Source organism: Pararge aegeria, chromosome 21 (assembly GCF_905163445.1).
Source record: "Pararge aegeria chromosome 21, ilParAegt1.1, whole genome shotgun sequence".
NCBI classification, from domain to species: Eukaryota; Metazoa; Arthropoda; class Insecta; order Lepidoptera; family Nymphalidae; genus Pararge; species Pararge aegeria.
In genome coordinates this window covers 16,427,026-16,571,204 of record NC_053200.1, presented here as the reverse complement: position 1 = coordinate 16,571,204, position 144,179 = coordinate 16,427,026, and the positions used below count along the sequence as shown (strand labels likewise).

At 40.7% G+C, this 144,179-nt stretch overlaps 9 protein-coding genes and 2 non-coding genes across 11 annotated transcripts; 6 read left to right on the top strand and 5 right to left on the bottom strand.

The window, feature by feature from the left end:
• The first annotated feature begins 43,050 nt into the window (after positions 1 to 43,050).
• Positions 43,051 to 44,855, top strand: LOC120633483. The gene is made up of 2 exons (XM_039903693.1): positions 43,051 to 43,097; positions 44,407 to 44,855. Exon 2 carries the CDS (start codon positions 44,460 to 44,462, stop codon positions 44,853 to 44,855), a length of 396 nt encoding a protein of 131 aa, XP_039759627.1. The 5' UTR covers positions 43,051 to 43,097; positions 44,407 to 44,459.
• Positions 44,856 to 46,034: 1,179 nt separating this feature from the next.
• Positions 46,035 to 59,350, bottom strand: LOC120633311 (basigin). Its single transcript, XM_039903500.1, has 4 exons — positions 59,088 to 59,350; positions 52,163 to 52,319; positions 46,921 to 47,520; positions 46,035 to 46,854 (listed from the first exon to the last, which is right to left on the bottom strand). The coding sequence occupies exons 1-4, from the start codon at positions 59,158 to 59,160 to the stop codon at positions 46,842 to 46,844; spliced, it is 843 nt and encodes a 280-aa protein (XP_039759434.1). The 5' UTR covers positions 59,161 to 59,350; the 3' UTR covers positions 46,035 to 46,841.
• Positions 59,351 to 59,745: 395 nt separating this feature from the next.
• Positions 59,746 to 63,577, top strand: LOC120633278 (guanine nucleotide-binding protein subunit beta-5). Its single transcript, XM_039903456.1, has 3 exons — positions 59,746 to 60,030; positions 61,323 to 61,459; positions 62,101 to 63,577. Exons 1-3 carry the CDS (start codon positions 59,910 to 59,912, stop codon positions 62,902 to 62,904), a joined length of 1,062 nt encoding a protein of 353 aa, XP_039759390.1. The 5' UTR covers positions 59,746 to 59,909; the 3' UTR covers positions 62,905 to 63,577.
• Positions 63,578 to 66,412: 2,835 nt separating this feature from the next.
• Positions 66,413 to 68,810, top strand: LOC120633059 (pachytene checkpoint protein 2 homolog). The gene has a single exon (XM_039903144.1). It carries the CDS (start codon positions 66,825 to 66,827, stop codon positions 68,127 to 68,129), a length of 1,305 nt encoding a protein of 434 aa, XP_039759078.1. The 5' UTR covers positions 66,413 to 66,824; the 3' UTR covers positions 68,130 to 68,810.
• Positions 68,811 to 71,346: 2,536 nt separating this feature from the next.
• LOC120633481 (transmembrane protein 209-like) lies at positions 71,347 to 78,468 on the bottom strand. Its single transcript, XM_039903692.1, has 6 exons — positions 78,240 to 78,468; positions 77,889 to 78,017; positions 77,266 to 77,441; positions 76,493 to 76,697; positions 72,556 to 72,662; positions 71,347 to 72,152 (listed from the first exon to the last, which is right to left on the bottom strand). Coding segments are annotated over exons 1-6 (1,275 nt in total). The 5' UTR covers positions 78,242 to 78,468; the 3' UTR covers positions 71,347 to 71,496.
• A 580-nt stretch (positions 78,469 to 79,048) lies between these two features.
• On the top strand, positions 79,049 to 96,560 carry LOC120633116 (endoplasmic reticulum metallopeptidase 1-like). The gene is made up of 13 exons (XM_039903226.1): positions 79,049 to 79,209; positions 81,268 to 81,306; positions 81,436 to 81,480; positions 82,968 to 83,115; positions 83,517 to 83,642; positions 93,381 to 93,534; positions 93,597 to 93,820; positions 93,874 to 94,176; positions 94,233 to 94,771; positions 94,906 to 94,998; positions 95,073 to 95,496; positions 95,583 to 95,758; positions 95,959 to 96,560. Exons 1-13 carry the CDS (start codon positions 79,162 to 79,164, stop codon positions 96,121 to 96,123), a joined length of 2,484 nt encoding a protein of 827 aa, XP_039759160.1. The 5' UTR covers positions 79,049 to 79,161; the 3' UTR covers positions 96,124 to 96,560.
• Positions 96,561 to 100,279: 3,719 nt separating this feature from the next.
• Positions 100,280 to 104,200, top strand: LOC120633223 (enhancer of mRNA-decapping protein 3). The gene is made up of 3 exons (XM_039903377.1): positions 100,280 to 100,681; positions 101,451 to 101,602; positions 102,087 to 104,200. Exons 1-3 carry the CDS (start codon positions 100,527 to 100,529, stop codon positions 103,187 to 103,189), a joined length of 1,410 nt encoding a protein of 469 aa, XP_039759311.1. The 5' UTR covers positions 100,280 to 100,526; the 3' UTR covers positions 103,190 to 104,200.
• An 8,711-nt stretch (positions 104,201 to 112,911) lies between these two features.
• LOC120633222 (tafazzin homolog) lies at positions 112,912 to 124,362 on the bottom strand. The gene is made up of 5 exons (XM_039903375.1): positions 124,097 to 124,362; positions 120,200 to 120,325; positions 116,761 to 116,909; positions 115,455 to 115,738; positions 112,912 to 113,922 (listed from the first exon to the last, which is right to left on the bottom strand). The coding sequence occupies exons 1-5, from the start codon at positions 124,209 to 124,211 to the stop codon at positions 113,775 to 113,777; spliced, it is 822 nt and encodes a 273-aa protein (XP_039759309.1). The 5' UTR covers positions 124,212 to 124,362; the 3' UTR covers positions 112,912 to 113,774.
• A 4,732-nt stretch (positions 124,363 to 129,094) lies between these two features.
• On the top strand, positions 129,095 to 129,166 carry Trnaw-cca. The gene has a single exon. It is a non-coding gene; the product is annotated as a tRNA-Trp (tRNA).
• A 385-nt stretch (positions 129,167 to 129,551) lies between these two features.
• On the bottom strand, positions 129,552 to 129,623 carry Trnaa-ugc. Its single transcript has one exon. It is a non-coding gene; the product is annotated as a tRNA-Ala (tRNA).
• A 1,055-nt stretch (positions 129,624 to 130,678) lies between these two features.
• Positions 130,679 to 132,996, bottom strand: LOC120633157 (general odorant-binding protein 1-like). The gene is made up of 3 exons (XM_039903285.1): positions 132,823 to 132,996; positions 131,852 to 132,032; positions 130,679 to 131,116 (listed from the first exon to the last, which is right to left on the bottom strand). Exons 1-3 carry the CDS (start codon positions 132,943 to 132,945, stop codon positions 130,926 to 130,928), a joined length of 495 nt encoding a protein of 164 aa, XP_039759219.1. The 5' UTR covers positions 132,946 to 132,996; the 3' UTR covers positions 130,679 to 130,925.
• Positions 132,997 to 144,179: the final 11,183 nt, after the last annotated feature.

Sequence of the window (144,179 nt, the reverse complement as noted above, 5' to 3'; positions counted from 1 at the left end):
AGTAGTTTACTATTAAAATGGTAAGCGGTTCGTGTAACGATCTTGCGCGTCTATATTTACAAGTGTGTGGGCAGTTCGCGTATTGATTATTCGATGACGAGACCTCGTAAGAGTCCCGTATCGTTATTTTTCTTCACTACCTACCCGTACCTCCCCCCCCGTGCAGGGAGTGGGTAATTTGCGCGCCTGCTGCCTTCCTTGGATGTGGTAGCAGTTTCTCAGGCTCCCTCACCGGAATCGAACCCTGATTCCCCGTTACCCGCGACAAACAATGGTAGTCGCAGAAACTCATTCCGATTACGAGACCTCGTAAGAGTCCCGTATCGTTATTTTTCGTCACTACCTACCCCCTTACCTCCCCCCGTGCGGGGTACAATATTGATATGATATTAAAAAAATACCATTAATAAATAACATAATAAAAGACCACCACTTTTATAGAGACATAACGCCACATAATTATAAAAAGTATAGTGTGTGGATCTAATCAACCACCACTGGCACCAGACCCTCAATGCCCTTAAATTTTACCTCGTTAAAATATTTAAAGTGTACTCATTCCGATTGCGAGACCTCGTAAGAGTCCCGTATCGTTATTTTTCGTCACTACCTACCCGTACCTCCCCCCTGTGCGGGGTACAATATTGATATGATATTAAAAAAATAATACCATTAATAAATAACATAATAAAAGACCACCACTTTTATAGAGACATAACGCCACTGTGTGGCGCCGCCATCAGTCTCCTTAGACTCGGTACTTTGTCGTCGCCGTCGACTTCGCACCTTCGCCCCATATAGTAGTGGCGCGGCGCGACGGGCCTAATGTGTAAGTGAAAAAAAAAAAAAAAAAAATTAAAATAATTGTTATTTTACAATATCTTTTAATATGAATAAGAGTACTTTGTATTGGTACGTTTTGTTTTTTGTTTTTTTTATTTTTTAAACGGAACTGAACCTAAGTGACCGGCCTGCGGCCGGGCACCCGTCTTTTTCATGTTCTAACCTAACCTAACCTATCCAAACCTTTTAAAACTAGTTTGGATTCCTTTAGACCTCAGCCCACCGGCAACTACGACTAACTAAACACTGATCTAGCTATCTGGCTTTCATCAGTGCATCAACAGCAGCATAACTAGTATTAAAATAGTAATGAGTTTTTATTAATGCATATATTCACATTCAATCTTGAATCTAAAGTCTAAAGGTGTCAAAACTAGATTTAGGTTAGGTTAGGTTAGAACATGAATACGAGGGGTGCCCGGCCACAGGCCGGGCACTTGGGTTCAGTTCAGTCAAAAATTATATATTATTTACTATTATTTATATTTGAATGAGAATGAAAAATAGCAATTATTTTGAATAGTTTTCAGAATGAGACAGACGGGTGTGGTAGGGTAAAATCTCCAATTTAAAGTTCCCTTATTGCGTATATGTTATGTGTGTTTGCATAGTAGTTTACTATTAAAATGGTAAGCGGTTCGTGTAACGATCTTGCGCGTCTATATTTACAAGTGTGTGGGCAGTTCGCGTATTGATTATTCGATGACGAGACCTCGTAAGAGTCCCGTATCGTTATTTTTCGTCACTACCTACCCGTACCTCCCCCCCCGTGCAGGGAGTGGGTAATTTGCGCGCCTGCTGCCTTCCTTGGATGTGGTAGCAGTTTCTCAGGCTTCCTCACCGGAATCGAACCCTGATTCCCCGTTACCCGCGACAAACAATGGTAGTCGCAGAAACTCATTCCGATTACGAGACCTCGTAAGAGTCCCGTATCGTTATTTTTCGTCACTACCTACCCCCTTACCTCCCCCCGTGCGGGGTACAATATTGATATGATATTAAAAAAATACCATTAATAAATAACATAATAAAAGACCACCACTTTTATAGAGACATAACGCCACATAATTATAAAAAGTATAGTGTGTGGATCTAATCAACCACCACTGGCACCAGACCCTCAATGCCCTTAAATTTTACCTCGTTAAAATATTTAAAGTGTACTCATTCCGATTGCGAGACCTCGTAAGAGTCCCGTATCGTTATTTTTCGTCACTACCTACCCGTACCTCCCCCCTGTGCGGGGTACAATATTGATATGATATTAAAAAAATAATACCATTAATAAATAACATAATAAAAGACCACCACTTTTATAGAGACATAACGCCACTGTGTGGCGCCGCCATCAGTCTCCTTAGACTCGGTACTTTGTCGTCGCCGTCGACTTGCACCTTCGCCCCATATAGTAGTGGCGCGGCGCGACGGGCCTAATGTGTAAGTGAAAAAAAAAAAAAAAAAAAAATTAAAATAATTGTTATTTTACAATATCTTTTAATATGAATAAGAGTACTTTGTATTGGTACGTTTTGTTTTTTGTTTTTTTTATTTTTTAAACGGAACTGAACCTAAGTGACCGGCCTGCGGCCGGGCACCCGTCTTTTTCATGTTCTAACCTAACCTAACCTATCCAAACCTTTTAAAACTAGTTTGGATTCCTTTAGACCTCAGCCCGGCAACTACGACTAACTAAACACTGATCTAGCTATCTGGCTTTCATCAGTGCATCAACAGCAGCATAACTAGTATTAAAATAGTAATGAGTTTTTATTAATGCATATATTCACATTCAATCTTGAATCTAAAGTCTAAAGGTGTCAAAACTAGATTTAGGTTAGGTTAGGTTAGAACATGAATACGAGGGGTGCCCGGCCACAGGCCGGGCACTTGGGTTCAGTTCAGTCAAAAATTATATATTATTTACTATTATTTATATTTGAATGAGAATGAAAAATAGCAATTATTTTGAATAGTTTTCAGAATGAGACAGACGGGTGTGGTAGGGTAAAATCTCCAATTTAAAGTTCCCTTATTGCGTATATGTTATGTGTGTTTGCATAGTAGTTTACTATTAAAATGGTAAGCGGTTCGTGTAACGATCTTGCGCGTCTATATTTACAAGTGTGTGGGCAGTTCGCGTATTGATTATTCGATGACGAGACCTCGTAAGAGTCCCGTATCGTTATTTTTCTTCACTACCTACCCGTACCTCCCCCCCCGTGCAGGGAGTGGGTAATTTGCGCGCCTGCTGCCTTCCTTGGATGTGGTAGCAGTTTCTCAGGCTCCCTCACCGGAATCGAACCCTGATTCCCCGTTACCCGCGACAAACAATGGTAGTCGCAGAAACTCATTCCGATTACGAGACCTCGTAAGAGTCCCGTATCGTTATTTTTCGTCACTACCTACCCCCTTACCTCCCCCCGTGCGGGGTACAATATTGATATGATATTAAAAAAATACCATTAATAAATAACATAATAAAAGACCACCACTTTTATAGAGACATAACGCCACATAATTATAAAAAGTATAGTGTGTGGATCTAATCAACCACCACTGGCACCAGACCCTCAATGCCCTTAAATTTTACCTCGTTAAAATATTTAAAGAGTACTCATTCCGATTGCGAGACCTCGTAAGAGTCCCGTATCGTTATTTTTCGTCACTACCTACCCGTACCTCCCCCCTGTGCGGGGTACAATATTGATATGATATTAAAAAAATAATACCATTAATAAATAACATAATAAAAGACCACCACTTTTATAGAGACATAACGCCACTGTGTGGCGCCGCCATCAGTCTCCTTAGACTCGGTACTTTGTCGTCGCCGTCGACTTCGCACCTTCGCCCCATATAGTAGTGGCGCGGCGCGACGGGCCTAATGTGTAAGTGAAAAAAAAAAAAAAAAAAAAATTAAAATAATTGTTATTTTACAATATCTTTTAATATGAATAAGAGTACTTTGTATTGGTACGTTTTGTTTTTTGTTTTTTTTATTTTTTAAACGGAACTGAACCTAAGTGACCGGCCTGCGGCCGGGCACCCGTCTTTTTCATGTTCTAACCTAACCTAACCTATCCAAACCTTTTAAAACTAGTTTGGATTCCTTTAGACCTCAGCCCACCGGCAACTACGACTAACTAAACACTGATCTAGCTATCTGGCTTTCATCAGTGCATCAACAGCAGCATAACTAGTATTAAAATAGTAATGAGTTTTTATTAATGCATATATTCACATTCAATCTTGAATCTAAAGTCTAAAGGTGTCAAAACTAGATTTAGGTTAGGTTAGGTTAGAACATGAATACGAGGGGTGCCCGGCCACAGGCCGGGCACTTGGGTTCAGTTCAGTCAAAAATTATATATTATTTACTATTATTTATATTTGAATGAGAATGAAAAATAGCAATTATTTTGAATAGTTTTCAGAATGAGACAGACGGGTGTGGTAGGGTAAAATCTCCAATTTAAAGTTCCCTTATTGCGTATATGTTATGTGTGTTTGCATAGTAGTTTTCTATTAAAATGGTAAGCGGTTCGTGTAACGATCTTGCGCGTCTATATTTACAAGTGTGTGGGCAGTTCGCGTATTGATTATTCGATGACGAGACCTCGTAAGAGTCCCGTATCGTTATTTTTCGTCACTACCTACCCGTACCTCCCCCCCCGTGCAGGGAGTGGGTAATTTGCGCGCCTGCTGCCTTCCTTGGATGTGGTAGCAGTTTCTCAGGCTCCCTCACCGGAATCGAACCCTGATTCCCCGTTACCCGCGACAAACAATGGTAGTCGCAGAAACTCATTCCGATTACGAGACCTCGTAAGAGTCCCGTATCGTTATTTTTCGTCACTACCTACCCCCTTACCTCCCCCCGTGCGGGGTACAATATTGATATGATATTAAAAAAATACCATTAATAAATAACATAATAAAAGACCACCACTTTTATAGAGACATAACGCCACATAATTATAAAAAGTATAGTGTGTGGATCTAATCAACCACCACTGGCACCAGACCCTCAATGCCCTTAAATTTTACCTCGTTAAAATATTTAAAGAGTACTCATTCCGATTGCGAGACCTCGTAAGAGTCCCGTATCGTTATTTTTCGTCACTACCTACCCGTACCTCCCCCCTGTGCGGGGTACAATATTGATATGATATTAAAAAAATAATACCATTAATAAATAACATAATAAAAGACCACCACTTTTATAGAGACATAACGCCACTGTGTGGCGCCGCCATCAGTCTCCTTAGACTCGGTACTTTGTCGTCGCCGTCGACTTCGCACCTTCGCCCCATATAGTAGTGGCGCGGCGCGACGGGCCTAATGTGTAAGTGAAAAAAAAAAAAAAAAAAAAATTAAAATAATTGTTATTTTACAATATCTTTTAATATGAATAAGAGTACTTTGTATTGGTACGTTTTGTTTTTTGTTTTTTTTATTTTTTAAACGGAACTGAACCTAAGTGACCGGCCTGCGGCCGGGCACCCGTCTTTTTCATGTTCTAACCTAACCTAACCTATCCAAACCTTTTAAAACTAGTTTGGATTCCTTTAGACCTCAGCCCACCGGCAACTACGACTAACTAAACACTGATCTAGCTATCTGGCTTTCATCAGTGCATCAACAGCAGCATAACTAGTATTAAAATAGTAATGAGTTTTTATTAATGCATATATTCACATTCAATCTTGAATCTAAAGTCTAAAGGTGTCAAAACTAGATTTAGGTTAGGTTAGGTTAGAACATGAATACGAGGGGTGCCCGGCCACAGGCCGGGCACTTGGGTTCAGTTCAGTCAAAAATTATATATTATTTACTATTATTTATATTTGAATGAGAATGAAAAATAGCAATTATTTTGAATAGTTTTCAGAATGAGACAGACGGGTGTGGTAGGGTAAAATCTCCAATTTAAAGTTCCCTTATTGCGTATATGTTATGTGTGTTTGCATAGTAGTTTACTATTAAAATGGTAAGCGGTTCGTGTAACGATCTTGCGCGTCTATATTTACAAGTGTGTGGGCAGTTCGCGTATTGATTATTCGATGACGAGACCTCGTAAGAGTCCCGTATCGTTATTTTTCGTCACTACCTACCCGTACCTCCCCCCCCCGTGCAGGGAGTGGGTAATTTGCGCGCCTGCTGCCTTCCTTGGATGTGGTAGCAGTTTCTCAGGCTCCCTCACCGGAATCGAACCCTGATTCCCCGTTACCCGCGACAAACAATGGTAGTCGCAGAAACTCATTCCGATTACGAGACCTCGTAAGAGTCCCGTATCGTTATTTTTCGTCACTACCTACCCCCTTACCTCCCCCCGTGCGGGGTACAATATTGATATGATATTAAAAAAATACCATTAATAAATAACATAATAAAAGACCACCACTTTTATAGAGACATAACGCCACATAATTATAAAAAGTATAGTGTGTGGATCTAATCAACCACCACTGGCACCAGACCCTCAATGCCCTTAAATTTTACCTCGTTAAAATATTTAAAGAGTACTCATTCCGATTGCGAGACCTCGTAAGAGTCCCGTATCGTTATTTTTCGTCACTACCTACCCGTACCTCCCCCCTGTGCGGGGTACAATATTGATATGATATTAAAAAAATAATACCATTAATAAATAACATAATAAAAGACCACCACTTTTATAGAGACATAACGCCACTGTGTGGCGCCGCCATCAGTCTCCTTAGACTCGGTACTTTGTCGTCGCCGTCGACTTCGCACCTTCGCCCCATATAGTAGTGGCGCGGCGCGACGGGCCTAATGTGTAAGTGAAAAAAAAAAAAAAAAAAAATTAAAATAATTGTTATTTTACAATATCTTTTAATATGAATAAGAGTACTTTGTATTGGTACGTTTTGTTTTTTGTTTTTTTTATTTTTTAAACGGAACTGAACCTAAGTGACCGGCCTGCGGCCGGGCACCCGTCTTTTTCATGTTCTAACCTAACCTAACCTATCCAAACCTTTTAAAACTAGTTTGGATTCCTTTAGACCTCAGCCCACCGGCAACTACGACTAACTAAACACTGATCTAGCTATCTGGCTTTCATCAGTGCATCAACAGCAGCATAACTAGTATTAAAATAGTAATGAGTTTTTATTAATGCATATATTCACATTCAATCTTGAATCTAAAGTCTAAAGGTGTCAAAACTAGATTTAGGTTAGGTTAGGTTAGAACATGAATACGAGGGGTGCCCGGCCACAGGCCGGGCACTTGGGTTCAGTTCAGTCAAAAATTATATATTATTTACTATTATTTATATTTGAATGAGAATGAAAAATAGCAATTATTTTGAATAGTTTTCAGAATGAGACAGACGGGTGTGGTAGGGTAAAATCTCCAATTTAAAGTTCCCTTATTGCGTATATGTTATGTGTGTTTGCATAGTAGTTTACTATTAAAATGGTAAGCGGTTCGTGTAACGATCTTGCGCGTCTATATTTACAAGTGTGTGGGCAGTTCGCGTATTGATTATTCGATGACGAGACCTCGTAAGAGTCCCGTATCGTTATTTTTCGTCACTACCTACCCGTACCTCCCCCCCCGTGCAGGGAGTGGGTAATTTGCGCGCCTGCTGCCTTCCTTGGATGTGGTAGCAGTTTCTCAGGCTCCCTCACCGGAATCGAACCCTGATTCCCCGTTACCCGCGACAAACAATGGTAGTCGCAGAAACTCATTCCGATTACGAGACCTCGTAAGAGTCCCGTATCGTTATTTTTCGTCACTACCTACCCCCTTACCTCCCCCCGTGCGGGGTACAATATTGATATGATATTAAAAAAATACCATTAATAAATAACATAATAAAAGACCACCACTTTTATAGAGACATAACGCCACATAATTATAAAAAGTATAGTGTGTGGATCTAATCAACCACCACTGGCACCAGACCCTCAATGCCCTTAAGGTAAAATCTCCAATTTAAAGTTCCCTTATCGCGTATATGTTATGTGTGTTTGCATAGTAGTTTTCTATTAAAATGGTAAGCGGTTCGTGTAACGATCTTGCGCGTCTATATTTACAAGTGTGTGGGCAGTTCGCGTATTGATTATTCGATGACGAGACCTCGTAAGAGTCCCGTATCGTTATTTTTCGTCACTACCTACCCGTACCTCCCCCCCCCGTGCAGGGAGTGGGTAATTTGCGCGCCTGCTGCCTTCCTTGGATGTGGTAGCAGTTTCTCAGGCTCCCTCACCGGAATCGAACCCTGATTCCCCGTTACCCGCGACAAACAATGGTAGTCGCAGAAACTCATTCCGATTACGAGACCTCGTAAGAGTCCCGTATCGTTATTTTTCGTCACTACCTACCCCCTTACCTCCCCCCGTGCGGGGTACAATATTGATATGATATTAAAAAAATACCATTAATAAATAACATAATAAAAGACCACCACTTTTATAGAGACATAACGCCACATAATTATAAAAAGTATAGTGTGTGGATCTAATCAACCACCACTGGCACCAGACCCTCAATGCCCTTAAATTTTACCTCGTTAAAATATTTAAAGTGTACTCATTCCGATTGCGAGACCTCGTAAGAGTCCCGTATCGTTATTTTTCGTCACTACCTACCCGTACCTCCCCCCTGTGCGGGGTACAATATTGATATGATATTAAAAAAATAATACCATTAATAAATAACATAATAAAAGACCACCACTTTTATAGAGACATAACGCCACTGTGTGGCGCCGCCATCAGTCTCCTTAGACTCGGTACTTTGTCGTCGCCGTCGACTTCGCACCTTCGCCCCATATAGTAGTGGCGCGGCGCGACGGGCCTAATGTGTAAGTGAAAAAAAAAAAAAAAAAATTAAAATAATTGTTATTTTACAATATCTTTTAATATGAATAAGAGTACTTTGTATTGGTACGTTTTGTTTTTTGTTTTTTTTATTTTTTAAACGGAACTGAACCTAAGTGACCGGCCTGCGGCCGGGCACCCGTCTTTTTCATGTTCTAACCTAACCTAACCTATCCAAACCTTTTAAAACTAGTTTGGATTCCTTTAGACCTCAGCCCACCGGCAACTACGACTAACTAAACACTGATCTAGCTATCTGGCTTTCATCAGTGCATCAACAGCAGCATAACTAGTATTAAAATAGTAATGAGTTTTTATTAATGCATATATTCACATTCAATCTTGAATCTAAAGTCTAAAGGTGTCAAAACTAGATTTAGGTTAGGTTAGGTTAGAACATGAATACGAGGGGTGCCCGGCCACAGGCCGGGCACTTGGGTTCAGTTCAGTCAAAAATTATATATTATTTACTATTATTTATATTTGAATGAGAATGAAAAATAGCAATTATTTTGAATAGTTTTCAGAATGAGACAGACGGGTGTGGTAGGGTAAAATCTCCAATTTAAAGTTCCCTTATTGCGTATATGTTATGTGTGTTTGCATAGTAGTTTACTATTAAAATGGTAAGCGGTTCGTGTAACGATCTTGCGCGTCTATATTTACAAGTGTGTGGGCAGTTCGCGTATTGATTATTCGATGACGAGACCTCGTAAGAGTCCCGTATCGTTATTTTTCGTCACTACCTACCCGTACCTCTCCCCCCGTGCAGGGAGTGGGTAATTTGCGCGCCTGCTGCCTTCCTTGGATGTGGTAGCAGTTTCTCAGGCTCCCTCACCGGAATCGAACCCTGATTCCCCGTTACCCGCGACAAACAATGGTAGTCGCAGAAACTCATTCCGATTACGAGACCTCGTAAGAGTCCAGTATCGTTATTTTTCGTCACTACCTACCCCCTTACCTCCCCCCGTGCGGGGTACAATATTGATATGATATTAAAAAAATACCATTAATAAATAACATAATAAAAGACCACCACTTTTATAGAGACATAACGCCACATAATTATAAAAAGTATAGTGTGTGGATCTAATCAACCACCACTGGCACCAGACCCTCAATGCCCTTAAATTTTACCTCGTTAAAATATTTAAAGTGTACTCATTCCGATTGCGAGACCTCGTAAGAGTCCCGTATCGTTATTTTTCGTCACTACCTACCCGTACCTCCCCCCTGTGCGGGGTACAATATTGATATGATATTAAAAAAATAATACCATTAATAAATAACATAATAAAAGACCACCACTTTTATAGAGACATAACGCCACTGTGTGGCGCCGCCATCAGTCTCCTTAGACTCGGTACTTTGTCGTCGCCGTCGACTTCGCACCTTCGCCCCATATAGTAGTGGCGCGGCGCGACGGGCCTAATGTGTAAGTGAAAAAAAAAAAAAAAAAAAAATTAAAATAATTGTTGTTTTACAATATCTTTTAATATGAATAAGAGTACTTTGTATTGGTACGTTTTGTTTTTTGTTTTTTTTATTTTTTAAACGGAACTGAACCTAAGTGACCGGCCTGCGGCCGGGCACCCGTCTTTTTCATGTTCTAACCTAACCTAACCTATCCAAACCTTTTAAAACTAGTTTGGATTCCTTTAGACCTCAGCCCACCGGCAACTACGACTAACTAAACACTGATCTAGCTATCTGGCTTTCATCAGTGCATCAACAGCAGCATAACTAGTATTAAAATAGTAATGAGTTTTTATTAATGCATATATTCACATTCAATCTTGAATCTAAAGTCTAAAGGTGTCAAAACTAGATTTAGGTTAGGTTAGGTTAGAACATGAATACGAGGGGTGCCCGGCCACAGGCCGGGCACTTGGGTTCAGTTCAGTCAAAAATTATATATTATTTACTATTATTTATATTTGAATGAGAATGAAAAATAGCAATTATTTTGAATAGTTTTCAGAATGAGACAGACGGGTGTGGTAGGGTAAAATCTCCAATTTAAAGTTCCCTTATTGCGTATATGTTATGTGTGTTTGCATAGTAGTTTACTATTAAAATGGTAAGCGGTTCGTGTAACGATCTTGCGCGTCTATATTTACAAGTGTGTGGGCAGTTCGCGTATTGATTATTCGATGACGAGACCTCGTAAGAGTCCCGTATCGTTATTTTTCGTCACTACCTACCCGTACCTCTCCCCCCGTGCAGGGAGTGGGTAATTTGCGCGCCTGCTGCCTTCCTTGGATGTGGTAGCAGTTTCTCAGGCTCCCTCACCGGAATCGAACCCTGATTCCCCGTTACCCGCGACAAACAATGGTAGTCGCAGAAACTCATTCCGATTACGAGACCTCGTAAGAGTCCCGTATCGTTATTTTTCGTCACTACCTACCCCCTTACCTCCCCCCGTGCGGGGTACAATATTGATATGATATTAAAAAAATACCATTAATAAATAACATAATAAAAGACCACCACTTTTATAGAGACATAACGCCACATAATTATAAAAAGTATAGTGTGTGGATCTAATCAACCACCACTGGCACCAGACCCTCAATGCCCTTAAATTTTACCTCGTTAAAATATTTAAAGTGTACTCATTCCGATTGCGAGACCTCGTAAGAGTCCCGTATCGTTATTTTTCGTCACTACCTACCCGTACCTCCCCCCTGTGCGGGGTACAATATTGATATGATATTAAAAAAATAATACCATTAATAAATAACATAATAAAAGACCACCACTTTTATAGAGACATAACGCCACTGTGTGGCGCCGCCATCAGTCTCCTTAGACTCGGTACTTTGTCGTCGCCGTCGACTTCGCACCTTCGCCCCATATAGTAGTGGCGCGGCGCGACGGGCCTAATGTGTAAGTGAAAAAAAAAAAAAAAAAAAAATTAAAATAATTGTTATTTTACAATATCTTTTAATATGAATAAGAGTACTTTGTATTGGTACGTTTTGTTTTTTGTTTTTTTTATTTTTTAAACGGAACTGAACCTAAGTGACCGGCCTGCGGCCGGGCACCCGTCTTTTTCATGTTCTAACCTAACCTAACCTATCCAAACCTTTTAAAACTAGTTTGGATTCCTTTAGACCTCAGCCCACCGGCAACTACGACTAACTAAACACTGATCTAGCTATCTGGCTTTCATCAGTGCATCAACAGCAGCATAACTAGTATTAAAATAGTAATGAGTTTTTATTAATGCATATATTCACATTCAATCTTGAATCTAAAGTCTAAAGGTGTCAAAACTAGATTTAGGTTAGGTTAGGTTAGAACATGAATACGAGGGGTGCCCGGCCACAGGCCGGGCACTTGGGTTCAGTTCAGTCAAAAATTATATATTATTTACTATTATTTATATTTGAATGAGAATGAAAAATAGCAATTATTTTGAATAGTTTTCAGAATGAGACAGACGGGTGTGGTAGGGTAAAATCTCCAATTTAAAGTTCCCTTATTGCGTATATGTTATGTGTGTTTGCATAGTAGTTTTCTATTAAAATGGTAAGCGGTTCGTGTAACGATCTTGCGCGTCTATATTTACAAGTGTGTGGGCAGTTCGCGTATTGATTATTCGATGACGAGACCTCGTAAGAGTCCCGTATCGTTATTTTTCGTCACTACCTACCCGTACCTCCCCCCCCGTGCAGGGAGTGGGTAATTTGCGCGCCTGCTGCCTTCCTTGGATGTGGTAGCAGTTTCTCAGGCTCCCTCACCGGAATCGAACCCTGATTCCCCGTTACCCGCGACAAACAATGGTAGTCGCAGAAACTCATTCCGATTACGAGACCTCGTAAGAGTCCCGTATCGTTATTTTTCGTCACTACCTACCCCCTTACCTCCCCCCGTGCGGGGTACAATATTGATATGATATTAAAAAAATACCATTAATAAATAACATAATAAAAGACCACCACTTTTATAGAGACATAACGCCACATAATTATAAAAAGTATAGTGTGTGGATCTAATCAACCACCACTGGCACCAGACCCTCAATGCCCTTAAATTTTACCTCGTTAAAATATTTAAAGTGTACTCATTCCGATTGCGAGACCTCGTAAGAGTCCCGTATCGTTATTTTTCGTCACTACCTACCCGTACCTCCCCCCTGTGCGGGGTACAATATTGATATGATATTAAAAAAATAATACCATTAATAAATAACATAATAAAAGACCACCACTTTTATAGAGACATAACGCCACTGTGTGGCGCCGCCATCAGTCTCCTTAGACTCGGTACTTTGTCGTCGCCGTCGACTTCGCACCTTCGCCCCATATAGTAGTGGCGCGGCGCGACGGGCCTAATGTGTAAGTGAAAAAAAAAAAAAAAAAAAAATTAAAATAATTGTTATTTTACAATATCTTTTAATATGAATAAGAGTACTTTGTATTGGTACGTTTTGTTTTTTGTTTTTTTTATTTTTTAAACGGAACTGAACCTAAGTGACCGGCCTGCGGCCGGGCACCCGTCTTTTTCATGTTCTAACCTAACCTAACCTATCCAAACCTTTTAAAACTAGTTTGGATTCCTTTAGACCTCAGCCCACCGGCAACTACGACTAACTAAACACTGATCTAGCTATCTGGCTTTCATCAGTGCATCAACAGCAGCATAACTAGTATTAAAATAGTAATGAGTTTTTATTAATGCATATATTCACATTCAATCTTGAATCTAAAGTCTAAAGGTGTCAAAACTAGATTTAGGTTAGGTTAGGTTAGAACATGAATACGAGGGGTGCCCGGCCACAGGCCGGGCACTTGGGTTCAGTTCAGTCAAAAATTATATATTATTTACTATTATTTATATTTGAATGAGAATGAAAAATAGCAATTATTTTGAATAGTTTTCAGAATGAGACAGACGGGTGTGGTAGGGTAAAATCTCCAATTTAAAGTTCCCTTATTGCGTATATGTTATGTGTGTTTGCATAGTAGTTTTCTATTAAAATGGTAAGCGGTTCGTGTAACGATCTTGCGCGTCTATATTTACAAGTGTGTGGGCAGTTCGCGTATTGATTATTCGATGACGAGACCTCGTAAGAGTCCCGTATCGTTATTTTTCGTCACTACCTACCCGTACCTCCCCCCCCCGTGCAGGGAGTGGGTAATTTGCGCGCCTGCTGCCTTCCTTGGATGTGGTAGCAGTTTCTCAGGCTCCCTCACCGGAATCGAACCCTGATTCCCCGTTACCCGCGACAAACAATGGTAGTCGCAGAAACTCATTCCGATTACGAGACCTCGTAAGAGTCCCGTATCGTTATTTTTCGTCACTACCTACCCCCTTACCTCCCCCCGTGCGGGGTACAATATTGATATGATATTAAAAAAATACCATTAATAAATAACATAATAAAAGACCACCACTTTTATAGAGACATAACGCCACATAATTATAAAAAGTATAGTGTGTGGATCTAATCAACCACCACTGGCACCAGACCCTCAATGCCCTTAAATTTTACCTCGTTAAAATATTTAAAGTGTACTCATTCCGATTGCGAGACCTCGTAAGAGTCCCGTATCGTTATTTTTCGTCACTACCTACCCGTACCTCCCCCCTGTGCGGGGTACAATATTGATATGATATTAAAAAAATAATACCGTTAATAAATAACATAATAAAAGACCACCACTTTTATAGAGACATAACGCCACTGTGTGGCGCCGCCATCAGTCTCCTTAGACTCGGTACTTTGTCGTCGCCGTCGACTTCGCACCTTCGCCCCATATAGTAGTGGCGCGGCGCGACGGGCCTAATGTGTAAGTGAAAAAAAAAAAAAAAAAAATTAAAATAATTGTTATTTTACAATATCTTTTAATATGAATAAGAGTACTTTGTATTGGTACGTTTTGTTTTTTGTTTTTTTTATTTTTTAAACGGAACTGAACCTAAGTGACCGGCCTGCGGCCGGGCACCCGTCTTTTTCATGTTCTAACCTAACCTAACCTATCCAAACCTTTTAAAACTAGTTTGGATTCCTTTAGACCTCAGCCCACCGGCAACTACGACTAACTAAACACTGATCTAGCTATCTGGCTTTCATCAGTGCATCAACAGCAGCATAACTAGTATTAAAATAGTAATGAGTTTTTATTAATGCATATATTCACATTCAATCTTGAATCTAAAGTCTAAAGGTGTCAAAACTAGATTTAGGTTAGGTTAGGTTAGAACATGAATACGAGGGGTGCCCGGCCACAGGCCGGGCACTTGGGTTCAGTTCAGTCAAAAATTATATATTATTTACTATTATTTATATTTGAATGAGAATGAAAAATAGCAATTATTTTGAATAGTTTTCAGAATGAGACAGACGGGTGTGGTAGGGTAAAATCTCCAATTTAAAGTTCCCTTATTGCGTATATGTTATGTGTGTTTGCATAGTAGTTTTCTATTAAAATGGTAAGCGGTTCGTGTAACGATCTTGCGCGTCTATATTTACAAGTGTGTGGGCAGTTCGCGTATTGATTATTCGATGACGAGACCTCGTAAGAGTCCCGTATCGTTATTTTTCGTCACTACCTACCCGTACCTCCCCCCCCCGTGCAGGGAGTGGGTAATTTGCGCGCCTGCTGCCTTCCTTGGATGTGGTAGCAGTTTCTCAGGCTCCCTCACCGGAATCGAACCCTGATTCCCCGTTACCCGCGACAAACAATGGTAGTCGCAGAAACTCATTCCGATTACGAGACCTCGTAAGAGTCCCGTATCGTTATTTTTCGTCACTACCTACCCCCTTACCTCCCCCCGTGCGGGGTACAATATTGATATGATATTAAAAAAATACCATTAATAAATAACATAATAAAAGACCACCACTTTTATAGAGACATAACGCCACATAATTATAAAAAGTATAGTGTGTGGATCTAATCAACCACCACTGGCACCAGACCCTCAATGCCCTTAAATTTTACCTCGTTAAAATATTTAAAGTGTACTCATTCCGATTGCGAGACCTCGTAAGAGTCCCGTATCGTTATTTTTCGTCACTACCTACCCGTACCTCCCCCCTGTGCGGGGTACAATATTGATATGATATTAAAAAAATAATACCATTAATAAATAACATAATAAAAGACCACCACTTTTATAGAGACATAACGCCACTGTGTGGCGCCGCCATCAGTCTCCTTAGACTCGGTACTTTGTCGTCGCCGTCGACTTCGCACCTTCGCCCCATATAGTAGTGGCGCGGCGCGACGGGCCTAATGTGTAAGTGAAAAAAAAAAAAAAAAAAAATTAAAATAATTGTTATTTTACAATATCTTTTAATATGAATAAGAGTACTTTGTATTGGTACGTTTTGTTTTTTGTTTTTTTTATTTTTTAAACGGAACTGAACCTAAGTGACCGGCCTGCGGCCGGGCACCCGTCTTTTTCATGTTCTAACCTAACCTAACCTATCCAAACCTTTTAAAACTAGTTTGGATTCCTTTAGACCTCAGCCCACCGGCAACTACGACTAACTAAACACTGATCTAGCTATCTGGCTTTCATCAGTGCATCAACAGCAGCATAACTAGTATTAAAATAGTAATGAGTTTTTATTAATGCATATATTCACATTCAATCTTGAATCTAAAGTCTAAAGGTGTCAAAACTAGATTTAGGTTAGGTTAGGTTAGAACATGAATACGAGGGGTGCCCGGCCACAGGCCGGGCACTTGGGTTCAGTTCAGTCAAAAATTATATATTATTTACTATTATTTATATTTGAATGAGAATGAAAAATAGCAATTATTTTGAATAGTTTTCAGAATGAGACAGACGGGTGTGGTAGGGTAAAATCTCCAATTTAAAGTTCCCTTATTGCGTATATGTTATGTGTGTTTGCATAGTAGTTTTCTATTAAAATGGTAAGCGGTTCGTGTAACGATCTTGCGCGTCTATATTTACAAGTGTGTGGGCAGTTCGCGTATTGATTATTCGATGACGAGACCTCGTAAGAGTCCCGTATCGTTATTTTTCGTCACTACCTACCCGTACCTCCCCCCCCGTGCAGGGAGTGGGTAATTTGCGCGCCTGCTGCCTTCCTTGGATGTGGTAGCAGTTTCTCAGGCTCCCTCACCGGAATCGAACCCTGATTCCCCGTTACCCGCGACAAACAATGGTAGTCGCAGAAACTCATTCCGATTACGAGACCTCGTAAGAGTCCCGTATCGTTATTTTTCGTCACTACCTACCCCCTTACCTCCCCCCGTGCGGGGTACAATATTGATATGATATTAAAAAAATACCATTAATAAATAACATAATAAAAGACCACCACTTTTATAGAGACATAACGCCACATAATTATAAAAAGTATAGTGTGTGGATCTAATCAACCACCACTGGCACCAGACCCTCAATGCCCTTAAATTTTACCTCGTTAAAATATTTAAAGTGTACTCATTCCGATTGCGAGACCTCGTAAGAGTCCCGTATCGTTATTTTTCGTCACTACCTACCCGTACCTCCCCCCTGTGCGGGGTACAATATTGATATGATATTAAAAAAATAATACCATTAATAAATAACATAATAAAAGACCACCACTTTTATAGAGACATAACGCCACTGTGTGGCGCCGCCATCAGTCTCCTTAGACTCGGTACTTTGTCGTCGCCGTCGACTTCGCACCTTCGCCCCATATAGTAGTGGCGCGGCGCGACGGGCCTAATGTGTAAGTGAAAAAAAAAAAAAAAAAAAAATTAAAATAATTGTTATTTTACAATATCTTTTAATATGAATAAGAGTACTTTGTATTGGTACGTTTTGTTTTTTGTTTTTTTTATTTTTTAAACGGAACTGAACCTAAGTGACCGGCCTGCGGCCGGGCACCCGTCTTTTTCATGTTCTAACCTAACCTAACCTATCCAAACCTTTTAAAACTAGTTTGGATTCCTTTAGACCTCAGCCCACCGGCAACTACGACTAACTAAACACTGATCTAGCTATCTGGCTTTCATCAGTGCATCAACAGCAGCATAACTAGTATTAAAATAGTAATGAGTTTTTATTAATGCATATATTCACATTCAATCTTGAATCTAAAGTCTAAAGGTGTCAAAACTAGATTTAGGTTAGGTTAGGTTAGAACATGAATACGAGGGGTGCCCGGCCACAGGCCGGGCACTTGGGTTCAGTTCAGTCAAAAATTATATATTATTTACTATTATTTATATTTGAATGAGAATGAAAAATAGCAATTATTTTGAATAGTTTTCAGAATGAGACAGACGGGTGTGGTAGGGTAAAATCTCCAATTTAAAGTTCCCTTATTGCGTATATGTTATGTGTGTTTGCATAGTAGTTTTCTATTAAAATGGTAAGCGGTTCGTGTAACGATCTTGCGCGTCTATATTTACAAGTGTGTGGGCAGTTCGCGTATTGATTATTCGATGACGAGACCTCGTAAGAGTCCCGTATCGTTATTTTTCGTCACTACCTACCCGTACCTCCCCCCCCCGTGCAGGGAGTGGGTAATTTGCGCGCCTGCTGCCTTCCTTGGATGTGGTAGCAGTTTCTCAGGCTCCCTCACCGGAATCGAACCCTGATTCCCCGTTACCCGCGACAAACAATGGTAGTCGCAGAAACTCATTCCGATTACGAGACCTCGTAAGAGTCCCGTATCGTTATTTTTCGTCACTACCTACCCCCTTACCTCCCCCCGTGCGGGGTACAATATTGATATGATATTAAAAAAATACCATTAATAAATAACATAATAAAAGACCACCACTTTTATAGAGACATAACGCCACATAATTATAAAAAGTATAGTGTGTGGATCTAATCAACCACCACTGGCACCAGACCCTCAATGCCCTTAAATTTTACCTCGTTAAAATATTTAAAGTGTACTCATTCCGATTGCGAGACCTCGTAAGAGTCCCGTATCGTTATTTTTCGTCACTACCTACCCGTACCTCCCCCCTGTGCGGGGTACAATATTGATATGATATTAAAAAAATAATACCATTAATAAATAACATAATAAAAGACCACCACTTTTATAGAGACATAACGCCACTGTGTGGCGCCGCCATCAGTCTCCTTAGACTCGGTACTTTGTCGTCGCCGTCGACTTCGCACCTTCGCCCCATATAGTAGTGGCGCGGCGCGACGGGCCTAATGTGTAAGTGAAAAAAAAAAAAAAAAAAAAATTAAAATAATTGTTATTTTACAATATCTTTTAATATGAATAAGAGTACTTTGTATTGGTACGTTTTGTTTTTTGTTTTTTTTATTTTTTAAACGGAACTGAACCTAAGTGACCGGCCTGCGGCCGGGCACCCGTCTTTTTCATGTTCTAACCTAACCTAACCTATCCAAACCTTTTAAAACTAGTTTGGATTCCTTTAGACCTCAGCCCACCGGCAACTACGACTAACTAAACACTGATCTAGCTATCTGGCTTTCATCAGTGCATCAACAGCAGCATAACTAGTATTAAAATAGTAATGAGTTTTTATTAATGCATATATTCACATTCAATCTTGAATCTAAAGTCTAAAGGTGTCAAAACTAGATTTAGGTTAGGTTAGGTTAGAACATGAATACGAGGGGTGCCCGGCCACAGGCCGGGCACTTGGGTTCAGTTCAGTCAAAAATTATATATTATTTACTATTATTTATATTTGAATGAGAATGAAAAATAGCAATTATTTTGAATAGTTTTCAGAATGAGACAGACGGGTGTGGTAGGGTAAAATCTCCAATTTAAAGTTCCCTTATTGCATATATGTTATGTGTGTTTGCATAGTAGTTTTCTATTAAAATGGTAAGCGGTTCGTGTAACGATCTTGCGCGTCTATATTTACAAGTGTGTGGGCAGTTCGCGTATTGATTATTCGATGACGAGACCTCGTAAGAGTCCCGTATCGTTATTTTTCGTCACTACCTACCCGTACCTCCCCCCCCGTGCAGGGAGTGGGTAATTTGCGCGCCTGCTGCCTTCCTTGGATGTGGTAGCAGTTTCTCAGGCTCCCTCACCGGAATCGAACCCTGATTCCCCGTTACCCGCGACAAACAATGGTAGTCGCAGAAACTCATTCCGATTACGAGACCTCGTAAGAGTCCCGTATCGTTATTTTTCGTCACTACCTACCCCCTTACCTCCCCCCGTGCGGGGTACAATATTGATATGATATTAAAAAAATACCATTAATAAATAACATAATAAAAGACCACCACTTTTATAGAGACATAACGCCACATAATTATAAAAAGTATAGTGTGTGGATCTAATCAACCACCACTGGCACCAGACCCTCAATGCCCTTAAATTTTACCTCGTTAAAATATTTAAAGTGTACTCATTCCGATTGCGAGACCTCGTAAGAGTCCCGTATCGTTATTTTTCGTCACTACCTACCCGTACCTCCCCCCTGTGCGGGGTACAATATTGATATGATATTAAAAAAATAATACCATTAATAAATAACATAATAAAAGACCACCACTTTTATAGAGACATAACGCCACTGTGTGGCGCCGCCATCAGTCTCCTTAGACTCGGTACTTTGTCGTCGCCGTCGACTTCGCACCTTCGCCCCATATAGTAGTGGCGCGGCGCGACGGGCCTAATGTGTAAGTGAAAAAAAAAAAAAAAAAAAATTAAAATAATTGTTATTTTACAATATCTTTTAATATGAATAAGAGTACTTTGTATTGGTACGTTTTGTTTTTTGTTTTTTTTATTTTTTAAACGGAACTGAACCTAAGTGACCGGCCTGCGGCCGGGCACCCGTCTTTTTCATGTTCTAACCTAACCTAACCTATCCAAACCTTTTAAAACTAGTTTGGATTCCTTTAGACCTCAGCCCACCGGCAACTACGACTAACTAAACACTGATCTAGCTATCTGGCTTTCATCAGTGCATCAACAGCAGCATAACTAGTATTAAAATAGTAATGAGTTTTTATTAATGCATATATTCACATTCAATCTTGAATCTAAAGTCTAAAGGTGTCAAAACTAGATTTAGGTTAGGTTAGGTTAGAACATGAATACGAGGGGTGCCCGGCCACAGGCCGGGCACTTGGGTTCAGTTCAGTCAAAAATTATATATTATTTACTATTATTTATATTTGAATGAGAATGAAAAATAGCAATTATTTTGAATAGTTTTCAGAATGAGACAGACGGGTGTGGTAGGGTAAAATCTCCAATTTAAAGTTCCCTTATTGCGTATATGTTATGTGTGTTTGCATAGTAGTTTTCTATTAAAATGGTAAGCGGTTCGTGTAACGATCTTGCGCGTCTATATTTACAAGTGTGTGGGCAGTTCGCGTATTGATTATTCGATGACGAGACCTCGTAAGAGTCCCGTATCGTTATTTTTCGTCACTACCTACCCGTACCTCCCCCCTGTGCGGGGTACAATATTGATATGATATTAAAAAAATAATACCGTTAATAAATAACATAATAAAAGACCACCACTTTTATAGAGACATAACGCCACTGTGTGGCGCCGCCATCAGTCTCCTTAGACTCGGTACTTTGTCTCGCCGTCGACTTCGCACCTTCGCCCCATATAGTAGTGGCGCGGCGCGACGGGCCTAATGTGTAAGTGAAAAAAAATAAAAAAAAAATTAAAATAATTGTTATTTTACAATATCTTTTAATATGAATAAGAGTACTTTGTATTGGTACGTTTTGTTTTTTGTTTTTTTTATTTTTTAAACGGAACTGAACCGAAGTGACCGGCCTGCGGCCGGGCACCCGTCTTTTTCATGTTCTAACCTAACCTAACCTATCCAAACCTTTTAAAACTAGTTTGGATTCCTTTAGACCTCAGCCCACCGGCAACTACGACTAACTAAACACTGATCTAGCTATCTGGCTTTCATCAGTGCATCAACAGCAGCATAACTAGTATTAAAATAGTAATGAGTTTTTATTAATGCATATATTCACATTCAATCTTGAATCTAAAGTCTAAAGGTGTCAAAACTAGATTTAGGTTAGGTTAGGTTAGAACATGAATACGAGGGGTGCCCGGCCACAGGCCGGGCACTTGGGTTCAGTTCAGTCAAAAATTATATATTATTTACTATTATTTATATTTGAATGAGAATGAAAAATAGCAATTATTTTGAATAGTTTTCAGAATGAGACAGACGGGTGTGGTAGGGTAAAATCTCCAATTTAAAGTTCCCTTATTGCGTATATGTTATGTGTGTTTGCATAGTAGTTTACTATTAAAATGGTAAGCGGTTCGTGTAACGATCTTGCGCGTCTATATTTACAAGTGTGTGGGCAGTTCGCGTATTGATTATTCGATGACGAGACCTCGTAAGAGTCCCGTATCGTTATTTTTCGTCACTACCTACCCGTACCTCCCCCCCCGTGCAGGGAGTGGGTAATTTGCGCGCCTGCTGCCTTCCTTGGATGTGGTAGCAGTTTCTCAGGCTCCCTCACCGGAATCGAACCCTGATTCCCCGTTACCCGCGACAAACAATGGTAGTCGCAGAAACTCATTCCGATTACGAGACCTCGTAAGAGTCCCGTATCGTTATTTTTCGTCACTACCTACCCCCTTACCTCCCCCCGTGCGGGGTACAATATTGATATGATATTAAAAAAATACCATTAATAAATAACATAATAAAAGACCACCACTTTTATAGAGACATAACGCCACATAATTATAAAAAGTATAGTGTGTGGATCTAATCAACCACCACTGGCACCAGACCCTCAATGCCCTTAAATTTTACCTCGTTAAAATATTTAAAGTGTACTCATTCCGATTGCGAGACCTCGTAAGAGTCCCGTATCGTTATTTTTCGTCACTACCTACCCGTACCTCCCCCCTGTGCGGGGTACAATATTGATATGATATTAAAAAAATAATACCATTAATAAATAACATAATAAAAGACCACCACTTTTATAGAGACATAACGCCACTGTGTGGCGCCGCCATCAGTCTCCTTAGACTCGGTACTTTGTCGTCGCCGTCGACTTCGCACCTTCGCCCCATATAGTAGTGGCGCGGCGCGACGGGCCTAATGTGTAAGTGAAAAAAAAAAAAAAAAAATTAAAATAATTGTTATTTTACAATATCTTTTAATATGAATAAGAGTACTTTGTATTGGTACGTTTTGTTTTTTGTTTTTTTTATTTTTTAAACGGAACTGAACCTAAGTGACCGGCCTGCGGCCGGGCACCCGTCTTTTTCATGTTCTAACCTAACCTAACCTATCCAAACCTTTTAAAACTAGTTTGGATTCCTTTAGACCTCAGCCCACCGGCAACTACGACTAACTAAACACTGATCTAGCTATCTGGCTTTCATCAGTGCATCAACAGCAGCATAACTAGTATTAAAATAGTAATGAGTTTTTATTAATGCATATATTCACATTCAATCTTGAATCTAAAGTCTAAAGGTGTCAAAACTAGATTTAGGTTAGGTTAGGTTAGAACATGAATACGAGGGGTGCCCGGCCACAGGCCGGGCACTTGGGTTCAGTTCAGTCAAAAATTATATATTATTTACTATTATTTATATTTGAATGAGAATGAAAAATAGCAATTATTTTGAATAGTTTTCAGAATGAGACAGACGGGTGTGGTAGGGTAAAATCTCCAATTTAAAGTTCCCTTATTGCGTATATGTTATGTGTGTTTGCATAGTAGTTTTCTATTAAAATGGTAAGCGGTTCGTGTAACGATCTTGCGCGTCTATATTTACAAGTGTGTGGGCAGTTCGCGTATTGATTATTCGATGACGAGACCTCGTAAGAGTCCCGTATCGTTATTTTTCGTCACTACCTACCCGTACCTCCCCCCCCGTGCAGGGAGTGGGTAATTTGCGCGCCTGCTGCCTTCCTTGGATGTGGTAGCAGTTTCTCAGGCTCCCTCACCGGAATCGAACCCTGATTCCCCGTTACCCGCGACAAACAATGGTAGTCGCAGAAACTCATTCCGATTACGAGACCTCGTAAGAGTCCCGTATCGTTATTTTTCGTCACTACCTACCCCCTTACCTCCCCCCGTGCGGGGTACAATATTGATATGATATTAAAAAAATACCATTAATAAATAACATAATAAAAGACCACCACTTTTATAGAGACATAACGCCACATAATTATAAAAAGTATAGTGTGTGGATCTAATCAACCACCACTGGCACCAGACCCTCAATGCCCTTAAATTTTACCTCGTTAAAATATTTAAAGTGTACTCATTCCGATTACGAGACCTCGTAAGAGTCCCGTATCGTTATTTTTCGTCACTACCTACCCCCTTACCTCCCCCCGTGCGGGGTACAATATTGATATGATATTAAAAAAATACCATTAATAAATAACATAATAAAAGACCACCACTTTTATAGAGACATAACGCCACATAATTATAAAAAGTATAGTGTGTGGATCTAATCAACCACCACTGGCACCAGACCCTCAATGCCCTTAAATTTTACCTCGTTAAAATATTTAAAGTGTACTCATTCCGATTGCGAGACCTCGTAAGAGTCCCGTATCGTTATTTTTCGTCACTACCTACCCGTACCTCCCCCCCCGTGCAGGGAGTGGGTAATTTGCGCGCCTGCTGCCTTCCTTGGATGTGGTAGCAGTTTCTCAGGCTCCCTCACCGGAATCGAACCCTGATTCCCCGTTACCCGCGACAAACAATGGTAGTCGCAGAAACTCATTCCGATTACGAGACCTCGTAAGAGTCCCGTATCGTTATTTTCGTCACTACCTACCCCCTTACCTCCCCCCGTGCGGGGTACAATATTGATATGATATTAAAAAAATACCATTAATAAATAACATAATAAAAGACCACCACTTTTATAGAGACATAACGCCACATAATTATAAAAAGTATAGTGTGTGGATCTAATCAACCACCACTGGCACCAGACCCTCAATGCCCTTAAATTTTACCTCGTTAAAATATTTAAAGTGTACTCATTCCGATTGCGAGACCTCGTAAGAGTCCCGTATCGTTATTTTTCGTCACTACCTACCCGTACCTCCCCCCTGTGCGGGGTACAATATTGATATGATATTAAAAAAATAATACCATTAATAAATAACATAATAAAAGACCACCACTTTTATAGAGACATAACGCCACTGTGTGGCGCCGCCATCAGTCTCCTTAGACTCGGTACTTTGTCGTCGCCGTCGACTTCGCACCTTCGCCCCATATAGTAGTGGCGCGGCGCGACGGGCCTAATGTGTAAGTGAAAAAAAAAAAAAAAAAATTAAAATAATTGTTATTTTACAATATCTTTTAATATGAATAAGAGTACTTTGTATTGGTACGTTTTGTTTTTTGTTTTTTTTATTTTTTAAACGGAACTGAACCTAAGTGACCGGCCTGCGGCCGGGCACCCGTCTTTTTCATGTTCTAACCTAACCTAACCTATCCAAACCTTTTAAAACTAGTTTGGATTCCTTTAGACCTCAGCCCACCGGCAACTACGACTAACTAAACACTGATCTAGCTATCTGTGCATCAACAGCAGCATAACTAGTATTAAAATAGTAATGAGTTTTTATTAATGCATATATTCACATTCAATCTTGAATCTAAAGTCTAAAGGTGTCAAAACTAGATTTAGGTTAGGTTAGGTTAGAACATGAATACGAGGGGTGCCCGGCCACAGGCCGGGCACTTGGGTTCAGTTCAGTCAAAAATTATATATTATTTACTATTATTTATATTTGAATGAGAATGAAAAATAGCAATTATTTTGAATAGTTTTCAGAATGAGACAGACGGGTGTGGTAGGGTAAAATCTCCAATTTAAAGTTCCCTTATTGCGTATATGTTATGTGTGTTTGCATAGTAGTTTACTATTAAAATGGTAAGCGGTTCGTGTAACGATCTTGCGCGTCTATATTTACAAGTGTGTGGGCAGTTCGCGTATTGATTATTCGATGACGAGACCTCGTAAGAGTCCCGTATCGTTATTTTTCGTCACTACCTACCCGTACCTCCCCCCCCGTGCAGGGAGTGGGTAATTTGCGCGCCTGCTGCCTTCCTTGGATGTGGTAGCAGTTTCTCAGGCTCCCTCACCGGAATCGAACCCTGATTCCCCGTTACCCGCGACAAACAATGGTAGTCGCAGAAACTCATTCCGATTACGAGACCTCGTAAGAGTCCCGTATCGTTATTTTTCGTCACTACCTACCCCCTTACCTCCCCCCGTGCGGGGTACAATATTGATATGATATTAAAAAAATACCATTAATAAATAACATAATAAAAGACCACCACTTTTATAGAGACATAACGCCACATAATTATAAAAAGTATAGTGTGTGGATCTAATCAACCACCACTGGCACCAGACCCTCAATGCCCTTAAATTTTACCTCGTTAAAATATTTAAAGTGTACTCATTCCGATTGCGAGACCTCGTAAGAGTCCCGTATCGTTATTTTTCGTCACTACCTACCCGTACCTCCCCCCTGTGCGGGGTACAATATTGATATGATATTAAAAAAATAATACCATTAATAAATAACATAATAAAAGACCACCACTTTTATAGAGACATAACGCCACTGTGTGGCGCCGCCATCAGTCTCCTTAGACTCGGTACTTTGTCGTCGCCGTCGACTTCGCACCTTCGCCCCATATAGTAGTGGCGCGGCGCGACGGGCCTAATGTGTAAGTGAAAAAAAAAAAAAAAAAATTAAAATAATTGTTATTTTACAATATCTTTTAATATGAATAAGAGTACTTTGTATTGGTACGTTTTGTTTTTTGTTTTTTTTATTTTTTAAACGGAACTGAACCTAAGTGACCGGCCTGCGGCCGGGCACCCGTCTTTTTCATGTTCTAACCTAACCTAACCTATCCAAACCTTTTAAAACTAGTTTGGATTCCTTTAGACCTCAGCCCACCGGCAACTACGACTAACTAAACACTGATCTAGCTATCTGGCTTTCATCAGTGCATCAACAGCAGCATAACTAGTATTAAAATAGTAATGAGTTTTTATTAATGCATATATTCACATTCAATCTTGAATCTAAAGTCTAAAGGTGTCAAAACTAGATTTAGGTTAGGTTAGGTTAGAACATGAATACGAGGGGTGCCCGGCCACAGGCCGGGCACTTGGGTTCAGTTCAGTCAAAAATTATATATTATTTACTATTATTTATATTTGAATGAGAATGAAAAATAGCAATTATTTTGAATAGTTTTCAGAATGAGACAGACGGGTGTGGTAGGGTAAAATCTCCAATTTAAAGTTCCCTTATTGCGTATATGTTATGTGTGTTTGCATAGTAGTTTTCTATTAAAATGGTAAGCGGTTCGTGTAACGATCTTGCGCGTCTATATTTACAAGTGTGTGGGCAGTTCGCGTATTGATTATTCGATGACGAGACCTCGTAAGAGTCCCGTATCGTTATTTTTCGTCACTACCTACCCGTACCTCCCCCCCCGTGCAGGGAGTGGGTAATTTGCGCGCCTGCTGCCTTCCTTGGATGTGGTAGCAGTTTCTCAGGCTCCCTCACCGGAATCGAACCCTGATTCCCCGTTACCCGCGACAAACAATGGTAGTCGCAGAAACTCATTCCGATTACGAGACCTCGTAAGAGTCCCGTATCGTTATTTTTCGTCACTACCTACCCCCTTACCTCCCCCCGTGCGGGGTACAATATTGATATGATATTAAAAAAATACCATTAATAAATAACATAATAAAAGACCACCACTTTTATAGAGACATAACGCCACATAATTATAAAAAGTATAGTGTGTGGATCTAATCAACCACCACTGGCACCAGACCCTCAATGCCCTTAAATTTTACCTCGTTAAAATATTTAAAGTGTACTCATTCCGATTACGAGACCTCGTAAGAGTCCCGTATCGTTATTTTTCGTCACTACCTACCCCCTTACCTCCCCCCGTGCGGGGTACAATATTGATATGATATTAAAAAAATACCATTAATAAATAACATAATAAAAGACCACCACTTTTATAGAGACATAACGCCACATAATTATAAAAAGTATAGTGTGTGGATCTAATCAACCACCACTGGCACCAGACCCTCAATGCCCTTAAATTTTACCTCGTTAAAATATTTAAAGTGTACTCATTCCGATTGCGAGACCTCGTAAGAGTCCCGTATCGTTATTTTTCGTCACTACCTACCCGTACCTCCCCCCTGTGCGGGGTACAATATTGATATGATATTAAAAAAATAATACCATTAATAAATAACATAATAAAAGACCACCACTTTTATAGAGACATAACGCCACATAATTATAAAAAGTATAGTGTGTGGATCTAATCAACCACCACTGGCACCAGACCCTCAATGCCCTTAAATTTTACCTCGTTAAAATATTTAAAGTGTACTCATTCCGATTGCGAGACCTCGTAAGAGTCCCGTATCGTTATTTTTCGTCACTACCTACCCGTACCTCCCCCCTGTGCGGGGTACAATATTGATATGATATTAAAAAAATAATACCATTAATAAATAACATAATAAAAGACCACCACTTTTATAGAGACATAACGCCACTGTGTGGCGCCGCCATCAGTCTCCTTAGACTCGGTACTTTGTCGTCGCCGTCGACTTCGCACCTTCGCCCCATATAGTAGTGGCGCGGCGCGACGGGCCTAATGTGTAAGTGAAAAAAAAAAAAAAAAAAAAATTAAAATAATTGTTATTTTACAATATCTTTTAATATGAATAAGAGTACTTTGTATTGGTACGTTTTGTTTTTTGTTTTTTTTATTTTTTAAACGGAACTGAACCTAAGTGACCGGCCTGCGGCCGGGCACCCGTCTTTTTCATGTTCTAACCTAACCTAACCTATCCAAACCTTTTAAAACTAGTTTGGATTCCTTTAGACCTCAGCCCACCGGCAACTACGACTAACTAAACACTGATCTAGCTATCTGGCTTTCATCAGTGCATCAACAGCAGCATAACTAGTATTAAAATAGTAATGAGTTTTTATTAATGCATATATTCACATTCAATCTTGAATCTAAAGTCTAAAGGTGTCAAAACTAGATTTAGGTTAGGTTAGGTTAGAACATGAATACGAGGGGTGCCCGGCCACAGGCCGGGCACTTGGGTTCAGTTCAGTCAAAAATTATATATTATTTACTATTATTTATATTTGAATGAGAATGAAAAATAGCAATTATTTTGAATAGTTTTCAGAATGAGACAGACGGGTGTGGTAGGGTAAAATCTCCAATTTAAAGTTCCCTTATTGCGTATATGTTATGTGTGTTTGCATAGTAGTTTTCTATTAAAATGGTAAGCGGTTCGTGTAACGATCTTGCGCGTCTATATTTACAAGTGTGTGGGCAGTTCGCGTATTGATTATTCGATGACGAGACCTCGTAAGAGTCCCGTATCGTTATTTTTCGTCACTACCTACCCGTACCTCCCCCCCCGTGCAGGGAGTGGGTAATTTGCGCGCCTGCTGCCTTCCTTGGATGTGGTAGCAGTTTCTCAGGCTCCCTCACCGGAATCGAACCCTGATTCCCCGTTACCCGCGACAAACAATGGTAGTCGCAGAAACTCATTCCGATTACGAGACCTCGTAAGAGTCCCGTATCGTTATTTTTCGTCACTACCTACCCCCTTACCTCCCCCCGTGCGGGGTACAATATTGATATGATATTAAAAAAATACCATTAATAAATAACATAATAAAAGACCACCACTTTTATAGAGACATAACGCCACATAATTATAAAAAGTATAGTGTGTGGATCTAATCAACCACCACTGGCACCAGACCCTCAATGCCCTTAAATTTTACCTCGTTAAAATATTTAAAGTGTACTCATTCCGATTGCGAGACCTCGTAAGAGTCCCGTATCGTTATTTTTCGTCACTACCTACCCGTACCTCCCCCCTGTGCGGGGTACAATATTGATATGATATTAAAAAAATAATACCATTAATAAATAACATAATAAAAGACCACCACTTTTATAGAGACATAACGCCACTGTGTGGCGCCGCCATCAGTCTCCTTAGACTCGGTACTTTGTCGTCGCCGTCGACTTCGCACCTTCGCCCCATATAGTAGTGGCGCGGCGCGACGGGCCTAATGTGTAAGTGAAAAAAAAAAAAAAAAAAAAATTAAAATAATTGTTATTTTACAATATCTTTTAATATGAATAAGAGTACTTTGTATTGGTACGTTTTGTTTTTTGTTTTTTTTATTTTTTAAACGGAACTGAACCTAAGTGACCGGCCTGCGGCCGGGCACCCGTCTTTTTCATGTTCTAACCTAACCTAACCTATCCAAACCTTTTAAAACTAGTTTGGATTCCTTTAGACCTCAGCCCACCGGCAACTACGACTAACTAAACACTGATCTAGCTATCTGGCTTTCATCAGTGCATCAACAGCAGCATAACTAGTATTAAAATAGTAATGAGTTTTTATTAATGCATATATTCACATTCAATCTTGAATCTAAAGTCTAAAGGTGTCAAAACTAGATTTGGCCGGGCACTTGGGTTCAGTTCAGTCAAAAATTATATATTATTTACTATTATTTATATTTGAATGAGAATGAAAAATAGCAATTATTTTGAATAGTTTTCAGAATGAGACAGACGGGTGTGGTAGGGTAAAATCTCCAATTTAAAGTTCCCTTATTGCGTATATGTTATGTGTGTTTGCATAGTAGTTTTCTATTAAAATGGTAAGCGGTTCGTGTAACGATCTTGCGCGTCTATATTTACAAGTGTGTGGGCAGTTCGCGTATTGATTATTCGATGACGAGACCTCGTAAGAGTCCCGTATCGTTATTTTTCGTCACTACCTACCCGTACCTCCCCCCCGTGCAGGGAGTGGGTAATTTGCGCGCCTGCTGCCTTCCTTGGATGTGGTAGCAGTTTCTCAGGCTCCCTCACCGGAATCGAACCCTGATTCCCCGTTACCCGCGACAAACAATGGTAGTCGCAGAAACTCATTCCGATTACGAGACCTCGTAAGAGTCCCGTATCGTTATTTTTCGTCACTACCTACCCCCTTACCTCCCCCCGTGCGGGGTACAATATTGATATGATATTAAAAAAATACCATTAATAAATAACATAATAAAAGACCACCACTTTTATAGAGACATAACGCCACATAATTATAAAAAGTATAGTGTGTGGATCTAATCAACCACCACTGGCACCAGACCCTCAATGCCCTTAAATTTTACCTCGTTAAAATATTTAAAGTGTACTCATTCCGATTGCGAGACCTCGTAAGAGTCCCGTATCGTTATTTTTCGTCACTACCTACCCGTACCTCCCCCCTGTGCGGGGTACAATATTGATATGATATTAAAAAAATAATACCATTAATAAATAACATAATAAAAGACCACCACTTTTATAGAGACATAACGCCACTGTGTGGCGCCGCCATCAGTCTCCTTAGACTCGGTACTTTGTCGTCGCCGTCGACTTCGCACCTTCGCCCCATATAGTAGTGGCGCGGCGCGACGGGCCTAATGTGTAAGTGAAAAAAAAAAAAAAAAAAAAATTAAAATAATTGTTATTTTACAATATCTTTTAATATGAATAAGAGTACTTTGTATTGGTACGCTTTGTTTTTTGTTTTTTTTATTTTTTAAACGGAACTGAACCTAAGTGACCGGCCTGCGGCCGGGCACCCGTCTTTTTCATGTTCTAACCTAACCTAACCTATCCAAACCTTTTAAAACTAGTTTGGATTCCTTTAGACCTCAGCCCACCGGCAACTACGACTAACTAAACACTGATCTAGCTATCTGGCTTTCATCAGTGCATCAACAGCAGCATAACTAGTATTAAAATAGTAATGAGTTTTTATTAATGCATATATTCACATTCAATCTTGAATCTAAAGTCTAAAGGTGTCAAAACTAGATTTAGGTTAGGTTAGGTTATAACATGAATACGAGGGGTGCCCGGCCACAGGCCGGGCACTTGGGTTCAGTTCAGTCAAAAATTATATATTATTTACTATTATTTATATTTGAATGAGAATGAAAAATAGCAATTATTTTGAATAGTTTTCAGAATGAGACAGACGGGTGTGGTAGGGTAAAATCTCCAATTTAAAGTTCCCTTATTGCGTATATGTTATGTGTGTTTGCATAGTAGTTTACTATTAAAATGGTAAGCGGTTCGTGTAACGATCTTGCGCGTCTATATTTACAAGTGTGTGGGCAGTTCGCGTATTGATTATTCGATGACGAGACCTCGTAAGAGTCCCGTATCGTTATTTTTCGTCACTACCTACCCGTACCTCCCCCCCGTGCAGGGAGTGGGTAATTTGCGCGCCTGCTGCCTTCCTTGGATGTGGTAGCAGTTTCTCAGGCTCCCTCACCGGAATCGAACCCTGATTCCCCGTTACCCGCGACAAACAATGGTAGTCGCAGAAACTCATTCCGATTACGAGACCTCGTAAGAGTCCCGTATCGTTATTTTTCGTCACTACCTACCCCCTTACCTCCCCCCGTGCGGGGTACAATATTGATATGATATTAAAAAAATACCATTAATAAATAACATAATAAAAGACCACCACTTTTATAGAGACATAACGCCACATAATTATAAAAAGTATAGTGTGTGGATCTAATCAACCACCACTGGCACCAGACCCTCAATGCCCTTAAATTTTACCTCGTTAAAATATTTAAAGTGTACTCATTCCGATTGCGAGACCTCGTAAGAGTCCCGTATCGTTATTTTTCGTCACTACCTACCCGTACCTCCCCCCTGTGCGGGGTACAATATTGATATGATATTAAAAAAATAATACCATTAATAAATAACATAATAAAAGACCACCACTTTTATAGAGACATAACGCCACTGTGTGGCGCCGCCATCAGTCTCCTTAGACTCGGTACTTTGTCGTCGCCGTCGACTTCGCACCTTCGCCCCATATAGTAGTGGCGCGGCGCGACGGGCCTAATGTGTAAGTGAAAAAAAAAAAAAAAAAAAATTAAAATAATTGTTATTTTACAATATCTTTTAATATGAATAAGAGTACTTTGTATTGGTACGCTTTGTTTTTTGTTTTTTTTATTTTTTAAACGGAACTGAACCTAAGTGACCGGCCTGCGGCCGGGCACCCGTCTTTTTCATGTTCTAACCTAACCTAACCTATCCAAACCTTTTAAAACTAGTTTGGATTCCTTTAGACCTCAGCCCACCGGCAACTACGACTAACTAAACACTGATCTAGCTATCTGGCTTTCATCAGTGCATCAACAGCAGCATAACTAGTATTAAAATAGTAATGAGTTTTTATTAATGCATATATTCACATTCAATCTTGAATCTAAAGTCTAAAGGTGTCAAAACTAGATTTAGGTTAGGTTAGGTTATAACATGAATACGAGGGGTGCCCGGCCACAGGCCGGGCACTTGGGTTCAGTTCAGTCAAAAATTATATATTATTTACTATTATTTATATTTGAATGAGAATGAAAAATAGCAATTATTTTGAATAGTTTTCAGAATGAGACAGACGGGTGTGGTAGGGTAAAATCTCCAATTTAAAGTTCCCTTATTGCGTATATGTTATGTGTGTTTGCATAGTAGTTTACTATTAAAATGGTAAGCGGTTCGTGTAACGATCTTGCGCGTCTATATTTACAAGTGTGTGGGCAGTTCGCGTATTGATTATTCGATGACGAGACCTCGTAAGAGTCCCGTATCGTTATTTTTCGTCACTACCTACCCGTACCTCCCCCCCCGTGCAGGGAGTGGGTAATTTGCGCGCCTGCTGCCTTCCTTGGATGTGGTAGCAGTTTCTCAGGCTCCCTCACCGGAATCGAACCCTGATTCCCCGTTACCCGCGACAAACAATGGTAGTCGCAGAAACTCATTCCGATTACGAGACCTCGTAAGAGTCCCGTATCGTTATTTTTCGTCACTACCTACCCCCTTACCTCCCCCCGTGCGGGGTACAATATTGATATGATATTAAAAAAATACCATTAATAAATAACATAATAAAAGACCACCACTTTTATAGAGACATAACGCCACATAATTATAAAAAGTATAGTGTGTGGATCTAATCAACCACCACTGGCACCAGACCCTCAATGCCCTTAAATTTTACCTCGTTAAAATATTTAAAGTGTACTCATTCCGATTGCGAGACCTCGTAAGAGTCCCGTATCGTTATTTTTCGTCACTACCTACCCGTACCTCCCCCCTGTGCGGGGTACAATATTGATATGATATTAAAAAAATAATACCATTAATAAATAACATAATAAAAGACCACCACTTTTATAGAGACATAACGCCACTGTGTGGCGCCGCCATCAGTCTCCTTAGACTCGGTACTTTGTCGTCGCCGTCGACTTCGCACCTTCGCCCCATATAGTAGTGGCGCGGCGCGACGGGCCTAATGTGTAAGTGAAAAAAAATAAAAAAAAAATTAAAATAATTGTTATTTTACAATATCTTTTAATATGAATAAGAGTACTTTGTATTGGTACGTTTTGTTTTTTGTTTTTTTTATTTTTTAAACGGAACTGAACCTAAGTGACCGGCCTGCGGCCGGGCACCCGTCTTTTTCATGTTCTAACCTAACCTAACCTATCCAAACCTTTTAAAACTAGTTTGGATTCCTTTAGACCTCAGCCCACCGGCAACTACGACTAACTAAACACTGATCTAGCTATCTGGCTTTCATCAGTGCATCAACAGCAGCATAACTAGTATTAAAATAGTAATGAGTTTTTATTAATGCATATATTCACATTCAATCTTGAATCTAAAGTCTAAAGGTGTCAAAACTAGATTTAGGTTAGGTTAGGTTAGAACATGAATACGAGGGGTGCCCGGCCACAGGCCGGGCACTTGGGTTCAGTTCAGTCAAAAATTATATATTATTTACTATTATTTATATTTGAATGAGAATGAAAAATAGCAATTATTTTGAATAGTTTTCAGAATGAGACAGACGGGTGTGGTAGGGTAAAATCTCCAATTTAAAGTTCCCTTATTGCGTATATGTTATGTGTGTTTGCATAGTAGTTTACTATTAAAATGGTAAGCGGTTCGTGTAACGATCTTGCGCGTCTATATTTACAAGTGTGTGGGCAGTTCGCGTATTGATTATTCGATGACGAGACCTCGTAAGAGTCCCGTATCGTTATTTTTCGTCACTACCTACCCGTACCTCCCCCCCCGTGCAGGGAGTGGGTAATTTGCGCGCCTGCTGCCTTCCTTGGATGTGGTAGCAGTTTCTCAGGCTCCCTCACCGGAATCGAACCCTGATTCCCCGTTACCCGCGACAAACAATGGTAGTCGCAGAAACTCATTCCGATTACGAGACCTCGTAAGAGTCCCGTATCGTTATTTTTCGTCACTACCTACCCCCTTACCTCCCCCCGTGCGGGGTACAATATTGATATGATATTAAAAAAATACCATTAATAAATAACATAATAAAAGACCACCACTTTTATAGAGACATAACGCCACATAATTATAAAAAGTATAGTGTGTGGATCTAATCAACCACCACTGGCACCAGACCCTCAATGCCCTTAAATTTTACCTCGTTAAAATATTTAAAGTGTACTCATTCCGATTACGAGACCTCGTAAGAGTCCCGTATCGTTATTTTTCGTCACTACCTACCCCCTTACCTCCCCCCGTGCGGGGTACAATATTGATATGATATTAAAAAAATACCATTAATAAATAACATAATAAAAGACCACCACTTTTATAGAGACAACGCCACATAATTATAAAAAGTATAGTGTGTGGATCTAATCAACCACCACTGGCACCAGACCCTCAATGCCCTTAAATTTTACCTCGTTAAAATATTTAAAGTGTACTCATTCCGATTGCGAGACCTCGTAAGAGTCCCGTATCGTTATTTTTCGTCACTACCTACCCGTACCTCCCCCCTGTGCGGGGTACAATATTGATATGATATTAAAAAAATAATACCATTAATAAATAACATAATAAAAGACCACCACTTTTATAGAGACATAACGCCACTGTGTGGCGCCGCCATCAGTCTCCTTAGACTCGGTACTTTGTCGTCGCCGTCGACTTCGCACCTTCGCCCCATATAGTAGTGGCGCGGCGCGACGGGCCTAATGTGTAAGTGAAAAAAAAAAAAAAAAAAATTAAAATAATTGTTATTTTACAATATCTTTTAATATGAATAAGAGTACTTTGTATTGGTACGCTTTGTTTTTTGTTTTTTTTATTTTTTAAACGGAACTGAACCTAAGTGACCGGCCTGCGGCCGGGCACCCGTCTTTTTCATGTTCTAACCTAACCTAACCTATCCAAACCTTTTAAAACTAGTTTGGATTCCTTTAGACCTCAGCCCACCGGCAACTACGACTAACTAAACACTGATCTAGCTATCTGGCTTTCATCAGTGCATCAACAGCAGCATAACTAGTATTTAAATAGTAATGAGTTTTTATTAATGCATATATTCACATTCAATCTTGAATCTAAAGTCTAAAGGTGTCAAAACTAGATTTAGGTTAGGTTAGGTTAGAACATGAATACGAGGGGTGCCCGGCCACAGGCCGGGCACTTGGGTTCAGTTCAGTCAAAAATTATATATTATTTACTATTATTTATATTTGAATGAGAATGAAAAATAGCAATTATTTTGAATAGTCTTCAGAATGAGACAGACGGGTGTGGTAGGGTAAAATCTCCAATTTAAAGTTCCCTTATTGCGTATATGTTATGTGTGTTTGCATAGTAGTTTTCTATTAAAATGGTAAGCGGTTCGTGTAACGATCTTGCGCGTCTATATTTACAAGTGTGTGGGCAGTTCGCGTATTGATTATTCGATGACGAGACCTCGTAAGAGTCCCGTATCGTTATTTTTCGTCACTACCTACCCCCTTACCTCCCCCCGTGCGGGGTACAATATTGATATGATATTAAAAAAATACCATTAATAAATAACATAATAAAAGACCACCACTTTTATAGAGACATAACGCCACATAATTATAAAAAGTATAGTGTGTGGATCTAATCAACCACCACTGGCACCAGACCCTCAATGCCCTTAAATTTTACCTCGTTAAAATATTTAAAGTGTACTCATTCCGATTACGAGACCTCGTAAGAGTCCCGTATCGTTATTTTTCGTCACTACCTACCCCCTTACCTCCCCCCGTGCGGGGTACAATATTGATATGATATTAAAAAAATACCATTAATAAATAACATAATAAAAGACCACCACTTTTATAGAGACATAACGCCACATAATTATAAAAAGTATAGTGTGTGGATCTAATCAACCACCACTGGCACCAGACCCTCAATGCCCTTAAATTTTACCTCGTTAAAATATTTAAAGTGTACTCATTCCGATTGCGAGACCTCGTAAGAGTCCCGTATCGTTATTTTTCGTCACTACCTACCCGTACCTCCCCCCTGTGCGGGGTACAATATTGATATGATATTAAAAAAATAATACCATTAATAAATAACATAATAAAAGACCACCACTTTTATAGAGACATAACGCCACTGTGTGGCGCCGCCATCAGTCTCCTTAGACTCGGTACTTTGTCGTCGCCGTCGACTTCGCACCTTCGCCCCATATAGTAGTGGCGCGGCGCGACGGGCCTAATGTGTAAGAGAAAAAAAAAAAAAAAAAATTAAAATAATTGTTATTTTACAATATCTTCTAATATGAATAAGAGTACTTTGTATTGGTACGTTTTGTTTTTTGTTTTTTTTATTTTTTAAACGGAACTGAACCTAAGTGACCGGCCTGCGGCCGGGCACCCGTCTTTTTCATGTTCTAACCTAACCTAACCTATCCAAACCTTTTAAAACTAGTTTGGATTCCTTTAGACCTCAGCCCACCGGCAACTACGACTAACTAAACACTGATCTAGCTATCTGGCTTTCATCAGTGCATCAACAGCAGCATAACTAGTATTAAAATCTTTTTTATAATAAAAAGGCTTTCGGCAAAAAGCGCAAGGTTCGGATTTATTTAAACTCTGAGCAGAATTCTTATTGTTTTCCTCGTTGTTGCTTTTAACAGAGATGGCTTTAGACTTCTTTGAACAACGAGACTGAGTATGACCACGTTGGCCACATGAAAAACATATGCCTTCCTCAAACCTACGTTTTCGAATTTTTGCATCGTAATTAGATTTAGAAAGACGATCATAACTTATGCTATCGCCAGATTTCCTTTTGAAAGATGATGTATTAGATTTCACGTAAATAGAGAAGAATTCTACTATCTCATTTGGCATTAACTTTGCATTGGTAGCAGAAGCACGAATTTGCGGATCGGTGATGCCCCGTATGACTATTGCCGAAATTAGCTCGTCACTCAACCCCCTAACTATGCGTAACTTTAATAAGGACCGACGAGAATAGTCTGCATATGTTGGGTATTTATCAGAGTTAGAACTCATGACCTCGTATATAATATTTGCAATATCCGGTGTCCTAGGACACAACGGATTAAACTCTTTCTTAAAATTGCTCCAACTACGGTCATTGGTGACCCACTCATTGAGCCAAGTCCTAGCATCCCCTTTAAGACAGTTGCCGATGCGAGAAAGACACTCGTTATCGTTCCAATAGTTTGTACTCTTAGCACGGTCAACTTCCTCGCACCAGATGTCTATATCGTGGATGCTTGGATCGAAATTGGATATGTAATAAGATTGGTTGGATCTCACCGTCGTATTGATTGAACGTATCGCCTCGATGATACGATCGGTTCCGCTGGCATCGCGGTCCGTCATTGCGCTCACAGGACGCCCTGGCGAAGACGGCATAGCACTCTCGACCCTCCACCACAGACCTCCGTTGCTCAGCTACAGTCGCGGTCACAGGTCGCAGCCGTGGTGGCGACAGCGCAGGCAAACAGTCAGCGTTCGGTCCATGGAGTCGCGGCGGTGAGGAGCGGCGTTGCCCTTCTAATGCAATTAAACGATTTTGAAGGTTCGATTAACTCTTTATTAGGGGAATTATGCAGTTTTGAAGTAAGTCTAGAATGCTACCTTCGACGCCTACGGCCAGAATCATGGTGCGGTACCATGCCCGGAAAGCGAGGCGCGGTATCTAGAGAGACTTCTCCTTTCATGACCTTGATTTGACATTTTCTTTACTGTAGGTAACAGTAAATTACGAAATATAAGCAAGAACTAGGCCCAATACAAATAAACTTTTATGCGGGTAGGTAGGCTATTATAGCAAAATAGGAAGATAGGCCAAAAGTAACGCTAAATTAGAATTCACAAATCTATTTAAAAATCACGCACAATTATATTGAAAATAGCTGTAGGTAGTTAGCAAATAAATAAAAAAGGAAGTACTAGGGGTTTCAGCTACGTATACTTTACCATCTAATAACTTAGACAGCACACTACTTACGTAATAAGGGACATTTAAAATTCAATTTTCAAACGCAACGAAAAAAAGTAATTTGAATAGTCAAACTGCCGCAGGTATTTTAGGAATGCAAAGCAAATTAGGTCACGTGATATTTTCGAATCCCACTTTTGATTTTAGGAACCAGAGGTAAAATTTTAATAAAAAAAAACAAATCATGACTACACACACATATATGTTTAGTAGAAGCAAGAGTTTACACGGAACTAATAAAACAGATAACTTATTTAAAGAAATTCAATTTATAAATCTAATTTACAACAAAAACAAAATGAGCAGGTTGACTTTCCAAACGGACAGGGGATCCCCTTAAACTATGTAGTTGACGGTACCCGAAGATTCTCTCGAATGAAGCGCGCACCGCCTTTTATAGTCTCTAACACCACCACTACGCGTTGTCCCCTCCACGATGACGTGTTGTGACGATTTCTCCAACAATATATATATAATTTCCGTAAAGGTTATGTAAAATAGTGCTTAATAATATGATTTTTAAAAATATTCATCCTTTTGTTAAAAATGTCAATATTACGATTACTTGATACTAAATACTTGATACTTGATAATAAAGGCGGCACATGCGAACGATTGGACTGCAAAGGGAAGTATTGTTCTAGTAGACACTTAGGACAAAGGGTTTAAAATATTTTAATCTGGTGTTAACGCGAGTATTTATAGTAATGAGCGAGAGTAAGAGGGAAGAATAAATTTGGGAGTTAATGAGCTTAAATAAGAAGATCAAATGAAAGTATTTTCGACGATATTGCATTTGGAAATAAGAGTCTGACAGATCGTGAAAAGCGTTATTGTCAGACTGAGAAAGAGGCTCTCTCGTTAGTATTTAAACATTTTGAGATGTATCCATTTGGGAAGGATAGCTTTGAATTAGTTAGCGACCATAAACCTCTGGAGGTAATATTTGGTCCCAATTCAAAACCGTGTGCCCGGCTAGAACCGCTGGGTTTTACGGTTACAGTCATTTAATTTTAAAGTTGGGCCTGGCAAAGAAAATATCGCAGATTCGTTATCGCGATTAAGCTCTAGTGTTCCACCATCACAGCCTTTTGATGATGAAAATTATATCAATTTAGTAATTGATCAGTACCGCCCCGTGGCAATTTCCCTTGGCGAACTGAAACAGGCTTGTGACGGTGACCGTGAATTAAAACTTCAAAAACGGTATTTACCAAAATAACTGGGATCAGAGTGTCAACAATTACAAGATCTTTGAACATGAGCTATGTTTCCAAGACAATTTGCTTTTGAGGGGCACTCAAAAGCAAATTGCTTGCGGGCGGGCAAAAAAAGCGGGCTTGTTATCCCGACCTGTTTGAGGTCAAAGGTTTTAGCCGCTGCCCACGAAGGTCATCCAGAGGTCGTGGCTATGAAAACGCGACTACGTACTAAGGTATGGTGACCCAAAATTGATACAGATGTAGAACGCTGTGTAAGAGCTTGTAAAGGTTGCACTCTGGTGTCTGAACCAAACCCTCCTATCCCCATGCGTAGACGACAACTACCAAGTCAACCCTGGATTGACGTAGCGATTGATTTTCTCGGACCATTATCTTTTTGTGATAATAGACTATTTTAGTCGATATAAAGAGATAAAAGTAACTAAAACTATAGATTCTTCATATACCATAAACACACTTAAGGAAATATTTTCACGTTTAGGTGCGCCGGTTAGTATACCTGTTAATGGCCGCCAATTTAGTAACGCAGCATTCGAGAGTTTTTGTAATGAGCTCGGTATACGTCTGTTCCATAGTATCCCCTACTGGCCTCAACAAAATGGTGAGGTAGAAAGGCAGAACCGAAACATTTTAAAAATACTACGAATCAGCCAAAGTCAAAAATCGGATTGGCAGAATGATTTACTCCAATACTTGACTATGTATAACAGTACGCCTCATTCAGTTACAGGAAAATCTCCGGCTGAACTTTTTTACAGGCGTCAATTTCGAGATAAGTTTCCTTCAATTGTGGATGTTGAGTTCGCAGAGGTAGATTCAGAAACCAGGGACAAAGATACAGAAATGAAGGCTAAAGGAAAAGAGTACGCGGACAGGAGAAGACATGCAACAGAGTCCACTCTTCAAGGTGGAGAAAAGGTATACGTGGAGAATATGACAAAGGACAATAAACTTTCTACTATGTTTAATGATGTACCACACACAATAATAAACAAGGAAGGAAATGATGTGGAGCTGCAGAATGACGACAGTGGGCAACGTCTACGGAGGAACGTAGTTCACCTGAAAAGGGTCGAAGGACAGTGGAAGGTTTGTGAAGATGGAAATCAGAAAGATTGTGTTGATACCAACGATAATAACGATGATCATAAGCAGACGACTTAGGTTATGTTACTCAATAATTATAGAATAGAAAATCTGTAAGATTATTTGATTTGTTGTTGATCGTAAGGAATACGTTTATTTTTGTTATCTGAAATAATTCTGTCCGCAGTGATGATAAAGTTTCATTTTAATTTTGCAAAAGGTAGATGTAGTGTATTGATTATAAATATATATACACACACACCGGCGAGGCGTGCGAAGGTGAGGGCGCGGGGAGGGATAGCTCGCCGCGAGCTTGCCGTTCGGACGCCGCGCGGGTGAGATGTGTTGTGGAGTAAATTGGTGTTTTATTGGTGAAACCTGATCCTGTACAGGGCCTAATGTGTAAGTGAAAAAAAAAAAAAAAAATTACATTAATTGTTATTTTACAATATCTTCTAATATGAATAAGAGTACTTTGTATTGGTACGTTTTGTTTTTTGTTTTTTTTTTTTTAAACGGAACTGAACCTAAGTGACCGGCCTGCGGCCGGGCACCCGTCTTATTCATGTTCTAACCTAACCTAACCTATCCAAACCTTTTAAAACTAGTTTGGATTCCTTTAGACCTCAGCCCACCGGCAACTACGACTAACTAAACACTGATCTAGCTATCTGGCTTTCATCAGTGCATCAACAGCAGCATAACTAGTATTAAAATAGTAATGAGTAAGAGTTGAGTTGAGTTGAGATGAGTAATGAGTTTTTCAATGTCGAATTACTTTTTCTGAAGCACTCCTCACGACATTGCCCACCAAAATATTATCATTAGGGCTGTCACCTCTACGTTTATCAAGAACTGTAAATATATACCTATGTATCGTTTCATGGCAATTTTTAACTACCTTCTATTTTTATAAAAGATTATAGGAATAGGCAAATGTTTTATATTCATGTGTTAATTTAGAGAACATGACGACGAACATCGGGTAACCAATAGACATAAATTTACTTTTTTATTATTTATGAAACAAGCTGAACTAAGCTTTTTTTTAATATATACGTTCAAAGTTTAAGTTTTATAAACTTCGGTTAAGCATCGAAGCTTATTATTTTATTTCAAAATGTGCAGTATCCTGCCTACTTACTAGATGGAAATATCAATCAAAATAGGTTTTTAGTCATATTTAGTCAAATTTCAAACTTATAGGTAGGTATTTCTAAAGCTTCAGCAAATAATTATTAGTCTTAGAGCCTGTCCAGATGAGGCGTTTTACGCGCGAGTCGACGCGCGCGTAGACACTCGCGCGTTCCCGAGATACTACAGCTACATATATTCCGTCCAGATGATGACGCGCGTTTCCTCACTCGCGCGTAAAACGCCGGTAACGAGCGAGACTCTCGACTCGCGCGTTCTACGCGCGTAGAACGCGCGAGTCGAGGTACTCGAACGCCGTTACTGCGTCCAGTACTACGCGCGAATCTGTAGCGAGTGGACGTACTAAAAATGGATAACTTCGATACTGAACTTTTTATAGACGAAATTGAAAAAAGAGTAGCCATATGGGATATGGAATCTTCAGACTATTCCAATAGAGTAATAAAACGTAGGAACACTGGGAAGAAATAGTCGAAATTTTTTGTGAACCTGGCGATTCCCAAGAAAAGAAAAAAGCTTTAGGTAAGTAAACGATAGTTTATTTAATAATATTATTTCTTAGATAACATTAATTTTACTATAGCATTTTATCTTGCCAAGGGAGTTTGCCTTCGTTAACAAAATAATCCGCGAATTTGTCTCTTGTATTTCGCGATCTTGCATTAGGCCTTACTACCTCAGTGTTCAAACTATTCAAAGATGTTTCGTACAGAGTGTGGTCATACCTATAACCATCCCTTAACCTGACGTAATTATGAAGAACACAACAAGCTTTAATTATGTTTTCTGCAAACTCTAAGTCTACATTCAACGGTCTATGAAAAACTCTCCATTTATTTACCAAGATACCAAAGCAACATTCAATGTAACGCCGGGCTCTGGATAAGCGGTAGTTGAATATTTTTTTCTTGATTGTTAGAGATTTACCGCAATAAGGGCGCATAATGTTTTCAGACAGACTGAACGCTTCATCTCCTACTATCACATGGGGTAAGGGAGTTGAATCTGTTTGCGATATTGGCTTTGGATCTGGAATATCTAAAGTTTTCTCGACAAGTTTTTTATACAAAACTGAGTCTTTAAAAATTGAGGAGTCGTTACTTTTTCCATATGCGCCGATGTCTACTGAAATAAAACAATAATTTGCATCGCATACAGCCAGTAAAACAGTCGAAAAATAATTTTTATAGTTATAAAAAAGAGACCCAGAATCGTTGGGTTTTATAATACGGATATGCTTGCCGTCGATGGCACCGATGCAATTTGGGAAATTTGCATATTTTTGAAACTGTTTTGAAATCTCTTCCCATTCAGCCTTCGTGGGTTCTCTCATTACTATATTTTGTAGTTTTTGCCACATAACGTAACAGGTTTTCTGTACTATTCCGATAACTGTAGACTTTCCTAGTCTGTAGGCATAATGCAGGTCCGCAAAATAACATCCTGTGGCCAAATATCTGAAAAAAAGTTAATATTATTAAATATTGTCCATTAAATTCTTATAATATGTACATTATTTATTTATATTCATGTATTTATATGCATGTCTGCATACAGAGTGACCAGTAATTTGACCTATTCCTTGAAGAAGGTTAAAATAGGGATCATTTGCCACAAATTAACCTTTATCAACTGGGAGATATGGGTTAATTTGTGGCAAATGATCCCTAGTTTAACCTCCTTCAAGGAATAGGTTGAATTACCGGTCACCCTTTAAATAGCACTATTTGTAATTGTATTTTTCTATTTATTTTGTAGATACAAAAAATTATACATATACAAACATAAATATTTCTTTTGACCATTTCAATACGTTTATTATTGATTTCAGGCATTTCATTGCAAAAGAAGTGGAAAGGATTGCGTGATGGCTTTGTTAGAGAAATGAAGAAGATGAAAACCACACCGTCTGGATCAGGAGCCTCCAGCAAAGCCAAATATATTTATTTTGAACGTTTGATGTTCCTCGAACGATCGACACGGAATAAAGCTACTGAAAGCAATATCAACACCACGTCTGTAACAGCTGAAGAACAAGAATTTTCTGGCGATGGGGAAGATGTAATGAGACCTCCGCTTAGTCAGGTGAAAAAGAAAAAAAAGCTGAACGCAGCTGATGAAGAATTTCTCGCCATCATAAACAAAAATTTAACATCTAGAAATCAGCCACAGACATCAAACCAAATGGAGTCAGATGATGACAAATTATTCTGCATGTCATTACACAAGGAGCTTATTAAAATACCAGAGGAAACAGACTTCAAACAAAAATTGAATTAATGAAAGTGCTTCAAGCTCAACAAACCATGTATGATAAACCTTCAGCTGTTCGATCTGCCTACCAACCTTCTACACAATATCATTACCAAGTAGGGCTAACACAACGTGGACAGAGAGATTATTTTGAAGAAACAGGATATAACACAACAGAATCTTTAACATCTTCGTTGTCCCCTGCAACTTATAATCGAGGTTATTTCACTACGCCACGGAATACTCTCGCCCAAAACACTCTTCCAACAACACCATCACCGGCATCTACACAAGATTCGCAAGAATCTGAATTAATGGAGCTATACAATAATTAATTAAGGTTAAATAACCTACTAGTTTGTTAGAATGTTTTTTAATGATTCATAATTTTTTGTTAAATTGATTCTTTCTTACGTCAAAAGTACAAAAGTTAGGTTGATATTAAAATAATTAAAAGTATTAAGTACCTCTAAATTACAAAACTATTATTCATACATTTTATAATAAAACAATCAAAATTATCACTTACCTTAAAGTAATCACGAGTTTTTCTTCTGCAGAAACAGTATCCCGTACCACATAATTTTGACATGGAGTTAAATCTTCTTGAATAATTTCCAGTAAATCATCAAAAGATGTTATTGACATTCGAAAGTAGTTGAAAAATTTTTCGCTGTGTTCTCTGAGCTTTGGATATAATGTTATGAACATACTATGCGTCATTCTGTCACGTAGAATTGGATGCACGTTAAATCGTCGACTTTCTCTTCGTTTACGACGTTTCCATCGACAGTATGCAAGCCACAACACAACCGCTGTGTCCGAGTCCATGTTTATAACTGAATGCCTCCCAGCGTAGGAACGCGCGTAACACGTGATATCTGGACGCAATATAAATTGAAACGCCTCATCTGGACAGGCTCTTAAATATTTATTATTTATTAGTTATTATTATTTGGTCACAATAGTGCTTATTACAGCTTCTAGCAACTAGGTTTAATGTAAATGTAATATACCAACTCGTTGTTTCTTAGAAAGTACGTTTCAACGACTCGTAATTAAACTGGTTGTTTGTTTTACTTCCCTTTATAAACAATTACTTCTTCTCATAATTAGGTATAAGAGAACAGAATGACCTTTTAAACTTCTACCACCTGTCATTTTAATCAGTTGTACAGCGGCAATAGGACATTAAATAATAATACGTAACAGTATAATAATTTATTGATCAGTTAAATCAATTTATAAACACATGTCACAAAATGGAAGGCGAAGACGAAGTTCGCTAGTGTTACACTCGGAAATGTAACACTAGCGAACTGGGAAATAGGATTTTATTACATTTGGAAAAATAGGCTTCGTCGACCTTCTCAGCTTGCGCTGTGCAGACGGCACCAGAAACAAATTCGCAAATGGAGGGTAATGATGCGCCAGGTGGGGTCAGGTGCCGAAAATGCATCTTCACTGAGACAGAGTGTTCCGAGACGAGACGAGACCGCTCGGCAGCTGCAACGCGATGCCCGTTCTTGTTAATTCGATGGTGAAAACACATCTGTCGCAGGAATCGAACCTGGCTGAACGAACTCACTAGGAGCGTTAGGCTTTGATATCAAAAGCTAACCCGTAGCGTCATCTCGTGCTGAGGATACTGAAAGTGGTGGCGACGCATGCGCTCGCCCGCGCGCCGCGCTCTCGAACAACGGAAAGGACGCCTCGACTTGAAATATTACAGCATCAGGTATTTTAGTTATGTTACAAATAATAGTTTTTACAATCGATATTATATTTAAAGTGGTTATGTTATAATATTAACACTTAAGTACTACGCTAACATGCGGCTCCCGATAGCGGTTCGCGCGCGATTCACAATACATATAAGCGGGAGAAAACAATGAAACGAGGTTAAAGTAAAGAATATATACATAAAGTTGCTATACTACGAAAGAATTGTGTTGCGGTGCAATTCGAGCCGACGAGCGCGACGGCCCGGCGGCGCGGCGGCGGCGGCGGCGCCTACGACTTCTTCCTGCAACACAAGCGCGGGTGAGTGGCGCGGGCGGGTGGCGCGGGGCGGGGCGGGGCGGGCACTCACTGGTCGTGGTTGTCGTCGGAGTCGTCGAGGTCGGGCTTGGTGCGGCGGCGCTCGTACAGCAGGATGGCGGCGCACAGCACCAGCACCTCGGCGCAGATGCCGAGGAAGGGCCAGAGCGCGGCGTACATGTCCTTGACGCGCAGCGTGGCCGTGGCGGGCGCGGGCGCGGCGGGCGCGCTGCAGCGGTAGCGGCCGGCGTGGCGCCGCGCCGCCGCCGCCAGCAGCAGCACGCCGTCGGGCACGCCCGCCTCGCTGTCGGCCAGCGCCGCGCCGTCGCCCAGCGCCGCGCCGTCGCCCAGCGGCGCGAACTCGCCGTCGCTGCTGTTGGAGTAGGACCAGCTCACGCGCGGGTGCGGCTTGCCCACCACCTTGCACGTGAGCTTCAGCTTCTGCCCCTCCACCACGTTGGCGTTGGCGGGCAGCTTCACGTGCGGGCGGCCGCGCACGGCCCAGCGCCGCGACTCGCCCGCCAGCGCGCACGCGTACGTGCCGAAGTCGTCCTCCAGCGCGCGCGCCACGTGGAACTCGGCGCCGCCGCGCTCCAGCGAGTAGCGGCCCGCCAGCTCCCACACCTGCGACAGCTCCGTGCCGTTCTTGCGCCTGCAACGCGCCGCTCGTTTTGTAGCATTTTTTTTAAAGATATACGGAATACAAAAAGAAATACCGACAATAGTTAAGTAAGAAACAATATTTTTTACTGCATTTTTATTTCACGAACGCGAAGCGAAGTGCGCTTTACTTGTGATAACAAGTGTACAATCGATACTGCACAATACACAATACTGGATGTGGCAAAGCTATAAAGTGCAATTTATTTATTTATTTATTAGGTTCACCAACAGATTATACACTGAAACAAGCTTAGGGACTACAAAATTGAGAAACATAAAGTTGTAGTGTAAACCCAATTACTGGCAAACCGGCATGCGTATCTGAAAAAACAAACACACAAGTGCGGGTTCGCAAGTTTACAATAATATTACTGTTGTAACGAAGGAAACACTGTAAGATGAAGTTAAAAAAAACAGGAAACAAAAACATAACTGAAATTAAAACAAAACAGAAATGTACGAGGCAATTATCTACTAGCTGTACTAATAAGTTGTTGCAGAATTGTTTTGTATTGCTGAAGAGAACATGAGTGGATGTCGGCACGAGTAGCTTGGAATAGCTTGTTGTGCTCTCGGCAAATCCTAGCCAGGATACTGTGAGCGCCCAAATTAGTTCTATACAACTTGCCAACGAACGGTTTGAAGTTACCGAGGCGCGCATTTTTACGCGGAACAGTAAATTTAATTTTGGTCAAAATATTTGGACTGTTGATTTTATTATTTAAAATTTTGTAGAGAAATACTTGATCGGATACCCAACGACGACTTTCTAATGAAGTTAATTTAAAGAAGTTTAATCTTTCGCTATATGAGGTTAAAACGAATTGTTTTTTTTGATGAACTGACAACAAGAACAGAAAACGTTTTTGGATTCTTTCAATCCTTAGAATAGGATCCTTATATAGTGGATTCCAAATGCTGGAGCAATACTCTAAGAGACCCCGAATTAATGCAAAGTAGACGGTTTTGAGAGCCAGACAAGAATTGAATGTTTTACAATTTCGCCAAACAAACCCCAGTAATTTGTAGCATTTACTGATTAATTGATTTATGTGTGTATTGAATGACAATTTTTTATCCAAAATAACACCTAGGTCTCTAACAGTATACACCTCGTCAAGCAACAGATTATTAAGATACTAAGAAGTTTGAAGAGGCATGCGTTTTTTTGTAAATTTAATATGTTGGCATTTTTTAATATTAAGAGGCAATTTATTTTTAACAGACCAGTTTGATATGCTATTTAAGTCATTTTGAAGAGAATCAGAGTCTTTATAGCAAAGGAGTTTTTATAGCTTTAAAAATTTTCAAATCATCAGCAAACAAGGTGAAATTGGAAGATTTAATGTTATCGCACACATCGTTAATATACACTAAAAACAACATAGGGCCAAGGTGGGACCCATGTGGGACGCCAGATGGAACCCTGAACGGATCTGATTCGTAGCCACAAACTACAACCTTCTGCTGCCTGCACGACAAATAAGATGAGAGCCAAGAGAGCAAAGTTCCCTGAATACCAGCATCATACAATTTGGATATTAAAATCATATGGTCGACCCGATCGAATGCCTTACTTACGTCCATATAAATAGCATCGACTTGATATCCCTTATCAATGTTATCTATTATTTGAGTCGTGTATTCAGTCAAATTTGATACTGTTGACATTTTATTTCGAAAACCATGTTGTTGAGCAATTAGGATGGACTGCAATTGAAACGAAAGATACGGACATATTAAAGATTCGAAGACTTTGCTTACATGAGATAACAGGGAAATTGGTCTATAATTAAGTATATCATCCGCTTGCCCACTTTTAGGAATTGGTACAACATTAGCAAATTTCCATTTGTCTGGAAATATCCCAGTGACAAGAGAGCGATTAAAAATAAGGTAAAGTGGATAAGCCAGAGTTGCGGCGCAATTTTTAATGAAAATGGCTGGTAATTCATCAGGACCTGCTCCTTTATTCTTATCCAATTTCTTCAAGGCTTTTTCTACTGCCTTGAGACCCAAAGATATTGTAAGTAAGGAATTTTTATTTGTGACTGGGCATGAGATTGTTGTGAGGGCAGCACTTGTTCTTGCTCTATCATCAGTATAGACAGGCTGTGTGTAAACGGCCGAAAAATGTTCAGCGAAAGCGCCACAAATCGTTGAAGGAGATGATATTTTTTTGCCGTTAAATGTCATAACATTTGGAATCGTTCCCTGGCATTTCCTTTTTGATTTTAAAAATGACCACAGTATCTTCATGTTATTTTTACAAATATGATCTTCAATGCTTTTTTTGTAATTAGCGTAGCAACGATCTATTAGCTTGTGACACAATTTTCTAGCTTCTTGAAAATCAAGTTTGGCCAGCGGGCATTTGTTTTTCTTGTATTTAAGACGGTAAGTCTCCTTCTCCTTTATTAACCTAATTAGGTTAAAAGTATACCAAGAACGATAACAACTTCGCCTGGCTGCTGTTTTAGGTACGTGTTTAAGTATAAGCCCCTTAACTACGTCATAGAATGTATCTACCATTTGATTAACAGTATCAGTGTCATCAAAAATTGTATCCCAATTTATGCCCCTCAACAGTTCGTTTATAATTATATAGTCAGCTCGGTAAAAATTCAGCTTTTTAATTTTATTTGGACTAAGGAATTGATCTTTGTGAAAATTTACAACAGAAAGCAATGGAGGATGATACGGGTCAATTTTGCTTAGCGAAACATCTGCAGAGCATACTCTAGCTTGTAATGCCCCATTGCATAAAATTAAATCTAAGATTTTATTGTCTTTGTTGACAATGCTGCTATATTGCTTAAAATTATGTAGGTTGATAAAATCTGTGAGAAGATGCCCTAAATTGGAGTTAATATAAGTTGGCTGGGTAAAAGTTATATCTAAGTTTGATTTAGCTTCAGCCCAGTTTATGAAACCGAGATTAAAATCTCCGAGGAGGAGAACATCGCTATTCGTTCTGTATATAGCTTCGCTTATAGATGACAGCATTTGATCGAGCTTACAGAAAATTGGGGGAGGAGGCAGATAAACGGCGCAAATGTGAAATGCATGAGAAGCATTGCCGGTCGAAACCGTGACCCAGAGGTCCTCACATTCACTCTCCCAACAACTATTACGAGAGGAACTAAATTTCTTTAAGACCGCAATTAAAATCCCCCCACCCTCTTTCTTTGAACTACTAGAACTGCATCTATCCCTCCGGAAAATATTATAATTATCATTTAATATTTCAGCATCAAATACACCACTGTTTAGCCAAGTTTCCGTTATAACTATTATATCGTACTCGCACGACATGCTGTTCAAGTAAAGACTTTCTAGTTTACCTCGTATACTTCTTGCGTTTTGATAGTACACACTTAATCCACTAACAGTACCTTTTAAGAATTTACGGCTAAATCACTACAATCTAACAAGTATAGTGTTAAATAAGACGAGAATGGGCGCATAAGTGATTTGAATGAATGAATATTATATACTTTTATTGCACAACACAAAAAGTACATAAAAAAAAAGAAAAATAACAAAACAACGTACACCTACAATTTCGCGGCCCTATCGCTTCAAAGCAATTTCTTCCAGGCAACTAATGGCGCACAAAACCAATACCAATTTACTCTTGAAATAAATATTTCATTACTTAAATAAATATATATAAAACAATATTTATTACTAAATAAGTAACAACAAATAAACAAATAACTATTATTTTAAATATTATAATAAAAATTTTAATCGTAGTTGCGTTAGGTAACGAAAACAATATTATGTAGAAACCGTCATTACGAGAATAAGTGCGGGGAAATCAGGAATATCAGACTAGATTCTCAGAAAGGCAAAAATATCTCTGTTTCTATAGTAAATGCCGCAACAGGTAGCTGGTTGCCTCGGCGGTGACGTCACGCTATTAAATTAAACACGGAACTGGCTCATTACCGCGCCCCTTATCAACTGCGGCACTCCATTTATCAAACAACTAAAACGCGAATTTATTTACGTTAACTCAAACCTAAACGCGATTACTTATTTTACAGTCTCAATTGTTATCTGTTAAAACATGATAACATCAAATCACACCCTCGATACAAAAAACATCTGCACGGCAACGGCAAACGCGCCGCATGGACTCGTAACTTCCCCGCGACGCCACTCGCATGGTATTTGTGAGATTACAGTCATATATTGATCACATTGTCTTAAGCCCGGTGTCGCGCGCGCGGTTTAACGGAGGAGCTATGGCTCCACCACCGGCACCGCTCCAGCGGCAAACATCTTTCCACTACTAGAGAGGTCTTCGTCTTCAGTTGAGTTCTCGAGTTGAGACAGTTCTATGGTTTTGAATCTTTCTTAACGCTTTGCGAGGCGTAAAAAAAAAGTGTACAAAAGGCCAAATCAATGTTTCTCAAAGTCGTATCAAAAAACCTAGAAGTTACGGTTACCTCTTCCAGTTTGATAAAAAACACAACTATTAAATTGTTTAAGATTTGAGCTTTTTGACCTTACTTTATTTTATAACGAGTAAGACTCCTTGGCACGGCGCGGGAGCATTCAATGATGATTAGCGCGGTGTGACAGAGCGCAATGAGCGAGCGACCGGTCGGAGCGCTACTCACCACTCGTAGTCGAGGTTCTTGTCGCTGACGAGCGGGCACAGCAGCGTGATGTTGCCGCGCACGTCGAACAGCAGCTCGGGCGCGTCGGCGGCTGCCTCGGCGGACGCGGCGGGCGCGGCGGCCGTGGCGGGCTCGGTGGGCGCGGCCGCCTCCGTGTCTGCAACGAGCACGAGTCAGCGCCGGCCGCGGGGCGCGCTCCACTAGCTACCGCTCTACTATTTGTACGCTCGTATTTGTTAGCCACTCAAAGGCCCATTTCAAAAAGACGTTCGTTTTTCGAAACCGAGTCCACAATTACGAGCGTGCAAGTCGTGGCACCGCGCGGCGCCACCGTCGACCATGTAATCCCAGCGTCCCCGTTAACCTCGTCCCCATTAACGGAAACGCTTGGATTTAAATATATTATTTAAAAATTGTCCCGTCGTTGCAGTTATCGCTCACTTCAACAAGGTTAGATGACAGGAACATTGGGACTATTTTCCAGTAATTATCGTCCCGTGGCCGTACGGTACGCGCCGGGAGTTGCGAACGGTCCACGCTGCAGCGCCGACAGCGCTGAGCCGCCGCCAGGGCGGCTCAGTGGGCGGCCGACCGTCCCGAACGCATCACTATGTGTTAGCAGGTATTTATAAAATTGGTGATTTATAATTTGCTAATTCCGCCATGACCCCGCACTGTGGCATTTTCTTTACATTTCATACAATTTTATAAATCCAACAGTTAACTGTTACAAGTTTAATGCTAAAATTGATTTTTGCTTTTTAAGAAGCTAAACCGCTATGGCGATGGCCACTACTTCAAAAAACGACTGCATTCAGAAAATTGGTTAATTCTTTAACTAGATTAGGTTTGATGTTTTTGAGATTGCATGACCGCAACTAGGCAAGGATTGTGACTGCGCGCGCACGCTTTGTTTCTTACAAATGTATCTACTAAATCGCTAGCATAATGGGATCACGATGAGAAGGCTAGGTCCTGTTAACGAACTGCTATAAAATATAAAGAGGACAACTTTATTCAATTTAAAAGTTCTTCAATCTTTATACCGCACAGGTCTTGCGGCGCGCTGAAATTAACTACTATGTACTATCCCAACGCACTTTTCGCTCCGATACCACACCGACTTTAAAGATTTTTATGTTATTAATAGCCCAAAATTGCATAAATATGCAAACAGCTTTGATATGATAAACGGCGTGGCGTAGGACTTAGGAGGCACCGCGGCAACAACGAATGGGATGGTATGGATACAGGCGTCACTGCAGCGTGGACCCTTCCTTAAAGGAATCACGGCTATCCACTAAGGATGCGCAAGTTACGGGAACTTTGTTACAAAGCGATCCAAATAAATACTCAATGCTTACAAAATACTAGACCTCAAGAAATACCAATACAGAGCGAGTTCAAGTGAACCGCAGGACATTTCTATAAACTACATCTCTACTATAATCTGCAAAATATACAAGAATTTATACAATGCAACACAATTTTGGGACGAGAGGTTTATAGCTAATTACGTAATTGTAAAACTAAAAAAAACTTCACATACTAATGATAAATATAAATGTTGAGAATTTCTTGGTTCAGCTAGAATATTTATAATTATGTCGCTAAATATAAATATTCTAGCATATGCAGTGTGGTGATGGTATAATACAGATTTCTTTTATTTCTAGCGGATTTCAAACAAAAAAATCTTATTTTTATTTATGAATTACGGACTTAGGAAACACTTGCTTAATCCGACCTTCAAATATTACCACCGCGGACGTCAAAAATGTCGAAACAAAAGTAAATTTTAAAAAATCGGGTAAGTTTCACTCTCATACTGCATCTTTGGTAAAGCGCCAATGAGTAATTACTTTACTAAGAAGAATAGCGGTTATGTAACGTTATTCACAATAAAGTAAGATGAATTAACATCTACATGCCAATAGCCATGCGCATATCTACAGTAGTCAAATCATAGAACACACTCGGACACCTAGTCGGTAGGAAGAAACTGACTGTCAATATAAGTATAAATATATATAGATGTATGAACAATTTAAACTCCATGGCAACATCCCATATAAAGTATGTGAATACAATTTTTACGTATATTTCTGTCCGCTTTTCGCAGGCTTCTTCCCGTATTCTAGCTATATATTGTTCTAATAAATTGTTCTCGTGAACATGCCACGTGCCCGTCACGTGACTCCTGTTCTGGCGCCCGCCGATGTGCGTCCACTGCCGGGCTGGTCTCTCGTAACGAATTCCACTCCGCGACCTGCTCGAGATAGGTCCGACACTCTAGCCTAGCCTATTTCTACTTTGATCACGTGTAGTTTCAGAGCGAGTGTCGCCATCGTATACCATAAGTGAATATATTTGTGTACACGCGCGCACTATGATCACTCTTTCTACCATTCGCCTACGGAATACTACAACAGTACAATATGCATCGTGAGTATTGAGTAATAAAACGTCTACAAGTTTAATCAATTGTCTCCCTTTGATCGATCGACCTAGATCGGTTTCCAAGTATCGGCAAAGGAGGACACCGCACTATCCAATTAACGGTCGCGAGACAAACGTTCGAGCGGTTCATGTTTATTAATGCGAGCCCTTGAGACGACAGCGGTGCCGCAGCCCGCGGAGCGAGCGCTCTATGTATCATTACAATAATCGTAGCAAACACAAAACTATAGATGAGCTTATAGAAAAAAGTGCACTCGGTCAACAGCATCGGCGGTGTCGGCCGTCGGCGGGCGGCGCCGGCTCGCAAGCGCTACTACATACGGGGCCGCCGGGCGCGGTACCGGGCTCGGGCAGCACCACGACGCGCACGCGGTGGCGCCGGTCGGGCGCGCACGTGTAGAGGCCGGCGTGCGCGGCGCGCGCGTGCGGCGTGCGCAGGCGCGCCGTGAGGCCGGGCGCGCGCGGCTCCTCGGGCGCGGCGCGCAGGTCTGGCGGCGGCGCGGCGCCGTCGCGCAGCCACGCGGCGCGCTGCTCGGCGCGCAGGCGGCACTCCACGGCCAGCGGCGCGCCCAGCGCCACCGTCACCACGCTCTCCTCGCCCGGCGCCGCCGTCTCTGCGCACAAGCTCGTCAGCCGCGGCGCCCGGCGCGTTACTCGAGTGCGACGACGCGGAGAGCTTCTCGCGGTGGCCGATATTATTTTCAAAGCTACCTTCTTACAACTACAGAAGGTTTCGTCCCGCCCGACGGACGAGCTACGGTACGAGTGGCTGAACGTAGAAATTGGTTTAAATAAGTTTTTAAATTATTTAAACACACGAAAAAAGATTCTATGATAATATGATATTCTTCACTTTATCTTCACTGTATATAGAAGGAAAAAGTGAATAACTGAACCAATGCTATTATTATTAAGTAATGGCACGATTTTTTGGAAATTTATCCAAAGCGGTAAAACAAGTCTGTACGAACTGAAACAGATATCTATATCTGTATGGAAGCTGATCTTGCCAATTCCAAGAAAATAATACAGCAAAACGACGTCGAGAAGGACAACCACACGGACAACAGTAACATAATAAACATGTGTATGGATGTTCCGACGCATAACAAGTGAAAACCCCAACACCCAATTGACAATACATGCAGTCGTAACATTAACAAGGACTCAAAACAGTGAACAAATAAAACTGATTGCCTTATCTGGCGGCATTAGATACACGCTATCTCAACACCGTGTGAGATAGCGTCAGACTTACTGCGCTAAATTATCTCATGTTTTCTTTCCTAACACCGCATTACATACAATACTTTCGTAGTTTGAAAGTAACGTATCCCAAATACTAACCGGTCCGAGTTCCCTAGTAGTGACAGTATGCCACTTGGACGGTTTAACGGAACGCTATTTGAACCGCAATATTGCGAACGTGAACATTGTTACTGATTATTATTTACACGGCGCGACTAGTTATGTATTATATTAATCATAATAAATATTTATCAGTCATCTAGTACCCATAGAACAAGCTACGTAAGCGATGTATGTTTTCTCGTAGTACAATTTATGTTATTATCTTTATTTATTAACAGATGGCGATGAAACTTTGTTAGTGCAGTCTTTATTCCCGACACTCCCACGGAAACTAAAATTACGCGGGTGAAACCGCGGGACGCAGCTAGTAATATAGTAAAGTTACAGAATTTGGTATTGTTACAGTATTTATACTTTATTTGCGTCAAAAATATTGTAGGTACATTAAAATTGAAGGTTTTTATATTTTGTTGGCGCTGTGAATAGAAATAAACAGTAAGTTTTTTATTGCTTGGAAGCATCCGGCTCCGCTTTCAGCTCTCACAAGATAGAAAAATGAATGTTAAAATACAAAATGTAAATTGTTGATGTTGGAAAAGAGCAACTGCTGAGTTTCTTGCCGGCTTCTTCTCGGTAGAATCTGCCTTCCGAACCGGTGGTAGAATCACTACAAACAGACAGACTTGACGTTTCAAAAGTGCTTATATTAGGCCTACTTGAAATAAATGAATTTTGAATTTAAATTTTTGAATTTGTTTTCATGAGTTTTTTTTTTATATTATTTACTAAACGAACTCTGTACACGCACACATAGGTATAATGGTTTACTTTTTTTTTCTTGCCACGATAAACTACTTTCATAATTTATTAATAAGAGGTCAACGTATAATCCTGCTGCCAACAAGGAGAATGGGTGTAACTTCTAGTCAGTAAGTATGTACTCATGTGAATCTAAATGTAAGGTGAAAGTTTCTTTACCTATTAATGAACTTGCACCTAGGCAATTTTAAAACTATTTCATGGCTGTAAAGTTAGTCATAATGGGACAGTATAAACATTATGATACTTTTCTAAAAGAAAATCCTATGTAAGCACTCCCTAAAGTTACTGTCCTTTTCGAAGGGATAAACCATGGTAATGAAAGATGATGAATTTTTAACCAATCTAAAAATCCCACTGTGCCCCATATTGGCTACAGAGGTCAGGGACAACAATGCATTGTTTATAATATACATGGATGAATAATGAGAATGGCAAAATAATTTTTTAATCATTTTATAAAAATCCTGCTATCCCTTATAACAGGTGTATGGTAAACAGAGATGAAGGGACTCCACCTTCTTTTTTTTATGAAATTATTTTACCACTACTTTATTTTATTTTATTTTATTAAAATTATTTAATTTACTAACAATATATTTTATCCCCCAAACCCCACAAGAATAAGGATATAGGAGCATACAACAAGGATTTTTCTTATTCCATTAAAATAGTCAAATCAACTCAAATCCTTAGAACCTGATTCACACATTTTCTTTCTATCGAGTAATAAATATTATCTGAGGCAAAATCTTTGTAAGTGTTGCATTTCCAACATAATAATTATAATAATAGTACCATAAATAATATTCCAGTGACAATTTGTATGTTTCATTTTAGTATTGAAAACTGACTGACAATAGAAGAATTTGTCTCATATTTTATTTATTGGAATTGTTTTCTAACATGTCTTTTATGTGGTTGCTTTTGTGGAAAAAAAAACTATGCACAGCATACTAGAACATTCAAGCCCATTTATAAATTAAAATAAATTTCTGGATTCTTCCAAGCAAAAGGTTTCAGATTTGATTTCTAGTTAAAATTATTAGCAGTTTTGACATAATAATTACCCACATTTAATTTTCTTTCTTGAGAAATTGTTGAACTGAACTAAAGTATATGAAAATTTAAATGTGTAATTCATATTAAGTACTTAATTACCTATTTAAATTTTGATTACTTATCACTTATAAAGATAAATAAAACTACTTATTAGGTTATTTGATATCAATTAATGATAATCTAACAGCTCTCTTAAAAGCAGTTTTATAGAAATTACCAATAATCCTTTACAAACAAACCATATTTTGCTATCCCAAGCAAAAATGATATTCATCTTGTTTTAAAACAAATGTTTGATTCACAACCTCCTCCTCCTCCTTTAGGAAGTTGGGTAGAAAATATATCAAGTGATATGTTTGGTCAAAAAGAGCCACATCAGTTACACACTCACTGTGGGACAAAACATTGCTCTTACAAAGTTACTGCTATTAAGAATGATTTGAGTGGCGCTTGACAACTCTCCAGCTCCTGATATTATTAAAGTATAAACACACCTGTGACTGACATTTGTGTAAAATTATTGTTGGTTGGCTTAACACCATAGCAAGCAGTATTATTTCAAAATGATTGTTTAATATTAAAACCTTGAAGTTCCCAAAACAAAAATAACAATTTTAAAACACAAAATATTAAAAATGTTAAAATAATACTGCTAACATATTAATCACAACTGTAATGCAGTATATGTGGATTCAGGAACCAGGAAAGTCAGCAATACTTAAAAGGACATGCCCCTCTTTAGCCAATCAGCATTCTAAACTCAGGCTTAAACCATCACAAACAAAAGACTAGAAAACTAAAACGTTTCTAATGAAGACAACATCTGTGTAGTTTTTGAGGTCTGTGGAAAGATATTTCACATTAACTGCAATTTTATAGATTAATGTTTTAAAAGTTGTTCTTTGTTTATTTAGGAAGAATGAACAAAGGAAGAAATGTATTGCTCTCCTTCGTTACCATATTTATAACTGAGCAAATCATAAAATATGACTTCGGTATTATTGAAATGTTTACTAAAGTCTGCTTATTTGTTTGCTCGCCGACACTCGGTTAGGTGCAGAGTCGTAATCGTGACCTCACCTCAGCCGCAGTGCAGCTCACCGTCGCTGCCCCACACTTAACAATCTTGTAAAGTTATTCTAGAACACTGCCTACTATCATACCACGAGCATGCAGTAATCGCTGCCCAAAACAACTACCTGAACTGGTAATGGCCATCTTCTATAATTACAAAGAGCAAAAATAAATATAATTATAGTGAAAATTTACTTACTTTGAGCTTCTGACGGAATTACACTTGCTAAAAATAGAAACGCAATCGACAGACAGAAAGCGGCTCGGGCCATGATGAAGGTGGAGCTAGCTCCAGACTTCGCTATCGATTGCAACTCGAACAACTTTGAAGACACAACTGAGGACTAAATTGAAACTACCAAATACTGCCTTAAATTCACTACACCACCTGATCCAAGACGGTCGATGAGCAATATGGCGCAGCTGAACTAGATTCGTTACATATATGGTTCCAGCCACAGACTAAAGATCATCTCCACAGATTATCTCGACCGTTTCTAGTTGTTTTTTTTTATTTATTTCCATTCAGAGTGTTCTGAATTCTGTGATTATTACCGCATTACCAATGACTACGGAAGAAGTGGAGCCGTTTCTCCTTTGATTTACTGAGATTTCATATGTTCCTATCGTACTTAGCCAAGCAATATAAAAGTCTGAATCTAAAAATATTACGAAATATAGAAAAGTTAGGTTATAAATTGCAGTTTCATATATTTGATTGTTGAGTCGACGGTTTATGTCTGACCATGGTCCTTTAGTCTTAAAAACTATGAAACAGGGTAAAACCATGTACCTATCGGTCTGCACAGATATCCAACTTATTAATCTGTGCAGACCATAGTCATTACATTAATCTGCGATTTTGTTACTTTATGGTCTGTATAGTGGGTCTGTGATTCGGTATTCGGATATCAAATTTTTGTGCAAACATTGTTTCTGAAGATGTTATTGAATAGTTGTAGCGTAAGAGTTTGCATGAGTGTCGGTGGTCTCCTATAATGTGGTAAAGGAAAAACGAAGCATGGCGGCTGACACGGCGGTGGCCGCGAGCCCCGAGGAGACCCTGGAGGCGCTGCTGCGCGAGGCGGAGGCGCTCAAGCAGCGCCTGGAAGAGGAGCGCCAGAAGCTGAACGACGTCACGCGTGAGTGCCCCTGCAGGCGCGCAAGGAGTTTGTTACAGATTAAGACGGCTCAATTATATAAATCGTTTGCTTCTTTAATTATGAAACACCCTGCAGACACTTGGATTAGATGACACTTGGACAGACTTTCCGCATTAGATTTTACACATAAGCAGCAATAAATTTTATGGCGGTCATTTTGCTAGCTTTATTTTATCTAAATAGACATTTAGGTTAACAGTTTAAATTTAAATAGACAGTCGCTTATTACAATTTAAGTTTGAATATTGACATAAGTAAATGTAACTATTATTAACATCCTGATATTAATTTCTCGATAGTTAACGGGGCTCTGTATTCTTTGTTTAATTGATTTTGAAGTACCTTCTACCTATAGTAAATTACCTATATTCTCTCGTTTAAAATCTGTTAGTAATAACCGAAATCTTGCCCATGTTTATAAGTGGTATACCAACATGGTTAGCAAAATATACCTGCCTTAATGTAATAAAATAGCGGTGATAGCCTAGGTAGCGTAGGTTTGGAAGCACTCATATCTATAGTACGAGTTTTTACTCAGTTTAGGTATCAGTGATTCAACCAAACGTAGTAAGCTTTTAGCTGCCAAAGTAAGATTTATTTTAAATGTAACTTATTAGGCAAAATAGCTGTTCTTTCTTTTTTATTTATACTTTGGACTAAAAACCTGTGAATACCTAACCTGTAAAAGCTAACAAAGTTCTGCAGTCTTGTTCATATTACTTCAATTAAATAAATAACTAACTTATTTAGCTGTGCATGTATATCCCTATTTATATTTTTCGAATACAAAAATTCATTTATTGATATGTACCATACATCTTATTCTGAAACAAAGCCGCGGCAGCTATATGTTAATAATCTGTTTAATTTTACAGTAACACACTGTGCCTTTCGGTTTTACCTGTGTTGAATAATAATTTGATTTTTTGGGATGTGAAGGAGGATGATAAAGGGTGTAATAATCCAAATGATAATTATTCGAGCTTGAGAATTGTTGGTGACAGAGATTTTTTGAATGCCCTATGTTTTTTAAGGATCTAAAAAGTAGCCTATGTTACTCTAAAAAAAACTTTTATATTAAAAATCCAGTTGCTAAGATAAGGTGCTAACACCCCATCTTAGCAAACAAGCACACTTTTGCATTCATAATATTAGTATGGATTACCTTAAAAATTATTCAGGTTTGTGCACTCAATATTTTCAATATTTTTTGATAATTTATGAACATTTTATAGGTCAGTAATACCTCTTCTATTTTATCTTTAAAACAGTGAGCAGTGTGGCGGAGCGGCTGGAGCCCCTCAATATCCCCAACCTGAAAATGCGCCGAGTGCTTAAAGGTCACCAGTCAAAGGTCCTCTGTTGTGACTGGTCTCCTGATAAACGCCATCTTGTGTCTTCTTCTCAGGTTAGTAGAATGCACTTTTATTGCAGTTTTCACTCTATTTTAAGTGTACAGTGAAAGGCCATGGGTGCAGTAGCATCAATGACACGTATTGACACGTCACCACCACAGCCAGTGGGATTCCTAGTCCTGAATGAGTGCAACCTAAGTTTTTGTTGTGCAAAGTGACAAACAACATCAACTCATCATCAACTTCATTTTGAAATTTCAATTAATAATTGGTAGGATGAAATTTCTCCACACAGCACTCCAGTGTTTCAGTACATTCTGGTGTCTTTTTATAGCACCTGATAAGTTATTTTAATGATAATAACCAACCATTTTCCAACAAGTTGTTTAACTAGTATACCAATCTATTGAATTGTCTCCTATACAGTCTTTGAGAAGTACACAAGTCTAGCGTAAGTTTGTTAAAGTTAATGAGCTATTTATTTCCAAAAAAAGTGAAGTTTACCTTTTGTTTGCCAATGAATGTTTGAACTCACCTTAGCATGTCACAAGAAACAATTTCAATTCGTGTAATGGACTGAATTGAATGCACACCTCTGTATTGACCATACACAATAATATCAATTGTATTTTGGAAAATTGTAGCAAAATTTAAAAGGAATATTGAAGTGGACGTGGGGACGGCACTGTTGCAGGACGGGAAGCTGATCATCTGGGACGCGTTCTCGAACACCAAGGAGCTCACCATCGCCATGGCCAGCACGTGGGTGATGGCCTGCGCCTACGCGCCGTCGGGCAACGCGCTGGCGGCCGGCGGCCTGGACAACAAGGTGACCGTGTTCCCGCTGGGCGACGACGAGCCGGCGGCGCGCAAGCGCACCGTGGCCACGCACACGTCGTACGTGTCGGCGTGCCTGTTCCCCAACTCCGACCGCCAGCTGGTCACGGCCAGCGGCGACGGCTCGTGCGCGCTGTGGGACGTGGAGTCGGGCCAGCTGCTGCAGAGCTTCCAGGCGCACGCGGCCGACGTGCTGGCGCTGGACCTGGCGCCCACCGACCTGGGCGACACCTTCGTGTCGGGCGGCTGCGACCGCGCCGTGCTGCTGTGGGACATGCGCTCGGGGCAGCCCGTGCAGGCCTTCGACGCGCACCTCAGCGACGTGACGGCCGTGCGCTTCCACCCGGCCGGCGACGCGCTGGCCTCGGGCTGCGACGACGCGGCCTGCCGCCTGTTCGACCTGCGCGCCGACCGCGAGGTGGCGCGCTTCGGCCGCGCCAGCCTGCTGTTCGGCGTGGGCTCGGTGGAGTGGTCGCTGAGCGGCCGCCTGCTGTTCGCGGGCTACGCCGACCACTCGGCCTGCGCCTGGGACGCGCTGCGGGCCACGCGCGCCTGCGCGCTCACGCCGCACGAGCACCGCGTGGCGCGCGTGCAGCTGTCGCCCGACGGCACGGCCGTGGCCACGGCGTCGTGGGACACCACGCTGCGCGTGTGGGCCTAGTAGTGTATATTCCCGCAATACCTTCCGAGTACGGAATAGAAGATGTATTCCATTTAAACTATGTTTAAAATAAGTGCGTACGTCTAAAGATATAAACGTGTGCTGCATTGTCAAATTTAGATGATCATTTTGGCAAAGATTCCCTAATTTTAGGTAGAATATTATACACATAATGTCGTACTTCATTGTTGGGTTACATTCTAACAACATAACTAACTACACCTCAAAGCCATCCCAGACGTTAGTCTATTTGAGATTAGTATGTCCAGCATTAGACGTCAATCGGTGAAGTGATAGGATGCCGATGAAGTTATATGATTGCCAGTCTGTAGCATGGAAAAACTCATAGATGGAAATAATTTGTTCAAAAAAGAAACAAAATAGTATGTTTCGTATCTATTTATTCGATGTCTCTCGTAAATATTCATTAGCGATTGACAAACTACCGTGCCCCTATTGTGAGCTACCAAAATTATCATACTAAATTTGGTAAAGCAAAGCGACGCCAAATTTCATTACAAATGCTAATCGACAGATGTGCTACCATTGAGTCTCCAGCCACTTGCTGTATGATGAACTATCTGTTAAAAGCAAATAATGAAATGTTGCTGGTAGTCAAATTTGAATGTGTTATCCCCAATTATGCTATTACCAATAAACTAATTTAACAACTTTTTTTTATTTCCTCAAAAAAACTAATTGAGAAAAAAAAACCTAAATCTTGCTGTTTGGGTAATATATGGCCTATGCAAATATGACCACGTTTCCGAATTTCGACAAAAAGTCGAGTGGCTCCCTATTCGCCGTCGCCAGCATTTGCATGTACTTTTGTTCCTGTACTGTGTTTTATTTCATTAAAACAGCTCCTTACCTTAAAGAGAAGTTTACATTTCCGGGAGTGCAATCCGATCAAAGATTGTGTACAGTGCACGCATTGAACTGTGGAATGCGCTCCCAATAGACATACGGCGGTCTAAATCACGAGCTATATTAAACAAACTGTTAAAAGTCACTATGGTGTACTACCGATTACTACAATAACAACGACGTATTATAGTTTATACGGTTATTTATGTTTATCATTTATGGTATGATATATATATATATATAAAATAAAATAATACATAATGTAATAATTATTACATAGGCTGTAGTCCACCATGCCGGCCCAGTGCGTATTGATGGACTTCACCAAGACTTACGGTCAAGTATTAGTATGTAGTTATTTTTATGTAATTTTTTTTCTTATGCACTGCCTACTTCTGTTCCTCTTGTTTTCCTAATCCTAAGGTGGTTCTAAGCGATATGGCTGCATTTTGAATTCTGCTTGTGTTTGTTTTTCTATACTTCTTTTGTTTCTAACTAACTGGTGAGCAAATAAGAGTATAAATAAAAAATAAGTAAGAAATCTTGTAACCTGCACCAAATCGGTTATAACCTGTTTTTATATCTTAAAAAAACCTAACCCTACAAATAACCTAATTGCAGCGTCACCTGCCGGGTCCACTTTCATTTAATAATATGGACTATAGGAACCCACTCAAACACATACCTAGTTAATTTGCGAAAAATCTTAAGGATGAGTTTTCGAAATAGATAGGTATCAAAACATATATGCGGTACTCACTCACGCACCAGTTGCATTAAAATTAGGAAACCAACCTTTGATACTTTATAATAAATATTATTTTTACGTATCATAGTTTTTTATATTTGCCATTTTATTATTGTGTCTTTGAAGTTGCAATATCTTTAAAATAGTTTTTTAGACTCAGAATCTGATGATGAAAGGAAAATTTTGCCATGAATACTTGGCCATATTAAAGTATTTTGATTAAAATTAGTTATTTATTGACTATAACTCCGCAGCCGTACGTTCGTCAGACTGTCTTCGAGCTGTATCTCATGAACCCTAAAGTTGGTAGAAATTTCCAAATCGCATGTATATCAATAATCTATTATAGCTTTAATAAAATATAATGAAAAGTAGTAGTCAAGTGCGAGTCGAGTTCGTCCGTCTGTCAACGGGCTGTAGCTCATGAACTGTAAAAGGTAGAGGGTTTAATTTTTTTTATCTCTTGCCGTTTTAACAAAAATTAATGAAAGTGCGTTTCGTGTCCGTCCGTATGTCACATATTATGAACTGCAATAGGTACAAAGATGAAGTTTGCACAATTTTTAGGTATGTCTTAAAATTGTCGATATTTCAACAAATGATGAAAACTGATTAAGTGCAAGTATGACTCGCACACGTAGGGTATAGGTAAGGATTCTACGATTATATGGAACCTTGTGTGCGAGGGTACGAAACTTTACAAATTAAAAATGTGTTCTAGGCCACCCGGTACACGTTGAAAATGTCGCCCATATTGGTAAATTGACAATTTGGCTCGGCGGCCATCTTTGACTTTAATGCGTTACACATTTTTTGACGTATCTGTGACGGATGTATCAGTCAAATAACAAATGAAATAACCAGTCTTCTCTTCTAATATCAAACAAAACAACAACAAGAAGTCAAAACAAAAAAAATCACTTATTATCTCTTATTATACATATTATAAACACAATTACAACATTTTCATATGTTATAACGCTAGGCTCTTAGGTACAAGACAAAAGATAGGTCAAACATCAACTTCAACTTCTAATCACTTATAACACCAGGACTTTCGGAACATGTTGGTTGGATAGAGCTATCTCTGCTAGATATACTATCTGTATAAAATAATACTATATATATATATATATTAGAGATATAATTATCTTATGCAACTTTAAACAACTCCATCACCAGTATATACGACTCTTGTTCCGCCACAACAATATTTCGTTAATTACCTTGGTCCATTATTAATGAATGATCATCTATTCCCAATTTGTAACACGGTCATGAACATGATTCTCTTACCTTACTTTACTTAATCTCCCTTCAATTAATTAATTAAAATCCTTGCTAAATTTACTTTCCCGCCAAACGATTTTGGCAAACTCGCGTATTTGCCATAGATCATATACTTTTCTTGGTAGTCTAGTAAAGGACATTGTTCTATTTTCGAAACACTGAATATACAAACTCTGGTTTGTTGATTTATTTAATATAATCATCGGATTGATCATAGATAAAATGCTGTAATTTCCTAACACGTACATAAGTTTCCAAGTGAAAGAACATTTTCTAGGAAATAAAACACTACGTATTGTATAAATAAATAACTATAGTAAACGACTTAAAGGAAGGCAAAGGAAAAGTTGAGCCGTTGATGAAGACGTGGGACCAACAGTAGGTAAATAGTTTTATTCAACATGAAAAATGAACTTACAATTCATGGTTATTTTTATAATTGCGTCAGAAGAACGCCAGGGATAAAATATCAACATAAACCAAATTACATGTGTCATTTGGTTTATGTGGATATTTTATACATTAAGGATTAAATCGAAAGCCATGAACAAGAATTGAAATCTAATTAATATTAAAGAGAAATCGAAGAAAAAATTCTAAGAAAATGAAAAAATAAGAAACAACGTAGTGTTTATATATTTCTTAGTTTTGCATTCAAAAACAAATCCTCGCACCTTATGAGCAAAAATACTAGAAACCAGAGCCGGTAAGTGAATTATAACTTTTAAACACAAGTTCATAGTCCGCTTACACATTAAAAGTAAGAAGTCAAAATTTGTAAGACTACAACGAGTAGGGGAAGTAAAGAAATATAGTAAGTATTCAAAACAGGCTGTATAGTAAATGATCTTTGCCTTTCAAAAAAAAAAGAAAATGTCAAGTGTCAACTATCATAATTCAAAGCAGTGTCGAAATAAACGAATTTTTGTATTAAAATTTATATTAGTTTTAAAAGTTGTATTATTTTTTACAAGTTAGATGATATTTGTAGAATATTATAAACTCGATAATCATCATGAGCGTTCCTCTCCACGTTGAAATCGTGCAAAAGAGATCTAGCCGCGCAAATAAGGACTTTATAAAAGAATTAGTTCATTCCTATTTGGCAAATTTTGCTTCTATAACGCCGGGTGTGACGCTATCCAAGGAACTCGAAGACGCCGGGGAAATCAACGATCACGTGCAGTGCATCAGCTTCTGCGACGCGGAACATGAGGCCGAGCTGGCCGCGGCCGAGGCGGCGCTCGAGCTGCATGTGTTCCGCCTGGACTCGCTGGCCGCCGAGAGCGACTGCCTGGCAGACGCGGGCGAGCCGCTGCCGGCCGCCACGGTGTGGGCGCTGCCGCACGAGGACTTCCACGGCCTGTGGGAGAGCCTGCTGTATGACTCGCACCTCAAGCGTGATGCGCTGCGCTACGCCGAGGCCGCCTTCGAGTTTGCGGCGCGCGGCGTGGACCCCAACGCGGTTGGCGTGAACCGCGTGGCGTTGTTCCACGGGCCCACGGGCACCGGCAAGACCAGCCTGTGCCGCGCCCTGGCGCAGAAGCTGTCCGTGCGCCTGGCCGCGCGCTTTCCGCGCACGCGCCTACTCGAGATCAACGCGCACGGCCTGTTCTCAAAGTGGTTCTCCGAGAGCGGCAAGCTGGTAGCGCGCGTGTTCGCGCGAATCGCCGAGCTGGCGGACGACCGGCGTCTGCTGGCCGTGGTGCTGGTGGACGAGGTAGAGTCGCTGGCGGCCGCCCGCCGCGCCGCGTTGGGTGGTCTGGAGCCGTCGGACGCGCTGCGCGCCGTCAACGCCGTGCTCGCGCAGCTGGACCGGCTGCGGCGCCTGCCCAACGTGCTAGTGCTGGCCACGTCCAACGTAACGGGCGCCATAGACGTGGCCTTTGTGGATCGCGCCGACGTGAAGCGCCTGGTGGGCCCGCCGTCGGCGCGCGCCGCCTACAGCATCCTGCGTGGCTGCTGCAACGAGCTGGCGGCGCGCGGAGTGTTGCGCGCGGGCGCCGCGCCGCCGCCGCTGGCGCCGGGCTCGGGCGCGGGTCCGGCTAGCGCGAGCGCGGGGCCGGTGGGCGCGCGGTTGTGGCGCGTGGCGCGCGCGGCGGCGGCGGCGCGTCTGTCGGGGCGCGCGCTGCGGCGCCTGCCGTTCCTGGCGGTGGCGCTGCACGGAGCGCGGGGCGCGCGGCCGGACGCGGCGCTCTTCGCGGACGCGCTGGAGGCCGCGCTGCGCCAGCACGTGGACGACGCGGCCGCGGTGCGCGCCGCCGCCGCCGCTCCCACCGACGGCTCCGAACACTACAGTGACTTTGTTTCCGATGATTGATACTATCCACAGTGATATTTTATAGAAACATTTAAGGATGGACTCTGAATATCGCAATGTTCATTTTAATTCTCAGTTACATTGCAACAATTTTTATAATTGACTGCTTGGAACCTGATACTGTTCGGTCGGAAGTTGAAAGGTTGAAAATAGAATTTATGTCTAGTTTGTTAAGTCTACTTGTAAAAATAATAATATACAGTAATTTGATAAGAATTTATAATATTACCTGGTTTTAATAATTTTTTAAATATGAAAAACTTCTTTTTGTTACTTAAACAATAGTTGTACATATGCTATTGCAGACTTTTTTTCGACTCTACAACTTTTCTATCATATATCTCATTGTTAAGGCAGCATTCGTTGAACCGTTTTTCTCAGACTTACTTTGGAAATCCAACTACCTTTTCAGTTTCAGGTAAATATATAGCCGACACTCACAAATAATGTGGCTTCATAATGGTGTAAGAATTTTTTAAATAGGTTCAGTAGATTTAGAGATTACCCCAACAGTGTCACAAATCAACGGACTTACAATGTTACCTCTTTATAATATTAGTATAAGTATATATGTGCTGAAAATGTGTTCTCTTGGTCATTTGTTTATGAATGAGTGAACCAACTTAGCTGTAGAAAATGATTTTTAGATTATATATCTAAATGTATAAATGGCCACACATATTTAATTTTTTTATGTTGCCTATAATCTAGTCCCATAATAGACCACACAAAGAAAACAACGTTTTCGTTCACTGAGACTACAATATATCTAGCTGGTTCTCTTGTAGCAATAAAGGATATATTACGAAGAGCATAGTCATCAAGCTCTACTGGTAAAAATTATTATAAAATTATGGAATCCTAGTAAGCTACTATTAGCCAACTACAATGAGTTAATTACATTTAATAGAAACCTTTGGACACAAGCTTCTTAAGTGTGCAAGCAACAGGCATTGCTATCTGCTGTGCAATCTTTACTATAAAGTTAGTAGTATCCCATCAAGCTGGATCCAATATTGTTTAGATTATTAAAAAAAAAAAGACATATTTTTACATGTAATTATTTTAATTATAACTTAAATATTTGCTAATTGTAACTTGAATTCAACTGTTGTAAATTAGGTAACACAAAACACTTGTGTGTCATCAATAGCTGTCAGGCGCGTGAGAGTATAAGTTTATTTTTGCCTAAGCCTAGGCAAAAATACGATATTATTGTAGACTAGCTGACCCGCGCAATTTCGTTCGCATAAAATCAATTATTATCGGTTTTAATATCTTAAAATACCAAAAACCAAATTGCAGCGCCACCTACCGGGTCCAGTTTTATTTCCAAAGTATATAATACGCGGACGAGCGGCATTTTTCTTGCTTATAGCATTTCTTAGTGATAGGTACAGTTTGAATAATTTAAACAGGAACTTGCAGGTACATGCTCAATTTTAATTATAAGACTCTTTATTTGGATAAGGATTAAATCATGATAGGTATGTCCCCATCTTTAGATTGTACCCGTGTTTTGATTGACAAATTGTAACATAACGGTTATTGTGACTTAAAGTTAGACATATAGCCTCTTGTAGGTAATAATGTTTACTTTAAACATGTAGTGCATTATTTTTATGCATTACGAATCATTTTTGCGGCGTACACCAGTTAAGCACCTAGTCGGTATGACATCTTTAACAAACATCGTTATATTGCAGCCAATTTACAGAAAATCATAATAAAATACACTGAAATCAGACACATAAGCGGCGGGGGACTTTGTTTTATAATATGTAAATTTATTTTAAATGAACCTACTATTATTTTACGTAGAATACTGGGTTATTACGTTGTCATTATTATAGTAGAACACAAAGATAGCTGACCATCTACGCCAGCTATCAACGAGATAGAATATGGACATCGGTCGGAGCCTTACTTCACTAGATCGGGCGTCAGTCAGGGCAGGAACTTAGGAGCCCTCCAATTTATTTTAACGGTTAACGACCTACCGGAGGTGGTTTTTCAGTCGACACGCCTGTTGTTTGCTGACGATCTAGATATAGATTTGCTGTTCTCTGCGAAAAGCAGGAGTATCTGTGTGGTCTAATTTATAATTTTTTCAATCTTTTGCTTCTACACCAAACAGAACTTCGGCAAATTATCATCTACGCACGTTTCGGAACCGGATCATCTTCAGGAGATGTTGACTTTTAATATAATATAGACTAACATTTGGAATAAAAATAAATAAATAAAATATCACAAAATAATTGTAATAAACAGCACTAATAATCAGTGAGGATCCAAGAAATCCCGTATTCCCGATTCCTAAACGAAAACTGTAGGTCTTAGTAGGAGAAATGTCAATGTCAGTGGTGGGAAAAAGGGGGAATAAAGTGTTGGTGGGAAAAACAAGCACAGAGTAAAGTTGGTAGAAGTTTGAAAGGTGATTCTGTTCTCTTACACCTAACTATGAGAAGAAGTAATTGTTTATAAGGAAAAGGAAAGTCAAACGAACAACCAGTTTTATCGACGAGAGTCATTGAAACGTACTTTCTTACAAACCACAAGTTGCAAGAGAGATTGGAGATGAGTATATTACATTAAAATTAAACCTAGTTACTTTTTATGTGTTAAGGAAATGGGAGACATTTCAGATCACGAAAGACTGCAACGTTATATAGATGCAGTCAATCAGCTAAGTCAAGGAGCCAGCTGAACAAACTGTATTTCAACGTGTCCAAAGCTGATGCGTCCGTGGGTCCGCCCGCAGTACCGGCCGAAGGGCCAGCTGCCGCGGCGTGTCACGGACGCCGCGATGTCGGCTCTCACGTCGAAACCGACTTGGAATCGTATGCTGCATACGGCACCGCACCGACGCTCGGAGGCGAGGTGGGGCGTGGCGCGCTCTAGTCGCTGAACAACCGGTTGAATTCAGTTCATTAGGGAGACTGTGTTTATTGTTTTACTTGCTATTATTTGCTTGCTATTTATGTCATAAGGTTTAGCCAGTTATTATAAATTAAGTTTAGTAAATAAATCAATTATCAAACCATATAAAATTATTTTAAGGCTTTCATTGCAAGGATTGAATTTTTGACGATCTCTCTGGCGCAACCGGAAGTACCGGGTCGGTTTGTCGGGATTTATAATTTTTGAGTTATCTCTGATCTGTTCCGGTGCGATGTCACGTATAAATTTATTAGGGTTACGACTATTATATATATTTTTTTAATTTTTTTAATCTTCTGCATGCAAAACAACTTAATAATACGATTTTGAGTCTTTATCCCCGTTCGTCGGTCTATCCTAGGCCGGGGCTCGTCGTGTTCAAACATTGCGGCGGAGCGTTCGCGAGCGGGGGCGGCCGGCGCGCTCAGCGGCCGATGATCCACAGCATGTTGAGGCCGGCGGGGCCGAGGTGCGCGCGGCCCAGCGCCGGCGGGCTCTCGCGCGCCGCGGCCGCCAGCAGCAGCAGCAGCGCGTGCAGCAGGTTGTCGCGGCCGGGCGGCACGGGCAGCAGCGCGCCGCGCCAGGCCAGCGCGAAGTGCGGCGGGCGCGCGCGCACGCGCAGCAGCGCCAGGCGGCGCGCGGGCGCGGCGGCGTCGGCCAGGTAGCGGTCGCTGAAGGCGCGCGCGCCCGCCAGCTGCGCGTCCAGGTAGGCGGCCAGCAGCGCCAGCAGCAGCTCGGCGTCGTCGGCCCAGCGGTAGGCGCTGAGGCAGCCGCCGCGCGCCAGCTCCGCCACGCGCCGCAGCGCCGCCGGCTCGGCCGCGCGCTCCGCGTAGGGCCGCAGCCCGGCCAGCGCCGGCTCGCGCAGCAGCGCGCGCAGGCGCGGCGCCGGCACGCGGCCCGCCAGCAGCGCGCCCGGCTCGCACAGCGCGAGGCGCGCCAGCGCGGCGTCGGCGGCGCGCAGCTCGCGGGCCAGCGGCGCCAGCAGCGTGAGCTGCAGCCACACGCGCAGGTTGAGCGTGCACTGCGCCAGGCGCGCGCCGTCCAGCGCCGGGCGCGCCGCCGCGCCGTCCGCGCGCGCGCCTGCCACGCGTATGGTTCGTTATGTGCCGCGGCGGAGCGACAAATATACACAAAACAAAAGTACCATACTTTTTAAGTCACTCGATAGATCATTAAGAAACGGCCGACGTGCACCCCTATGCTTCGGAGAGCACGACGAACCATCGTTCCTAATATGTGCCCGGTCGATACTGTCATTGCGGTTGTAGATAATAATGCTGATACAAAACGTGCTGTGCTCCGAGCGGGACGCGGTGGCACCGAGAATAGGTTATCGCAATTGATACGATGTCGGAAGCCGCAAGCCGACTTCGCTGCGAGCATGTCGAGTCGCGAGAGTCGATTGCGGGTCGAACTATTTCGTTAAGAGCCACAAGTCAGCGCGGGAAAGCACTCGACAACAAAACGACTCAAAAGATAATACTCGTGCACGAACCGCTGTCCGCCGCCGCGGGCGGGAACGCCGTCTCGGGCCGGTACGCGGGCGCCAGCTGGTACACGGGCGCCGGCCCGCCGCCCGCTGCGCAGCGTCTGCAAATACCGACGAATCCTTATACACTTTAAAACCTCGAGTCGAGTGATCGTTAGATTGTATTGATTAATAATAATAATAATATTTAATAGTTTTATGTGTAACCGGTATACAACATTTTCACAAATTTTACACTCGGTATTAGACAAAGACAAACATAAGGAAAAAGCTGTATTTTGTTGTGGATATTCAATGATCGACGATATACGTACTATAAAACAATAACTAGTGAAAGCAACAAATTCAATATAACCTAGTCCTTGTTGATAAGTAAGACCCTTTGACCCTCTGAAACATGATCAGATTTAGAAAGCATTAATCTATCAGGGCATACCTAAAAAAACATGATATTATTAATAAACTTATTCAAGAATGTAGCAGAGAAAATATGAACGGATCAAGCGAAACCAGTGTCTGAACAATTTTATAGAGAGTCAAAGAGGTCAGTCACTTGCCTGAGTTTATCTAGGGAATAGATTTTAAAGTGAGTTGGTCGATCGTCGTAATCAGCTCTGTAGGGACAGGTTATTCTTCATTGCTAGTGTATCTATATGGGTACCCCAATGAAGCTTACAGTCAGGCCAAAAAAAATTGTGGAATCTTCCATTTTTAGTGATTCTGCATTTATAATTATATTTTTATTAACTTTCTTTACATACAATAAAATCCACACACTTAGTTTTCCACAGACATAGCACGGCTTACATCGTCAGAGTTATCTCTACCACCAACATTTATAAAAATTAGAAATGTATCATCTGCAAAAAGTTTCATGTCACAATTTTCACTGACATGGTGTGGTAGATCATTTATAAACACCAAAAATAGAAAGGGACCCAAAATTGAACTCTGTGGGACACCCCAGACGTAGACGACCGCTGCGACTTAATGTCTTTTATGCATACCCTGTGGGTTCTGTCACTGAGATCAGAAAGTGAAACGTTTTTGATACCATAGTGGGCTAGTTAGAAGCAAGGTTTTATGATTCACACAATCAAATGCTTTGTATAGATGTAGCAAGTTATTTACATTAAAGTGAAATTTTTAAAGTTGATTTAATATAAATTTTTCAAAGACCTTCCTAAGAGCTCTGTAATTGTTAATGCCGGTTTTTACTAAGAATAAGTTTACTATGTTTACTATGTGTCATTAGATTTGAAGGTACTTTTCAAACACATTCATTAAAAAGCATTGCTAAATAAGGGGAAATAAAGTCTATAATGTTATAATTAAAAATAAATCATTTAAGCAAAATATAGTATTTGCTTTTATTCCAGTCGGTTCACTAAAAGCGTGTTTCGAATTAAATCTCTGCATACCAGAAGAGGAATTATTATTATATTGATGATATCATGAATATTGTTGTTAAACTAATTTTATTGTTTAATGCTAGTTGTGACCCAGCGAGCCAGTGCTCAGTTATATACAAATAAATTTATCTACACAAAGTTAATATTGCTAATTTATGGCTCTCGGTTCAACATGTACCTTTACTTATAAGTGATAACATTTCATATTTTAAGGTGAGATGAAACCATAGTAGGTCCCCAGGATAGCTATTTGTGATTGACAATGTTGATTGTGTAAGTGTGTCTGTCTGTTCATTGGAAATCAATGTTTTTTTTTTTTTTTTTTTTTTTTTTATTTAGTTCGCAAAACTGACAATCAACTGCTTACTCTAATATAAACTATAGGACATTTGGCATGTGTATACAATTGTGCCTTCTCGATGCGAACATAGCATGCAAATCCGTTGGGTACATAAGGCTGCTGCAAACAGCTAGAAAAACTAATTTAGAATAATACAACAAAAAAAAAAAAAAATATTGTGGAAAAAAAAATTACCTAAGCCATAACCCTTTTCTTAACTTAAGCTTAATACTAGGTATGTTATCGCTGAAGATATCTATACTATCACGAAAGCAATTTGCAAGAAATTGCATTCGATACATAGGACTATGTTGGCCAAGATTAGTTCTGGTTTTTGGCAAGCAAAAAGTCTTACGGTTTTGGAGGCGGCTACTTTCACGTGGAACTACGAATTTTAAACGCTCAAGCAACTCAGGCGCATCAATTAGGCCTTTCATTAATTTTGCAAGAAAAATGACATCTGTAATCTTTCTACGCTCCTTCAGTGAAAACATTTTATAGAACTCAAGTCGCAAGTCGTATGTGTATAATTTCTTACAATTTAAATCCATGTATGACAAGTGATACAAGAATCTTCTTTGGATGCGTTCAATTTTATCTGAATGCACTTGATACCCTGGGCTCCATACCGTGCTACAATATTCAAGAATGCTGCGAACAACACTGTTGAAGACAAGAATTTATAAACTGGGGTCTCTGAATATTTTCATTTGTCTGAAAACTAGTCCTGATATCTTAGATGCCTTTGAGGTTATGTGTTCTACGTGTTCGCGAAAACTTAGTGCAGAATCTATTATAACACCTAGATCCTTTATGAACGTGACTTCTTTTAGGCTAATATTATTAATCTTATAGACACCACTGAACGATGTTTTTTCCTGGTGAACTTTATATGAAAACATTTTTCAATATTCAAGAACATGCCATTTCTAAGGCACCATGAATAAACGTTATCAATATCATTTTGCAAAATGTCTACATCAGCTTGGCTATTTATTGTTTTATAAATTTTCATATCATCTGCAAACATTTTAAATTTTGAATTCAAATTAAGTGCCAAATCGTTTAAAAATATTAAAAAGAAGGTAGGACCTAGGTGTGAACCTTGAGGAACGCCCGACGGTGTTTTACTTTCGTATGACTTAAACCCATTGATAGAAATCAGTTGTGACCGATTCATCAAGTAAGACTCACACCAACGCAATAATGAACCATGGATTCCCATACACTCAATTTTTTTTAGCAAGATGCTGTGGTTGACCAGATCGAAGGCCTTACGAAAGTCTGTGTATATTGCGTGTACCTCACCAGCAGAGTCAACGGTTTCAGCGACATCAGAAATATAGCTGACTAGATTAGAAGCTGTAGATTTACGGGGGCGAAATCCGTGCTGATTTGGATCAGGAAAGGAGCAATATGAAAATACAATTTTTTTTGAATCAAGCTTTCTAAAACTTTTCCACATACAGATAAAATAGATATAGGCCGATAGTTTGCAATGTCTTTTGGATTGCCGGTCTTGAAGACTGGAGTTATGTAGGCAATTTTCCATTTCGCGGGGACTACACCCGTTTGTAAAGAGTTATTATATATAAGCGTTAGTGGTTTTGCCAAAAGGTACGCGCATCTTTTTCGGAATATTGGAGCAATAAGATCAGGACCAGGTCCTTTAAATGCATCCAAGTTAGAAAGCTGTTTAAAAACTTCTTTTTCAGTTACTCGATAATCACAAAAAGGCGCGCCGGAAAACATTTTATCTAATAGGGGTGCAGAGTACTTTTCTAATTGAGAGTCGGAAGATTCTTTGTATATTGAAGTGAAATGCTTTGCGAAAGCGTCGCAAATATCTTTTCCTCCTTTAACTATACGATCATTTTGAATTATTTCATTGGGAATACAATTTGTTGTATTTTTTCGTCGATGTTTAAAAAACTTCCAGAAGTAGTTAGGATCATCACGAATAGATTCGGTAACGCGTTCATGTAATGGTAAATGTTCAGTTCAACCTTAAAATTTTGCACAGAGATGCTGTTTGCATCTTAGAAACTAACATAGGATACTTATGACCCAGAAAAGCACAAATAGTACAGCTTGAGTCAGCAAAATCTATGAGCAAAAGTAGTAATCTCAAGCATTACTACTTTTACAAATAGTGAAGGTCACAAAGTAACATTCTCACTCGAGGTACTCCGTGAGCGCGTCCGCGTCGGTGGCGGGCGGCGGCGACTGCGAGGCGCGGCGCGGCGTGTAGGGCGGCGGCGGCGACTGCGACGGGCGGCCCGGCGCGGCGGCGCGGCGCGGCCACAGCGCCAGCTCGTCGGCCGAGCCGTCGTCGTCGGCGCTGCGGGATAGGCCCGCGCGCTCCGTCAGCACGAACGACGAGTCTGCGCAGGACGAGTCATCCGTTTGGAATATAATGGCTATCGGGATATTGGGTGTTTAACTGTTGGCAATGAGCTAACTGTTTCAGAATCTTTTAAGTAGATAAAGTAATTTGTTTCATTACAATTATAAATAATAAAATCATAGCAGATAAGACAGAGGTCTTTTATTAACAACAAAATTACTGCGACTAAATCGGTCTAAACTAAGGACAGTTGTAGGTATGATAACAGGGCACTGCCCACTCAAACACCTCTCCACTTTAGGTATAACTGACAGCCCTCTCTGCGGAGCATGCATGGAGACGGAAGAAACACTGATACACGTAATGCTCCAATGCAATGGAGTAGCAGAACAACGCGCAGCACACCTTGGCTCCTCAGCAACACTCCATGAAGCACTTGGCGACCTGGGCGGCCTGCTAAGTTTCTGGAGCGAGCTCGGCTTGCTGGAATGATCCAGCGGGGAGCCGCATCAGCTCACACGTACAACGGACCAACCAAGTGCGGAAAAGACCCAGGAACAGAATAAGAAGACAGAGGTCTTATTACAATAAGTGGAGCTTCTCACCAAGGTCAGTGTTGGAAAGACCAAGTAGCTTCTGTTGCTCCGGGGACAGAGGCAGCTTGGGGGCTCCACTGGGAGCCAGCCGCACTGCATACTGCAGCAAGTTGGCTGCCAACACGCCTGCACACACCAGCTCCACGTAGTGCAGGAGAGAAGTGTAGCCCGGGCACTTACATGACCTTGACAGTTAAGTGATGTGATGAAGTTAACTCGCAAAACTAAATTATTGGTTTGTTTTTCCTTCAATGAACAAACGGTTTCCAGGTTTGTAACTACACAGATTAAGAACGCAGGCAACAGCAAAATTTCAGCTTTCTTAGTATGTTAGTTTAAACCAAATAAAGCTTAAAAGAAGATTATAACAAGAACTCTAGTTCTGTTTATTATACTACATATATCTTTGTATAAAGTCTATTTTGTTTAAATCTACTTTCAGGACAGTCAAGCAAACATTTAAATCTTAGGCAACCAATGTTCAGTCAGTCTGTCTCAAATGAGAGCTTATACCCTCCAGCCATACTGTCTTCCGTCTTACGTGCGTGCAGAGATTGTACCATCAAAATGTGGGATTTATGTATCTCTAAAATAAAATTGTTAAATAAGTCTTATTAATTAATGATACATACAAATCGTAAACAAAAATGAGCAAGAAGACTGCATTCACGACGATCCATTTGACTGATGTAGAACGTTTTTTATTTGTATAATTCAACTCTATCGTGCGCTGTACCAGTTTTGAGTTGGGACTGAGAGACCTGAAAAAGCAAACAAAACAACTCTCTTTACAAAGTTTTTTAGAATTAATCACTTTACTTTTAGTGAAGCGCTTTCTTCATCGGTAAGTGACTATTCCATCGTTTACAAAACAAACAATAAAAAAAAGCGAGATGCCGGCAAAGAATCTTTAAATAAAATAACCTCAACCCCCTTACCCACCGTTATTTACTCGTCTATCAATTATTAGTATTTAAACTTACATTTTAATATCAGCATTTATGAAATGAAACAGAGCTAAAAAAGAAACAAATAGCTTTTTATATAAATTTAATCAACTAATGAATTTCTTTGAGAACTGAAACATTGATGAATTATTTTTTTACTGGCTCTCCGCTTTACCAAAGAGAAAAAACAAAAAACCAGGCTTAACTTTAACGCACAGATTATTATTTATTATTACGAGATCATAAAATCGTGAGGAGGGTGGTTACGCTTTACGGCTCTGAGTTCGAAGTCTGGGTCCTAAGTATGGAGGGTAGAGGTATGGAGGGTAGAGGTAAAGAGAGTCATCTGTGTATATGAAAAAGTGTTGTCAAAATGTATTAAATTAGGATGGCGCCACATTTGCATCAGGGTAACTTAAAAGAAGCGCCAAATATAAATATTGTTAGAGTAGGCTTGAAAAATAAACAAGGAAGTATGGAGATACAAGGAAGTAAGGTTATATTTACCACAATATTTTGTACAACGTAAGTTGTTGAAATTCTCAATAATTAACTACTTTAGTCGATAATGACATTAAATTTTTTAACTCGGCATACTTCAATTCATCTACGATTGCTACATTCATACCATACCCTGTGCATCCACCAGCGCCATTGTGGAGGATTTTTGAACTGTTATTTAGCGCAACAACTGGACACTTTTTCAACTTTTCTCCCATATAAGATGACTCTCCTACCTCTACCCTCCATAACCTATAGATACTTTACTAGACATTGGCTAATCTGTGTAAAGCCAGAAGGAAAAAAAGATACTTTATTGTGTTTGACAGTTTGATGAACAGAACTGAGCTGGGACCAGTAAATAAAGAGTTTGATGGGTGGATAGTTGTGTAAAACTGTAATTTTACTATAAAATAAAGAATTACTTAAAATCTCTAGACATTTAATATGACACTTAATGATAATTATGTTCACTAAAAGCAATAAAATGACTACAACAGAAATGGTGAGACTGGATGGTTTATTTATTTTTTGGATTTAAAGATATAATGATTTAATTTTTAATTGGTAGGGGTTTTTGTAACTGTTATTTATTACATTTTTATTGGGCCGATATATTACAGTAATCACTTACAGAACTTTGTACCTCTAGAATACGCAATGCAGGAGAACGATTTATAGATTTCATTTATTGACATTGCTCACAGTGCAGTCGGAGGTGCAATATTGTTGCTGCAATTCATTATTCCTTGGTCAGTCTTCATACACTTTCTGCGGAGTGCATGTATACGAGTATAATGAGCTAATCATTATACGTTAAATTTCGAAAAATTATCACTCGCCTTTTTTCATGATATCACTGCTATGAAAACATTTGTATGTAAACACTCAAATTAGATATATATAAATAAAGCAACTCTAGATGGTCTTTGTATTTCCGCGGAAAGCTGATAAATATCTATATTATCTATATTGAGATATTTATTAAGTTAGCATATAGCTGGGACTTTGAACCAAGATAGTAGTTCAGTGTAAACTTATTAAACCAGAGCCCATGTCATAACATTGGTCATATTGACTTGCAGCAAATTGATATGGACATATTTTTATCATCATCATCATCATATCAACATATTACCGGCCCACTACAGGGCACAGGTGTCCTCCCACAATGAGAAGGGTTTAAGGCTGTAGTCCACCACGCTGGCCCAGTTCTCTACCCACTGGGCTATCACCGCTTCATATTTTTACACAGACTAAATAATTACCACGCTTCAATCACTGAAGATATAGCCCCTGTTTGCACAACTTCTTGATAATATATGCAGCACAACAAGCTTCAACTCAAAATACAGCTCATAGTCTCAGCTGCAGCTGTAAAACACTTGATTTTGGTATATATGTTTAAAAGATAGGTTTAACTTATCTAAAAAATCACTTGCTTGATACATGAGCATGTACATAGCAGAGGTGGTTAGGTTAGGTTAGGTTAGGTTGAGGAAAACAGTAAATTTTACTACATACCTTTTGGTATACCACTTTCAATATTCTTATTGGAATGTAGATTAGTGACTGTGGCTGAACTAGTTAGCCAACCTTTTAAAAAAAAAATAGGGGAGGGAATAGTTTAAATCATCAGCAGTCAGCAGTGTTAAGTCTCTCAGCTCCTTGCGTAGCATAAAAAGTCTACCCCGTTAGTTAAATAACTGAAATCTGGTGGGATTTGGCGGAGTAGCAAGCATTTATTTGCGGAATTATAATATTAAGTGGAAGGCATTTATTTTGTGGGGAATTCCTACGGGATACCTCTCGCAAAGGGGGTAGGGGGGGGATAGGTTTTGTTGTACTTTTACTGACTAAACCCCAAATGTGTTCCAACTTACTTCCTCTTTAATGTGTTTACAAGCAACCGCAACCTCGAGCAACAACAGGATTTGATTGTGGTTATTTTTTAGTCCATTGGGTCCACAGAAATGTGGTCAAAGAATTGCGTGCGGAAGTTGTGATCGTTCTGTATTCTGTTAGCCCTGAAGTATATAAATAAATAAAAAGGTGGTGCACAATACAGTCCTTTGCAACATCTGACCAATGTTGTTTACTGTTATAAAAAGTTTGTTCTTTTTGAATACTATTTCATGAATAAACACTACCTGCCATTGCTAGTGGGGCCAAAAAATCTGTCTCCTTTCATAATTATATGTTATTATGTACATATCATTGCAGTGATGTTAACGGTTGCCCCGAAGTGCCCTTCCTCTTAGGCTCTACTACTACAAATTATATGTAATATAAGGGTCACCTAGCGTCACCACGACCCAGAACCAATCTGGGAGGCACTAAAAAACCTCAGCGAAGGTTGGACGCTGCAATTTGGCCTTGTATGTATTGTCATCGTTCGGCTTCTTGCTTTATAACCACGTTGAAAATAGCTGAGAAGTTGTGTATTTGCTGGCAAAGCTGTGATGATGTGACGCGAAAATGTTTGTTCTGCGGCCGGGATTCTTTACCATAACGACGAACGATATATGTTGCGTAATGTGATGTTGTCGTTGGCGTCCCGCAGCCGGGCTGGACGAAGGAGAACCGCGCGGACGCGGGCGTGGTGTCGCTGCGCTGGCTGGCCGCGGGCGCGCTGGCCACGGCGCTGGCGCTGCTGGCGGCGGCGCTGGCGGACGCGCGCCTGCCCGCCGCGCTGGGCCGCGCCGCGTCGCCGCAGCGCTTCCGCGGCCAGGTGGCGCACGAGCACCTCGTCAACCTCACCGCCATCGGCCCCCGGGTACGCCCTCCGGCTTGCGAGCTTAGGTTGCGAGCGGCGAACGCAATCGGTCGACCACCTACTTCTGATGGCAGTTGTTACCCCATCTCTGTTTATTCTGAACCGTCACGGGTGGAAAGGGATTTCCGAAGGGCGTTGGTTAGCGGCACACGCGCAGCGACGCCGCAGCGGCAGCTCATACAGGGAACCTCATCGCCGCAAAAAGTTCACGGTGCAACAAAGTAAAAAAAAGTTTCTCCTCCTTATTGGATAGAATATTAGCTAGAAGCAGGCGTTACTTTGCGGAAATCCATCATGCATTATGAAAACTTAGCTTAATTTGCTATAAAGCTAAGTGCGAGCTATAAAGCTCCGCGAAAAGCAGAAGAATCTGTGTGGTGTAATTTATAATTTCTTAAGTCCTTATACTCCACTCTAAACAGATTTTCGGCAATGATGCAGATGTTGACTTTACTATGTGTAATTGTTAAACAATATATTTTAAAAGCAAGTAAATTTTAATCGAAAAATAGTCTGTTTCCGAGGCAAAAAATCCCTACAAATGCTATGGAAGTTGTTTGTTGGTTTTTGGTTTCCCAACCAGCACGTGAAATAGTTTATGGGCCGGCGTGTCGACCTGATTTTCTGGAAGATACAGTCGCGTGGTAGCCTAAGTCCGCCTATAGAAAGCTTTAATTGTTGTCCATCTAAAACTTAGTTGCGCGGATTATGAAAGACAAATGCGGAAAAATAGCGATGCGAAAAAGAAGCCTATGAGCTATTCCAGACTATATTCTGAAATATTTTGTGGGACAAATTTCAGCCATATCGGTTCATTCTTTGTGGCGTTAAAGCGTAACAAACATCCATCTATCCATCCATATCCATACGCATTTATAATGTTAGTAGGATGGTACGCATGCATTCGATCGTTGTCCCATATGCCTTGCGATTTGCTGTGATCTACAATATTTATCAGATCTTCATTAAATTTAGACAGTACATGATTGATAGTATACACTTTAAAACCAAAAAAAAAAGGAATTAAAATTGATTCAAATTTAACGGAGCTATGAAGTAAAATTAATAAAAAATTTCATCCCATTTCTCAGAGGAAACTTATGTTGACCCGGAATATCAGCTACCACTATACCAAATTTAATTTAAATCCGTTCAGTAGTTTTCTTGTGATGCCCGGACAGACAGAAAAAAAAAAATGTGTCGTGTCGATTATAAAGTACAGAAATCTTCCAGTTGCAGTTTTATTATAAATATAGATATAGATATTTTCTCCAAGTATAGGAAAAACATTTTAATATTTATATAAATATAAAATTATCTAGCCTCTTTCTATGGTAAATAACTCTTAGTGCTCGAATTTGTACCAGAGGAATGGAAAAGCGTCTTCCGGGCTTATCGATGCTCTTCTTCAAGATAGTTATATCGATGAGTCCGGCCGGCGCGCTCGGTAGCGAGTCGCGGGAGTCCGAGCGCAGCGTGTGCGGCAGGTGGCGGGCAGCTACGAGAACGAGGTGGCGGCCGTGCGCGTGCTGCTGCAGGCCGCCAAGGCCGTGGCGGCGGCCGCGTCGCCGCACAACCGCGTCGACTACGACGTGTTCTCGGCCAGCGGCGCCTTCACGCTCAGCTTCCTCGACGGTGAGACCGATGTGATTGCGCGTGCCGTATACTGCCAAGGGGCGGTATACGCGTCGCCTAGATGTGATCGGTCGCTCGTGGTAGGTCATCGGTGTATATGAGAAAGAGAAGCGGCCCTACCGCACTTCCCCGTTGCACACCACTAGTAATCGTGCTCGCCACGACGAAATATTATATATCTATTCGAAATTTATTTTCATATTGCATTATATTTATATTGCAGGTAAAAATTTTAATAATTGAAAGCGTTTAACTCCATAGCTATTAAATTTTGCCAGTAGTATGCTATGTTCAATATCTCTTATAAAACCCATGAACAATGGGAGAGGATGGGAACGAATGTACCGAATTCGTCGGTGAGAATGAGTTAGGTCGCTGAGACGGCCGCGTGGCGTGCGCAGGCATGAGCAACGTGTACCGCGGCGTGCAGAGCGTGGTGCTGCGCGTGCGCGGCGCGGGCGGGCGCGCGGGCGGGCGGCGCGCGCTGCTGCTCAACTGCCACTTCGACACCGTGCCCGACAGCCCCGGTGAGTGCCCGACAGCCCCGGTGAGTGCCCGACAGCCCCGGTGAGTGCCCGACAGCCCCGGTGAGTGCCTGCACACACTAAACGTATCTGCGAATGGATTTTCATACGGTTTCCACTAATGAACAGAGTGTCTCATGCGGAAGGTTTTAGTATAATATATTTGACTAGTGGATCCTCGCGACTTTGTCCGCGTATGAGTCCACCTTAAGAAATAGTTGTAGGTCGTCGCGGACTGATCTTAGAACTTTTAAAAACATTTCCGACATACTACATACTTCCGTCGTTTGTGAGTAACGTTTACCGTTCACGCACATCGGAATTGCTCAAAAAGATATTTTTTTTGCATTTCTTCCAACATTTCTCATTGATGATCGTAGCGTAGTCGTGATAGCTATTGGTCGTTGTTCGGGCCACTGCGTGTTCCGAACACTGCACCGTCAGCAGTTTACACAATCTTCGAGCCTCGTGGCCATAACTAGGACAGTGCACTTCGGGCCGCCACTCGACGCGTACTCATTATCGATATCATTAATATCATTATCAATTATTATCATTGGAAATACAGTCCACTTATCAATCTCTAGCAATCTCTATCATTTATCATCACTCCACAAAGGACTACACCCTACATCGTTTTGGTCCTTCGAGCCGGATATTACGTTAGCTTATTAACGGCAAAAAGTAAATTAGTGCCAATCAATAAGTCAATAGCATTACCAAGATTGGAGTTATGTGGAGCTCAGCTATTGGCTAAATTAATGAACAAAGTTATAGAGTGCTATCAAGAAAGCTATGATATCAAGGTGTATGGTTGGAGTTATTCTATGGTGGTGCTTGACTGGCTGCAAAGCGAGATTACTCGTTGAAAACCATTTGTAGCTAACCGAGTAAAACAAATCAAAAATATTATAACGTCCGAAAAATGGCACTATGTTAAAACCAAAGAGAATCCGGCAGATATTGCTAGTCGTGGTACGAACATATATAGTTATCGTTGGAAGATCACAAAGTGTGGTGGAATAGGCCCGAGTGGCTGCAAACATTATCTATGGGTGAAATTATGGAAAAACAAAATCAATTTAATACAAATCATGAAGTTAAAATAAGGCAAGTAAACACCATTCAAAAATATACCAGCATGGATATTGTTACACAATTGTTAGGAAGACACAATTCATTCATAAAAATATGTCGTATATTAGCATGGATACAGCGAGCATTGACATGTAACAATCGGAAACCTAAACCCACCTACTCGTATATCACGTTACAAGAAATAAAACATTCAAAGTTGAAAATAATAAAATATGTACAACACAGCGAATTTGCAAGTGATATGGAGCATTTACAAAAATTTAACATATTAAAACCCAAAGTAATTTATGGAATTTAACACCGTTTATCGATCAGGATGGAATACTAAGAATAGGAGGACGTTTAGAGCATGCTAATTTATTATATGACATGAAGCACCCTATTATTATACCACATAATCATAGATTAACGCAAATGTTAATAAATTAAGCTCACCAGTTAACTTACGATGAGGGACCAAGTTAATCTTGGTCCCTCATCGTCTATAAATCACTATCAAACATTATCAATACGGCATTACTTTTATGTGTAATAATACTGTTTGTTTCCCTTGAAAAGCTAATAAATAAATAAATAAACTTGAGATCAAAATATTAGGTAATTGGAGGAAATAGAGCCACAAAGAAAGAGTTAAGAAACTGTATCATATGTAGAAAGAATAGTCCAGAGATCAAATGCCAGGGGCACGTCGTATCTGTATGGTCACGAAAGCGGTACACCTTGAAATAGTATCAGATTTAAGTAGTGAAGCACCTCTTCATATTTATAATGACAGGGGAACTAATTTTGTGAAAGCGGACAGAATCTTTCGTGAAGAATATCTAGAGTTAGAAAAAATTCTAAATGATCAGTTTTATCAGGAAATAAGAAGCATGAATATCACGTGGCATTTTAATGCACCTTCATGGCAATCGGCAGGAGGGCTGTGGGAAAGATCAGTGCGAAGCATAAAGTATCATTTAAAAAGAACTATCGGGGGGCAGAAGTTAACATTTGAAGAATATTCCACTTTATTATCACAAATTGAAGCCTGTCTCAATTCACGTCCCTTATGTGCAATATCAGAAGAGGTAGAAGACCTTGATTTCCTAACTTCAGCGCACTTTTTATCAGGCAGAGCAGACTTGACTATCATTGAGACAGATCAGGACGCAAAGACAAGATGGTATCTTAAAAAAAACAAGTTATTTGGAAGAGATGGACAGCAGAATATTTAACTCAATTATCAGCTCGGAGTGAATGGCTCAAATGGCAGGAAAATATTAAAATAGGAGACGTCGTAGTAATAAAATACGATAATTTACCAGCAGGGAAATGGGCAATGGGTCGTGTTACGGAAGTACATCCAGGACATGACGGACTTATTAGTCGTTACCTTGAAGACGAAAAATGGGCTTATGAAAAGACCAGTAGCTAAACTATCAATACTATCTTTACAACCCCAAAAAGAAGGATCAGTGTATCAACAAGAAAAAGAAAGAAAAGAAGACAAATATCAGTCAAGCAAAAAATATCGCAGCGCATCAAAAGTCAGTAATTTTATGTCAATGACAATAACATTTATTTTGTTCATAACTTTCATATCACCGACGAGCGCATCATACAACATAACTCATTTTAAAAACAATCAGTCAGTATACTTAGATTACATCTCTGATTTACAAATAATCCGGGCTGAATGGACTATGATCGTCTAATTATAATATGTCACCATATTGGGAATGATGACAGTCAAAAAATTTAATACATATTTAGAAAAAACCTGCGAGACATTCCAGGAGCAAACACAATGTCATATGATTCTACAACAGTTACAATACGATTACCATGAACTCCAGTATTATAGTGAGCTTTTTGGTGAATCAGGAATTCGAAGCGCACGCTAGACAGCGTCGCGGCTTTATCAATGGAATGGAATAGGATAGGACGAGCGATTCGCAGAAAAATATAAGAAAGACATACAACAAGTAAGAACCAATCAAAATCATTTGGCAGCATTATGGAGAACCAGACTTCAGTAGTGGAGGCTCAGTAGGCTATATGATGTCTAACTGTTATGGTTAAGTTACAATAACGACTTTTTGTTATAATATTTTGTCACTTAAAACACGGGTATCGAAAGGCATTCTTGTCTTGATATTAATTATCATCCCAATAAATAGTTTTATAATTAAGATTGATTATGTACTCGTACCTGCAAATTTCTTTTTAAATTATTCCAATTGGACCTATCGTTTAGAAGTTACGATGGGTATAGAAATGCAAGAAGCAAGAAAAATGACGCGAGCCGCATGGTCACTTGTAATATAGTTTGGAAATAAAACTGTTGGCGCTGCAATTAGGTTCTAGGTTTATTTAAGGTATCAAAACCTGTAAAAACCGATTTCGTGCAGACGAAGTGTTGCGGGTCAGGTAGTAGGTAGACTATAAACAGGTCCGCTCAATCAAATCTCGTTACATACGTTGACATCCTATCAACACAGATTGATAAAAGTATGCAAATAGATGGGTGATACACATATTGCTGCAAAGCCTTCGATCTGGTTGATCACACTCTTCTTATATCACTATATTATCCTACACTGACTATCCTCATATTATCATTCGTGCGTGAATTGAATCTTCTTCATCTTATGTGGCTGAATCCAGAGTAATCTAGGGGTCAATCATACGAAAAGTGCTCCTTAATATTTTTGGTATGATATTGCAAACTGTTTTATTAATCCAGCGATACCTATAAAAATTTTCGATGTTTTATTATTTCTCCACTGTAAATTAAATATATAAAAATAGGAAAGAAACACATACATAATGCTTTATGTTAAGGTGACGCATCGATAAACAAAAAAATCTAAAAACGGGCGGTCGCACCCCGCCACCCGTTACCCTCGGACACTTTACGTAGCGATCGAATGCAATCGACCGCGCGCCGGAACATTGATATCTATATCATTAATTTACTTTTTGTTTGAACTTTATTTTTTTCAAGTTTTCTTAGCTACGTATTTATTTAAATTACTAACACCTTATGTGTGACTAACAACACTTATAAAGCTCGAGGTCTTTGGTAATAATCTTTACAAACAAAAAAAATGGAACGGTGAAAAAACACTATTCGGCCGATTGGCGCAGTGGGCAACGACCCTGCTTTCTTTTTTCAAGCCCGTGGGTTCGATTCCCACAACTGTACAATATTTGTGTGATGAACATTAATGTTGTTCAGTGTCTAGGTGATTATCTATATATTATGAGTTTTTATGTATATTATTCATACAAATTATTCATCAGTTATCTTAGTAACCATAACACAAGCTACGCTTACTTTGGGACTAGATGGCGATGTGTGTATTGTCGTAGTATATTTATTAAATCGCTATTAACAGATTAAATTCAATAACATGAAGAATCATGATAAGTAATATCACTTTTCTTATGTTCAGTAATTACTGAAATAAATTTAAATCCCTGCTGCCAAAATTTCGAATGCCTCGCCTTAAATCGTTCAAAATCTCTCGCGCGATCTCTAATCAGAATAATACATCTAAGCTTTTGAGTGCTAGCTAGCTAAGCTGGCGCACTTCCGCTTTCAATCAGCATTTTAGATACGGAGTCCTACCCCCAGGACAGGATGCTGATTCATTAATAATGAATCCCCTGTGTCAGTGCAGAAATTTGGTATTTGTTCATAATTTTTATAATGATTACTCTATCAGTCTTATGACTGTATTCGTTGCTTTTAGTTTTCCTAGGGATCCGTTAAATGTTTGAACAGACAGTATATAATTTTGTCTTGGCGTCTTACCGGTGGGTACCGGCCGGCTCGGGTCGTTGAGTCAGCTAGCAGTGCCTAGATCAAGACAAGCCGGAGCATTATTTCGAGCATGGGATGTGCCTACAGACGGCTAGTTAGTGGTTCGTGGGCCCGACGTGGTGTTGAGTGGCCTCGCTCGCTCATGACGCGGCAAACAACTTCTCAGCGCGTACTTATTACTCGTTTGTTGCTAAATAAGATTTTAAAAGGTAATTGCGGTAATAAAACTTCGCTCGCGTCTCTGACCTTGTTACACCTAGTACAATTATATAAGAACGTTCTTGTTTTAAGGGTCCCGTAGCACACTGGTAAATATGAAAATGGTGTTACTAGTTCAGTCAGTCAACTTTAAATAACCTAAAATAATATTTGTTCAACTTATTGGAAATGATTTTTAAAAAATGAATTAAAACTTAAAACATTTCTGACTTATTAAAAAAAAATACGAAGATTACCTTTTTACCTCCGAAGTTTGCAAAGCGAAAAATCTAAAATAAATATAGTTATTAAAGGTTAGAAGAAATATAAAACCACTTCTGTGTGCCAATCTCTGCAATCAAACTTAGCTAGCTAACCTAGCTACGCTGCTCGGTGTTCCGTTGAGGTCGTGTAATTAGCCGAAACAAATCAAACGATCTGGGTCTAGGTACGGAACCCTGGATGTGCGAGGCCAACTCATTCTCGCTCGGTCCATTATTTGATATTCAGGTTCAAAATCTTAACCAGATTTTACTTTATTTCTATTTTTTAACGTGAAAATCAAATAATGGCCATAATTATTATGTATGGTTCATAAAGTTAATGTTGTAATTTTTTGTGACGCTTCACGCGAGTAATATTATGCGCTTCGCCGAGTTAACAACATCCCAATCATGAGAATTTACAAGGTTTTCCAGCGATTTCCGGCTGATCTCAAGATATGCTGGCTTTGGCTCAATAGCTCACCTTTCTTCCACCGAAGCGTGAATTCGTAAGGTTGTACGGCCACTTTAGCGGCGCTGCACTGGTGATAGTTTTCATTCCCAAGAGGAAGTATTTTGACGGCCGATTGGCGCAGTTTGCAGCGATCCTGCTTTCTGAGTCCAAGGCCGTGGGTTCGATTCCCACAACTGGAAAATGTTCGTGTGATGAGCATGAATGTTTTTCAGTGTCTGGGTGTTTATATGTATATTCTAAGTATTTATGTATATTATTTATAAAAAATATTCGACAGTCATCTTAGTACCCATAACACAAGCTACGCTTACTTTGGGGCTAGATGGCGATGTGTACATGTATTTATTTATTTATTTATTTTTATTCATCTTTGCTCTCGATGAGGAACATCTGTGAACTGACACAAATCTTGCTAATGTGTTCATTTATAACAGAAATTCAGAAACGTGGTCTTTCTTTTGCGGTTTTATTTGCGTAGGCCAAAAACGAAACAGATATATATATTTTTGAAAACTTTACAGTGTCCTTAAGTGGTGTTTGCTGTTTAGCGCCCATCGCCCATCGAATATTATTAGTTACTTAAGCTAGTGCAGAAACCGTAATGTTCAGACATCCAGTTTGAACAATTTAAAAGCTAAGATGAGCAACAGACTGAGTATAGGAAATGAATGAAGTTTTCTTCAGGGAGTTTGTTACAGCGGATGAAATAGCACAAGCTGTTGTGCCAGTACCTAAGCAGCTTATACAAAACTAGATTTAATATTCTAGAGAATTGGAAAAAAAATAGGCTCGCTTACAAAGAAATTTACTGCTAGCTGCGGCCTGCGGTTCCACACGCATGGTCGACGGGACCTAGCATCCTGCTATATAGTCAACGACTAACGTATGCAAACAATAGGAAATATACAAGCATACAAGAAAACTTTTCGGCTTTAAGTAACTACATACAGATAGTTGACATAGAGTTGCAACTTCTTATAACATATTTAAACAAACAACATAGATGACATTACTTACTTATTTAATATATACACACCGGCATATTTAGCGGAACACAAAAATTAAAAAACTATGGTTTTATTTTAAAATCTACTTACTACACTTCTATTGTTATTTAAAGTTTAATTTGTTTTACTTAAAATGAGATCACATTAAGAACAGATTTTTCGAGTAAAGGCTATTTGTGAAAAACGGTATATTATGGAACTTTTCATGTAACCGGGAAAAGTAAAAAGAAGTATTAAAATAACAATTAATTAAATTTGTTTCTACCCGTCTTGGCATACTGAGAATGTTATCGATGGTCTCCTGGGATTATCTCCGCCATTCCTCAACTACGGCGATTCACCCACGCAGTTCACCCACGTTGGCAGGAGCTGGAATTCTGGACGTAACTTTTCTCTTCAGCAAGTCCCAAACGTGCTATATTGGGTTCATTTCCGGTGATCTCGCCGAACACTCAATAACAGTGATATTCATATCAATAAGATAAGTTTGAGTTACACGAGCGGTATGCGGCCGAGCATTATCCTGCATAAAAACTAAATCGTCACCGATATATGGGGCAAACGGTACGACATTTTTTACTAAAACTTCTCTGATATAGCGGTCTGCAGTCTGTGCGAGCTCCCAAACAAATGCTCGCCCAAACCATTATTGATCCACCACCGTATGCAACTGAAGTTTCAAAATTTGTCTGAATGTATCGTTCTCCTTTGCGTCTGTATATTCTTTGCCTGCCGTCAATTTGATTAAAGAGAATTCTGCACTCATCACTAAACAATACCTTACTCCATTGGTCCGCCTTCCAAAGTCGATGTGCCTGAGCAAAAGTTAACCTGTTTCTACGATGATTTAACTCAAGTCTTGGAGCCTTGGCGGGCACAAATGAACCAAATGAAAAACCAGCTTCTTCGAACCTTCTTCGTACCGTACGCTCACTTACGGTAACACTCCGCACTACTTCTAACTCATATCGGGCTTGGACGGCCGTCAAACGGGGGTACCTAACGTACACGAAGCCGAACGAAAAGATCATCCCTACTCGAAGAGTGTCTTTTTCTGCCTTGTCCTGCTCTTCTCACATAAGTACCGGTCTCTCTGAACCGGTTGATACTGCGATGGATCGTTGAAACTGGTCGACGAAGATCTCTTGATATCACTCTGTAGGTTTGACCATTTCTTCGCATTTAGAGTGCCCTGGCAATCTCTGTTGGGGCTAAGTTAGGCATAATTCAGTCCTCAACTCCAGAAAGATACGCGATTAAAAAAACTAACAAAAAACAGTATTTCAATGAAATTTTAAATCAAACTCTGAAAGAAGAAATACTTGAAGTACGCTCCAGATAAGATGTATTTGAATAAAATTAAAACAATTGCATAAAATGTGATGTTCAGTTGTTTTCTTAATTTGAAATATTTCTTTTTAAATTAAATGACGTATAAACCAACCAGCAACCTTATATGATACAGATATCAAACCTTTCTTGTGTACCTCTAAATATGCCGGTGTATGTAGAATAATTCAGGAGACTGTACACCGTTCCCTGACAAGCTTTTCTTTAAAGTTCCCACTAACAACCATCCTAGATTTCATTCAATTATTATATAATCTTTTTCTCACGAAATTTCGAATAACTTTTTTTTTCCTTAATCTTGCTTATTTAACAAACTTAGTAGTAGTGATGACAAAAAATACCTGTTTTGTACCACCTCTGCTTGGGTTGAGAAATATGTCCAGTTTGTTATTATGCAATTCTGTTTGACTTTCCTATTTTAAACTTTTCTTTTTATTAACTCGTAATTATCTGTACTATGTGAGCATTTCCCTCCTCTCTATTCAAGTTCTTTTTTTGAAAACTTGTTATTGAATCTGCTGCTTTATTTGTTCTTTTAAATTCTGTTATTTGCTGTTAGTTTCCTTTACTTTTACGTAGGACTTGCAGAACTTACAAATAAAATAAAAATATGCTTGCTCTTGGAGCCTCATCCACCCACTGCTTAAAAACTAATACCGATCGCTAATAATCCCGGGGACCTGTTCAAGTTCTTCCCCATCATACTTGTTAGTTGATAGCGCTGGTAAGCAACTATGACCCAAGTCAATAAATTTATGGGTGCCCAACTTTAGAAGACGTTTATATCAGCTCCTAACATCGAAACGTCCAAAGTATAGTACTCGTCAAAGGAAGAGTCCAGATCGTATTGTTATTCTGCTCATATGCAGAAGGTTAAACATCGTTTTTAAAATTTTTATAAGTCCCAGCAGTGAAGCCCTCATATATTTGGCAACGCTTTATGTTTTCAGTATCGTCAAGTCTTAAATTAGGGCTTGGTTTGCTGAGGAGGTTTGCCTTATCTCCAATTTGCCCTATCCCATCAGTTGAAATTGAAATTTGCTGGAAATTATGCCAAAGAAACCTGATAATACAACCAACCCGGTAAAAAAATAATTCTTAAATCGGTTCTCATTCGACGGAAGTATGGCGTAAAAATATCAAAAACTGTCATTTCCTCTCCCAAGAAAACTGTGCTGAATTTCGGGATAACCGTAACCTATGTAGCACGTCCTACCTAGTAGTACAAACTCGACACATTATTCTATTCTTTCGAAATTGGTCTTTGATTAAGTATATCATCTGCTTGCCCGTTTTTCGGAACCGGGTGGCCCGAAATCGGAAAGTTAACCTATCGTTCTATGAAGATAGGACCCTAAGATCGTAAGATGTACTCCATCGTGCACTAATGGGTGTGCCAAGCTAAGAGTTCCAAAAAGTGCCGTGTACTTGATGTGTACCTGGATGTGATATTACCAATCCTATGCGGCTTACCAACTTCCACTCCGGGGTACACCTTCGGCAACGGAAGTAGTGTTGGCTCACGCGCCGCCCGCGCAGGCGCCAGCGACGACGCGGCCGGCTGCGCCGTGGGGCTGGAGGTGCTGCGCGCGCTGGCGGCCGGCGCGCCGCTGCGCCACGACGCGCTGCTGCTGCTCAACGGCGCCGAGGAGAACATCCTGCAGGCCTCGCACGCCTTCGTCACGCAGCACCCGTGAGCGCCGCCCCGCCCCGCGCCCGCGCGCGCCGCGCCCGCTCACGGCCCTCTCTGTGCAGCTGGGCGCCGTCGGTGCGCGCCTTCGTCAACATGGAGGCGTGCGGCGCCGGCGGGCGCGAGGTGCTGTTCCAGGCCGGGCCGCACGACCCGTGGCTCGTGGAGGAGTACGCGGACGCGGTGCCGCACCCCTTCGCGTCGTCGCTGGCGCAGGAGCTGTTCCAGAGCGGCCTCATCCCGGCCGACACCGACTTCCGCATCTTCCGCGACTTCGGGAACCTGTCGGGTGCGTACGCGGCGCCGCGCGCGCCCGGCCCGCGTGACGAGCCTCCGTTGCAGGCGTGGACCTGGCGTGGAGCAGCAACGGCTACGTGTACCACACGCACCTGGACACGGCGGCGCGCGTGCCGGCGCGCGCGCTGCAGCGCACGGGCGACAACGTGCTGGCGCTGGCGCGCGGCCTGCTGCGCGGCGACCGGCTCGCGGGCGCCGTGGAGCGCGCGCGCCCGCCCGTGTTCTTCGACGTGCTGGGCCTGCTGCTGCTGTCGGCGCGCGCGCCCGCCGCCGTCGCCGCGCTGCTGCTGCTGCTGGCGGCGCTGGCGGCCGAGCTGCTGCTGTCGGCGCGCGACGCGGCGCGCCAGCGTGAGTACCTCGCGCCGGGCGCCCCCGCCCGCGCCCGCTGACCCGCCTCGTTGCAGTGTACCTGCCGCTGCGCGCGTGGGCGCGCGTGGTGGGCCGCGCGGCGCTGGGCGTGCTGCTGGCCTGGCTGGCGGGGCTGGCGGCGGCGCTGGCCGTGGCGCTGCTGCTGCACGCGGCGGGCGCGCGCCTGGCCTTCTACGCGCGCGCCTGGCTGCTGCTGCCGCTGTACGCGCTGCCGGCGCTGCTGGGCTGCTGGGCCGACGCGCGGCACACGTGGGGCTCGTGGCTGGGCGGCGGCGCGGCGCGGCTGGCGCGCGGCTGGTGGGCGTGGCGCGCGTGGCGCGACGCGCTGGCGCTGCTGAGCGGCGCGGCGGCGGCGGCGTGCGCGCTGTGCGGCCTGCGCTCCGCCTTCGTGCCGCTGCTGTGGGCGCTGCCGGCGCTGGCGGGGCTGCTGGCGCGGGGCGGCGCGCGCGGCGCGGCGCTGCACGCGGCGGCGGCGGCGCTGCCCGTGCTGCAGAGCGCGTACCTGGGACTCAACTGCGTGCAGATGTTCGTGCCCATCATGGGCCGGGCCGGCACGGCGCCCGTCCCGCCCGACGTGAGTGCCGCACGGCCGCGACCCCCCGATTTTAGTGTTCATTTCAGAATTAATTCTCTTTCGCTGCGCCATCTCAGACAGACGGGCATCCAAATTTGAGTCGGCTCAGCTTCTATCACTAAACCGATCGTCAGATGCTGATGGCCGCGTTGGTGTGGGCGCTGACGCTGCTCACGTTCAGCTGGATGCTGCCGCTCGTGGTGGCCGCCAAGAGCCATAAGCTGCTGGTGAGTCACGAGCGACACGCGAAGCCTCTCACGCCGGCCGCGCGGTGCCGTTGCAGCCGCGCCGTGCATTGCAGATGGGCTGCGGCGTGGCCGTCAGCGCGGCGGCCGTGGCGCTGGTGCTGCTGGGCCCGAGCGGCGCCTACTCGGCGGAGCGGCCGCAGCGCCTCATGCTGTTCCACACGCGCCGCACCACGCACGGCGCGGCGCCGCGCGTCGAGACCTTCTACTGGGTGCCCGAGCTGGACGCCAACACGCCGCGCACCGTGGAGGGCGCGGTGGCGGCCGCGCTGGGCGCGCGCGCCGAGTCGGCCGGCGGCGCGGAGGAGTGCGCCCGCTGGGTGTACTGCGGGGCGCCCTACTTCCTGCCCGTGCTGTCGCTGGTGCGGCGCGGCCAGCGCGTGCGCACCGAGCTGCCGCCGGCCGCGCGCCTGCACGTGCGCGCGCGCCTGGCGCCCGCGGCCGCGCCGGCGCAGCGCGTGCTCACGCTCAACATGACGGGTGAGCGCCACGCGCCGGCGAGGCCCGCGCCCGGCCCGGCCCGCGCCCGGCCCGCGCCCGGCCCGGCTACAGCGCGTCGTGTGCAGGGCCCGCGCACGTGGTGGTGATCCTGGCGCCGGCGGCGGGCGCGCGCGTGCCGTGGTGCGACCTGCTGGACGGGCCGCCGCAGCCGGGCCCGCGCTGGGGCGAGCGGAGCACGTACTTCATCGCGCTGCACAACGCGCGCGCGGAGCCGGCCTTCCAGTGGTCGCTCGTCTGCCACGTGCGAGTGAGTGCTGCGGGCGTTCCGCCGGACGCACTCGTCCGCGCCGTTCGAATACCATTTAAGCTGGCTCATGGTCGCAGTTGCTCAATAAACATAAAAAACCGCTATGAGTATCTTGCGGCCGATTTGAATTTATCAATGCGTTCGGGAGAGTCGGGGGTCTCCGAGGCCACTAACTGTTTGCAATGTGCCCGCAGCGGGAGGCGCGCGCGCGCGGCGCGTGGCTGCAGGTGTCGGCGGCGGGGCACGCCATGGCGGGCGCGGCGCAGCGCACGGCGGCGCACGCGCGGCTGCTGCGCGCGCTGCCCGCCTGGAGCGCGCCCACGGGCTGGGGCGTGGACCTGCACCTGCTGGAGCTGTAGCGCGCGCCGGAGCCGCGGCGCACGCCACGGCGTATCGGTGCTCGCTGCCACATGTTTATTTTCTTTATTTATTCGAGCGCGCCACATTGCTTTCTCTCTGGCGTTCATTGGAAGCGTAATTTTTTTTGATTTGAACGACATCGGCGAGCTCTCTCATTTGACTGTGGACACATTTCGGTGATGTGATTTAAAACTTAACGCGATAGTATTTGTAAAGTTGATAAGAGGATGGTTGCGGCAGTCGGGGATCAACTTTCATGTTGTTCGTCTGTGATAACAATGTAGAATTGCCTGACACTGCCTATAGAGTATGGTGATAGAGTGGGTAGAATAGGAATAAAAAGAATATGTACATTATTTATTGTAAGTTGTGGTTTCTAAAGAAACGAGGATGGTTGTGGTAAAATGCAACTTAATAAATAGCAGTTGGAAATCATGTTGTTATTACATTTATTTTTACGGTTGAGGACATTTCATTTTATGAAGGGCCTAAGTCACGCAACTACACAGTTCAATTATATACATAGCAGTGAGTAGTGATGGCGAAAACTACTAAGAAGAAGCCCTCGACAAACTTAGCCGGGTGTTCTTTTTGTTATCCCCATCTCACTGAAAACTTTGTTTTAACTTCCGTCCGTTGGACAGTGGGCTGCATCTCATGAACTGCAATAAATACAAAGTTGAAGTTTTCAGTTTTCAGGCGGGTATGTCTAATAATCGATTAAGTGCTAGTTGGACTTGCACACGTACCCTCCACATACCCTATGTGCGAGGGTAATAAACCCTAAAAATGAAAATAGAGTTAATTTGACTTGGAGGCCATTTTGGATTTCAAAAATATTATCCGTTGCTGTTAGGTTTTCCAGTGTATGAAAGTTTCGTAGACTCTCTAGATTTTGGTTAAAACAGGTAAATCTCGTGATTCGTGCCTAGATAATGAATCCCGTCAGAGTGAAATCTACTATTGCCATCGACATCTATTGTACCTGCAGTACGTAGACGCGATGATGTTGATGCATAGACCAATAAGCGACACTATTAATATTAATTACGGAAAATGGCGTGAAGGTTTTTTTTTCGCGGGCTTAGGGAAACCTAAATATAGCAAGCACCGTAAATTTATTTACATATTTAAACCCTGTTAAAAACATAACTAGTTATGAATTAAGAATAATTTGAATAAATATACTACGACGATTCACACTGCCATCTAGCCCCAAAGTAAGCGTAACGTGTTATGGGTACTAAGATGACTGATGAATATTTTTTTATGAATATAATACAGAATTACTTATAATATACAGATAAACACCCAGACACTGAAAAACATTCATGTTCATTACCCGATCATTCTCCAGTTGTGGGAATCGAATCTACGGCTTCAGACTTAGAAAGCAGGGTCGCTGCCCACTGCGCCAATCGGCCGGCAAAATTAATAAAAACTAAACGTTAATTTATCTTAAGGTAAAAATATTTGCTTGCCTCCTATTTTTAGACACACCTCTTTGTTGGTTTGAAAAAAAAATGGAGTTACCCGCCAAAATAAAAATAGCCCATCTTCATACATATACTTGCGGTGAGGTACAAACTTAACATAATGCACAAGTACGATATTTTAAATAAAATACGCGTGTCCAATGTATTGGATTATGAGCCTTATCGATGTAATAAGTAATCCACGTTACGAGCGATTGTGATGAGAATAATAATTCGGAATAATAGGGACCCATCTATTTGTAGTTATTTTTAGCTGTATTTTATTTGGTTTCATTTTTATATGTAACTTCCTATTTTAATATTTTTTTAAGCTATTGCATAGCTTTTGTTGTGGCCAGTGATGATGCAATATAAGATGCTAGACGGCTTAAATGTTAGGATAATGCAGTTCAATTTATCATATATCAAATTTCATTATCAGCTTCTCATTTATTCAATAAAATAAATACAATTGTTTTCTTATCGGTCACCAGGCTCAAAAAGTGTAACTTGAATTAAGATCAAAGAAAAAAAAACTTTATAAATAATTATCTATACTTTAAATAATAAATCTGTACATTTAATATATTTTGAAAATTTTGACCGGGGGATGCTTTATAATCGATACTGAGTTCAAAACAGATTTTTATTTAATTTTTGTCTGTCTTTCTGTCTGTCTGTCCGGGCATCACGTGAAAACTACTGAACAGATTCAAATAAAATTTGGTATAGTTGTAGCTGATATTCTGGGTACTTTTTATCCCGATAAACAGTAAGTTTCCCCCGGGATATGGGATGAAATTTTTTATCAATATTACTTCATACCTCTGTTAAATTTGAATCGATTGTTATAACCCTTTTTACATTTGAAAGTGTGTACTATTAAGCATGTGCATTGTGTAATTTTAATGAAGATCTGATAAATATTGTCGGAGATAAAGGACATATTTCTTCACAGATTGCAAGGCATATGGGACGACGATCGAATGCATGCGTACCATCCTGGAATAGCTCATAGGCTTCTTTTTATCCCGGTAACAGCTCATTTTTTCCGCATTTGTCTTTCAAAATCCGCGCAACGGAGTTTTAGATTGACGTGGTATTTTTAGATAGGCATAGTTGAAATATTATCAAGCTTTTGAGATTGTTTGTTTGAACGCGCTAATCTCAGAAAATGCTGTGTCGATTTCTATTTTTTTTTTGGTAGTATTAATTAAGGCTGTATAATATCACGCTACGACAAACAATATACTTTTTGAGAGATTCAGATACGTGCGATGCGTGAACGGTAATCGTTAATCGGAAATATGTAGTAAGTATATCGGAATAGTTTCTTTAAAGTCTATTGATATTTTAACGTGTGCATATTATGACGATAACAACTTTTATAACTTTTTGAATCGTTATATCTCAGAAACGGTAGCTCGTAAGAAAAAAGTATTGGTACATTTTTATAGGTAATTTTTTTGATCTACAATTTTTGTCTGAGGTACTTTTATGGTAAAACTTACCGTTTTGCTGAAAATCGCGACTTCTTTTACCTTGAATATTTTTTTTCGATATACTGGAATGATGGGGAACTTCTAGACATTGTTTATAATTATGTTTTGAACAATTTGACTGATTTTCAGCTTGTTGGTACTTTATGTAACTTTAATGTCGAAATTGACTGGACTACAGTTTTATCCTGTATCTTAGGGATGGAAGACACATCCATGGTTTGCCATCAGTGTGGCTTTAATAGTATTTTTTTTTTAAATATATAATGTTTCTCAAGTATGTACACAAATTAGTCTAGCCTGTTACATACTCCTTGGATGTGAGCTTTCAAGTTAGACAACTTGACAATAGTTACTCCTAAAAAATTTACTAAATCAACATTATTATAAATTCATTATGTTTAATATTAATGTCAAAGCTACTAATATTGATAACAAGACTAATTTTAGGGCTGACAATAATTAAGAGGCTTCTCTGAATCTGATATATTCAGAGAAGCCTCTTAATTATTTTATATTAATTAATTATATATCACATTTGCATCTGAGTCATGTAGGTACTTGGATATTATATTGACTTTACAATGGTCAGCTGTGGGAGAAGATGAAGTTGTATCCTTTCACCTAGGAGAAAAATGTCTTCTGCCCATTCTAGCCGTGCAGGTATATTAGGTATGCAGTGTAAGTAGTGTTTATATTGATTTACACACAAGTTGAAAGTTACATACTGCTTTTCAACTTCAACTTGAACTTTTGTTTATTTCGCTTAGATTTTTTCTTCTTTTAATTTATGGCTTTTCGTAGTGCCAAACTTCGATTTCATTTCGTGGATTTCCCGCCAATACGTCTTTTTTTTGCCCCAATACCTCATACTCTCCTGAGCACAGACTATGTACGTTCATTAAAAATAGAACACAAGTCAAGTGATGAAAGGACACGTTATTATTTCTTGTCGGTGCTGTCTTATTTTGATTTTGTATTTGAAACGTCAAGAAATAAATGAATAATATTAACAAGAAATGAAAAATATAATTTTAATAAACTACATAAAAAAAATGAAGAGATATAAATATTAAACACTAGCGACTTGGCTGTACGGTGATATACCTTTGTCTGTTACTTATGCTAAAGAATACAGAAAAAAAAAACTGTCACAAATCACAATCACAATACAACTCACAGAGCAGAGCAGAACACACAGACTACGAAATATAATCACTAACCAGTAAATGAACATAATCTGGTTTCTGTCATCTGTCGTAAACTTTCATGTAAAAAAGGCATTCTCCTAAGAAATAAAGAATTTTAAAACTTTTACGAGAGTAAGATCCAAGGTGTTACTATAAAGAAAGAAGCTATAGAATCTATGCGTAAGTTGCAAACGCACGCTAACTGGAGTGTCTCGGGCGCTGGACGGCCGATGCGAGCATGTCCAAGTGGGTCGGGTACGCCGTTTCCGTGAGCTGCGGGGAGCCGCTCGGCTGCTACCAGGGTACGATCCTGGAAGCCGACGGGAACACCATCACGCTCAACAAGGCTTTTAGAAATGGATTTCCGTATCCGAAGTCCCAGGTTACTCTCAAGTGAGTTTCCAGCTTTAGGTAATCCTCATTTAGAAACGAAACAGACTATTTAAGTGGTAATCTTCATTGTATTATCTAATGCCCCACTGCTGGGCCTCGGGCCTCCTCTCATAGGAGATGGAATTGAGAGGAAAACAACACTGCTCCAATGTTTGAGGGCATGCAAGTATTACAATGCCTAAGGGCCGTCATAACGCATTGCAAATGTGTTATTTGTCTGAATGATGCTACCTGTGTGTAAGCTGCTAAGCAATGTACTTACTTACCGTAATCAGTCTAGGTTTGGTGGTCAATATCAGTAATCATGTGAGGCTCATGGCACATGTTTCTTATTGCTGCCATTTAGGCTGTTGATTTTTTATAGTTAAAAAAACATTTATCAAGATCTTATTATAGTTAGCTAGCACTAAAATATTTTCTCATGCTAATTATTAGTTTTTTGAAATACGTTTTTAACATTTAAATTCATGCAAAATTGACTCATATAACACTTGTCACATGAGTAAATTTTGTCAGAATTTTTGTCAACCCATTAAAAATGTTAAATTTATAAAAAAAATAAAGTGGAAATGCAAATAGAACCATCTTATATTCATGGAAATGAATAAGCCTACCATAACCCCACATAGTCTTGTCTGCTCTACCCTTAGAGTGCTTTTATAAATGGGTGGTGAAGAGGGAGAACAACCCTCACCTGAAGTAGTCAAACAAAGGCATGTGAGCACACAATGGCATCTGTGATTTGCTTATATTTAAATGTTTATTCCAGTGCGGCTGACATTAAAGATTTGAAAATCATTGAGGTGAATCAGCCCTCTGCTGTGGAGCAGAGCCACAGCACGGTGGCCGTCAGCAAAAACAACAAGAAGGGCCAGCGAGCAACTGTGTGTGAGAACTTGCAAGCCAACCCTTCGCAGACAAGTACGTATGCTAGCTCACATCGTGCTGGTTTTGTGTATTCCTCATGATAAAATACTATCAAACTAACAGGATTTGAACCTGTTGCAGATACCGCCCGAGCGCTTTACCAGTAAGCTACGCTTTTACATTTGATTCCAAATTAGTACTTGACTTTTTATATAGGGACTACTAAATACTTATATACATTTTAAAATTTATATAATTGACTAGCTTTTGTCTGCGTTCTTATATAAATTGATATAATTGAAAAGTTGTTGAAATAAAACTTCAGTTTTGTGTTTCCTGGATATCGTTCCATTGACTTTTCATCGTGTATAGTATATTAAATTCTTGATGAGTTTCTTTCAAGTTAAATGAATCCAATAAGAAATACAAATAATTTGGAAAACAGGTTAGAAAGGTTGGAAGAATTAATTAATCACAAGAAGAAAATATTTAGTTGTGAATTTGTGCATCGTACAATGTTCAGTAATCGATACGGCAGGCGAGCGGCAGAACTCGACCGACGCGAGCGGCAAGCCCGCCGCCGCCCGCGCCGCGCCGGCGCCCTCGCGCGGCAAGCCCGGCGACGGCCCGGGCGGCCGCGGCAAGAGCGGCGCGGGCAAGTGCTGCGCCGCCGAGTGCGGCCCGGCGGCCAAGGGGCGCCCGCACGAGCGCGCGCGGCGCCGCGACGAGGCGTGCTTCGGCGACGCGGCCGAGCCCGCCTTCCGCGACGACTTCGACTTCGAGGGCAACCTGGCGCTGTTCGACAAGCGCGCGCTGTGGGCCGAGATGCGCGGCGCGCGCCCCGACCTGCTGCCGCCCAGCTTCCGCCACGACGAGAACGTGCTGGGCGCCGCGCCGCCGCCCGCGCGCATCGCGCTGCCCGCGGCGCTGCGCGGGCCCGTGGAGTACGCGGCCGACGACGGGCGCGCCGTGCCCGCCGCCGCGCCGCGCCTGCGCCGCGCGCTGTGGGCCGGCCTGCGCGCGCGCGGCCTGCTGGAGCAGGCGCGCACGCTGCTGGCGCGCGCCGCCGCCGACGTGGCGCTGCGCCTGGCGGGCGGCGGCCGGCGCCTCGAGCCGCGCAACGCGCACCAGGCGCCCGTGGCCGTGGTGCTGGCGGCGGCGCACGGCGCGGGCGCGTGCGGCGTGCGCGCGGCGCGCCTGCTGGCGGCGCACGGCGTGCGCGCGCACGTGCTGCTGAGCGCGGGCGCGGCGGGCGCGGGCGCGGAGGTGCGCGCGGAGCTGCGCCAGCTGGCGGCGGCGGGCGGCGTGCTGGCGGCGGGCGCGGGCGCGCTGCCGGCGCCGGACGTGGTGCTGCTGGCGCTGCACGACCCCGAGCTGGGCGACGCGCAGGCCGCGCACGGCGCCGCGCTGCGCTGGGCGGCGGGCGCGCGCGCGGCCGTGCTGGCGCTGGAGCCGCCGCCGCAGGGCTGGCCGGGCGTGGCGGCGCGCGCGTCGCTGCAGGCGGGGCTGCCGGGCGCGCTGCCGGCGGCGCTGGGCCGCGTGCTGCTCGCCAACGTGGCGCCGCCCGCCGCGCTGTTCCGCGAGCTGGGCGTGAGCTACCAGCCGCCCTTCGGCGCCAGCAGCGTGCTCGCGCTCAACTAGCCGCGGGGACGACGACTCGCACTATACGATAAGACTAGCACTTGCGCAGCTTGCTTCCGATATTTCCCGCGTTCAACTGAACACGAGGTCATTAAGAAAGAGGGTATAGTGCAACACAAACTTTATGATTGTATAATTCTTATTTAAGTATTTTTAACTACACTTGACGGAAATATTAATTTTACCATTTTAAGAAAATGCCAATATAATTTACAGAACTCAGTCAGAACTATCAGGATTTGAAACCGTGACTCTTGGGTAATAGCGGCCTGAGCGCTTTACCACTAAGCTACGGCTCCGGCGGTATGAAAGCCGTAGCTTTGTGGTAAAGCGCGCATGCTGTAATTGCCAGAATCGCAGGTTTAAATCCCGTCGACTCCGAAACTTATAACTGTATTTAAAAAATTTATAAAACTTTTTGTCTTCTCGAACCGAACTACTTGAGTTTTGTTGCGCATAATTCAAATCGGGCACAGCCAATGAGCGCTACCGTCGCGAAGCTACACTCGCAACTAACATCCGCGATGACATAAAGTTTGAATCGAAATTGTATGTACAGAAATTATTATGATTTCGAATAACTTATATTTCACTTTCGCATTAGAATAACAAAAAAAAAATTGTCAACTGACTAATTGTAATCATATTGACACGTTGGCATGTGAGATCATCTAGGTCAGGTCTTTTTTGTTAATCCTTTTAATACCGTTGTAATATTTTTGTTACCATTTCAATTGTAAACTCTGCTGATGTTAGAGTTGTCGTTGTCTGCCGGCTGCACATCTCTCGTTAGTGTTAGACGCGAACTAGGATCTTCAAGTGAATTTTACTGTTGACTTTGTGATGACGATCACAGAAACCATTCAAGATTTCGAAATATTAGTTTGACGTTTCGATGAAAACATGCATTTCGATTTATACTTGCATATTAATAAATCAATGTAATGATATACAAGTACTTACATATACGCTTATGGAGTGATGAATAAATTACATAATTATTTTTACATAGTTGTAGATTTTTATTTCTCGCCGCACCCTCATTTTCTATATTAGTATTAAAAAACGAAAATCTTATCAAAATCTGTTCAGTCGTATTAAAGGCATGTTTCACACAGCAATTTGTTTTGGTAGAAGTAACAAAAGACCAGTGACGGTTATATTCTAGAATGTATGATGTACCGAATAAGTAAGGACGAGTTCACTAAAAACTGAACTGTGGGCTTAATAACATCGCTTAAATCAATACTATTTGAACTAGAGAACACTTCACAATATTAAAATATAACTGCTTCAAGCGATGGTAGTAAGCCGCATTACAGTCGGTCTGCGACTCTACCACTTGTACCGAGAAGAGCCGGCAACAAACTCAGTACAACATCACTTTTTCAACAACATTTTCAGTTTCACAATCTTTAGAATTTGACTATATTGTGAGACATGAGATTGTTAACTTGCGTAGAGGTAGAACCATTCCCGCGATGGATTTTTGTACTTTTCTTAGACGATGCTATGACTATGGCTATGCATAAAGATCTCTCCGGTATAATAGCATGCATCGGATAACTTATATTTTGATTTCAAACTGTCGCATCTGATAAAGTAAGTACTACTTAAAGGAAGAAGAAAAACCAAGAAACATTCAAATCCATTGATTTACTTCCAAAAAATATACACAAAGTCTCAAAAGCCCACGTTAGTAACATACATAATAATAATTACATTAATTTCTGTCGGAAATTGTCCGGGCGCCATGACACTTCGCGCAGTATACGTCCGGCGGGACCATAGTAACCATCACATGAATCTCGCCATGACATCTTCCGAGCCTTTCGTCCCGACTGTTGTCCGGATACTGTTTTATTTACGCAACAGTTAAACTAACTTAACCTGAATGTCCGTTGGGATAATATACCTATTGGTGCTGATACTGATGCACAAACATTTCTAAACACAACTAATTTGACATTCATTAAGATAGTGCTGTCCTTTTTCACTATCCCCAGAAGAAAGGATTTTTTTAGATATGATTTATTCACTAGAGAATCGGCACCATTAGGTATACGAAGATGGCTTTATAATAATTATAAGATTTAAAACCGTACAGGTGCCTGCCCGCGTGGGTAGCTATTATAGAAAATACAACAGTAAAGTGTGGTAAGGTTACGAGGCAGACGAGGCTGGAAAATTGACCTAAAGTTTCCAAATTATTCAGCCCATAGTTGAATTACTTCGGGATTCTGTAATTGCAGATCGGAGGCCGAGGAAATACAGTCAGACAGACATATTGTCCGAAACGCCCGCGATATTGTTAGTAGGTACGCCTTGGAAGACTTGGATCATGAACACGTCCGCTACATAGCAACACCGTTGATCCTCTGACCACATCATCGTGGCTGCGAAGTATGGAGTGCTATTCTTTTACAGCCGCCAATACAGTTTAATTTAGAAGTTCCGCAAGACAGTAAACTCTATATTTTGCAAAATTATATGTATCAACAGAAATCAGAATTTGCAGTAGACCTGCCTTGTCTTTGATCGGGAGATCGGCTTGGCGGCTTTAGGTTCTCTGCGCCGTAAGTTTAAACACTGCCTGTGCCTATTGTGCGATTTTTTAGAAGAGTCATAATGGATGGTCGGCCATCTAGTGTCATTTCTGTTTCCCAGTATTGTCACTAGATGGATCTCCTTCGATGCCATATGCATAAATTGCATTCGCGATCGAGTGAGTAAACTTATCTAAAAAATCTCAAACTTGAACAGGGGGCCGTTCACCTTTCATACTCTATTGTACTACAAACGCGACGTGGTTCATCTTTTGTGACATGTAAAAAAAGACAACTTATACTCTGATGTTTCATTGAAAATACAATTTTGGCTCATAAATAAGCTCAATACAATTTGTGCTTATCAAAAACCTATACAGTATACCTAATATAACAAAAATAGTTTATTTTGGTTGAGTCGAGGATTTCGGGCGCCACGAAAGTTAAAAATGCGCAGAGGGATTTCAAGGATGCGAGTCTATTGATTTGCGCAAAACATTCTCCTCAGTACAAGCAGTAATATAATATTTAAATCAACTTATTTAATAATGACGATGTCCAGGAATGATAAAATTATTTTGTGAACTTTTTGCCTTATACTAGTTTTTTGTGACAAAGTATATTTTATTTACGAGATATATTATGTAACCCAAAGAAGTTTCATTGCGGACTTTCAGCTCTGGTTTTTTCAACTTTCGTGACGTGTACCGTAAGTGTAACATAATTAGTGTTTGTACCTAAGTATAATGAGTAAGAAGCACGTTAAACCTAAAAGCTCGCTTCAGTGCATCTACTAGGCGGGAGGTGTAGTGGCGGTCACTCCAGGGTTAACTTGTTCAAAGAGTAACAAAACTATTGCAAGGCACTTTACTAAAATACTTGAAGCCCTCTTTGCTGTTGAGATGGAACGAACATTATCTACTACGCACCGTAGCCGCCTCAAGTAACCGAAAATCACGCGGTAAGTACCTACGTCTTAAATCAATTAATGCTTTTGTAACGCCAAAGACAAGAACCGAACAAACATGATACAACTTTGGGCTATATTTATATGTCAGCCAAGAAATAAAACTATATTGAAGCAAACCATTCGGCACATTTTACACTTTCCTATTAACCTCATTGCTTATTAACATAGGCACGTTATAACCTTGGTTTTTAAACTGTTTGTACGTGAAAAATTCTATGAAAACTTTTACCTACGCACAAAATGGATTGTCGCCTTTTTTCTATTACACTAGGTAAGTACTTAATCAAAACTCATATTTAAAAATCCTCCAAAATTAAATAATATATGTACCTAGATAATGGCGTCGTTGAGAAAAAATATATAATAATCTTTTTTAAAAGCTTGACTTTGGTATGAGAAACCAATGTTTGATATTATTGCATATTAAGTAGTGATAGATTTCCAAGTGAAGAAACTTGCGTATGGAAATCTCAACATCACTTAATAACCATTTTTATATATTTTTACCTAATATTTTTTTAAAACTTGAAACAACGTAAATTGGTCGATGGAAGGTGAATGTTAGCATTCGAGGCCGCCATTGTTGATACGAGTATGTTTCAGTGACGCACCCGCTTGTATGCTTTGAATGCCACAGCAAGACACCGTCTTACGCATTCCAACAGAGGTCCCGGCCTTACAATATATTCCAGTTCCATGAATAACTTATTAAAGTAGAATTTGCTAAAAAATATACGAAACGTTTTATTCCAACGATCACCGTCGTGTTTCATATATGTAATATGTACAATTAAAAACAGGTTAGTAGTAAATCGATATCTAAAACTGTATACAAGAAACAAATACTTACGAAAAATACATTTCACCGACCCATACACAAACACACATTTTCCAGGAACACTACAGGTTGCATACACATACGCACATACGCACACACGCACACACACACACACACCTGAGTGTTGAGTTGTTTGCTTTGCTGTTTTTAATAAGCAGTGTATGCTTATGAAAAACAGCAAAGCACACAACTTTCAGGATCCCTTGGCGAAGTACGAATTCTACAATAACGAATAATTAAAGTATTCATCAAATCAACCTAATGCCGGGGCACCACAGGGCACGGGTCTCCTGCAGAATGAGCAGGGGATTTTAGTATTATTATCACAATAACTGACTGTATCTACTCTGTGGTCACTCAAAGACTTGAGTTGACCAAAGCCGGAGAGCCGGCTGTCCCGCGCGCCGCGCCGTCGGTCAGTTGTCGGTCAGTGCATATAGCAGTTCGAGTCGCAATCTCGCTGGCCCGCCGTGTGGCCGTGGCACGCCCCGGCCTGCGCTCCCGCCGGGCCAGTCCGCTTTCCAGCGTCTCGCCCCATCTCTAGTTTTCTCTTTGATTGAAGTAAAAAGTGTTGTTTCATTTATTATTTACAGAAACCTTTACAAATTCTATTTATTTTAGATTATACACTGCAGTGCTTTCACAGGAAGCGAGCGGTGCGGACGCCATTGTACAAATCGCACCTCGCCGGGAACCAATAATAATAATATATTTACTTATCAGACATCTTGTTTACTTCTTTATAATTATTAATGAGGGACATATTAATATCTTAATAATTATAGGTTGGTTCTTTCGTCCTTCTACTTCGGTAGTTTTTCAGTATAAAACTACCGAAGTAAAGTCGCTACCACCAACCATCTGTCAGAAGGGTAGGCAAGGTAGAGATACCATTATGTTTGTTTTACATTGATGTGCGGGAGTTGTGCCTGCTTTGTTTAAGCACTAAGTTATTTGGTTGGAATTATAGACAACAAGTTTTTGTCTTTTACAAAAAAGTATAAGTAACCGACCTGTCCGTTTTTCTCGTTAGAGATTTGTGTGCTTAATCAACTCAAAATGTCCGCAACAAGTCGACGTGGCGTATTACTAATGAAATGGCATTAACAAGTAAGTATACTTTTACCCAAAAATATATTTGGCCGACAATAAAATAAAAATAAATCACCTTTATATTACGTTGTCACGTCGACTCGCATCGGACTGGTGATATTCGTTACATCTTGTAGTCCCTCAACACACGGATGGCACACGCCATATGTGACATGCGACTCGTGCGATCAAGTATAAATGTTATAAGTAGTAAAATCACAGCGACACAGACATAAACTATAATCTTAGGTTACGCTACTTATTCCACTAGACCCCTACTAATAAGATAATCCTGGGCGCTGCTTCTCTATACATTTAGTCCACACACGATTAACCACAATTAGTGAATTATAAGTGGAGGCATATCCAACTATAAGTCACAAAATGCGATTGGTTAAGAGTATCAGCCCGATTCAGTAAGTTTTCCAACAGTTAGCGGTCGTCTTCATACAAAGCGCATAATTTGACAGCGACGCGACAACGCTAATTTTATTTTGAAGAAACAGGCCGCCTCGGTTTACCAACTGTCAGAAAAGTTAGGGAATCGTAATAGGCCCAGGCAGCCACCGCGCCGCACGATGAACAAACAATCCCTTCCACCATCGGAATGACAGTTTAATTGCGCCTCGCGCTCAACTACTACATCTTACTATACTAAGTTATAAAATCTATTACAAATTGTCCCGATTTTCATAAAAATACACATCGCCCGAGCCTCGAGTATTTTTGATTTATCACCCGCGCATCATTGTTTCACAAGCATTAGCTTGTGAAACAAATGTTTGTACCTAGACTGCGAAACAGTCGTGTTAGTGATTATTAAAAATGCGTTGCTTTATATTAGTTTCATAGTTGTAATATAGGTATTTATTTACGCTTGTGTTGTTGTATAAGTTTTTTTTAACCCATTGCCACCCAAATCATAAAAAAATAAAAGGCAATCAATTAAATATACAGTTTTGTTAAGAAAGGCATATTATACGATATATATAGCACGCTAAAAGGATCGGACTGCTAACGCGATTCCCGCAGAACAGCTAAACTATTTATGTTCTACTGGATTTGGATTAATATTATTTCCAAAGTATCGGTCATTGGGAGTCTCGTTTGCGAATTGAAATGACAGAAGGACCCTTTATTTCAGTGCATAAAGTAAACTCTTTAATGCGAAGTGTCTCTGCAAGGAATGTCCCTACAATACAATATTACTTGCGTCAAAAAAAAACCCGTTTGTATCTGATACATAATCGTATGCTAATGAATACTTGACGTCAATTTCAATCGAGGGCCGAATGCCGTTCTCTGCAGTCTGGTCGCTGGAATGAATCCGTTTTTGACGTCGACCGGCAATGGCGCATGTCAGACAATAATGTAAAATCGTAGTAAAAAATTAGAAAAATATTTTTTTCTTATTTACACTAAATTATTGTACAGTAGATATAGTGACATAGTTATTATGATACTCTTATGTTAGTACGGCAAATAAATTAGTATTTTTGCCGCAAAGCAACGCACTTTTAAAGTTACATCGTCCATTTAATCACGACCTGCCAGAAAAGCCCTCAAGCACTCAGCTCGAGCGGCGAGGAAAACAAAAACGTGCATACAGAGTGCCCAGTGCGAGATTTTCTACCTATTCGAACGCGTGAAAGTTAACTACGATATTCTAGAAAGCTTTATTGATTATTGTATGAAATTAATTAATACTGAATTTAGTCGTAGAACAAAAGTTGATAATTTTAATGTAAACAACTAAAGGCGGAGAACTTTCTCATATGTTTTATTGAACGCTGCGTATGGTATCGCAGGAGCGCCTGTTACTCACAATACTGAGAAACCGCACTGTCACTAGATGGCGCTCTTTCGGTACCATATGAATAAGTAAACGTAGGAGGAAAATCTCACACTTGTCACTCTGGTGGCTCTTCTCACTCATGTTTGTCTGTACGCGATACATGCGACGGTCGCGAGCTGGACTACACGTTAAACGTTCTACAACAATGTTAATATGTACTTGTATAAAGCGAGTCCGTCGGGACGGACGCGCGGTATAAAACTGATATGCCTTCTCACTGTATAAACATCACTTGCCTTAGTACAAGATTTGCAATCGAGGAATCGATTACGAGTAAGGAAATATTTAAACATCGGAGTAAAATGGACCTTAGTTACTTTGACTAATTAATGGAACGTTTGTAAAATAAAAATATGAAGTACATCATTTGGGACTCTTAACAAGAGTTGCATTAGATCCATTTTACTTTGACGTTACAGATTTTGATATGCGAAAACGACTCCTCAATTTCGAGCGAGCAAAATCTTGCACTAAGACTTCAGTAGCAGTGTATAAAAGCTATCTACTCGGTTTCGAGTCACCGGGGGCTCACTGACGAGTTTCCATGTTTCTCCATTTTAGTGCACGAGGCTTGTGCGAACGGGGCTGCTATGCTTACTACAGTTTTCGAGATAATCAAAACTTTTTCAAACTATAATAAAGCGATAATCAACACGTTCCGAAAGTATAGCATGGAAATGAAAGCATATGTTATACTCGTCAGTGGTAACCCTGGAAAAACGGAGGCGGAAACATCTTTGAACAAGCAACGTGGCCTGATAAAAAGCGACCTAAAAGTCTAAATCAAATCGTAGTTTTAACTTTAAACACCCGACGCGACATACGCCCCGTCGTTTCGGGTGTTTGGCAAGTCGGCGTCATGGGACAAAAGTGTTTCCGCCTCACACAGAATTACACCTCCGCCTCACACGGAACATTTCAGTAGCCGATAACAGCGAAGCGTCTATACTACACGCACTTACATAAACAACATCAATAACATCAAAATTTCTTAAATTACGAGGAACTTGCGATTCCTTTTCTCGGATCCAACTAGATCACTCTTAGGACTACTGATTATTTTACCGACAGACACGTCAACCTTGAACTGAGGTCGGGTAGACGTGCTGGCACATCTGTAGCATAGGGTAAAAACTATAAGTGGCCGCAGGTAGTCTTTGTTTTGCTTTTAAAAATACTTTGTTCAAAATATTTTCAAAAATAGAAAGCATTTGATAAAGCAGCTCAAAAATAAATAAGTTAAAACATTTTAAAACCTAGTGGTAATTGGCATGGGTATGTATCAAAACACAGAAAGAGGATAAACTAAGCGTCAATTACATGCGTGTGAGAGAGATAGCGGATGTTCCACAATGCCGCCATTCTGTTTCGCACGCACGTTTGAAATATTAATTTTACAACCAATTCCGACGCTGCTCTCGCGGGACAGTTGTAGTTCGAAACGGCGCTCCCTGCCGTCTGGGCTGCACGCTCCGGCAGGTGTGGCAGGCTTCTCACTTGACATCGAATACATCACATTGTTTTGGAGTAAGGAAACTCTGTCACGTGTCGTATTTATATACTGGCTATAGTGCGTGCTACGTGATTATCCTAATCACGAGCAGCGCTTAATAACTGTTAGTGCTGCTTGTGCACTCTGCCCGCCGCGGAATTGTTTGACGCTAGTGGACGCTTCACGCGGACACTTAAACACTACACCAGTGTCCCTGCCCCGTCACTCGGCACGTGAGTACGCTTACTAATAAACAAAATAATAGTTCGCGTGGAAAGGGTTCAGTCTTGAGGGGATCAGCTCAGCAGTGATATGTATGGTGGGCCCAACGCCACCGACACATGTCACTTGGCTGAACGAGGTGGTTCTCCACACCAGCATACACCAGTCTCGATGTTCTACAGCCTTGACATCGTTACTGCACAATACACCTTTTGTGACGTATCTACATTTTAACACCTCGTCATACACTGAGAATTACATCATAAATTGTGTTACGATTGGCATGTAACAGAAGACCTTGGCTTCTCCCATTCGCTATGACGTTCAACTCATAATATAGTTTGTGGTGCAAGCAGCAACATGAGTACACTCCAGATTTTCTAATTTTTCTTATAATGTTAAAAATCTTTATATTAATTTTAGGTGTAAGTGTTAGGTGTAGTGCTCGAGGACAGACGTTCGACCGTTATCTTTGGAAGTAGTATATTATAGGGTCCTCTTTTGTGGAAACTTCGCAAGCGCGATGCAGGCTCTTTGGGGCGCCATCTACTTTGGTAATGTACAGACCGACACAATATTAGTGTGTTTTTATTATTTTCTTTACAATTTAAAATAAACTTTACACTTAAAATTAATGTAAAGATTGTTTACATTATAAGACAGGTAAGAAATAATAGAATTTGATCAAAATTTATAAAACTATTTTGAATTGTACATATTAATTAATATCAAGTTAAAAAAAAATTGCCTTAATACTAGAGGTGTCGAAATGACGTCACAAAATGCATTCGCGCATACAAACGATTCCAAAGTCAAAGAAAATCAGGGACCCGACCATACATTTATAATCTATTTTTCAGTAAATATATATATGTATATATGATTGCACCGATGATATGTAATATATAGTCAATTGTTTTAAAACGATGTTCTTAGTAATATCGTTTTTTGAAACTAATACAGACCATATAAGTTGGTGTGTTTCTGGTGGTTTATTTATTTTCGTCACCTAAACTCGCCCGTGAAGTGTCTCACGACACAGGGTAGTGATCTACCTTTATTCTCTGTGTGTTGGATGCTCCAATCCGTCAAAGAAAAATAGACTATATTATTGACATTGGAGTTACGAATTCCGTGCATTTGACTGTGAGCACACATCTCTCCGATTTTTATCCTGTAGAATTTTTCGATCTTGTGGTATAAAAAATACTGATAGCATCGTTTTAAAATCAACGCCAATATTATACATCACTCGGGACTCCTAAAATAGGTGCAGTCACACGTTCTGCCGACTCTGTTCAGAATGCAAAGTGTGAGATTTGCGTTTACTACCTTTAGAGCGCCAACTAGTGACAGTACGGTTTCTCAGTATTGTAAATAGATGGCGCTCTTTCGATTCCATAGAAATCGTAGTTAACTTACACGCGACCGAATAATTAAAAGTAGCTGGAAAATCACACACTTGGCACTCAGATGAAATAATTTCTAATAAAGAGCGTCATATCGATGTTTATGATACTGAAATTCGCGTCGCGTGCTGCGGTGTGGATGAGTGCGTGTCGGCCGGCGCCTAGGCGTCCTTGTGGCGGCGCGCGCCGTTGGCGGCGGGCGGCGCCATGCGCGCGTGCGTGTGGTCGCGCAGCTTGAGCAGCTCGTCCTGGATGCGCTCGGTGATGGCGCGCCGCGTCTCCTCCTCCGACGCGTTGGCCGACTTCAACCTGCGCGCGACGCCGCACTTACACCGCGTCCTCACTCCCGCGCACGGGCCGCTACCCGCGTTTATTACGGTTTGCACTAATCCCGTTGGAACCGGGGTCTCCTGGGGTATAATAACCCATGTTACTTCTGCTTCGTTAGGGCGTTAACAACTTTCGCATTTGTAATATCAGTAAGGATGGTATAAACACACTCGTTCCTGCTGTTTGTACGCTTGGGTCTTTTTAACAACGTAACCGATTTGAATGCAGTGTTCACCAATAGAGCACTGACCTCTATTAAACTATAGTACGCTAGTAGAGGTCAGCGAGATAGTGTTTCAAGAGGAAGGTTTATCTGTAGTATACATGCATATCGTATCAGATGAAAGCCAAGAAATTCAAAAATGTGTAATGCGATGTCGTATCGAAACATATTTTTGTGCGCTTCCAGTGCTTTCGTTTGCTAAACAATACACGATAGACCAAATGAGATAACGGAATTTATATAGATCATAGTCTAATCATGTTCAATATATATAATAATCACTTCGCTCAGTTAGAGTATCTGCATTGCAAACGTGCGAAGTCGGAATGTGTCGCTAGTAACATTATGAATGCTTCAAGCGTGTTCCATAACTAAGCAGCCAATGAACTTGACTTTTGGCATAGAGCTATTTGAAAGGACGGAGAGTACCACGGGCTATTTTTTACCCCAGGAAAACAAAGGTTCCCCCTTAGGATTTGTAAAAAAACGTAATAAACGCGGACAAAAGCTTATACTAGATACAAAACCGTTTGTGTCACCTATGTTTGACTCCACCGATGTATCAATCACGATGTCGTTGGGCACCACATATCTGACACTATGGCTTGCGCCTTTGAGATGGACAAAAGAGGAATTTCATCTACGAAAATGTCCTGGTAACATTGCATAGAAGCAGGCGTTACTTAGCAGATTTCCATGAAACACAATTAACATTAAGTAAATTAGCTTTGCTCCACGAAAAGTAGGAAAATCTGTACGATTTCTGTCAATTTAATTTAATTAAATTTCTTTAATCGTTATAATGATAAGCCTTCATTTTAAGTAAGTAGCTCAATAAATGTAATGGAATGAATATACCAAGGAACGCAAAATTGGAATGACCCATATTCTGTGTCTGTAATTAAATAACGTATATTGTATCATATTGTCAAGAGCTAATTTAAATTCGTTTTTCATATGTTCGTTTTCATATAGCTGCGACTTCGTTCGCGGTCGTTAAGGTTTTTAAAGAATCCCGTAGGATCAATTTATTTGTCCGGGCTTTAAATGATGCAATTTCTATGCGTAGGATGCAAGCTATATTTATAAAAAGTGTTGTCAACATCGGTTTTGCTTATAAGTTTTATGTACGCAAAATTTTAGTTGTGACTATGCGGAGACGCTACCCTTGTTATTTTCCCTATGCATTTCAGAATGCAAACTATTTCCGAACATCAAGATCGGTGAAGGTGAGCCAACGTACTACGGTTGAACCCATAATACGGCGCGTGGTGGGGCGCGCACTCACCTGTCCAGCAGCGCGTGCAGGCGGATGGGCTCGCCCACGGCCAGCGTGAGGCGCTGTCCGGCGCGCAGGCGGTAGGGCTCGACGTTGGGCAGCACGCGCGCCATGCCCTCGTGCCACACGGGCAGCACGAGCGGCGCGCGGCCCAGCGCCGCGCTGTCGGCCACGAGGCGGCCCACGCCCCACTTGAAGCGCAGGCGCTCCTGCTGCACGTTGACGCGGCCCTCGGGGAAGATGTGCACCCAGTCGCCCGCGTGCAGCCGCTCCACGCAGAAGTCCATGGCGGGCTGCAACACGAGGCACTCCCTACGTTAGCACTCCCGCCGTTACGGACACTGGGCTGCATGCATACAAACGACAGCTTAACTTCATATACGAGTGACTTTGGAACTAAATATAACTATTTTCACGCTCGAATGGCGCAGTGGGCGGAGCCCTGCTTTCTGAGTACGAGGCTGTGGGTTCGATTTCCACAACTGGAAAATGTTTGAGTGATGAACATGATTTTTTAGCGTCTGCGTGTTATATGTATATAATAAGTATTAATATGTATATTATTCATAAAAATATTATTCATCAGTCAACTTAGTAGGTACCCATAACACAAGGAACGTTTATTTTGAAGCTAGATGGCGATGTGTGTTGTCGTAGTATATTTATTTATTGTTAGAAATTCTTATATTAGTTCCTTAGACGCATTTCGAAATACGTCAATCAATTGAGGACAAAACAAAGTGGCAGCAGTCAGTGCAGTGGTAATAATATAGGCAACAAATGTAGATTTTTTGTTCTTTACAATATTCTGAAACTAAATTTATTTTCTGAGGTTGGGCAACCTATAAGTGGGTTTATATTGAAGCAAATTATGATCTAATATGTAAAATAGGTTAAAGTGTTTTATTAAAGCCCCAATAAATAAATCAAAAATTAGAAAATAAAAGGTGAAACTGGAGTAAGTCCCCGGGACGGTCATTTACGATTGTCTGTGTGTGAGTGTGCGTGTGTTGTTTAAAAAGCTTATAAGTATGACGAGTCTGTGCAAGTTCGTTTGTGTTTGTGTGTGTTATCATGTTTGGCATTGTATTTCTCGAAAGGATGAACTGATTTTGCTTGAAATGTTAATTAGTCGGGAATGTTTGATGAAAATCGTAGAACAGCCTCCATATGAATAATCCCTCGAATAACTAGTTGAAAATAAGCACGACATTGAAAATCGGGGGTATTTAAATTTACATGTAATAAGCTTTACGTGCTTAAAGGCTATGGCAAGGGTACGGCACTGGCAGGGTGTCGCTGTGGTGCGCGGTACCTGGTGCACGCCGGCGCCGCGCACCACCGGCACGCACTTGCCCAGCGCGAAGAAGGCGGAGTGCAGCGCGTTGGTGAAGCAGATGTCGTGCGCCGCCAGCGACCAGCGCATGCGCGCGCCGCTCAGCAGCGTGCCCGCGTCCAGCACGCCTGCAACACGAAGCGGCGGTCAGCGAGCGCCGCGCACTCGGGGACACTCTCAGCGCGCCCCGACACGCTTGAAACGGCGTGGGGCACTTTTTTTACAGCCTGGCACAAACTGACTCGGTTAAAATGGATGGCATCTAATTATATAGCACACTGACGAACGATCCTTCGCACAACATTTCATTTCTGAGGTAGTACTACCACTATTTGTATTTATTTTTATCAGATTTAATTACAAAAATGGAAAGATACAAATATGCTCAGATATGTACTAGCATGAAGAGCCCTGTGGAATGGCCCTGCCGAAACTTAAGACTCGATGGATCGGCGTGTTAAAGGATTTGCTACTTATTGTTTTTAACAGGCATGATAGTCATCGAACGCAAGCCTATCCAAGCGAGTTATATACTGCCTTATTTCTGGTTCTCACATTGGAAAGTGAGTTCGCCGATTATAATCCCTCGCATCCTACCACGTTCTACATGAAAAAGCACTTCTTCTCATCTTCATCTTTATCTAAGGGAGTAGTGGGATTAATAGCCGTTAAGTATCTTCTTGGCTGGGTCGTGTGTTAACTAAACCGGGCGCGTTTAATGCTTCTAGATGAGGGTTTCTGTTGTGTGTAACCGCAGCTCAATGTCAGATGTGCATACATGTTACCCCTGCCTCTGCGCATCGGTGCCCGCTAGACATGGTAAATGTGTATCTTTATACCACACTATCACGTTATCATCGGTGCTAAAAGGCAGTCTTCTTATTGAAGGATTTTCCTTACGCAATGGACGGTTAATTTCAGGAAGATTTTAATTTTAAATAGATTAAGTTTAGTGTTTCGACATCACTGGTCTTGACGAAAAAACGCTTGACGTCATCGATTCTCCCCGAGCGCGTAGCGACGTGACGTGCGCGTTAGCTGCGCGAAGCGACGTCACGCGCAGCGCACGCGCCTTCACCAGTCATCACTCAGCTGCGACACGCGTCACATGAGCGTGCCACGTGCGAGCCCGTCGGCCCACTGTCGGGAGAACCGGAAGACTTTTCTTACAGTGGATACTTTTCGGGAACATGGCATTGGATAGTTGCAGAGTCAGAGAGTTCTTTACCAATAGTTATATAAGTTTCATTTCCGTGAGCCGTCACAGCTTTTCGATACTCTAAAACATTTCTACCATTGCGAAAGTCCAAATCTTTTATGTAGGTACTCATGTATCAATAACCTTTTAACGTCCTAGAGCTGGGCAAAGGTCTGCTCTTTTAGAGGTTAGCGCATTTCCGTTTCTTATTACATTAACATGCTCTTCGAGGCACGGGGTTGGACACCGCCAATTCCTTAACTCAATTCTCAGTACCAACCGAGGTACTGTGGTTTTATTTACACTTTGCCTTGCAAGCTTTGTTTTCAATAATTGTACAATATCAACATATGACAACCTATAAAATCGTTCAAGCGAACTATGCTGAATGAACTATATTACATTTACATTTCGAAAAAATATTATTTAATGAGGTTGTACTTTCGCGGCGACATACCTATTCAATGTGACACGCAAACTAAAACACCCGATACAAATAAATTTTTCCCTTTTTGCATGGATCGTCAACTGAGTGCCAACCAATTACTTTGTGAAACCTTAATTTTATATTCAAATCTGTATTATTTCTTATCTATCTTTACGCAAAGACAAACCTAACATATATATCTAAGGGCTTGTATGTCGAATCCAATTTAAATATATTACAATAGTCAGTTGACTTGATTTTGTAGTAGCGGTATCTGTCGCCAGCACCCCCGCACTCCGCAACAGCCACCAGGTCACTCGTGTAATCATTTTCGGCAGCCCCCAAGTCGGTATCGCGTCAACATCGGAATCGCAAGTATCGATAGGATAATGCCCGCATCACATTCGCAACACGACAAGCGTGTGGGGTGGGATTAGCCCCTTACTATAATTTGTCGGACAGTGGTTAGTCGGGGACGATCTGTATTCATACAAAATTCGCGCCGATACCGAAATATATTGTACCGTGATACCTATCACGAAAACCACCGATTACGAATGTAATCGGTTAAAAACCGGTAAGTGCAAGTCAGACTATATTATACTAACAGTATAAATTGTTATTTGGTTAAATAATAATTATCCGACGGCTCCAAAAACACCGAACCCATCGTTTATACAGGGTTATTGCTTTTTGATTTTTGAGGAAACTGTTTCAACGAATGAGAGTTATTAGGCCCTAATTTGATCTAGTTATCAATTTTCTAATTAAATTTTTCAATTATAGGTACTTTTGTAATCAATCTACGGCCGAGTGGCGCAGTGGGTAGCGACCCTGCTTTCTGAGTCCAAGGTCGTGGGTTCGATTCCCACAACTGGAAAATGTTTGTGTGATGAACAGGAATGTTTTTCAGTGTCTGGGTGTTTATCTGTATATTATAAGTATTTATGTGTATTATATTCATAAAAAAATATTCATCAGCTATCTCAGTACCCATAACACAAGCTACGCTTACTTTGGGGCTAGATGGCGATGTGTGTATTGTCGTAGTATATTTATTTATTTATTATTTATCTATATCAGACTTCCCGTGAATTTGACACGGCACGCGTCGCGAGGCTATAGTTCTTGAAACGTGGTGAAGTATGTATCTAGCCTAAGACCGTGCACGTGTGCTTTCCCGCGTGCCGTTTAATCGCTCGGATGGACTCGTAAATTGTTACACATAATAATACATGACTCGGTGACATGACGGCGCGCGCGCATGTCGGATTATCACTAAACGATCTCGGTCGTGGGTAATCTTAGTACAAGCACGCAGGCGCCTGGCTTTTATCTACGTATCTTATCACATTAAAGAGTTAAAATTCTAAAGACAATTAATTAAGCAGTTACAATAAAACATAGCGCTCATTAAGTCCTGGTGGCATCCTTAAAACAAACAAAAAATGCGTGAGCCGTCATAAGACGCTGGCAAATTTATGTAACAGCATAAAATAACAGATTAATGAAAAGATTGATAATGAAAGCATTACAAATTTCTGCCATAAAATAATGACTATTTATTACATAAATATGCATTTCTATTATATCAAAATTTAAAAATTTATGTGATATATACGTATAGTACATATATTCCATCAAATATCGTGGCGATGCCGCAATCACCTGTATCGCCACGCCAACAATCATGTTTACCCTCCCTATAATTGCTGAGGTCACAGTCGAGCTGTGCGGTTGTACCCCGCGGTCTCGTTCAGCGAGCCTGCGAGAGCGAGGAGGAGGGTAGTTACCCCAGAGGCCGGGGTCGTCGAAGCACGAGTGGTGGTTGGACACGGTGAGCAGCGGCACGCCGCGCGGCCGCCGCACGGCCCTCTGCAGCGCCTCGCGGTTGTACACCGTGGTCTTGTTCAGAAAGTCTGCAAGCACAACCACGTTACTGCAACTTTCATATGGATATAAGATCCAATTACATTCACCACCAAGTAAAAGTTATTGGATCTTTAAGAAATAAACAAACGGTTACATTTTACTCTGACATTGGAGTGTTTCCTTGCTCGCAAGAGACTATACGATTGCGAGCTTACAAATCTTAATAGTATTCATAGGGAACTGGCCAGAATCAGTGCCATCCCCCGGTAACGTTGTTACTTCCCTTATAGTGGTTCAGTGCAGTTCGAGTGACCAAATGGACAAATTCACGCCATGATCTGGAATGTCTTCCGGCTTCTGTTTTTCTGTCCCCCAATTATAACATGGGTTTCCGAACGTGGATAGATACTTCGAGACAAGGGCGGTCCACCTTAACACATTCGCTTACTACCAGTATCCTTAGAACAAGATTTACAAACTCGCAATCGTAATAACGTTTTCCGAGTATCAAAACACTGACAGCAAAGCAAAATGGAAGTTATAACAAATCAATCCGCACTTGTTTAGACAGCTGCCTGCCTTGCGGGATAAGCGACTCTAATTCAAGTTTATTAAGGTCAATTTTACTTTAACCTCATTGTTTTACGATTCTCGAATACGACTCCATGGTTGCGAGCGTGCTAACTTTATACTAAGGATACAGAGTGGTCGCAGTAAACAAATGTGATCGTATTAAATTCAAATAGAGATGTGTGAGATTAAAATTACATTATCAGAAGTAAAAAAATTTAAAACCGCGCTTTCGAACTGCGAAAGTAACGCCACAATCATCATAATAGTTCATGCATGAGGCGCATATACCTAAACAAACCGGTAAATTGACTATTGCGATTTTATGTAGGTCTACGAATTAGTTAAATTGTACATTTATCAAGCTATACAACCAAGTAAAGCTGTCATTATGACATCTAAATTAAAGTCTTTTCACACTACATATATAGTTTACAGTGAACATGAGATAACCTACCGGTACAGAAAAATGGCTGTTAGACTGTCTTATGAAAAGAAGCACCCAAGCATAAATGTGATTGAATGTATAAGTAATTCATTTAATTGAATGTAAATAGAACTATTGGATACTATTTAATTATCCAAGCAGGCCCCGATCAGACTACTGGATGTATACAGTAGTTACAAAGAGATCGTCGTGAAAGGTTGTTTCCTGAAAAAAAATGAAAATGTATGCGACGACTGCAGCGACCCTTGTGGCCTTCATTCTATTCATTTTATATCGCGTAAATAAAAAAAACATTACAATAAATTAGTAGGAATTAATGATGAATGAATTATACCCTGATTTTAAAGTGAGTCAATACTTGAAAACAACCGTACGATTACGATCTCGTATTAAGTAACTTTACTTATGGTTGCTAACTTGGGTCTTCTCGTAGCTTCCCAAATAATCGAAAGAACCAGAGAATCCAAACGATCTATCGCTTAAAAGTTGCTGTCCAAAATAGTGACGATTGGTTGCGTTTGACCATTTACTTGCTTGCAACAGGTCTTGGTATTACACAAAGAGAAAATCGCCAAATTTGTTGCGATTATCATATAATATTATTGTCATGTCGTGTTATTATTTATTGTCGATATTGACACTGGCCTCTACTAAACGAATGATTTTACGGCACAGTAAGTTGTATATACAATCCAATGTAGAGTGAAGACAGACCGAGACATCGTTTAGCAACTATCCAAAAAGTTACGAACTGGAAAGGGTGCTGATTGGTTTCCCTGGTAAAGAAGCACTGAGAGATTCTCAAGTAATGCTCGCGAGTACGGCGTAACACAGTAAACCACTGATACGTCGCATGTCCAGGTAAGTGGAACAAACGATCGCCCTGTGATGTGTGCCCGCGCCCCGCGGCACGCTTGTCTAGTGAGGCAAGACCGTCGCGTCGTTACAGCGTCAGCCGCCGAGTGTGAGTGAACACCGCTCAGCCACCACACCTTGCTTCACCACAAGGACAGCATTTAGTTATCAAGTCGTTACCTACCGAGTAAGTAATTGGACTTCACCGTGTTTGTATGAAAATGCTGCGCTGGTTTTTCAGGGATAGAAGTATTTTATGTCAATATGCAATGGGGCAAGACACATGCCAAGAGATAATTAGATCTTCTTATTATTTCGTCTTATCTCCTAGAAATAGGTAGAGATAATTATCACATGGTATTTTAACCTTTTCAGTCTGAACCTGTAAAAAAGTTAGAGGTGCGTCTTTAACTTTTGCATTGCAAGCAAGTAATCAAATATCACTTGCTTAAATGGTGAAGAAAAACATATTGAGGAAACCTAAGAGTTATCCATTATCATAATAGTTATGTATATCATAGAGTTATCATATAAAAAATTGCATCAACATTAGCTGAGCAGTTTAGCTTGGCCATAAATTACACTACACATTTTATTATATTTTTTCCATTATTAAGTGGTCTTACCACTTTATACCATTCTTTATGTAATAAAATCCAAGCACTCACTATTTTATTGCTGTTAAGGAAGCAGTGCTTAATTAGACCGGTGTCTGTACTTTTGAAGGAAGAGAAACAAATCAGAAAAACACCAAAAATACAAAACCCACCAACTTTAGTTAAATAAGAACAATATATATGAAGGAGGAGTTGTCAAGTAATGAATAATAATGATATAAATGTAAAAACTGCTTACTCATTTATTAGTTAGTCACTTATGACTTGATAAACATTAAATGTTTATTACGATCATATTTCTGAAAGTATTACTACCATATATTAATTTATAAAACATAGTGCTGTAGTCTGTTAAAACATTGCAAGCCAGTTTGATAACCCTACATTTTTAGGATTTCATAGTGATAAAAAGGAACCATCACAATTTTATCGCGTTTTATCTGTCGACCCTTAATAATGCCTATATGGCACAACTCTTAAAATCAGTAACAATTTAATGTTACTATAGACACAGCCCAGGTGGCAGACAACTTACATATGTATTTTTAGTTAACAATATAAATTAATTAAGTAGTAAGTAGAATGTCAAACTGGTCATTTAGTTAGCCGAAAGGCAAGGTCATATGCTAGGTACTTCAATGAAAATGCAAAAGAAATGTTGCACCAGATCTCGCAGAGTAATTAAATTAGGTATCCATAGCAAAAAAATTAGCTAATGAAATGAATCTACAAAATGTTTATTCTAGTTTTTTCATGCTACTCATATGCTACAGTTAGTTGACTAGTTTGAGAAAAATACCTAAGCAGGGATGCCTAGTCCTTACTAACTACTAGCTATTCCTTTCTCTGACCTAAGTAGTTATCTACAAAGTGATAAAACAATAGCTTTGTTATAAGTAAAAGTGAAATTGATGACTCAGTTTACAACAAAATCATATACCCCGTTTTATTAAACCAACAATATATATTGTGCACTATTAACCATGTGACAAAACCTTTTTTGTTGTTATAATTTAACTGTTGTAAATGATAATACCAGAATTTTTACCCGCTATTGCCGTTTTAATCGTGCATGAGATCTAAGGCTCATTTACAAAATAATGTAGAGTTGTTGTGTATTGATAATGTTCTGTTAGTAATATTAATGAGGTTTAACTGAACGGGTTTCGACGCATTTAAAGCTAAAAAGGCATGCACAGTAAGCAGTTCGTTCAGAACTTATGAAACCAACAAGTTCTGCTGAGCAGTACAGGTTACTGGTAATTGCGCGCTATTATCAACATATGAGCACTAAGATGCTGGGTGGGCGAGGGTCGATGGAGACCTACCTACTATGAGCTTGCTGAACAAACCGACCACTGCCACTGTGATGGAGCTCGCACAGGTCCACAGCCTGCCCGGGTTCCGCAGGCGCGGGATGATCCAGCCGATGTCGTAGGCCATGGTCCACACAACACCCCGCACTGACACTACAACAACAACATCGTTTCTTTGATTGTCTGAGCGAATTTACGTCCGCGCACCGCCCGATCCGAACAACCTTGGCTGAACGATACCAATACGAATCGCGAACGACATTTAATCCGTTTGACTTTGACAATGCTTTGACAGACACTGAACAAATTGTCATTTATTGCTGTCAGTTGCGTTCCGAATCAAGCGGAAACTTTAGCTATTTAGTTATAGGGTAGTAATTAGTGTTTAAGTATAATACAGGTATAATTTATTTATTCGAGTTCAATATTAGGTACCTTATTTTTTAGATATAATAACATGACATTGATTTAGATAAAATTAATTGTAAGTAATTAATAAATGAGTCCAACGGAACGTGTTCCACGTGTTTCCATTAATCGGGTGTTGCTAGTTAATACTTCGTCAATCAGCTGTTCGAAGTGCTTACCTACATCCTTTATTTTTATTTTAACTTGGTCAGATTAAAAGAGTAGTAATCAAAAACAAACGTTATATTATAAGTACAAAAACAACAAACAAGATTTGTCTCTGCCACGAGCGATAACGCCACTGGAGGCTTATCAATAGTAGACATAAACTGCTGCTGCTGCTGCTTTTTCGACATCCCTAGCTCAAGTGGTTCGATCCTCTGCAGGGGCAATTTTGGATTATTTTTTGGTCCCTTGGCAGGCTTTAGCCGTGGTTAGTCTTACATAGACAAAGTAGACGTAACGCCAAGCAATTTAGAATTCCGGTAAGGAACCTAATTTGGGATCCATATCATGAACACGTTAGTAGGCCACCATCCTAGATTGCATCATCAGGTGAGTTTGCAGCCAAGGGTTGTAATGGATTTAAAAAAAAAATCTCTTTAAGAGAAGTGTTTGTCTTTAGTCAGAAATATGATGATTAACTAATGCTAGACTTGGCAATTCAAATTTATACAAGTACCTACTTTCCTGGAGGATGGCTAGCTTATAAGTTTAGGTGGCGGAGTTGGATGTACAACCTCCCAGTCCCAGTATCTGAACTTAGTCACTAAAATAACATTTTTAAAAACAGATAGCATTTTTTATTAATCTTATACATAAGACAAATTACAGTCTTTCTTGTCAATTCCAAGAAATAAATTATTCTTATTTTCTAAACATGTTTCTCTAGGTAAAAGATAATAAATAAATGAAGTTTAAAAAGAAAACAATGCAATTTCTATGTTTGTCACATTGATATTCGCTAAACTAGGCTATACAATAAGGTCACACGCGTTCTAAAAACAATGCCGTGTGGTATGAGCTAATATTTGATGCGGGCTCACCTTACGTAACCAACCAGTAGGTATAGCTTGCTACATAAAAAAGAGTACTGACTACGTACTACGTACATATCCAACCAACCAATCTTTAATGATAAATAAATAATAGAACTTAAAGTTATAGTTATCAATTATAGAAAGTATGTTTACGGCCCATTTAGAAACTATGATTATAAAATTGGAAGTCGTTGATTATATTTTTTAAATAACAGCGAACGTAGCTTCCGTAGTTTATTACATTCGACATTGTCAGTCAAAGTATTTCTGCAAATCAACTAAAAATAATCAAAATCATATTACATTTATTCCTAAAGTCTTAGTAACTTAATTCTTGTCCACTTGAAGGTTCGCACTCGTTCTTTTTATGTGTCCACCGGCTATACCTAAGTACACCTAAGTACAGGATATCTATTCAACTCCAACGAACGAGCTGCTTTATAAAAATATTTACTTCTAGCGGTGCCCTTCCTTTTGCTTTCTACTTATTTACAGAAATTAATGGATTATCTTATGTTTTTTTGTATCACTTTGAGTGTCCTTTGTTTTTGGTTCATAACACCACAACAGTACAGTCGCAAGGACGTCGAACCGAACTGAAGAGTTTGAAGAGTTTACAACTCCATCTTTGTCATCGGAGCAGGTTGGTTCAGATCGGTCGGCTTTCAAAGAAAGGACCGATCGACATTGGTTTGCACTTCACAGGGATATAAGGTGTGAAGTCAAAAATTGCGTCCAAGTTTTGAAACTCATTTATAAACCCGTTCTTCGGGCGCACTGCACTGGCTAAGCTTGGGCCTCAATTGCGCACAGCACATTAACCCGCACTTTTATAAGATGCCATTGCAATCTAAATCCTCACGGCTCGTTTACTGCCCTCATTTCGCAACAGGTCGAACTCATATTCCACGGCGCTGCTGTAGTCATCGTGGCCTTCCGGATACATCCTCACCAGAAGATGCTTCCTCAGAGGAACCGTTGGAGCCAGAGCCACCAGCTCGCTAGTCGGTCCCTCATCTTCGGCAAAGAGGTCGCTGAGGTCGTAAATAATGTCTTTCTCGTTCAATGCCTCTCCCCGTAGCGGCACGGCGGCCGCGCACGCGCAGCAAAAGAGCACAGTGATAGCGGTGCGCATCTTTGGAAGCTTAGCGGTGAACTGGTTTCCCCAGATTTTAACGTTACATATAAATGCTTTATTTGTACAGTGGGCTATAAAATACTTATATTAAACTTATAATATTGCATTGAAATATCTGAATACGACCACTAGTTTGATATAAAGCTAGACAGGCTACGCGCTGTGTAGCTCCTGTAAATTCCCAGTACTAGAACTATAAGGGTAGTAACAAAAATTAACAAAGTACATACAAAGTACCTACGCCTTGCAGGTATGAGGCAGGTAGTTGGATCCGCTATGCATTATATTAGCCTATAGGTAGGACCAGACATAAATGTAATATATCGAAACATAACTCAAGGAATCTTGATTTTGCATCATTTTAGTAGTACCTATTTCGTTTAACATGGACAAAAAATATCTTACTTGTGTTATTAGTATTGTATTTTAGACGTATATTAAAATAATTAAAAGAACGTAAAGAATAATATAGGTGAATGTACTGATTATACATCGGAATAGAATTTAGAATGCAGTGGGAAAGGCCCAGCAGTAAAACAGCCGTCAGCCGTCCTCAGAGATGTTTTCCCTCTCCAACCGTCCTCCGGCCGTGCGGGCCTCCGCGAACCCTGACACCGGCGACTGATGACCGCGTAGCAGGCACTGACCTTGACCACATGATCAACTAACAAATATGGTTTTAAATATCAATACTTATTTTGACCAATCGATGACCGCGTTTTTGTACCCTACCCAGGAGGAAATCGACGAGGAGACACTTTTCTCCCGGGGAACGGATACAATTATATCTTTTCTCTTTACAGCTTTATCATCTCTCCCAGCATTGAAAAATAGGAATAATATCCAAATAATGGATATGTTAAATATAACCCTTGTCTTGCATATAATCGTGGAATAAAATTGTTGTCTCCTTCCCAGGCTAGCCGTGCAGTCGGATGGTAACCTTTGGTGGGTACGTAGGCATAGGCACTGGGTACGAATATGTATTCTTTGTATTTGTGAGTCATTCTAAAAGGGTTGATAGACTTCACAATTGTGTAGAGATTTCTACTATCTAATCGTTAGATAAGATAACTCGGAACGCAAGCGCACCAAACTTATTTCGAAAACTATTATTAGAACTCCGATATGCCACACACACACACACACACACACACACACACACACACACACACACACAAACGACCGTTATGTTAAAGCGCAAGGAAACGTTCAAGCCGCCGCATTGAGCCATCGCGCCCCTTCCCTCCGCGAGTTCCATCGAACTATGGGGAGTGTTCCGAAGAGTCGTTAGAAATAATACTAACTGTATGCTCTCAGGAAGTATATCTCCTCGCAAAGGATTAACGTGTCCATCTGCCAAGACCAATCTCTAACGTTGTTTTCTAATATAATGGTGAAACCAGCCCTTAACCACGGGCCCGGACATAGTCATCATTTCCAGTCTACTAATGCCCCACTTTTCGCCCAAACCGCCCCTCCTCTTCCGCAGGGGATAGCGTATTAGAGCTTTTCCCTCCACGCCGCGCTGCTCCAATGCGGAAAACCCGGCGCACGGTATCGCTAGGTAAACAAATGTGGGAAATACCTTTTTAAAAGTTACTCTAACAGGGACTCGAAGAAGTTTACCCCCGATTATTATACCACGTATACACCCGAACATCATACAACTAAAGATGTCGGCTCATCGACTGGCGGGTAATACGACGCGGTGAGTTGTATAGGCAAATGAACTTATCAGAAGTTGTACGCGAATGATGTCAGAGGTAGTTCTTTTATAGTCGCAGACAGAAACGATTTTTTTAGTATGAAATACTGTATAGCCTAATTGTAGTATTTTTATGTAGGTAGGTAAACTAGGTACTTGCGAAACCGGTTAGTATAGCAGGCTTTTTTGGTTTTAAGTGGTTTTATTATAAATATTATCGTGTGCGTAAAGTACTTTCACCAATCAGCACTGGGCCAGCGCGGCGTGGTAGACTACGGGCTTAACACTTCTCACTGTGGGAGAGACCTGTGCCCAGTAGTGGGCCGGTAATGGGTTGATATACTTTTGTCATTATTTTGAACATGTTCTACATAAAAACAATGAAACCACGAATTATATTCCGTTGACGTAATTCAACTGATGTACGCTAGGCTGAATTATTACAACTGCTGCCTTCTTTTCTAGCGACATCTGTCGAGTGAAGGGAGTAGTGCGCTAGAGTCAGTGCGTGTAGAGGTTTGGCAAATCACCGTTAGAGGACATCTGTATATTAAAGCTTCAAGTTAATTGGTTTGAAATAAGTACTGTTTGAATAATCATTATATATTTTTATAATGAAACAGTAATTTTGTTTTATAGCTATTAACTGTAATTTAAAAGATTATGATATAGGAAGTATTTAAATTAAGTTCACAAAATTCAACTATCTCAATAACGACTCCGTGGCGCAACGGTAGCGCGTCTGACTCCAGATCAGAAGGTTGCGTGTTCAAATCACGTCGGGGTCACATTATTAACTTTTTTACTTCGTTTAAACCAATAAATAACTGTTAAAATTATATAATTATTCTTCTATTACCATATTTTGGCCCTAGTGTCCAGGGCCATCTAATTATGTCATGAGACAAATTACTAAATATTTTGACGACTGTCAAAATAAGATTTCAATTTCGGCCGACGAGGTCCAAGTCGGCATACACAGTCAGCAGTCAGTCAGCATGTCTAGAGTCAACGTAGACCTATCTTTTTTATCGAGACTACCGATTCCCGATGACTAAAACGTCCGTTAATCAGCTAGCAAAAACCAATTAATATTTTCTGGTGATGCCCTTAGGGGCATTGAAATGTGATTTTAGCAAAAGGAACTAAATTTCTTTTAGGAAAAACAAAAAATGGAGATGCCGGGGATCGAACCCGGGGCCTTTCACATGCAAAGCGAACGCTCTACCACTGAGCTACATCCCCCTCTGGATCATATGTTGAATTGAAGAAGTGAGACATTCGCTTTATTTTTATACAGTACATAATAAACATTCACTTTGTTTCGGTTTATTATGTACTGTTGAGACGGTATAAGCACTGTGAGTAATGTAATGTATGTTTTATTAAACTATTGCACTGACTGAGGGTGGTTTGCAGTTGTTCGTCGACTGGGTTCGGCTTTGATCTTTGATGTGAATTAAAAATTTTGATGTTTTGTGATAAGAAAACTGACTATAACGTGAGTAGTTACACTTGCACACGAAAGGTTCCGCGCCACGGTGCAATATAAAGCGGTTAAGATTAAGCATAAAACACCAAAAAAGACCCTTCTTTTACATACTTTATTTTCCACTTATTACGTGCTACGCAACGCACATCGGAGGCGATGGCACCCTTCGGGTATGGAACCCAAAACACTTGTTATTTTAAAAGTTGGTATAAAATTCCATCGCGGACAAAAATTTGTTATGATACTCAATAAGTTGCCAGTGTATCTATTCGACGCCGAGTGTACTGAGGCTGCGCTGGTCAAAACGTGGTAAAAACCAATGCTATAATAATAATTGTGGTACGTTGCGCAAGGATTCATGGAAGCAGCCGGGGCGGTCAAACATTTGTAATTAGGTGATTTTAATTCTCAGAAGCAGCCGCTGGGTAACACCCAGGGAACAAAGATCATAAAACCGTTAATTACCTTACTAGTATCATAGTATAAATATGTTATATTAATATTGAAATCTCGAGAATAGCTGCCGTGTAAATTTCGTATTTTTCAAAGATGCCTGGACATTTAAGCGTTATTTTGACAATCTTCGAAATAAATCAAAATTCTTGTAAAAAATGTATGAAAATCCATATATGTGGTGGTTTAGCTCACAAGTGTCGAGTAATTGAAAAACTGGACGATCTTTTACCCCGAGACACGGCAACAAAGGGTGTCTAATCAGAGGTTTTATTTAAATTTCGAAGTTGGTTTGCAAATAGAAATCTGTTTATTAAAACAAAAAACAAACGCGGTAAAAATTGTAGTTCGATGATCATTATTTATTTTGGAAAAGAATTGTTGAAGTATGTGACAAAATTAGTTTTGAGAAATATATACAACTTACAAGCCTCGGCCACAACTAGGCATTGATGGGATTACGTATGTACATATATTAGGTACACGTTCGTCCATCGACGCCTCGTTTGCTGGCCGCTGCGGTAATGTACTATTTCTGCGAAGTGTGTGATGCGGTTTTGTCAGGTAGTGCAGGGAGCGGGTCGCGGCGGCGCGGACTCCGCTCAGCGCGCCTCCGCCTCCATGATGAACTCGGCCATCAGCAGCTCCATGGTGGGCGCGATGCCTCGTCGCTGGCAGCCCAGCTTGAAGCACTCGGCCACGCGCAGGATGCGCCAGCAGTGCTCGGCCTCCGCGTCGTGCTGCTGCTCGCACTCGTGGATCAGCTGCACCATCTGCTGCGACAGCACCTCGCCTGCCGACACGATTCTTTGCATAGTAACAATCGTTGGACCAAGCCGATGGTCCCCCCATTGCCTATAAACATAGAGCCTTGCCTTCAGGCCGGAACAACAAATTCAACAATGCTGCTTAGCGGCTTCCTCAAACGAGCTCTGTTAAAAAGCTGCTAAATGTGTGCAAGTATTTTTTTTTAATCCTTAAAAACCACACCAAATAGATCTTCAAAAATGTATTCCAAAAGATGTTGACTTTACAATGATTGTAGTCAACATCACCTGAGTATGATCCGGTGTCAGTGTGTTGAAACGTGCGTGGGGATTACATTTAGGAATATAAACAAAGAGTGGATTTAAGCGATTGACTCACTAAAAACGGACATAAATTATTGATTTCTGCATATCGTCTGATAAAAGTACAGAATTCCTTATTGGGGATATAATGCTTCTATAATATGATACCGAAATTAATATTAGATCTACATACCGCGGGGTATTGCGGGGTTTTATGCCGGATTTTTCTCGGTAGAGTCTGCCTTCCGAACTGGTGGTAGAGTCACTACAAACATACTGACTAGACGTTTCAAATGTGCTTAACTGGGCCTACTATTAATTAAATATTATACCTATTTCAATAAATAAATGTATAATGTTGGTATTGTGCACATATAAAGTTTGAAGAAATTATGGTCAAATCTAGCTTGATTTTAGTGAGTGGATAGTATTTGATAAAGCAAAGTAGCGGTTATCACCATTCGGGAAGGACTTGATAAACTTGTCGGTGTTCTCGTGGTGCATGCGGTGCGAGTCGGTGAGCAGATTGAAGTGCGCGCTCATGCACTTGATGGCGCAGCCCAGCTCGCGGTCCTCGAACTTAAAGTCGTCGCGCCAGAAATGAAAGAACTCTTCCATCTTGTCCTCCGACAGCTGACTCTGCGAGAATACAGCAAACGAGTAAAAGCAGATACATGGCAAATGGAGGGTGCCGCATCGGGCCCATCATAAACACCCCATTTTACGCCTACAACCGGGCATGGGTCTCCTTTCAGAAAGAGAAGGGTGTGACTGTAGTTCACCACGCGGGTCAAGTGCACATTATCAGTCTTCACACCTTCACCTCTTTGGAACATTATATATGTTTTTCAATTAAAAACGCACATAACTTCGACCAGTCAGAGATGCGTGCCGGGGATCTAAGTCGAACACACCGAAAGGCATGCCGATTTTTATTTGTGAATAGGTTTGAATACACATTTCTCTAAATGAGTTAAGTAGCATTCTTTTTATTTTATTTTTTAAATGATAAAAATTGACGAAGAGTTTGAAAATGTAACTGTTTTTTATCTTCGCCATTGGTTGCCTGGAAGAAATCGCTATGTAGAGATAAGGCCGCCAAATTGTATACGTTGTTTTGTTTTACTTTTCTTTTTGTTCTATGTACTTTTTGTGGTGGGCAATAAAAGTATATTCATTCATTCATTCAATGTAAAACCAAGAGTGGATTGAACGGCGTATGTCAGGAAATCTGGTATAGCCTGGTATATACCTAGGTGAAGGAATAGGCATCTCGTTAATAAGGTAGGTAAATGTAATACAAGGGTTCGTGTTTAGCAAATAAATGTATATAAATAGAGTTGAGTTTATGAAGATGTGTATGTCGCTAATAATTTCTAAAATTTAAATCTATGATTTTAAGATATGACCAATATTCAGTTGCTCTTACTTCCTCTCTGCAGTGCTGTAGCGCTTCTCCAAATCCAAGAGTGACATCTTTCATGACCTCTACATCCGCATGCAGACAGGCAGTGAGGCTACATAGCACCAAAACAGCTTTCCGGTTAATCATATTTGATTGGTACTTTATCTCCCCTATATTTTTTATCTTGTCACAGCTCTCTGTTTGTCCTGTACTGTATAAAATGACGAAGCTAGTTTACCATTTACATTTTTATACTAGCAGTGGTAATTGGCAGTTCTGGTACATTCTGTTGGCTGAATTAATTTCTAACATTTTTGTTGCAGAACATACAGAAGGCGGGGTCTGCTCGTCATATGAAGTACTTCATTAATGTCTGATACCGCATTATTAGTGCAAATTAATTATGTTTGTTTATCTGCTTTGTTGCTGTTTGGTAACCTTGTGCTATGGAGTAAGTAAACAGTGTCTAATTGTCTTATTAAATAAGCAGTTTTCGCCTTCATCCGGTAGGTAGCTTAATGTTTCTGTCGTGGTTAAGACCTTTCGAAGTTTACAAGAAATACTTCTAGATTATCCTTACTTATATTATAAAAGCGGAAGTGTGATTGTTTGTTTGCCCTTTCTTCACGCCCTAACTAAGCAACTAATCTCCTTCTTTTTTGCATAGAGTTATTTGAACAGACGGAGAGTAGCATAGACTTCTTACTTTTTATCCCAGAAAAACAAATGGTTTTACACGGAATTTGTAAAAATCCGTAATAAACGCGGGAGAGGAACGCGGGCAATAGCTAGTTATTGATATGTCATATTAAACCTGGGTTATGAACGTGTGATAGAAGAAGAAGCTTATGATTATCACCATCGTTGACGTCTTCTGCTTGACGTTGGTGTTTTTAAAGGATTTCCACTGTTGGTTCCCACCTGCCTGCTTGTTTTAGCCGCTTCCTGAAATGAACGTCGTCACCTGTCTACCTAGTGAGAGATCTACCCACGGTGGGTGTTCTTTTCATAGGGTCGTCATGCCAGCGTCCTTAGTCCCACTTATCTATGTAGCCCACAAATTCTGACTTTTAATGCAGCTTAACAATTTCGGAATATATATGTGTGTGGAATACACACATATATAGTCACGATGAACGGGCACCCAATAGTCTAGAATAGGACTTAGCTCACTCAGCATATCTTCCCGTCGACCTTGAGTATTCTATTGTTAGAGTCCGAAGCCTTTCCCAAAATGATTCGACGCACTTTGTCGAATTGCTGCAATACAGCGGCAGGCCAATGAGCCAATTCGCAAAGCATAGTATTGTTGCATATTTATTAAAGAAAATTACTTTTTTTTTAAAGTTGTCCAACACTGGCAGTAGGCTTTAAATGAAGTTAGCTTAACTTCACTACTGCATAAGCCAAATCTACTTTTACTGATTTGCTATGTCTACCCATTATCTCGCCTGTCTCTATAGAAAAATACGAGTAACGCGTAGATATAATTATTTCGTGGCACGAATATTTATCGGGTTTAAGCTAGCGTTCATATTTTAATACTGAGTTGTCTGCGTGTTATATTATAGGCGGGTTAAACCACGTAGTTTCGCAATTATTTCCTCAGCCTGTTGAAGCTATTTACACCTCGCAGCCAGCTCCAATTGTTATGATTATAACCCCGGTGTCGGTGTCGATTATAATCCGGTGACTTGAAGGCTTCCGAGCGGCCTGCGGGAGCGCGGGCGGGACTCTCATCACGATCCTCACACCCGGAGTCTTCGTTGGGCTGTATTTATTGGGTGCGCCGCCTGTCTGTAATCATTGGGGTGTGTATGCACCGGGTATGAATAGTAAACACTATGCTCTGCTGAACAAGGAAACAATCCGAAATGAGTGGTGTAGGAACATAATTATATCTGTGTGAAATAATACTTCTTTTCCGGAACTCTATTCATTTGGATCTTACATACTGATCCACACATTATGACATAAATTACCAGGCACTATAAAAATCAAAGACCAGAATTCACAGAAACACTTGGAGTTGTGTGATTTATTTTTAAATTTTCCAAACAGCGCATATAAACTTCTTTATCCAACCAATTATCAACCGAAATTCCCAATGATAATTCGCGTGTTGACCTTAATCGTAGTGTTTTTCAAAGATTAGTTGATATTGTTTGTCATTTAGCACAACAAGAACGGTGACTTAGAGATCATGACGAGTTGAATTTAATAAATAATAATAATAATCATTTATTTGTGCAATATCAAGATGTTGGTAAACAATATAGTCAGTTTAGAGAGCATAACATTCTACTAAATTAATAGTGCGCAAATTTGGTTCATAAATATTAAAAAATTAAAAAGATCAACCTTAATTTAATGTCAAATTAAATTAAAATAAATACTACAAACACATGATCAAATTAAAAATGAAAGTAAATAAATAAATGAATTACCAATCGAATAAAATGTTCCATAATCTATATTTAAAAATAGAGTAGAGTTCAGTTTATCATGAATATTCTTTAACATCATAATAACATTTTTCGAGAAGCATTTTACTTAATTTATTCTTTAAAATATTTAGATTCATGTTTTATAGATCGGTTGGTAGTATATTATATATTTTAACAGCCATACCACAAGCATATTTTATATATGTACTATTGCATCGTTTTGCAGCACAGAGCTTGTTGGGATATCTGACGACTTTATACGTATTATATTCACAATTTCTTTCGAAATAATTTGGATATCTCTTATATATACATACATGGTAGTGGCATTTGTCCTTTAGGTAACTGGGCTTGCTCAAATTCAAGACCCTAGGAACGCTGCACACAACCAGTGTATATCTAGGAGGTAGTAGAGTTTTTTGGGACAGAGACCATTTTTCTACCGCTTTTTCTGCCCTTACCCCCTTAGCCTATTGAAATTTCTGGAACGTGTTCTTTACATTTTGTGTGAAGGCTTACTCCATTTATATCAGTTTTCATATAAAATTAATAAAAAAAAATTGACAACCCCAGTAATTAAAAGAACTGCGTGTGTGCGTATGAACATGCGTATGGATTATTATTTGAATATCATCTAGAGTCATAGCCCGTTGAGGTTTCCATACCCGAAGGGTGCTAACGGGACACTATCACTGAGCCTCGGTTTTATTAATAACCTCCTAGTAGGAAATCTGTGCTGGTGTCCTGCATCGCGTGCTCGCGTCGCGTGCAGCGCCGTGCGCGTGCGCAGACCGATAGATCACCCGCACGGCGCAGGAACACTGAGATTATAGTACTTTGAGCAACTTGCAAGAACGTTGCTCGGACATGTTAAGAAGGTCCCTGGTACTTTTTAAATTGCATATACAATACTTTGCCACTTCGTTGAATCGAACCAAATTCTAAACCTCTTTGATTATGTAAAAAAAAAAGGTATCGATTCTGATGTAACTACCGACACAAATCTCACTCAACTATATTGGACAGATCTATAAACATGCCGCGCTGTCCTTTTCACTCTGTATCAGAATAAAAAAAATAGCACTGCTTTTAATCATCTATTTTTTTAAAAAGTTCACGGGCAACCAATCGTTACGACGTATTTAGAAACAATTAAGGTGGTAAAAAACATTTTTCTTTATACTGTTCTATTCAGTTTTAGTCTGAGTTATATACATATATATCTATATCTCGAAATTCGTTTATCCTCCCAACGAATACAAGTAGGTAGTACCAAGCATCTTTGTTTCCTTCCACGTAGTTACAAGTAGAACCAGGAGTCAAGGCAGGAGGCTTTTCTAGGCAAAAGCGCTATCTAAGAATTCATTATTGATTTGCATCTTATGTTAATAGCAAATATTTTTTCCGTGTCATTATTATCCGCATTCGTGTAGGCGCTTCTTACGACGACAACGACATCGGTATTTGGCATGTATTGGGACTCTTGGGATTTGTGCAGAGGTGGTAGCACTGACGTATTGACGAAAATGGTGAGATGTCATGTTAATGACATATAATTATGTAATAATAATAATAAAATGCTTTATAGCCCAATATCTCACAATTAAAACAATTAAAACCTGCTGCAACACCATGGCAGTAGGTACCTGCCAAGGAATACTGCAACGCTGATTTGCAATAGGGACCCAAATGATTGGATGATTTGCAAGTAGGCTTTGATTTGGAAATGATTATTTTGTAAGGTCCACTAAAGTTTAAATAAACCGGCTTTGGTAATAAGCTTATCTATCTTTACTTATAATAAAACTGTAACTGGAAGATTTCTGTACATTTAATAAATTTTGAAAATGTTGACAGGGGGATGCTTTATAATCGATACTGAGTCCAAAACAGATTTTTATTTAATTTTTGTCTGTCTATCTATCTGTCTGTCTGTCTCTCTGTCTGTCTGTCTGTCTCTCTGTCTGTCTGTCTGTCAGTCTGTCTGCCTGTCCGGGCATCACATGAAAACTACTGAAGGGATTTAAATAAAATTTGGTGTAGTGGTAGCTGCTATTCCAGGTCGACATATCAGATACTTTTAATCCCGATAAACAATAAGTTTCCCCTGGGAAATGGGATGAAATTTTAAAAATATTATATAGAAGCCTTTTCGGAATTCTTTGAAATTGGAGCGGAGAATCTGTATGGTGTAATGTATAATTTCTTGTGTTTATACCCCAAACCAAACAGATCATTCGCAATCTACTCTCTATTCACGTTTCGCTCCGACACCGGAGCATCCTCAGGAGATGATGACTTTATTGATGAATAATTGCTACGACAATTATCAATTACAACAAGTCTAATCATAGTGTGTCATAACGTAGAAACCACTTTATTTTTACTGAAATTTACTTTGGCGTTCAAAAGTAGTATTTTTACGCAAATATAAATGCGGACAGCGAATTAATTGCGCAATTTTAGCGACATGCATCGCGCCTGGCCGTCGGCGGCCTGGCTAATTAGCATGACCGCTGAGCTGAGAGCATGCGACGAGGATTAACGCTAAGCACTGGAAAAGGTGATAAAAATTCTCCACGAAGACACACTGTCGGAGTGAATGCGCTTAGTTCTGGAAGGAACAGACCTGAACTTGACGAAGATGAAGTCGTTAAGCTTGAGGTTGTACTTTAGTTCCTCATTTCCGGTCCTGCGCAAGGACTTGCTCAAGATGAATACTCAGTGCTAGACTTTAATCCTGAGTGCATCGTGTACCCTCGCCGTAGCGAAACAATCAACAATTAAAATCTTGCCTTATGTTATTTTTTATTAAAGTGGGGCTTAAGTGTACGGTCTTATTTTGCATAGTATTTTGTGTTTTAAATAGGGTCCTAGATATATATACAGTATAGTAATAGATAATAAATAAATAATTAGGCCGATTGGCGCAGTGTGCAGCGAACCTGTTTTCTGAGTCCAATGGCGTGGATTCGATTTCTACATCTGGGCAATATTTGTGTAATGAACATGAATGTTTTTCAGTGTCTGGGTGTTTATCTATATATTATAAGTATGACGGCGGTGACAGCTGATTGATGATAGACAGCGACAGGAAGCGCTGACGGCACGAGTACCGATCGCTAAATATATTCTGTGACATTTTTCCTTAGATGACATTCCTGTCAGATATGTTTTTTAGTCTATGATTAGGGTCTGAGCGAATCGGTGCACGGACCGCGGTCTATCATACCAAACCGCCATTTTACTTTTATTTCCATAAGTCAATACTGAAATTGTTAAGTTAATTTAGTGTTTTGTGATATCAGTGATTTGTTAAATGACAATTAAAATTATGTTCCATCACTCGTGATCATCTCTAAAGTAAATGCGGTGAAAATCGGAAGATCTGATCTCAGGAACTACTTGGTCCGATTGGAAAATAAAACACTGAAATAGTGTAATTTGTCGAGGCAGGCTACAGGTTGACGGCCGATTGGCGCAGTGGGCAGCGACCCTGCTTTCTGAGTCCAAGGCCGTGGGTTCGATTCCCACAACTGGAAAATGTTTGTGTGAAGAACATGAATGTTTTTCAGTGTCTGGGTGTTTATATGTAAATTATAAGTATTTATAATATTCATAAAAATATTCATCAGTTATCTTAGTACCCATATCACAAGCTACGCTTACTTTGGGACTAGATGGCGGTGTGTGTATTGTCGTAGTATATTTATTTATTTATTTATATTATATCATCACGCTAAGGCATGGACTCCTATGGAGAAGCATAGCACAATTCTTTATGTACTTAGTGGTAAAGCAGAACACAAGTGTTTAAGGAATGGTTTCAGTATTTTTTAAATATGAACCACGATTGTGTTCCTTTGTGGTCTTGAGATGTACAACATTCCGGTTCATGCGACTTCCATGGTTATACAGACACATAGGCAGATTTACTTTTGCGAAAGGACTGCAGTAGGTACTTCAAATAGTCAATTGTCATTACTTGATTACTTGGCACTACATTACAATTAGTAGAAAAAAATTCTTCGAGCTTTTCCAGGTTTTTATATCTCGGGTGAGGGATTGCGAGTCAGAAGCCGCGCGCTGATAAAATGTCAGATGTTGTCTTTTTGGCGGCGAGTGGCGACCTCGCAGAACCACTTACTGCCTCACTTACACGTTCGGGGATTTGCATCCGCAGATACAGATAGCGGCAGCTGGCGTCATTGCTTTTACTGACATTTTGCATCCATTCCTACTCAGTATTATATACTTAGTACCTCGGTTCTTAACAACAGAAAAGTTGCGTTTCCGTTAAAATGGCGTTTTCTGTGAATGCAACTATTTGTCATTATAATAGTCACCGTTTTTTTAAATTCAAATTATTGGTCAACGATTCGAAGAACATCGTTTTAGGGAGCTTCCAGGAACTTTCATCACTCAATATAAATCTTTTTGCAAATTCACATTTGAGTGGCACACCTACTATCTTTACAGGCTGGCTCTGGTTACTCCTTAATCTTTAAATTTACAAGTTAGCCCTTGACTGCAATCCTTCTGGTAAGTGATGATGCAGCCTAAGATGTTATCCAGCAAACCAGTTATAACTTATAATCGAGTGGTGGACTACGGCCTTAACCCGTTCTCATTGTGGAAGGAGACCCGTGCCCTGTCGTGGGCCGGGAATGGGATGGTGTGATGATCAATGTACTCTGGTCTGGTGGAAGACCTCTGTTCCGACAAAAATGTACCGCAAAACTATTGAGCCTTTAATATAACTGCCATACCCCCTAAAAGGTTAGCCCGCTACCTAAGACTGCAACGTCACTTACCAGCACTTACAAGTAAGATGGCACTCAAGGGCTAAGGATAACTTGTAGTGGATTACAATAACACGCTGATTTGACCCACTGCCCCGATCCATGTCTGCCGCAGAACCGTGGGTCTGGGTGAGTATAAGATTTTAGGTTGATTAAAGCACGCATTTGGAAGGCCTTGGCCTCAACCATCTGTACCTAGCATTAGGTGGTGAGTTGGAGGCATCCTTAAACATAAATATGTAAAGCTGGTAGCTCTTTCAAATCTTCTGTAGATGTCAGTGACGTGCGTGTGGAGGCGGTTGCGCACTTAGCGGGCAGATGACATAAAAAAAAATGTAAATCTCTAGTACGATTTATTAAAACTTAAGGATAAGCTTTTTAAAACTGGTTCAATGCCTACCTTTAGGTTTTTTATAACTCGTATCTGTCCGTTTAGTGCACAACCTGTACGTGCGCTTTTATGTATTGCCACTGCTAGATGTAAGATGTAATTGAAAACGCGGAACGTAGGAAGCTAGAGCAAAGAAGATTATAATTGCGAGTGTTATCTGAGTAGGTCCGCAGCGGGGTCGGCTGCCAGCAGTTGCCGCTCGTCAGCGTGTCGGCGGTGATCCGGCAATTAGGCCACAATTATCGCGCTTTGATGTCGCCGACGGCGCGGCGGCCTGTGTGTTCCGGCGACGCTACCGTGCCGCGGCGAGGGCGGCAGCTATACACGTGGCGACTTACCATGCAACCGAGGTCGCCAATCCACTTGGGCACCTCATATATGCACACGTATATTATCAGGATGTGTATAGGATGGGAATCGGAATCAATAGGACGGCACACCGACATTAAGATGATGGCTGGCACCGAAGGTTGGCAGACTGTTACAATCCACCGACATACCTAGAGTGTGCGTTTAAGTACTCGCCCTAAAGAAGTACAAATAACGCGTCATCCAGCGCGTCGCTTATCATAGTGGACTTAGTAGTACCCACATACTTATTGTTACAAATGCAGGCTTCAGGTGTGAAGGGCGTGGTGGCCGGTGTAATCATATGCACATGAAGTTAGGATTACACACACACACAAGTGTTGTCACAAGTGGTTAGGACTTCGGCTCCACTTGCGGGGGGCCGAGTCTGAATCCCAGCACGCATATCTTTTTTAGGCACATTTAAAGCCTATAAACTGTACCGGGTTAGGAGATGACGATGGACTTATGAGCAGAACCAAAGATAAAGCATTTTTTTTTTAAAAGTGTTTCACAATATACGCATACGATTCGGATCGAAAAAAAACTCTGCACGGTTTTGACAGGCGACTAGTTGCCAAGGTGGACTCAGTTTCGGAGCCCGTAATCAATTAACTAGATAGGCAATTATTTACTCGGTTTTCTGCCTCGGCTCCGCTGTACGCACTTCTTGTTTTATAAGTCAGGTTGAAACCGTAGCCGTTGTGCTGGTATATCTGTGCACGCTTTATAATACTTGCACCCAAACTAAATGGTGTCCGGCTTATTATTTTCAGTTAATATATCGCCATTATCATTGCGATCGTAATCGGAACGTTTACTTTTGATTTAATTATCTTTTTTCGCGCGCGAAGAATGCTGTTGTTGTAGAGCCATTGGAATTAGGTATTTCCCGCGCCCGGCTTTACGAAGTCAGTCGATCAACTTCGCTATCACTAATAGGATCTGCGAAATTATCCTTAATCAGGCTACTTAATTATAATGGAAAAAAATATTTGATGATTTCACTCTCAGCGAATGATTGGATGCACTGTGTTCCCAAGACCCGTTTTCACTAAACCTAGGAATCGCCTAAATTGTATATAAAAACGTTTCAACAATTCTTAGGTAATAACTATTGGTCAAAGGTAGATTGTATGCATAGGAATATCTTTAGATTAGGCGTTACTTATTTAGACACTGCCTTGTTCGTCGTTAGTGAACGCAGGCGTAAGTCGTTTGATTTCTCTCATTCCGATGCGTAGTATTTTTATTTTCTGCCTGTTCCTCAATTTCTCGGGGATTTTTGGACTGACTTATGTGATTTCTTTTAATTAATGGATGCAGCTCTCGACATAAGAGTTTCGATGCGGCAGACTGAAATCTCAAGGATTTAACGGTTGGAGGAAAAGGGAATATTATTAACACATAACTTTAAACATACAAAACTATTCTTATTAAAAAAAAAGATAAAATATCATATTTTGTACATACCGAGACAATTTAGAAGAAGGCCGATTCGTTTCATCGTTTTTCTTAATTTTTTAATTTCAAGTTTTCTTTTACCATAAAATGTGGGACCTCCTTACTATAAAAGTTGAGTGGGAAGAATTACATATAATTCACAGAAAAATGAATCACTTCAATGTAAATAACTTACTACATCCGGAGCAGTACGGTTTCACTAAAGGTACGACGGATGCAGGCGCTAAACTTTTAAAACATGTGTACGATGCCAGGGAACGTTCGCAGAATGCCATTGGTGTATTTTGTGATCTATCCAAAGCATTCGGTTTTGTTGATAATAAAACCTTGCTGCTTCAACTAGCCCACTGTGTTATCAAAAACGTTGCACTAAATTTGGTTGCCTCTTATCTCAGTGACAGAACCCAATGGGTATGCATAGAAGACAATAAGTCACAGGGGTCGGCTACGTCTATGGGTGTCCCACGGGGATCAATTTTGGGACCCTTTCTATTTTTGGATTTTTGGTGTATATAAATAATCTACCACACCATGTCAGTAAAACCTGTGACATTGTACTGGTTGCAGATGATATGATGATCTAATTTTTAAAACTGATATAGGTAGAGATAACTCTGACGATGTAATCCGAGCACTTGTCGCACTGGTTTACAGTCAATAATTTAATTTTAAATGCAAAAAAACTAAATGTGTCGTATTTATTTTACCAAATGTAAAGAAATTTCATAAACGGAGAATCACTAAAAATGGAAGTTTCCACAGTTTTTCTGGGCATGCCCTTAGATTGTAAGCCTCAGTGGGTTACCCATATAGATACACTAGCAGGTAAGCTCGGCTGCCTACGCCGTCAGGAAAATTAGACAGATTACTGACGTAGAAACAGCAAGACTTGTTTACTTTGCATACTTTCATAGTGTGATGTCTTACGGGATCTTATTATGGGGCAAAGCTGCTGATATTGAAACTATATTCATATTGCAGAGAAAATAGCTGTACGATCAATATATCAACTTAAATCACGGGAATCCTTCTGTGAAAAATTTAAATAATAGGTATAGTTACGGTAGCCTCACAATATATTTATAACAATATAGTATTTGTAAGACAACATATTAGTCTATGTAAACAAAAAGTGGATATAAGCAGTCGACTTACAAGAAATGCTCATAAATTAGTCATCTGCATATCGTCTGCGTAAGGTACAGAAGTCGTTTGCGGGATTGAGTATACGCTTTTATAATATGATTCCTAATGTAATTTTGGACCTACCAATGCATAAGTTTAAACAATGTGTTAAAACACATTTATTACAGCGAGGTTACTATGCAATTGATGAATTTCTTAATGACAGACAAGGTTGCTTGGAAGCACCCGGCACCACTTGCATCTCTCACAGGATAAAAATAAATTTTAAAATGTAAATTGTTGATGTCGGAAAAGAGCAACTGCTGAGTTTCTTGCCGGCTTCTTCTCGGTAGAATCTGCCTTCCGAACCGGTGGTAGAGTCACTACACACAGACAGACTTCACGTTTCAAAAGTGTTTATATTAGGCCTACTTGAAAAATTAAATGAAATTAGAATTTTTGAATTTGAACCTCCGACGCACAAATGTGTCTCTGTGTGTGTGTCTGTCCAATGAACCGATTTTGATTTAGTTTTTTTGTTTTAAAGGTGAATTAGTCGGGAGTGTTCTTAGCTTTCATGAACATTGATCCAAGATGGCCGCCGCCACAAAATGGCGAGCTACATTTTTTTCACAACTCTCTTAATAATATGGGTATCAGGAAACTAGTAGAATAATGTAGACTATATGGGAAGTCAGATGTTTGAATTTTTTATAGGTATGGAATTTTTGTAAGTAGATAAAGTGTAATATAAAAAAGTTTCTATGAAAAACTGCGATATGGTCAGGATGTCTTAATTGTAAT

What these genes read in the sequence shown, in the direction of transcription:
- LOC120633116 (XM_039903226.1), top strand. Translation starts at nt 79,162, where the DNA reads ATGATAATTATGTTCACTAAAAGCAATAAAATGACTACAACAGAAATG. An exon ending in CACCGTGCCCGACAGCCCCG is followed by an intron (nt 83,643 to 93,380) that starts GTGAGTGCCCGA and finishes CCGCCCGCGCAG; the next exon opens with GCGCCAGCGACGACGCGGCC. An exon ending in GCCTTCGTCACGCAGCACCC is followed by an intron (nt 93,535 to 93,596) that starts GTGAGCGCCGCC and finishes CTCTCTGTGCAG; the next exon opens with CTGGGCGCCGTCGGTGCGCG.
- LOC120633311 (XM_039903500.1), bottom strand. Translation starts at nt 59,160, where the DNA reads ATGGCCCGAGCCGCTTTCTGTCTGTCGATTGCGTTTCTATTTTTAGCA. An exon ending in AATTCCGTCAGAAGCTCAAA is followed by an intron (nt 52,320 to 59,087) that starts GTAAGTAAATTT and finishes TGCTCGTTGCAG; the next exon opens with ACACGGAGGCGGCCGCGCCC. An exon ending in AAGAACCTCGACTACGAGTG is followed by an intron (nt 47,521 to 52,162) that starts GTGAGTAGCGCT and finishes GGCGCGTTGCAG; the next exon opens with GCGCAAGAACGGCACGGAGC.
- LOC120633483 (XM_039903693.1), top strand. Translation starts at nt 44,460, where the DNA reads ATGAAGAAGATGAAAACCACACCGTCTGGATCAGGAGCCTCCAGCAAA.
- LOC120633222 (XM_039903375.1), bottom strand. Translation starts at nt 124,211, where the DNA reads ATGGCCTACGACATCGGCTGGATCATCCCGCGCCTGCGGAACCCGGGC. An exon ending in GTTCAGCAAGCTCATAGTAG is followed by an intron (nt 120,326 to 124,096) that starts GTAGGTCTCCAT and finishes TTGTGCTTGCAG; the next exon opens with ACTTTCTGAACAAGACCACG. An exon ending in CGACGACCCCGGCCTCTGGG is followed by an intron (nt 116,910 to 120,199) that starts GTAACTACCCTC and finishes TTCGTGTTGCAG; the next exon opens with GCGTGCTGGACGCGGGCACG.
- LOC120633157 (XM_039903285.1), bottom strand. Translation starts at nt 132,945, where the DNA reads ATGATTAACCGGAAAGCTGTTTTGGTGCTATGTAGCCTCACTGCCTGT. An exon ending in TACAGCACTGCAGAGAGGAA is followed by an intron (nt 132,033 to 132,822) that starts GTAAGAGCAACT and finishes GTATTCTCGCAG; the next exon opens with AGTCAGCTGTCGGAGGACAA. An exon ending in TATCAAGTCCTTCCCGAATG is followed by an intron (nt 131,117 to 131,851) that starts GTGATAACCGCT and finishes TCGTGTCGGCAG; the next exon opens with GCGAGGTGCTGTCGCAGCAG.
- LOC120633278 (XM_039903456.1), top strand. Translation starts at nt 59,910, where the DNA reads ATGGCGGCTGACACGGCGGTGGCCGCGAGCCCCGAGGAGACCCTGGAG. An exon ending in GAAGCTGAACGACGTCACGC is followed by an intron (nt 60,031 to 61,322) that starts GTGAGTGCCCCT and finishes TCTTTAAAACAG; the next exon opens with TGAGCAGTGTGGCGGAGCGG. An exon ending in ATCTTGTGTCTTCTTCTCAG is followed by an intron (nt 61,460 to 62,100) that starts GTTAGTAGAATG and finishes GCACTGTTGCAG; the next exon opens with GACGGGAAGCTGATCATCTG.
- LOC120633059 (XM_039903144.1), top strand. Translation starts at nt 66,825, where the DNA reads ATGAGCGTTCCTCTCCACGTTGAAATCGTGCAAAAGAGATCTAGCCGC.
- LOC120633481 (XM_039903692.1), bottom strand. An exon ending in TCTTTCCAACACTGACCTTG is followed by an intron (nt 76,698 to 77,265) that starts GTGAGAAGCTCC and finishes CGTCCTGCGCAG; the next exon opens with ACTCGTCGTTCGTGCTGACG. An exon ending in GCGCTCACGGAGTACCTCGA is followed by an intron (nt 72,663 to 76,492) that starts GTGAGAATGTTA and finishes CGGTATTTGCAG; the next exon opens with ACGCTGCGCAGCGGGCGGCG.
- LOC120633223 (XM_039903377.1), top strand. Translation starts at nt 100,527, where the DNA reads ATGTCCAAGTGGGTCGGGTACGCCGTTTCCGTGAGCTGCGGGGAGCCG. An exon ending in AAGTCCCAGGTTACTCTCAA is followed by an intron (nt 100,682 to 101,450) that starts GTGAGTTTCCAG and finishes TGTTTATTCCAG; the next exon opens with TGCGGCTGACATTAAAGATT. An exon ending in AGCCAACCCTTCGCAGACAA is followed by an intron (nt 101,603 to 102,086) that starts GTACGTATGCTA and finishes TCGATACGGCAG; the next exon opens with GCGAGCGGCAGAACTCGACC.